The 144,179-nt window shown below is 43.8% G+C and overlaps 1 protein-coding gene across 3 annotated transcripts; it reads right to left on the bottom strand.

The window, feature by feature from the left end:
• Positions 1-61,938: 61,938 nt before the first annotated feature.
• CALCB (calcitonin related polypeptide beta) lies at positions 61,939-90,745 on the bottom strand. 3 transcript variants are annotated; one of them, XM_086956026.1, is made up of 5 exons: positions 90,697-90,745; positions 89,502-89,597; positions 88,078-88,209; positions 83,030-83,218; positions 61,939-62,421 (listed from the first exon to the last, which is right to left on the bottom strand). In XM_086956026.1, the coding sequence occupies exons 2-4, from the start codon at positions 89,585-89,587 to the stop codon at positions 83,056-83,058; spliced, it is 381 nt and encodes a 126-aa protein (XP_086812152.1). In that variant the 5' UTR covers positions 89,588-89,597; positions 90,697-90,745; the 3' UTR covers positions 61,939-62,421; positions 83,030-83,055. The 3 variants fall into 3 exon arrangements, with proteins under 3 accessions (XP_086812152.1, XP_086812153.1, XP_086812151.1); XM_086956027.1 differs by having other exon boundaries at positions 83,030-83,215; XM_086956025.1 differs by lacking the exons at positions 61,939-62,421; positions 83,030-83,218 and adding an exon at positions 85,840-86,369.
• Between the last annotated feature and the right edge of the window lie 53,434 nt (positions 90,746-144,179).

Raw genomic sequence — 144,179 nt, 5'->3', positions numbered from 1 at the left:
CCTGTCAATATTAAAATAACATAATCAATGTGTCAGCCCCAGAAATATATGTATTAAATCCATCTCGAGGCGCCATGCGACCAGGCATGCCCACTTTCATACCAACTCATAGATAAGTTGGCATAAGAAGGGGCAAACTGGAACCCATTATGGTGCCCTGGAGCTGAGGGTAAATTGTAGGACAAAATGACATCTGTAATTTCAAGTACCATCACTGAGTGCTTGTAATAGTTTGCTGTCCTCATAGACAAAACTTGTCCTCAGGCTACGACATCTAAGTCCTTTTTCGGTCGAGCATTCAAGACTTCTTGTATATACTTTAGTATATACACTTATATGTGTATGTACTTTGTGGGCTCCATAAATCAGCCCTAGGACTTGTTTGCTTCCGCTTAGGGACTTCTTTTTCTGTTCAACGGCCTCTATTTAACTGTCTTGGTAGAAAACGACCAGTCGAGGTCAGTAAAATGCCAGAACTGCTTTCTGCTTGTTCAACTGCCTCTATTTAACTATCTTTATAGAAAACGACCAGTAGAAGTCAGTATAATACCAGAATTGCTTTCTGCCGAGGGACTTTCTTTTTTTATTTTTCTGATAACTGCCTCTATTTAAGTTTCTTGATAGAAAACGACCAGCAGAGGTGAGTAAAATGCCAGAATCACTTTAGCATTCTCTAAATTCCAGTCCATAGAAATTGTCTTCCACGAGCAACCATAGACAATAAAAAAAATCAAATCTTGTATTTTCAGTGATATGACCACCGAATGCCCTGATTTTCTATTAAAAACAGAGCTTTGGACTGTACCATTTCCAGCTGAAAGGCAATATTTCTCTCCATGTGTTCCCATACCGGGTTGCCATGCAGTTTGGTGCATGCTTTCCCTCCATGTTAAAGAACAGTAGATTTTTCAGCACCCAGGCTAATTTACTGCATAGCTAAATACATATAAGGTTCCACGGGCGACACAGATTGCATTTCAAATGCTTATTTATATAGGTATATAAACTAGTGGCAACAAAGGTTATGAATATCATGGATGTATTGTCCCTTACAACCTCTTCAAATGTACTTAAAACATATTTGGTGGCAGTGATTTAAGCAGGTATGTTACAACTCAAAGGTGGCAAAAAGGTATTCATATATACTGATTGATGTTCAGTAGGAGAGCCATTGCCAAAAATAATTGGCCTGCCCAGTAGAAAATTTACTTGCTTAAGTACGTTAAGTAAAATATAAATACATAGATATCTCGGTTTCTCCACTTTTAAGTCTTGTATTCCATATCATTAATTAATCCAATAGGTTTCCAGTGAGACAATTTGGTGTTAATAAACTCAGTTGATTACGGTATAAGAATATCAGTAAATTTACCATAACACTGTTCATCACTTAGTTGCCTTACTCTGTTATAATCTGTCCTGTTCATGAGTACAACAGTACTCAGTTTATCTTCCTCCCAGATTACTATAGGTTTATCTGCTCATATGTCCTGTGAGGCTGTCTCTCTTATTAAGGCAGGTTTCTCTTTTCTCTTACATTTAGCCACTTTATTCTTTTGAACCCTTTATTTCTACTAGTAGAGCTTAACTTTAACTTTCTTAGAGAATAACTCAGTTTTTCTGAATTGAATGCCTTAAGAAATACATTTTGATGGGCATTTTAGCCCACTACCACAACTAAGATCTGCCAAAATGCCTGGATCATTTAGGATGCCATCGTACGTATATCACATTCATCTGGATGTAAGGACAGCAATAATTGTAATTTTTTATATCAGAAATATAATGATTGAGAGCTCCACTGTTGGTCCTGCTGATTAAGACTACTTATCTAATGGTGCAAAGTAACTCTTGAGTTTTAGACTCCTTGTGAATTTGAACAGATCAATATATAGGGCTACAAGCAATAGATTTGAAGTGGACAGAAACCAAGACCAGTGCATTATATGTCTATTTCAACAGACTGCAAAGTTCTGGTTGACAAATCTACAACAATCAGATAGTCTTCTTTATAATTAGGGCTCCCGGTTTTCCGTTTTTATGGATTCTTACATATAAATACAGACGGAAATAGTTATTTCCTTTGTCTGTATTTATATTTAGAAACGGAAAAATACTAGAAAATGTTGCCACACTGCCCTGCTCAAATCAGTTAAGCCCCCTTCCTGCTTCTGGAAATTCCTTCCCAGGCGCGCACACAGCCGCACCCGAGTACTTCACTGGTCTTTTGAAAGACCATTTACTTGTTAACGAGGCTTATTGTTGTTTCACCCCATGCCGTAGCCTCCCCCAACGCCCCTGACTCCTCCTCTCCCAGGCCCCATACAGTGCACGTTTTAAGCCCTTCAATTCACAGTGCTGCAGCAGGAGAAAAAAATGCTTGTTCTTATCTGTCACTACTTTATATTGTCTGTCGGTCCTGGAAGTGTGACAACAATATCGTTTCAAACGCATGCCGTTCGTCCCCTTAAAAGCCCTCTGGCTAGCAAGAGATGGCCTCTGTAGCCTGCACGTCTAAAGTTATGTCCTGTGCTATTCGAAGAGCCTCATGCTCTGATCCATAATTTTATCGACCTGAGCAGCATGAACTGCCGGGATCGAAACGCCAGAGGTGCGGATTAGGGTGAGATTTCGACAGTAGTCATGGCTGAACCCACTGAGCTATTTGTCAGGCCCCTGAATGTTACAACCTCCCCCGCTCTCCATAGCTTGGGCAGGAAGGTTTTCACGGATGAGAAATTTGTTTGCAGACAGTATTCGTACCTGAATGTTTCACTTGGCTCCAGGGATAATTAATCCCCTAAATCTGGGTAAAGATGTCACGGAAGAAGGCGGCTCGTTTTGATTGTACGGAAGTCCAAATTTGATTTTTCGATTTCATTGTTTAGAGAAAACGAATTCCTCCATGCCCTGCTCGGCGAGTGAGTGCACAAGCAGACCTGGCACACGTTGGCAGAGGCGGGCATGCATCCACCAGAGGTCTCCCGCCTTTTGCTGCCAAGTGCGGTTTCCCATTTCCATGGCGGTGCCCGATAAATAATATTAATTTACGCACCTACCAAGTACAGAACTTGGGACCTAAGGGAAACTGAACAATCACAGACCTCATCGGCCTTCATCCCCAGCCAACAGCTCCAAGGTCAAGCGGGGTGAATATGTATGGAGCCGGGCATCCGTGGCAGCACTGGAAAAAGAAATGTCGGCTAGTGTTGATTTAGAAACACAGAGCAGTACAGAGGACATTCACCTCACCAATAATGCTGAACGTCATACCCTGCATCAGAGACCCCCTTACTGGCCAAACTATACCCAGCAGCAGCCTACTAACCCTGCACGCCAACGACGCAGATGTGAATCGGAGCGCCTTCAGGTCTCATCAGTGGTATGAAGCGCTATACACATTCTGCAATACATTGCACAACCATAAGCTGTAGAATAAACCAACCCCCGCTCAGAGGTGCACAGTGTGGTACCCTGAAAAGGGCCAGTCTGCTATGTTGCCAGCAGGGGGCGCTGAATATGGCTGCAGCTGTCACTAATTTCACCTCATGTTATTCCCACATGCTTAGTTGTTCTGGCACAAAAAATTACTTTGCTTTCCACTGATGACGTGGATGGCTGTGAGAATCATATCTGGGCCTTTGGAAAATGTTCGAATGAGAACAGAAGGCTGGTATTTTTCTCGGGTGGGAGAGATGCAGAAGTGATGGGGTTCTGAGGGTAGTGTCAATACCAAGCTGGCCCATGCTATCAAATGTGCTTTTTAGGCTAGCGTGTGGTCATGAATGATCAGGTCATCTTCTGAGCAGCAGCAGTGTCTGCCTGCCCTCGGTTACTGAAAAATGCAGTCACCAGTGTATCTCTGGTTGGTGCCCTTCCATTTCAGGTGCTTTGTAGCAGTTTTATGCTCTTCTTAGAGTTTTTCATTGCTCAAATGGGTGTAATTTCTGATATTTATATGTTCCTCTAATCTTCATTGCTTGATTTTGCTTGTGAGAATGTGTCACTCATGGTCGTTGAAATGTCACTCATAATTACACTGAAAATATGAAAATGTCACACATAGCAATGTGAAACCTTGGCAGCTGTGAGCAGAGAAGGAGCCGGGGTATTGAAAACAGCTTTTGGCAGCAGAGAGCTCCCAAGCTACAAGCCACGTCCTTAATTGTTACATATAATATATATCAAAAGGACGTGGCATGCAGCTTGGGATATATCTATCTGTCTGTCTATCTATACATAAACACACCACCACCAATATAGGTAACCTTACGTACTTTCTGTGTGAAAACCATAGACACTTGAAGGCAGATTTCTAGCTGGCTTTAGATGGAAATACAGAAGCACTGGCACATGTTTGCTCCTGAGAAGTGCTTGTACTCTATCCTAAAGTGTTTTTATAGCAGAACTGAGAAGCACAGGTACTCTCCTTTTCAAATTACTCAGCACCGGACCATTTAAAGCACTGCTAAAGCCACAACAAATCGCTAGTTTAAGTGATCGCATGTGTGCATTATCAATTTAAATAAATGTGGAAAAATACTAGCTGTAGCATCGTCTTTTACTTGTGGCAAAAATACATGTGGATAAATACAGAAAAAATGCCCGAAAAATAAATATGGATAAATACAGACGGAAATGGCAAAAAAAATACCATAAAACTGGGAGCCCTTTTTATAATCAAAACTTGTGTGTAAAACCACAATCCTGGTGTTATGTACAAACATTTCAAGAACATCAATATCTTCTTCAATTATTCTCGTTAGCCAATTCCCTATTTGGATGTCTGTTCTTCCTCCTACTGCCTTTGTTCCTCCTCCCCATTCCTGTTTTGTATCTCCTCTGTTCAGTTTTGTGCCATCCTGAAGTGCCTGACTTATTCCAAAGAACTGCATGATGTAGCAGTTGTCTGATTGTTTGAACATACTTCATCAATTGATGATAGCTTTGCAGTGATATTATCCATTGTTGCAATTTTAAATTAAAATATGCTCTAAAGGATTTTTCTGATTTCAGATCATATAAAAAATCTGAAATCAAAAGTATGACATTGCCTAGTTGCTTAGTTGCTAGTGAATGTGGTGACAGACTGCTCTATAAAAAATGCCTACTTAGCAAGGAAATCAGCAGAGCAATAATAGGATAGCGGGTTGTTTTTGTACTGTAATTTTTGCAGTGTTTCTCTAATGGTAACAAGGCCTCAACTCAATTTTTATGGGTGGTCAATTAAGTAGCTTTTTAGTTGTTGCCCATGCTTGGTACAGTGTGCATTAGTGCATTATAGAGTGGTCTATGTGGGAAGTATGTTGGTGTAAATTAAGAAATACAACAATGTACTCCCATAATGGCACCATATATGTGTGGCTTCTCCTACGCTTGATGTGAAGCAGACAGATGTGCGGGTGCAAGAATGACATTTGCATATACAATCCTTACTATACTTAGCATCTTATTTTTAAAGTTGTCTGTGGGAGAAGCTGGTTTTATCATTGAGCCGGGGCGGGGAGGGGGGATGGTTTAAGTGTGCTTTTGCAGTCTTGTGTAAAAAGAGGAACCAACCAAAACCTGGTTAAGGCTGTTTCACCAACAGTAGCAATGAACAATATTGTACGAATTCTTACAATATGCTTCATACATCTATAGAATTGGTCATTTTAGGCTGCATACTAAAATGCAGTGGTAAAACAATATCCCTCTCTTATTGTGTTTTCCATTTAGTACATTTGCAGTGCTCAACTTTGGGCAGTTGATACAACAATAGTAAAGGGTTGAGCATCTCTCTTTGGACCATAGCTCCACTAAAAGATGATTACTGGGAGAGAGGTGATGGAGCCAGGTTCGCAAAAAGAAACCTGCTCGAAGTGGCACCTCCATAATAAGTACTAACAGTAAGTAGTAATAGAAACTAGCGTGCACTTTACACGAACACGAGGAAAATAGCTTTGCGCATGTATGCACTAATGTGAAATACTATATGTAAGAACTAAAAACATATTTACATGTATGCTTTAAAAGAAACGAGAAATATTGAATGGCTAGGCCGCATGTGCATTTAATAGGTTGCATATTGCATCCTGCTTTGAAATAATAAATAGAGGAGGGGTGAACAAAGGAGTGAATTTGATCTGTCAAAGGCAAGACAGAAGCGCTGAGTACAGCTGAAGAGACGCAGGCCAATGTGATGATTGTCTGCCAAGGGATGTGATGGACTGTGGGACAAGAAGATTTCTTCCGCGGACATTGCTTACATTTATGTGTATTTGTAACATGTATTAAATTGTGTGAACTGAACAATTATAAATTGTGGGAATAGGTGTAGAACAATGAATAAGCCCAAAACTTAACGCCTTAACCGCGGGCGTTCTGAAGAGTGGGCGGGCTACCAAGGGCCGACAGCATCACGCAAGGGGTTAAATTACGTCACCATGGTGTGACAGAGCCACCTCTTAAACTCACCAATCATCTGTCGAGTTTCGCAAATTTTTTCCATTAATGTGGGACGACATGTAGGTTTTAGCATATAACTGGGGTGCCTTTAGGGGTGTGTTTTAGATTTGCAGGGAGAAAGAGAAGACAGGTGAATGCATCGCTGTTTGTTGGTTTGTAGAGAGGCCTAGCTTTTCCTATCCCTATCCTGCTCCTGCGTTCTGAAATCTTTGTTCTCTGATTCTATTTCAGGGAGCCACCACCATCACCTTGGCCAAGGGGTGGTTTTCCACAGACTGTTATGTTTGCATTAATCTAACTCATTCTTGCAAAAGTACTTGCAAATGTATTTTTGTCTCTGAAACTTTTGTCTCTTCACCTATCCACTCCGTCATAAGTATTTTGATACGTATAATTTTAGATGAAACTATTGTCTCTTCACCTATCCCCTCCGTTAGCTGAATTTTGTTTTGCATTTAATTTTGCTGAAAGTGTTGTCTCTTAATCTATCCACTCCTTCATGCACAGTGTCATTGCTTGTATGATGAGTTTGTATTCATTTGAAGTTGTTGATGTTTTCTCTCCCTTTGTGAATTGAATTATTTGCATTTTGTGACCATATGCAATGAGCATTAACCAATTATTTTGAGATACAACTTTATTAAATTTCCTGAGAGTCTGTAATTATTTAATAAACGGAATAGTTAGTTATATAGTATTATCATTACCATCAACTATTCAACTAATTGGTTCATCGACCAAGTGGAAGAAAAGTTGATGTATAAGTCAGTTAAGAATTTTATGATGTCACACATGGATTTTAGAACGAAAAGTATTGAACGTATATAAATGGACCCCAGTGCATCAGGGATTTGGGAAAATGTGTATGGGCCATTGTTCTGTGATATTATTGAGTATTGATCCCTGATCAGGTATTAGCCTTGCGCTGGATCAGTTTCTTGGTAGCAGAGGATGGTTTAATTATTGATTAGTTTGCTAATGATTATTGATTATTGATCATATCTTCTGAACACAAAAAGGTAGTGCCCTGTTCTATGTTGTCTAGAAGTACAGGTACAGAGATACCTGAAGAATCCAGGGAATGGAATTTAGCATGAAGTAGGCGGAAGAAGAGTGTGGTAAAGAAATCACACTGCAGAAGTACTTTGTCTGTTGTAATAATACCGAGGCTACGGAGGGCTGTAGGTGTTACATTAGGAACATTTTGTATATAAGTAGAGTGTCTGAGATAGCAAAGGGTCCACTTCTGAAACTCTAGCCTTATCCCCAGGGGAGTAACAAGACCTCTTTTCATGCCAAAAAGTCCTCTTGTGAAACTTTGGCCTTATCCCTAGAGGAGTACCAGGTCCTCCAGGAGCTTGTTAGAGAAGTGAGATAACGCTGGTCATTATTATTGCTAGCAGTGTAAGAAAATCTCTTTGAAAGGTGAAGACTATCTCTTTATTTAATGGAGCAGACACAGTAGCATTGTTTTGTGTTGTTACTACCAGAAATTTTTATTAAGAAAACTCAGAAATATATTCACGTAATATTTTGTAAAGCGAGGGTCAGGAGAAGGAGTAATACTGATGTCAGAAAAAGCTGCGCTGTCATTGGTCAGGCAGCGGGCGTGTACTGAGCTCTGATTGGTTGGTTGGTGTGAGTCGCACAAGCATTGGTCGAGATAGCAAATACGTAGAGAGCCATGATTGGACGGTTGGTGTGAGTCGCTCTGGTATAGGACGAGAGTTGTCCAATAGAACAACTAGAATTACGGAAAAGTTATTTTGTTTGTTTTGCTGAACTACATTAGCGTGAAGAATTAGAAACATGAAGTTGCTCAAGAAAATAAAGAATTTATTTAATAAAGATAAACCGATTGTGACTTGAGAGGGAATTCTGATTCCACCTCCAAAAATGCCTGCTTTATATATGATGTTAGAGCGAGGATATCATACGTGTATGTGGTTAGAGAACTGGATGGATATACAAAGGATGATGGTGTTATAGCTTTTCCACAGCATGATACATTTAAATGTAAGAATGTTACAGAATTTGAGAAATCAAATGAATTAATTAGAACCGAATCCCAGATTGACGCAGTACGAAGCATTGGAGGAATGGGAACTTGAGGCATTTGAGAGAGAACGATATAGAAGAAAGAGAAGTTACAGGAGTATGATGTTTAGATACCCTTTTGAGAGTAGAGAAGAAAAGCTGAAAAGATAGAGGAGAGCTGTGATAACTGATGGTTTGTACCCAGTTTTAGTTGATGAACAACAGTCAGGAGGCAAATGTAAAGAGAAAAAGAAAAATATAGAACCTTCGAGTTTGAGTTTTACCCAGAGTGAGTTCGATGATGAAGTGTTGGAAGACATTATGAACAAAAGACCTCCGCCAACTGAAGAAAATTCAGAGGAGGTGACTCCAAGTACCCCACAAATGGGAACCCCATTAACTCCACAAGTGACAAAAATAAGTAAAGCAGTACGGAAAAATAGAGCAGGTCCAGAAATTGAACCAGTTAAGTTTGAATGTAGAAGCATTGACAGTACCTGTAACAATTGTTCCTGTAGTTCCATTGTATGGAGAAAGACAGCATTTATTGCAAGAACATACGTTGACAGTTCCGAGAAGTGATGTCAGGAGTGAAATGATGACTGTAGCAAATGCGAATAGACAGCCTGATACGAATAACACATTCTTAGATCTCCCAGTTGCTGAAATGATAACAGAAACTCCTAGAAGAAGTATCTAAATTGACCAAAGAAAAATACGGCCGAATGTCACTCCAGTAGCAGGGATTTCAGTAGGTCCCTCACCAGTAGAATTAAACAATTGGATAAATGAAATCACAAGGCCAAAACCTCAACCTCAGATTATAAATGTGAGTCAATTAAAAGTAGATTTTGAAGAAATGATTATTGGCACAATAAGACCAGACAGATTAGGGACTTACTGAGATGAAGAACTGTTGTTTTTGTGTAAAAGCATTCCTTGGAGAGCGAAGAATCTTCATGAGAAAATATCAGAAGCTGCTAGTGAGTTAGGAGTAGATATAGAAAAAACGAAGCTGTTGCAGAGAATGGCTTTTACTGATAAGGATCTAGAGAGTTTGAATGTGTCTGGAAAAAAATTGCAAATAAAAGATTTGATGAATATTTTGAAGAAATGGGGAGATGTAGGTCGATGGAAAAATAGATGGAGGAGAAAGAAGGAAGAAGCAGCTGGTAAAGGAGGGTCTATGTTTCCATTAAAAAAGACAGAGCAAGTTAAATGGGCGTGTCCTGTGAGAGAAGTTCCAGGTGGTGGATATGTTCACGTTCTTTGGACAAAGCAGGATATATTGTCTTTCATGAAGGATTTTCCCAGATTAAGAGAAAAACCTGTTGAGTGGTACAAACAGGTAGAGAGGTTTGTGAAGGTTTCAAAGGTCTTCTTAAAGGATATAGATGGATTGTTTGAGATTGTTGTTCCAGCTGATTTATGGACAGAATGTAAAATTTCTGTTGATCGGCCAAAAGATAAATACCCTAGAAAACCTAAAACAGGTGCACCATCTGATGAAGTAAAGAAAAAGTATAATCAGGTAATCACTTATTTGAAAGAGAAGATTTCACGGAAAGAAATAGATTGGGTTAAAATTGACCGGATGACCCAAGAACCAAAGGAATCAGTGCATGCCTATTATGATAGGTTATTACAGGTTTTCAAGCAGTATGGTGGGTTTGAGAATATTAGAGACAAAGATATAGGACATTGTGTGTACCGTTTTGTGTTTGGACTGAGACTAGAGATTAGCAATATGATACAGCTGCATTTTATTTGTTGGCAGAGCAAAACAGTTAATGAAATCCTAAGGTATGCCATAATGCATAATGACGAAATTGATACTAAACATAAAAAGTTCAAAGAGAAAATTATGTGGGCGCAAGTGAAAGTAGCAGAGCAGCAAGAAAACAATAATACTCAAACTGTCAGGTATAGCTTTGCAGGATTAAGCTGCAGTAGAATAAAGGACCATCTCCTGACATCACCAAGTACCCTGACGTGGGGTTACCCACCAGGGTCTTCGAGTTGTCAAGCGAGGGACACCAGGTAGGGGAGGGGTCAGCAGGGACAAAGGCTCTGAAAAGACATAAACACAATAATAAGATAATGTCAACAATCTACACTCATCAATTCTTGCTAATTTACCTGAGACTAAAATACCTGTTTGTCCTCTGCATATGTATTTAACAGCACACCATATGACACCCTGTAACACCGTCTGATAAGGAAAGCAAAATCAAGCATTAGCGAATATTCATTGATAAACAGATTATCACTCATGTCTTTTCTCTGAACCCCTACCCTGCTGGGAACTCCTATGAGCTTCACAGGACTGGGATACCTCCAGGGAATATCGAAATCGGAGGCAGAATAGACAAGGTTAGAAGTCACCCAGCCAGCTGGCTGCCCCCCCAGCGATGATGAAAAGCCTTCCCTGGAAGTAGGCACTAGGATCCCCTACCTCGGACAATAGCTGTTCAAATAACAAATTAAATCATAAACGCTGTTAATCACACAGCCATGGCAAGAAAAATCAATCAAATGGAAAATCCTCCAGTAACTTGCGGTTGCGACCACCGCCAAGCTTCGCACTTAACGCCTGCTTGATTTATTCCCAATATACAGACGGTGTTACGCTGCAGCTGCACACTGTAACCCGCTGTAATGTCCACAAACTAGAATCCAAAACACTGGTAACAGACGGCGTTACGCTGCATTCAAACACGCAGTAACCCGCTGTAATGTCCACGAACTGAAATCCAAACCAAAACGAAATGAAAACCCTTACACACGGAGTTACGCGGCCGCAGCCAGCAGTAACCCGCTGTAGGGAAACAATGATCTGTCAAGCGGCGTCCGCCCGCTAACAGAACCCGGCAATGGACAAGGGAACGGTGCAATGAGCTGCCACCGCTCTGAAATTACTCACGGACTCCGCAGGCTCAAACATCACCGCAATGCGAAGGCTCCGTACTTGCTCAGCAGAACCAGGAAATCCCTTCGTCAACCCGACGAAGGCAGAAACCAGGAAGAATTACGCGCAACCAATCGCGTACCAAGACAGGTTATATCACTTCCTGTCTACTCATAAGCATCTTGGGAAATGTAGTTCCGTGCAGCATGTACGGTACGGGCCTGAAGCCTGACAGTACATCCCCCTTCCTAACGCCTCCTCGGCTCCGGCTTGGCAGGGAACCGGCGATGGAATGATCGAACAGCTGCAGGGGCATGCACATCCCGGCATGATTTCCAGGAATCGTCTTCAGCCGTATACCCCTTCCAAGACACCAAATACCACAACACTCCCCTGCGCATCTTGGAGTCCTTGATGCTCCTGACCTCATATTCCAATCCCCCATCACACAACACCGGAGGAGGAGCTCGGCGTCTAGCACCCACAGCTGGTTTCAATAGACTACAGTGAAAGACGGGATGTATTCTCAAGGAACCGGGCAAGCGCAGCTTGTATGCCACAGGATTGATACGCTTTACCACCGCATAAGGCCCAATGAACCTGGGATGGAATATGCTGCGCAGCTTGAACTTGATATTCTTAGTTGACAGCCATACCTTGTCTCCCACCTGATATTGCGGTCCCTCACGTCTGTCCTCCCATCTCTTGTACACCTCCTTAGCCTGAATCAAATGCTGTCTCACCTTTTTCTGTAGGTTGTGCAATTTCCTAACTTCCATCAGTACTTTAGGTTGATTACGAACTTCTACAGGGATGTTGATAGGCAGTACCTTCGCATCAAACCCATATGTGGCATGGAAGGGAGACAGACCAATCGAACTGTGCCATGAATTGTTGTAGGCCAGTTCTGCCATCCACAGCATGTCTACCCATGATTCCTAAGCATCTTTCGCATAACACCTCATATACTTTTTCAGTGTCTGGTACAACCTCTCCGTCTGCCCGTCCGTTTGCGGATGGAAGGAGGTTGATAGGGATGAATCTATGTGCAAAGCCTTACACCACATCTTCCAGAACCTGGCTATGAATTGAGGTCCCCTATCCGACACGATAGTCTCGGGAACTCCATGCAATTTGATCACGTTAGACATGAGAATTTGAGAAGTTTGGTTAGCTGTGGGAAGATTGGTACAGGGTATAAAGCGTCCAAGTTTAGTAAGGCTGTCTATAACCACTAAGACCGCTGAGAACCCCTTTTCTAGTGGTAGACCTGTGATGAAGTCCAAACTTATGTGTGTCCAAGGACTAATAGGTGTGGGCATGGGTCTCAATTTACCTTTCTGGCCCCTTGTCTCTCCTTTCGCCCTTGCACATTCTTCACATCCAGCCACCCAACTCGCCACCTCTTTATTCTGCTCTGGCCACCAAAAGTGTCTTTGCAACAGCTCTTGTGTCTTTTTAATTCCCTGATGACCTGCCAAGGGAGACTCATGACACCACCGAAAGGCCTCTTTTTGTAGGGCGGCAATGGGTAGGTACAGTTTGGAGCGATGGAACGGCAACCCTTGTCGCATAGACCGCTCACTGTGTTGAGTCACCCATGCCTTCCATTCATCCACTGAGCGATGTCCTTTTACCTTGTCCAAAAACCTATCGGCTGTTACAGCCCCCACCACCTTTGAGGGTTCTATGACAGAAACAGGTACAGCCACATTTGAACAGTCCTCTCCAGTATTTAATCGAGTCAACGAATCTGCTTTATGATTTTCCGCCCCTGGGCGGAAAGTAACCACAAAATCGTACTCTGCAAAAAACAGCATCCACCTCATTTGTCTTTGGGAGAGATGTCTTGTTGTTCTCATGTATTGCAGATTCCTGTGGTCCGTATACACTGTGATAGGATGTATGGCACCCCACAAATAGTGTCTCCATTCCTCAAAAGCCCTTTTAATATCCAGCAGTTCCTTTTATGCTATTGTATAGTGTTTTTTGGCTGAATTCAACTTCCTCGACAAGTAAGCTACTGGATGTAACTGTCCCGTGCTCTGATCTCTTTGGGACAAAATCGCTCCCACCGCTTCATCTGATGCATCCGCCTCAACTATGAAAGGTTTCTCTGTACAAGGATGAGACAAAACAGGGGCTTCCGTAAACGCCTTTTTTAGGTAGTTGAATGCGTCATCGGCCTCTGGAGTCCACTGGAACTCAACCCCTTTCTTAAGCAGTCTAGTAATGGGAACAGCTACCTTGGAGAACTGCAGGATAAACCGTCTGTAGTAGTTCGCAAAGCCCAAAAAGCATTGCATCTCTCTGACTGACTTTGGAGTTGGCCATTCCTGCACAGCTAGTACTTTCCTGTCGGTCATCTGCAACCCCTCTGGACACAACATTACTCCCAGGAATTCAACCTGCCTCACCCCAAACTCACATTTACTAAGTTTGCAGTATAGTTTATGCACCCTTAACTGAGCCAACACCTTGCAAACATGACCTACATGTACTTGAGGATTTACTGAGTAGATCAGAATGTCGTCTATATAGAAAACGACAAACAAATCCACGAAATCCTGCAGTACATCGTTTAAAAAGAACTGAAATGCTGCAGGGGCATTGCAAAGGCCGAACGGCATGACCCTATATTCATACAGCCCGTACCTGGTTTTGAAAGCTGTTTTCCATTCGTCCCGCTCCTTACTCGTACCAAATGGTACGCCCCTCTCAAGTCTAATCGTGTGTAGATCTGGGCCTTCTTCACCTGGTCTAGCAGCACAGGAATTAGGGGTAACGGATATCTGTTTCTCACTGTGCTCTTGTTAAGGACTCTATAATCTACACAGGCCCTCAGATCGCCATTCGCTTTAGAGATAAAGAAAAGAGGCGACGCAGCAGGAGACCTGGAAGACTATATAAAACCTATATCAAGGTAGTCATCCAGATACCCCCTTAAATGCTTGGTTTCAGGTTCGGAAAGCGCATACACCCTGCAAGATGGAATAGTGGCCCCCTCAATCAGATCGATGCGGCAGTCGTACTCCCTATGAGGGGGCAGAAGCTCTGCCATCTTTTCACTAAATACATCCTCATACTGAACATACTCCATGGGTAACAAACCTCCTTCTCTTCTGCAGTAGCAACTACATACGCTCGAGACAAGGCTGTAACTGCTATCTGACGCAATGAGAACATATGGTCTATGCATTCCTCAGCTGAGAATGTGATGGTTTTCGTCTTCCATTCTATGTTGGGATTATGGAAGCACAACCACGGCATGCCCAGAATCACCTCGTATTGCGGTGCCTCTATAATTTTCAGGGCCAGACTCTCAGTATGTCTCTCCGTAACCATTGTGTATGTCAATACTACTGTTTCTGTTTGCTCCACAATCAACCCTGATTTCAGAGGTTGTCCATCAACCGTAAACACTTCCTCTGCCTTTCCCAATCTCACCCTGTGTATGCCCAACCGAGATACCAAGCCGCTGTCAATGAAGTTGCTGGTGGCACCGGAATTCAACATCACTTGTACCTGATGTGTCTCGTGTTTGTATGTTAGATCCATGAGTATATTCATGTGTGTCTCGCTGTCCACTAACGCCAGAGTCGTCAAGGAAGGAAGCTGCAATCCTTGATCAGCCCTCCCCCTCTCCAATGGTTCGCTGCTCTTTGATGGACCACCAGTTGACGACACAGCTACTTTCTTGCCACTTGACCCATATTCAGAGGTTCTGGGTTTGGTAGGGCACTCCCTTACAAAATGCCCTCTCTTTCCACAATACATACATAACACCTGCATGCGTCTAGTGTGTCTTTCTTATTTGGACAGGGCAGGTCTCACCGCACCTATTTCCATGGGTTCTACACCCACCTCAGGGGAGGAGAGGGGTTTACGAGAGAACCTGTCATACCTGTATGACCCCCTGTCCCATCTCCTTCTGTCCCCACCTCTATCAACCATCCTACCATCTAATCTCAGAGTCAAGCTAATCATAGCGGCACAAGTGGTAGGTTGGGGATCTATCTGGGCTATAACATCCTTAAGCTCGTCTCGTAGGCCCTGGTAAAACAATGACATCCTTTTCTCCTCGGGCCACTCAGTCTCTGCTATTAGCCTGTTGAAGGTGGTTAAGTAAGTGATCAGGTCTTTTTTCCCTTGTCTTAACTCAAGCAATTCCCTATCTGCGCTAAATGTGGTAGCCCTTCGATCGAATACACGCTCAAATTCTGCTTTAAAAGCTACCCAATCGGATAGAATATGATCGTTATTTCTTACCAAAGGAACCGCCCAATTAGCCGCATCCCCAACTAAATATGAAATGGCAAAGGCAACACGTGAGTGGTTATTCGGGAAAGATGCGGGTTTGCAGGAGAAGTGTAGCATGATCTGTGTTAGGAACACCTGCACCTTAGAGGGATCCCCGGAGTACCTCTCTGGACTAGCCAGAGGGATGGGAGGAGGGACAGTCACCTGAATCTGAGAGGCCCCAGTGCCTGCATCAAACGGATTCTGTGACAACCTCTCAACCTTTTCTTTTAAGGTGGTGGCTTCTGCCTTGGAAGAAGCCAGCTCTTGCTGTACCAACAGAAGAGCCTGCATCACATCATCCATGGTCGCCATTATTCCACTACAACAGAACCGGGCGAAGCAAATATCTTGGGCGCGTAATTCTGTCAGGTATAGCTTCGCAGGATTCAGCTGCAGTAGAATAAAGGACTATCTCCTGACATCACCAAGTACCCTGACGTGGGGTTACCCCCCAGGGTCTTCGAGTTGTTAAGCGAGGGACACCAGGTAGGGGAGGGGTCAGCAGGGACAAAGGCTCTGAAAAGACATAAACACAATAATAAGATAATGTCAACAATCTACACTCATCAATTCTCGCTAATTCACCAGAGACTAAAATACCTGTTTGTCCTCTGCATATGTATTTAACAGCACACCATATGACACCCTGTAACACCGTCTGATAAGGAAAGCAAAATCAAGCATTAGCGAATATTCATTGATAAACAGATTATCACTCATGTGTTTTCTCTGAACCCCTACCCTGCTGGGAACTCCTATGAGCTTCACAGGACTGGGATACCTCCAGGGAATATCGAAATCGGAGGCAGAATAGACAAGGTTAGAAGTCACCCAGCCAGCTGGCTGCCCCCCCAGCGATGATGAAAAGCCTTCCCTGGAAGTAGATAGATAAGCTAAATGTCCAGGTAGGAATCATTCACAATAACCACTTTGCATTTATAAGTGTCACCTGAGTGATCACACAAATCAGTAGAGTAACCAAAGGGCTTATATCAAAAATATATTCAATTTATTTTTGATTCTCAATTTTTAGTTTTTCAACATATGAAAGAAATTTCAGAACTGGCAACAGACAGACTAACATAACATGTAAACTGAATGGTAGTCTACATACACCTACAGCATAGTATGTGGCTATATTCTATAGACCACATCAACGTAAGTATTTACACATAAGAATTCACAAATCAATTTATACAGTGAATTATACAGTGTATTGCATGTCAGGTGTCAAGCGTCGACGTTTCGGTCCATGCTGGTCAGGTCGATCCGTCGGACCATCTTCAGGACAAAAGACGTTGCACAGCAATGTCTAATACAAACACAATAATAATAACAATAAACCCTGAGGCACACGGAGACCAATATCCAGCTCAACACGAAAACCAACACAAAAAACCAACAAAGTGCAGACCAGATCCCAAGTTAGGTAATATAAATCTCACCGCATGTAACACTCACGGCATGCACCCATGAGTGCGTTCAGAATTAGTGAGGTGATGTATCTCTGTAACTTATACCATAAAGCTCAACGCATGCAACAGTAGCCGCGTGAAACCACAAGTGAACAAGTAGATTCAAAATTAGTGGGCTGATGTATCTCTAACTAGTTCCAGAAATTCTAAAAACCAGAATGACTGAGCAATACTTACAAGAAATACCGTGCGCATGCGTTGAGCTTTATGGTTACATGCGGTGAGATTTATATTACCTAACTCGGGATTTGGTCTGCACTTTGTTGGTTTTTTGTGTTGGTTTTCGTGTTGAGCTGGATATTGGTCTCCGTGTGCCTCAGGGTTTATTGTTATTATTATTGTGTTTGTATTAGACATTGCTGTGCAACGTCTTTTGTCCTGAAGATGGTCCGACGGATCGACCTGACCAGCATGGACCGAAACGTCGACGCTTGACACCTGACATGCAATACACTGTATAATTCACTGTATAAATTGATTTGTGAATTCTTATGTGTAAATACTTACGTTGATGTGGTCTATAGAATATAGCCACATACTATGCTGTAGGTGTATGTAGACTACCATTCAGTTTACATGTTATGTTAGTCTGTCTGTTGCCAGTTCTGAAATTTCTTTCATATGTTGAAAAACTAAAAATTGAGAATCAAAAATAAATTGAATATATTTTTGATATAAGCCCTTTGGTTACTCTACTGATTTGTGTGATCACTCAGGTGACACTTATAAATGCAAAGTGGTTATTGTGAATGATTCCTACCTGGACATTTAGCTTATCTATCTGATATTACCCAGTCCCGGTGGGATTATTGGGTGGCTCTATTCTTCCCTGGAAGTAGGCACTAGGATCCCCTACCTAGGACAACAGCTGTTCAAATAACAAATTAAATCATAAACGCTGTTAATCACACAGCCATGGCAAGAAAAATCAATCAAATGGAAAATCCTCCTATACGGTAACTTGCGGTTGCGACCACCGCCAAGCTCCGCACTTAACGCCTGCTTGATCTATTCCCAATCTACAGACGGTGTTATGTTGCAGCTGCACGCTGTAGCCTGCTGTAATGTCCACAAACTAAAATCCAAAACACAGTTAACAGACGGCGTTACGCTGCATTCAAACACGCAGTAACCTACTGTAATGTCCACGAACTGAAATCCAAACCAAAACGAAATGAAAACCCTTACACACGGAGTTACGCGGCCGCAGCCCGCAGTAACCCGCTGTAGGGAAACAATGATCTGTCAAGCGGCGTCCGCCCGCTAACAGAACCCGGCAATGGACAAGGGAACGGTGCAATGAGCTGCCACCGCTCCGAAATTACTCACGGACTCCGCAGGCTCAAACGTCACCGCAATGCGAAGGCGCCGTACTTGCTCAGCAGAACCAGGAAATCCCTTTGTCAACCCGACAAAGGCAGAAACCAGGAAGAATTATGCGCAACCAATCGCGCACCAAGACAGGTTATATCACTTCCTGTCTACTCATAAGCATCTTGGGAAATGTAGTTCCGTGCCGCATGTGCGGTACGGGGCTGAAGCCTGACACAAACAAGTTACCAGATGAATGGTCAGAATCAGAATGGTCCGGTAACTAGTGGAGGTACAGGTAGAGGTAAAATGAGCAGAGAAGATACGAAGAAATGTCCTTGTCATGTGTGTGGAAAGCATGGACATTGGAAGAACGAGTGCAGATCTGCTAAAAAGAATGATGGGGTAAATCAAAATTGAATTCCACTGATGCAGAATGAGGTGGGTGTAAACCAACAGCAGCAGCAGCAGATAGTTACTCCACAGTTACAGGTGCCACAAGCTCCCATGCTAAATAATGTGAATGCTAAAGTGCAGAGGTGCAGTGCGAATACTGGATTTCACGCAGGTGACCAAATTGGTAAGAATCAAAGTGTGCAAATGGTTCCGCAATACTGGGTGCAATGCAATGAGAGTGATTTAGACTCATCTCAATGACGATGCCTGAGGGGGGAGGAAAAGTGCGTACTTGGCGCATCCTTGGCAGTAGATCAGTCAGGCCCATTTGTTGACGGTAAAGTGGACGGTAATGATATTACATTCCTAGTGGATACTGGTGCTACCCGTTCTACTGTGAGAGCAGCAGAAATTCCGAACCTACTCCCCTTCGGGATAAACTATCCAAGTTGTAGGAGTATTGAATAAGCATATTAGAACACCAGTCACAAATCCAATAGAAGTTCATATTGTAAACTTCAGAGACATGCATCGGTTTGTGGTATGTGACTCAAGTCCGGAAAATCTCTTAGGTTGGGATTTATTATATACGATGAACTGCACCATCTAGTGTACGCCGGATGGCATTGCATTTCAGACACCTGATGAGGATGTCGAATTTAAGATGATGATAGCGAAGCAAGGGACAGAGGTGGATGAGTTGTTTTCACTTCACCCAGAAGAGAATTTACCTGAAGAATTAAAAAGTGCAATGAGGTTGGATGTGTGGGATTTATCAGGAAAAGAAATTGGACTAATGACAAATGTAGATCCGATTCAGAATACTGTGAAAGAGGGTGCTGTATATCCAAACACAAAATTAGTCCAGAAGTAATTGCAGAAGTTGCTCCTGTGATTGATCAAATGATTTTTTTTTTAATATGTTTATTGATTTTCAGCAAAGATGAAAAACAGCAATAGGCATGTGGATATTGCATTATAAACCAACCAAGATCAAACCCCCCTTCCCCGCTCCCACCCCACCCCACTCGCCCCAAGACTGAGATAGATATAGTGCCAACTATATGGGAAACATTCATTTGGCGTATATACACCATACAATGATAACAAACAGAAGATACCTCAAAGACCTGGAAGTGGAAATGTAGCAGAGTCATACGTATTCCACCAGCATAGCAGATGATCATAAATATACCCCAACCATGGAGTATTACTAATAGCAGCCTGCAAGCCCAAACAGAGGGCCAGCACATACCCATACCTAGGGAATCAGTCTGAGTCTGTACGAGTAAGCAAAAATGCCGTTAGTGGGGCTCAGAAGGCCTTTGGACGTGAAAGTTCAGGAAGTTCCTCCTCATAAGTTTGAAGTTGAGTTTTACAATATAGCAGATCATGAAGCCACTTTTTTTTGGTCAGGGACACTTTTGCCCCCCAACACTGCGCCACAGCTCTCTTCGCAAACAGGGTAGACAGTGCAACTATATGCCTATTAGCTGGTTTGAAACATTTTACATACCCTAGCAAGCAAAGTTCAGGGGTGCAGGTACTGGTTCCTGGACGACCTCCGTCAGCCTCTTTGTCACTTCCTCTCAAAATGCAAATACTCGCCCACATTGCCAGGCCACGTGCTTGAAATCCCCATCTGCCATTTCAAACCGCACACAATTAGCATTCTCTCGTAGCCCATACTTAAAAAGCTGCATCGGGGTGTAATATAGTTGGTGCAGAAACTTAAAGTGTATTATTCTCAGGTTGCAATTAGCTGTCAGACGGCCAGTAAGAGCACAGCACGCATTCCACACATCCGAGGAGAGGGCTTCACCCAGCACTACCTGCCATTTCACAAAAGAGGGGTGCTCTTGCTGTTCTCGTTCGCTCATCGATGCATTATAAAGTTTTGTGATTAGTCCCTGTTGCTCTGCACTTGCCCGCATCACCTGCAAAGCCCTCAGGGTAGTGGGCTCAGCCGGGTAGTCTGGGTACGCAGTCCTGATGGCATGGCGCACTCGCACGTATGTAAACCCAAACATAAATCCCTTATTCACACCTTTCTGTACCTCCTGCAGGGATTTAAAGAAGGCCTTCTCATACAGATCCCCAATCCGTGTGATTCCTATCTTGGCCAATTCTCCTAGGGCTTGTGGTTCACACGCAGCTAAAATATCCAGATGGGAGTCCAGGGGCAACAGTGGGGCATACAGACACGTTAGCTGAGCACGTTCTGACAGCAGCTGTCACCAGGCCCAAGAAGTACAAAGTACAGGGTTGATCTCTGACCGAGGACCTCCTGCGCCACCAGACAGAGTTGCCGCCTGCACTGCCATCGGGAGCACCGCATCTGCCTCTATGGCCACATGGGGCTGGTAACGCTGCGGGAAGTGCTAATAATGAGCGAACTGAGCTTGAGCGCAGATATAATACAGACGAAAGTCCAGAGCCTCAAACACCCCCCCCCCCGCTCAAACGGCTGCACCAGTAGATCCCATTTACACCTTGACCTCTTCCCGCCCCATACGAACGACATCATTGCAGACTGGAGAGTTTTAAAAAGAGCCATGTTCAATTTGATCGGGCTATTGATAAAGAAATATAGTAATTTGGGGAGAAAGGTCATTTTTACAACTGCAATTCTATCCGGAAGCGAAAGGGGCAAATGAGCTCATCTCTCGGCTCTTTCAGTGATACATGTGATCGCCCGCCCATAGTTCTCCGATATCACAACTTCCAGATCCCTATGGATCCAAACCCCTAAATATTTCACTTGGTTGGACGTCCAAATCGGAGGGAATTCCAGTGCAATCTCCTTCGTGTGCACCGTAAGGGGGAAAACTACTGACATCGACCAGTTAATCCCCAGACCTGAAAAACGTTTAAACTTAAAGTACTCCCTAAGCAGCCCAGGCAGGTGCACCTCAGGGTCGCGTACATATAGCAACATGTCGTCCGCGTATAATGATACTATTAGCGGTCTCTGGCGAAATCTCAACACAGCCTCAACATGCAGTTGCCGAAGCTTGCAGGCGAGAGATTCAGTGATTGATTGAAAAGGGAATTCTGAAAGAAATTCTGAGAAGTCCTTGTAATTTCCCTACTATTGGTATTAAAAAGCCCAGTGAAAAATACAGAAAAGTGCAGGATTTATGAAAGATCAATAACATTGTAGTACCCTGTTGTCCAGTAGTGCCAAATCCAGCAGTGATCCTTTACTAAATTTCCTGTGTTGCTATATGGTACACAGTGATTGATTTGTGCCAAGCATTTCTCTCGTTTTTACACCCGGAAAGCCAGTATTTGTTTGCATTCCTTTTTGGAGCCCTTGTTTTGGCAAGGTGCCGAGTTCCTCAAGGGTACACTGAGAATCCCTCAATCTTTAAACAGATCTTGAAAAAAATGTCTGGAGACTTTAGTTATGCTAGGAAATTTATCTTTGGTTCAATATATTGATGACCTGTTAGTGGCATCAAAGACACAAGAGGCATGTGTGACAGACACAGTTTCCCTAATAAACCATTTGGCAGCAGGAGGACACAAAGTGTCCCCAGCAAAATTGCAATTTTGTAAACAAGAAGTCCAATACCTAGGACACAAAGTAGAAAAAGGAGTTAGAAAAGTGACCCCCGAAAGAATTAATGTGATCAAACAAATGAACCCTCCCAAAACTCAGAAAAAAGAACAAATGCTTTTGGGGATGGTTGGATACTGTAGGCACGCTAAAACGCTACAGTTTCTGCCGCCAAAACTCGCCACCAGCTGGGGACTCCAAGTCCCAGGATTCCTGCTCTCCCAGGAGGGAGAAGCGCAACCCTCATCCTGTGCTGAAAAGTGCTCCAGTCTCCCGCAGCGCGGGACGCTGCAACGCTACAGTTTCTGCCGCCAAAACTCCCCACCAGCTGGGGACTCCAAGTTCCAGGAGTCCTGCTCTCCCAGGAGAGAGGAGCGTGACTGTTATAACTTACTTTTCTCTTCCCTACTGCTCAGCCAGAGTGAGTGCTGGTGTACTTGATGATGTTTGGAATGTTGGATGTGTGTGATGTCACGGGATGCTTGCAGTCTGGAGATGTGTGGAGTGGCAGTTGGTGGATGCAGGCTGAGCAGCAGGGAGGCTGCTCCTGGTGGGGCTTTGTCATCTTTACTTATCTACTTGAAACCTAACTTGGAACTAAGCTTCATTAAATCCAGCGTGTTATATATACCTGGCTCAAGGACTTCTTTAATTATAACATTTTTGCGACGGAGAACAGCCTACAGAAACAGCCTATAAACAAAAGAACCTACAGCGTGCAGAAAAGAGAAAGAATTAAGGAACCAACAAAAGAGAAGAGACTGTGTATTTAAAGAACCTACAGAACAATATTGAAACTACAGAAACTAAAGAAAATAAAGCGCCCTGGTTAGCCCCACCAGTGTCCTTTGCCATCTGGACAGCCTGCAAGCCCAGGGTGTTTGAGTTCTTGCTGCAGAATTTGGACAGTTTTGACCTGTGTTTTCAAGATTTTCCTCTTTGCTTGGGGTGTGCTGAGAACTCTTGCTTTTTTGCCTCCATGCCTTATGAGAGGGAGCGCTCTGTTGTGCTCTGTTTCTGACCCTGCGTGTGAAATCTAATCTGGAGGTAGCAGATTTATGGCATCAGCTGTGCTCTGTCTCTGACGGGGAGAGAGCTCTAGGTGTGCTGAACGTGAGTTGATTACCTGCTCTCACGCTGTTTGTCGTGTACTTGTGAACAAACAGCTGCTGTGAAGCCTTTTATTGACTTCTGTGGAAATCGGATTTGGGGAGAGCTACACACATCTCGGGTCATTCGCTGCGCACAGTTGATGTGTGAGGATATGCGGGCAGCCAGTGCTGGGTATTAAATTTTCAATTTGAATTTTCAACCTGAATAATTTTATTTTCACTGCGCAAGCGTTCATAGTTCAACTGTTATGTTATGTTATGTTAATTATTTTTTTATAGCGCACAGATGCCCCAGCCAAGGGGCGTCCTGGCGCTTAGACAGGTACTATAACATAACACACAAAGGGAAAAAGAAGAAAGGGGCGGCTACTCGGAAGCGGGGAACAGGAAAGTTTTAATAGCCCGCCTGAAGGTGGATAAATCATTCAGAGCTCGGATGTTCCCCGGGAGCGAGTTCCACAATCCTGCAGCAAGCACCCGGTACGAGCGGCCACCCATTCTGCTAAGTTTAAAACGGGGGCAGCCTGCTAGGTGAAGAGCCTCTGATCTTAGTGATCTCGGAGGGATGTAGGGAATGAGCAGGTTGGCAAGTGCCGGCGGCGAAGAAAGTTTCATGATTTTAAAGGCCAGACAGAGCACCTTACACTTGATCCGCTGTCTGACCGGTAGCCAATGTAGGGCCGAGATGGTACCCGACACAGAACAATGTCTGGGAAGACCCACAATGGCCCGCGCCGCGGCATTTTGAACCCTTTGGAGCCTAGATGCCTCAGCCTGGTTGACCCCTATCATCAGCGAACTCCCGTAGTCCTGCCGGGATAGAATTGATGCCTGGACCACGAGCTGCCGGGTGGGAGGGTCAAAATATTTCAAGACCGGCCTCATGCCACGCAAGATACCGTAGCAGGTGGCTGCAACCCTCTTCGTGTGGCCTGTGAAGGTGCGCGCAGGATCCAGCCAAATTCCTAGGTTTTTCACTCCGGAAGCTGGGATAGGAATAATGCCCAGCTCTGAAGGCCACCACTGATTTCCCCATAGCTCAGCATGTTTCCCCAGGACCAACACCTCAGTTTTGGTGGCATTCAACTGAAGGCAAATGGTACGAAGCCAACTCGCTACTGCCACAAGTCCTGCTCGGAATCTGGGGGCCTTCACTTCAGGGTCTCCACTAAGTGTCACCGCCAGCTGCGTATCGGCCGCATATGAGGTCATCGTCAGACCCCACTGTTTAAAGACTGCAGCTAGCGGTTTCATGTAGAGGTTGAACAAGGTGGGGCTCAACGAGGAGCCCTGTGGGACCCCCAGGTCCAAGGGAAAAATGGTGGATTGGCAGGGTGGTATTGCCACTTTAAAGGTTCGATCTGAGAGAAAGGATCGAAACCACTGGAGAGCAGTGCCTGCTACTCCAGCTTCCTCTAAGCGTTGAATCAGTATCTGGTGGGACACAGTATCGAAAGCAGCGCTCAGATCTAATAGCAGGAGCGCTGCCGTACGTCCGGAGTCAAGCACCAGGCGTAGATGCTCGATGATATAGAGCAAAGCGGTCTCGGTACTGTGTCCTGGCCGGAAGCCATTCTGGCTGGAGTCCAGTATCTGATTACGAGCTAGATGTTCAGACAAGATCGAGTTAACATGGGCTTCGGTAACTTTAGCCATCCAAGGCAATAAGATATGGGGCGATAATTTTCTGGCAAAAGGGGGTCGGAATTTGCCTTTTTTAAGATAGGGGTCACTACCGCCTGCTTCCATAAAGCAGGAATCGTTCCAGTTGACAACGACATGTTGATTAGATTTAGTATGGGAGCTCTGCACAGCGGAGAAAGAGTACTAATAAGAGCTGGCTTCAGCGGGTCCAGAGGAGAGCCTGATTTAACGCTGAGGCTAAGTTTATCAAAAGCCTCAGTGGACAAATCAGGTAAGAAAGTCAAAGTCTCATACCCCAAGAGATTAGGGTCAACTAACTCTGGATCCGGCCGACACAGATCAAAACCTCTGTATATTTTCTGCACTTTCTCCAAGAAGAAAGTTGCCAAATTCTCGCAATGGGAGTCAGTGCAGATCTCTGCCGAGGTAGCTCTTTTATTCATAAGGTCTTTCAATACCTTGAATATTAGTTTAGATGGATTGGTGCTGGCTAGAAATTCCTGAGCATAGAATGCGGCACGTGTTCTGCAGATTGCCCTATGATAGAGCTTAAGTTTGGCAAAGTACAGGGTTTTCAGGGCAGGATCATAAGATCTTCTCCAATCCCTCTCCGCTTTCCGGCAGGTTTTTTTAAGCTCAGCAAGGGACTCATTATACCACGGGCTGGGTACCTTCGAGTGACCTTTCGACCAGCGCATGGGTATAAGAAAGTCAAGAGCGTCTGAAATCCATATGCAAAACAGCTGGTACCCATGATCCACATTCAAAAAAGCGCTCAGGGGTTTCTGCTCCAGTAGCCTGTAGAACCCTTCAAGTTTGAGCTTGTGCCAGTGCCTTTTAAAAATTGGCCTATCCACAGGTTTAAATGGCTTATCGTGAATAGGACAAAAGGCTTCCACCATCAGGTGATCCGTCCATCCCATCAACATCGGGTCAGACACCTTCACCCTCACAAGAGTGGAAAAAAAGGGATCAAGAATATGGCCTCCAGTGTGGGTGGGGAGAGTGACAAGCTGGACCAGTTGAAGAGCTTCAAGATCCGCGAGCAAGGTGTTAACGGCTGTGGACGACCTGTTGTCAAAATGGATATTGAGGTCACCCATGATGTTGAAATTCGCACAGCCGAGCGCTAAGGAGCTTACCATATCGGCAAGAGCGGACTTGAAGGCTGAATCATTGCCAGGTGGGCGATAGATGAGCATACCGCTGAACGTAAAATGATGACTAAAAGCGACCTTGAAGAGGGCACTTTCACAAGCAGGTAGCCCGAGAGCTTTCCATTCAGCAGGAAAGCAGGATTTAACTGCCATGGCGATGCCACCTCCTCTCGTAGTCCGGTTTAGCGTGAAAATCGTATAATTCGGAGGAAAAGCAAGATTCAGAATAGCGGCATCCGAATCCTGATCATGCTATTTTTAAAAAGAGAGCACAAGCAACGTAATGCGCATGGAACTTACCTAGTGTGTCCGCCGCGAGGAGGAATTCTCTGCTCTTTCTGACGTTGTGGAATGTTAGCTCCTTCAAAGCTGCTCTCTCACGTTTTTCCAGCCCCGGCGTGCCGAGAGCCACCCGGTAAGGCATGTGATGCGTACCACCATTTTGAGATTCACATCGAATTTATGTTGGAGACTTTGTCTTTCCATTTTTCTGATATCTTATATTTAATTATATTTTCCATTTATCTGCATCATTTCTATTTTATGCATGCATATTGTGGATAATGTATTTAATCATGTTCATACTTTTGTGCATCATTTCTGCTTTTAGTGTCCCTAAGGAAGGGGGAAGTGTTATAACCTACTTGTCTCTTCCCTACTGCTCAGCCAGAGTGAGTGTTGGTGTACTTGATGATGTTTGGAATGTTGGATGTGTGGGATGTCACGGGATGCTTGCAGTCTGGAGATGTGAGGAGTGGCAGTTGGTGGATGCAAGCTGAGCAGCAGGGAGGCTGCTCCTGGTGGGGCTTTGTCATCTTTACTTATCTACTTGAAACCTAACTTGGAACTAAGCTTCATTAAATCCAGGGTGTTATATATACCTGGCTCAAGGACTTCTTTTTTATAACAGCGACCCTCATCTTGCGCTGAAGAGCGCTCCACTCTCCCGCAGCGGGGGACGTTGCAATGCTACAGTTTCTACCGCCAAAACTCGCCACCAGCTGGGGACTCCAAGTCCCAGGATTCCTGCTCTCCCAGGAGGGAGGAGCGCAACCTTCATCCTGCACTGAAAAGCGTTCCAGTCTCCCGCAGTGCGGGACGTGCGTGTGCGAAGCCCGGGCCACGGGCGGGCCCGTTCTTGTCCGTCATCGCCCGTAAGAGGCTGGGCTGTGCCACTCCTCGACAATGTGGCCCCGGAGCTGTCGAGCATCTCACTCAACTTAATCCACAACTGGTACTGTTTATATCATCATTGAGGCTCTTTGAACACTCCTTAATATTGCATTTCCTGCAAATTCAAAGAGAAACTTTGTGGCCGCATAACATTGTCATTTTCTTGACCTTGTGTCTACAGACTCTGGTGCTCCAGTATAGTGTTGTGTTACGCTGTAGTCCTAGCTGCCTATAGTGCAGGGAATACACACATTTGACTATTAGTTGTTGTAATGGGGAAACGGAAAGGGATTGAAGCAGGGCAGGGAGGTGCATGTAAAGAACAACTAAAAAAACGCCCCCTGGCAAGTGAAGGGGGGACTGGCGGGAAAATCTTAGACCATATAGAGAACATTGTCACAGATTGTGAGGAATTGTTGACATCACCCACTCCAGCCCCTATCCCCTCGACAGCTGGAAATCCTCATATTAAACCCCTTCTCTCCAATACTCCAATCAGGTCCCCTGTCTTTGGATATGGAAACATCCCAAAATTATTCAAACTTGCTTCTAAGAAAACGAAATTGCCTGCAGTTGCAGCAAGCACAATACAGTTATATATAGTGAGCTGGATTTTGAAAGTTTGTTGTGTCCAACAGAAAATAGCGGGCCAGAAGAGATCCCACTGAGCAATCCTTTTGCCGCTCTTGCTGAGGACTCTCTTATAGTTATGCATAATACCGTTCCCATTCACGCACTTTCACTGCCTATTATCTTAAGCCCAGACACCGTGCAGGAAGTAGGGGAAGCTAGTAGTGGCATTACACCTTCAAATTCTGATCTTTTGACTGAAATAGCATCACTGAAGACCAGTATTGAGACTTTAACCTCACTCGTCTTCAAACTCTTCCAAAGAATAGAAGATAGGAATGGATTACATCCAATGTCAGCAGCCCCAACAAATGCTCTTCCCAACCAGGCTGGACCCATAGCGAGGCAAAAAGTTATATATGGGAATCAAAATAGCTGAAACATACTGCTTACGGACATAGACCTTCACCATTTTCAGAGTACTAAGGTAACCACTAGTGCCCCACCAGGGCAATATAGGCCTTTTAAAGTGCAAGATAAGGGAAATGGGGCCGTGACAGGGGACAAGGTAGGACCTGGCCCACTGCCAAAGTTAGTTCCCCAGGCCCCTAGTAGGACACCTACTTACTCTAAAGCTTCTGAGGCATCCCAGGTATTCTACCATAAGCAAGATATTTCTTCACCTATTCCAAACTTCCTTACTAATGTTCCTAAAGTCGACCTTAACTGTCTTAGATATGAGAGTGGGGAAGTCCTAAAAACTAAAGCTATACATTAGCTGAGATACACCAGGGGGTGTAGATCTATAACAAGGGAGGACATTATCCATGCTAAAAGGTGCATCTTGGCCAATAGCTCAGTGGATGCAATTGAATTAACTTTAACTACAAACCAACTAATGCATGATTTAATTGCCCTGGAAGCAAGATCCGATCCCCACGCATCAACAAAGATTAGGCTGAGATTGACTGTCCCCCCCGGTCAAGATGAACATGTGAGCAAGATACCCCCGGCTTTCCCTACTTCAACACTCTTGCAGATTGATTGACTCATTCCTACATCTCCTTGTACAGTAAAGAATATCTTTAGTACAGTTCACATGGACCTTGCAGGTCCTTTTCATCTACATTTTGTGGTTTGTCTGGCTGAGCAAGAGCGTAGGTTTTTTTTTTTTTAGCAGAGCCTGAAAATTCTAACTTATCATTGGCAGCGAATATTTGCATTCAGGTTAATGAATCAACCATAAGGACTGATAGCCAAGATGTGCCCATGTTGGAAGCTTCACCCCCTCCCCAGGTCCTTGTAGAAACAGTCAATGGGGATATGATGAATATCCTTTCATGGAACCTGGCAGGTATAAGTAGAAAGTGTAACTGCCTGTATTGGCTGGATCTGGTCTCTCGCCAGGAAATATGTTTATTTCAGGAAACCTGATGTCAAGTCCTTTTTTAGACCGGGAGCACCTGCCAAAGTGGGACGGGCATCAGGGGGTTACTTATTTTGGTAAATCATACCCTGAATTGTGAAGCAAATTAGCTGGTTACTAACAATCCGGACATTTTAGGGGGTCAGGCTTGCTAATGGGAAAGGACAGACTGTCGATGTGTATAATGTATATGCTCGGAGCACTAGAGGTGGTAGTTCGCCGACTCTTCTTGTTTTGGATAATTTACTGGGAGACAGGAATGTTAGCTACCCACTAATAATCCGTGGTGATTTCAATGTTACATTCGAACCACTTGACTGGGTTGAGTCCATTGATGTGTCCGAGGAGGATAAAGCTTGGAGGGTAACTTTGTTGGAATTACCTCCAATAAAAAAATGGTCACATGCTGACCTTCAATTGAATGCAATATCCAGAGAATACAGGCTAAGGGCCACCAATGGTCCAACTAACTCCGACAGAAGTGGTGGAATGACCTTTTCAGGAACAAATGGGTCAAGTCGGATTGACTACATATTAGTGGATTTGACCTTGTGGTCCTGAGTACAGGACATGTTCATACATCAGGCCTGTAACAGTGACCATAACTCCCTACATTTATCTATTAGTCACCTATGGGGGAGCAATTGGCAGGATTCCAATGCCCCATTATGCACAAGGAGTTAGGTGCCACAAATGATAAGCGTCGACTTAAATGGCCCAAGGTTTTGGCAGATGAATCCAAAATACAAAAGATTAATGAAGATCTAGTTGAGCACTTAGTGACATTAGAAACAGCAAGCAGCGATCAACTTATACAGAATACCTGTAGTGTCCTTCATAGAGATTTTTTGTAGATTTTGAAGTTGAGAGGGAAAATTGGCATAGCATGATTGTCTGATACTGAGAGATGGGTCTTTGGCATAAGACCTGGCATTGTGATAATCATTTGGTAATAGGCCTTTGACTCACCTTCTGGCGATAAAGCTCTTGGAAATAGTTCTTTGACCAGAATGCAATATGAATACTCTCTGCTTTCTCTCCTGTCCTTTTCCCTCTCAACTTCTACATTTTTACATGCCTTCTCATGCTATTTTGATCTTTATGGCTCATGAGGTCCCTTTGACCCTTGAGGTTATACAAAAGGTACATGGATATGTTTCCGTCAAATATATTGCTCATAGGTTTGGAAAATTGAATTTGTATTAGATTACACTGTAATAAGTCTATATAAATAAATATAGTAATTGTTGTCTTAGTGCAAATATAGATGTGTTCATGATGTTTGTTTATGGCTACAAGAAATAGCTTTTTTCTGTGTATTTAACAATCCGTTTTTAACAACCAGTTTATGTGTTTGTATAAAGTTATGTCTATGTGATTTATATTTGTCAGTTATGTGTATTTATATGTATATTTATGTGTTTGGCATCTACAGCCCTGAATAAGTTCGCTCCAAGGACGAAACACGTCGGCTGTGCTGTTGTGAACAAATGATGCTCATGACCTTGTTTTATGACAGAATCTTTTGATATTGGAAAAAAGGAAAAGACTTTTTGGGAAAAACACAGTTGTTGAAGAAAGACTTTATATTTGTTCTTGTTGAATATTATTAAGTGGTGCACCTGTGCTTTTGTTTATAACTGTTGAGTTCCATAAGGAATAGCATTGTGACAGTGGGTGTGATACAGGGTGCACACACAACCTCACAAGTATAGATGAGGTAAGAATAACAAAAGGATAGCAACTCAGGTGCTGTCGATCAGAGGGATCCACTGTCAAGCACATTATATTTATTGTGCCTATAGACCTGAAGCATCTGGAGTGGTTGAGCAAATCAATGACACCATAAAATCCAGATTAGGGAAAGTGTGTGCATCCACATCACTGATATGGCCTGACGCTTTACCCCTTGTAATGATGAGTCTTAGAAGTATTCCTGACAAAAAGACGGGATTTAATCCTCATGAAATCCTAATGGGAAGAGCAATAAGACAAGCATACATACCAGAGAACAAACTGATGAATATATCTGATGATCTAGTGCTTTACTATTGCAGAGGATTGGCTTATCTGGTGCGTTCTGTGTCTCACCAGGTTGGAGAAGATGCCACTACAGCACAGTGAAATCAAGCTCATAATCTGAGTCCAGGTGAATGGGTTCTCGTCAAAAAGCAGGCGAGGAAATCGTGTTTAGAACCCAGGAGGAACAGACCTTATCAAATCATACTTGTGATGCCAACAGCAGTGAAGTGTGGTGGGGTGCCAAATTGGATTCATGCGAGCCATACCAGACGAGTCCCAGTTCAACTTGAAAGACCAAAAGAACAGCAACTGGTAAATCAAAGTCAAAGACCAGTGGTTGAAGTGTGTGAAGCTGAAGAATATAGAGTGACAGATTCTGAAGAACAAACAGATGGTGAAAAGCCGAGTACAAGTCAAGTAGAGTGGGCACCAAATACTGGGACTCAAGAGACTGCTGTTGAGCCAGAAGAAAGTGCATTTACTGTTGATCCAGAAGAAGGTGAATTCACAGCTGAAACAGAAACAAGTGAGACTACTGTTGAGCCAGAAGGAAGTGAGTTCACAGTTGAAAGAGAAATTACTGTTGAATCAGCAGAAACAGAAGATGCTGAAGACCAGGAAGAACAGATAAAAGAAAGGCCAAATAAAAGAACCTGTGAACCAGATGCAGAAGGTGAAAAAGTAGTCAAAGCTAAGAAACCAAGAAAAGGTGATAGTTGGTCAAGTGGAGTGAAATGGTTGAAGTACACTCTTGTGAGGAGAAAGTCAAGGAAAAGACCAGAGCAAAGTAATGAGGTCTCAAGTCAGACAGAACAAGAAGAGTCAGGAAACAAATCAGTACGAAATACAAGGAGAGTAAGGAGCATAATCTCAAGAATGTGTGATAATCACCGCAAAAATAGCTTAACTCAACTCTTCACATCGCAGTCTATCGTGGGAAAACAACTCTGTGTTAACTCAGTATTCACAACACGGAGGTGCAATGCAATAGGCCCACGACAAAGCGTCAAATGTCCACGATAAAGACAATGCAACGCTGTAAAAATGTGGAACGACAACACAAAAAAAGTTACAAAGAGGCCAACAGCGATACAAAAAGCAGCAACAACCGGTGACAGGCCTGCAAATCCCAGGCGTCAGGCAGGAAAATGCACTATAAAAGCAACAGAAAGAACACACAAAAAACAGTTCAAACTGCGTAGCACCATGGATGCACCAGGACCCAGTTCCAAGGCCAACGCCAACCCCACAAGCCCCACAGACCACCAGCAAGGAACCCCGGGGTCGGGGAAGGCCAAGGAGAATAGGAAGAGGAAGACGGGCGCAGTCCTCAGCAAAACCAGGTCAGCGTCACAGAGGTGACAATACACTACCATCAACTGACCCACAATGAGACTAACATGAATGCAGTCGGAGTATTGAGGAGAGCAAGAGGTGCTGGCATGATGTGAAAAGCCAGACCAAGAACAAACCTCCTGCCAACAGGAAGGCAGTAACGGTAACAGGAGATGGAAATCCTGCGCCACAGGAGGAGCTGGAGATAATGGAGGCCACAGTCATCAGTGTGGAGACAGTGAAAGGAGGTGGGAGTCGGGACACAGATCGAGAGGACCTGACACAACATCAACAGGGTGAGAAATGACCAGGGACTGGGGGCACGGCGGGAGATGGTCACAATGACACACATGCACAATGATGTGTAGCACACTGCACACCCACAATGACCCTGGATCATGTCCCTTATCCCCATGGCACACTGCAGCACACACACAGGGCAATAACAGCACATCCCACGACAATGCTGTACAAAGTGCAACACCTACACTGCAGAACAGGGGACACAACTGGGTCCGCTCATGCTCAGAAACAGGCCAAACACATCGAACAGAGCAGGAAACCGTTAGATTCATATGTACGTGTACAACCTCACATCCGTCACGTGGTCCAAAAGTCCACTGTCCCGCATCAAATTGGCAGCACCGCCCAAACAGTCACAATGTACATTGTCATACAGTCTGCATGTCAACAAGAACAATGAGCAAACATACATGTCAACACAATGTCAACATGCATCTCTCCTTCACATTGCAGAGGGACAAACAACACCTCCAGCAGATTAGACAAGACAACCCATCAGTGATGCTGGAAAGGACCACCACACCTTCGACACCAACACCCTACAACAGCTCACGGACATCCCAGGCAACCCACCACCAGGGCAGCCAAGCTACATAGAGCAGAACCCAGCGCCTGCACAGACTACACAGCAGGAAGCTCCCGCAAGCATGGCTGGCTCCCAACACGCCACCGAGCCACACATCGCAATCAAATGGCAGGTGTCAGAAGGCCAAAAGGAGGTGGCTGAACAGATGGGGGTGGGGTCATGGCTCATGGAAGCCGAACTACATTACATACGGGGTGTTCAAGTCCCATCAGGGCAAGCCTGCACCCCAGAAAGGAGACCTACACTGTGACAGAAACACATGTATTTGCACATTTCCTGTACTGAACCATGCCCAGAGCCCCAGAATTACCATTCACACACCCACGCTGGACCTCCGTAGGATGGCCCAGTACACTCCCCTTACGTATTGAGTGGCTGACGACAAAGCTACATGTCCATGCACTAACAACCTGCCTACTAGGACATGGCTGCGTCCGCTGTACACAGCACAATGTAATGTAATGTTGTAGGGACCGAGGCCCTCATGCACACATCATGACCACACAGACACATGCAGATAGTTTGTGGAACTGGCTAGGGGCACATGCGCCTGGCCCCATTATTGGCAGGGTCACATGTATAGTGATACCTGTGCTGGATGTGTGTGGGGTGAGTGTAAGCCAGCCCTCACGGAGTGGATGGTGCTGGCAACAAAACACTATTAAGATGGAAACACTAAACACCAGCATTACAGAGACAACAGCGGTGCATTATGGGGGTAGCCAAAGCAAGTACAGAGGTCACGCAATGAGCAAACAGATGTGTCTGTGAGTTGCAGTGCACTGAGGTTGGAGCACTAGAGCTGAGCGCGCTCATGTGAACAAAATGTCTAGGATTGGGTCCCTTCGGGATATTCCTGATGCAGCTGCAGTGGGGGAGTCACACCTGCATCATTGTCCCAGGTCTACCACACTACCATAGGTGACATTGCTGCGAGAGCTTGCCACAGCAGATAACCAAAGCAGTAATGGACGATGACTCGTGGTTCATTGAGTTAGTGGCACCTGGAGTGCTGAGCAGGGAATCAGGCAGATGACGGCATCCACGACAGGTGTGAGCAACTCTGTTAGTCTGCCACTACGACCATTTCAACACTTGCGGTTGGAGGTGGTCCTGGTGGTGGTGGCACATGCCTCCTGCGGTGATGCGACGACCGGGCCGGTCAGGACACGATTTGATGTGTGAGCCCTGGTGTACCGCAGTTGAGGCCGGATGCAGCGGACAGCGCAGGGTCACAGACACATGGCGTTGATGACCCAGGGCCATCATCTCAGATGCCATCCAATATCTCAGAAGACAGGGTCCCTGACTTTAGTTGCACTGAGTCAGTAGCCCAGGATGCACAGCGGCCAGCACAGGCACTCCGCCAAAGGACAGTGCCTTGCAGTTCACTGAGGCCGGGCCATGTGGACTGAGCGTGTCATCATCGATGTCCAAGGTGAATGTGGCGGAGGGTTGCGGGTACAGTGGAAGGTGTCCTCCAGGTCATGATGCAGAGGGCATAAGCCGTCCAGACGCAGCAAATGGAGCAGTGGAATGCTACAGCCTCGTTTCCACCAACATTTTGGTATCAGCTACCTGAGGATGAAGACAACCCCCCAGTCCATTGACTCAATGGACTAGCAGTTCTACCGGAGAGTAGTTCTACCAGAGAGTGTTCACAAATGTCGGGGAAAAGACTTTTGGCACCGGGGCTGAGAGAGGATGCACTCTGCAATGATGCTGGTACAATGATATGAACTCCGCCATTGCTAAATCAAGACTCAGTCCCAAATGTGTGACCTACTTGACCGCAGGGTAGGCCGAAGGCAGCGGTCAGCAGTGGCCCACAGCCACATGTCATTGGCTCGAGATGCACAGAGTTAGTGACACCAGGGCTGTTGTCGGTAGTGTTCACTCACCTCCGTAACAATGATCCTTTTTTCCTCCAGGCTGAAACGTGTCATCCTCTTACACCTCTCTTTGCTTGCAAGAATGTGTACTCTGCCATTTAAATTTCACAACTAAGTTCAACATGTGTGTCCGATCCGAGCGCTCTGTGGCTCAGGGGCAGTAGTCCACGTGGGCCCACAGACACATGTTTTTGGAATGCTATGCACAGACTTGGTGGCACCACATCGAAGGGAGTATAGTGACTTCAAGTCAGCCATAAATATCTTCCTCATCCATAGTGTAATCAAGACTCAGTTCCAAATGTGTGACCTACCAATCTGCTGTGTCAGCCAGTACAGTACGTCAACGAGAAAGAAGTACTGTGGGCCTTCCTCGCGGAGACCGTGATGGTCGTAGGAGGTTGCCAGGGTCACAGGCCTCGGGCTTGGAGTGTGCATCGGCACGTGGTGGGCCCTCTTCGACACACACTGGTGTCAGCAGGGGAGATTTGAGGCCTGGGTGCGCAGGGCGGGCAAGACTGGTCCGGCACAAGGGATCGCAGGCAATCCCCTCACGGCGACGACTTTGTGGTGGGGTGAGAGGCACCGCCCTAGCAGATACGTTGGGCATTCCAGAAGAGGACCACGCCCAGAGTCATGTGCCTTTTATTCACACCCCTACGCTGGCTTGGCATAAGCGTGCCAGCCCACTCCACTTACGCCTCCGCGGGGGGTGTAACAAGCTACAGTTCTGCGATCCTCCCCAATGGCTGGGGTGACATGGTTGCGTCCACTGCACTTCAAACACCAGCGGTGTATGTCGACATGGATATGTGTGTGGTCTGCATACTGAAATCTGGCCATTACATCCACGCCACACTTGGCATTGTGTACATTCTCATTCATTGGCCACTTGCCTCCTTCGCACATGCCTGGTGCCCACTTCTCCCCACAATCTGCTGTTTTGTGGCTGAGGTGCCATGCCATTGATGGCTTCTGTGCATGGCTGGCCCAGGTTCCCACAGTGAGTTGTGCTGTCGTGTCTGTTGGATGGGCATGTTGTTTGGCATGTTGTATGTGAGTTTGTAAAGTGTGCATTCCCAGTGGTGTTTATTGCATGCTTGTGAAGTTGAGCCGTGTGTTATGTTCATTTGGTACCTGCCAACGAGCAATGCTGTTCTGTGGGTGCAATCCTGGTAGTGCTGGTTGATGATGGAATTTCAGAAAATATAGGAATCATGCACACTGCCTGGGTGGTTGGCATCAAAGTTGGTGGAGATTTCCGGGTGGTCCACTATTGCCTGCACATTGATGGAATGCGTGTGCTTTCTGTTGCGGTTATTGTGTGCAGTGTTGCCAGGGTGCACAAGTAGGACATGTGTGCAGTCAATTGCCCCCTCACATGTGCGAGAAGCTAGATATGGCGTAGATGCCTTGCTTGCTCTCCAGCTGTTCCTGCGCAGTGTGGGGGAGGTATAGATAGTGGGGTACCAAGCTGATGATGTCACCCACGACCGTTGTGTGGAACTTGTATTGGGCTGACTGTGAGGGTACCAGGAGCCAACAGATGCAGCATGGACAGCAGCTTTGTCTGAGGTGGGATGTTGGTTGTCCGTTGTGGACAATGATGGTCAGGATGCAGAGGATGGTTGTCCCTTTGGGCCTGTAGTGGGCAATTGCATTCTCTGGTGTTGGGTCTGTGAGGTTAGTGCGTTTTCTGAGGGTCGCTGTCTTTGTCTGCGCTGCCTCAGTTTTTGGTCCGGGGGCAGTGGGGTTGTGGGGGGTTTGTGGTGCAGTCCTGGGGGTGGTGGCGGTGGGTGTCGTGGCACTCTTGGGTCTCCGGCCTGTGTGATTGTTGGCTCCATGGCATCTGTTGTTCTTCAGGTGTGGCTCTGGGCTGGGCTCCCTTTTCTGGTGTAGGCTGTTGTCTGACTTTACACCAGGTCAGAGCAGGTGTTAATTTCCTGCTGCTAATGCGCCTTATGTGGTCTTATCGCCGATCTGTCTGGTCATTGTGAATGTTGCGGAATGGCATTGTTGCTTTTTGCAGGGGAACGCCTACTCTGCATCTCATTAGCGATCATTGCAGGGATCATCTGTGGCGATGTTTTTTGCGGCTGCTATCACAGGTAAACTGGTGATATGGGCTGTTAGCACCAGCTTGTGAATAGGGAGATATATGTATCGCAACTTTGGCTGCAATAAAGTGCTGTTAACTTGCAATGGCTCCTTGAGAATATGCCCCGTAGAATCCCAAGCAAGAAATACACAGCACCTGAATGGACTTACGTCCTTTTGGAAGAAATTGAAAGCTCAGACACAAATGAAGAAAAGGATAGTTCTGACCCTGAGCAAGCTGATGAAAGCAAATTAAGACCGCCTTTAGAGAACTGTAACATGTTGAGGTGCAAACTTGCCAACCGAAAAGAACACAAATAAAAGGATTCAGAAAATTCAAAGAAAGAATTAAAAGAAGGGAGTAAAGACGAAAGCCTTGAAGTGTAGGATTACACTACTCTTTTGTAGAAATGTTTGAGCAAGTTAGAATTCATAGATTTAGATAGATGTTTATTTTTATAGAATACAAAATGGCTAAAGTAGAAGTGACTGAACATCCAAAATTTAGTCTAAAATGTAGATGTATTAAAGATTGCTTATGTAGTATCCTTCTATTAACATTTATGTGTATTTTATTAACTGTCCTTGTACCTATTTTAATGGTAACTTAATAATGGAAACAATACTAATGATGTAACAAGTGAAAGAATGAGTGATGTCACTAATGAAGCTTCTAATACTGATATAGAACAAATGGATAGAAGCATTCTCCATCAAGATAAATCAATTAGTAATTTCTCATGAAATGTCTTTACTAAATTGTTATACGAATACATTAATACATTGAATGTGAGTGATTGTTATGTGTGCATTCAATTACCTTTGTCTGTCTCAGAGGTGGTGACCTATCACCACCTACCTTTAACATATGGTGTGTCTTGCAGTATACCAGTATACTAACTAGCCTGTTCTATGTGACGGGGAAGCTCGAATACCACTATTCCAATATAGATTTAGTATTTTCAGAAATACCTGTTATTAAGGAGCTGAATAAAGTTATAAGTAGTAAAAATGCACGCTATATGGGAGAGTTCTTCCATATTACTAAAACTTTAGATCTAGAATATGCTTTTAAAAATAACCTGACTTGTAGTTTGCAGGTTGAAGAAAAGAATTGCATAGAAATGGTAGAAGATAGAAGAGAAAGTTTCCAAGGAAAAGCTGCTAAACAGAAGTCACAGGTACCACCAAGGGCTTTTAGAGAAGGACATTATGAGAATGTCTATGGCATACGCTGCAATGTCCCTAGACTGGTCTCAAAGAGGAAAAATATGTTTGCTTAGAATGAAAACTACCTATAATAATTATTTCATTGGTTCAAGTGAATGTGAGCATACTTTCCAAATTACTAGAGGATGGGGATTAAAAGTTGGAACTGATCCTGTCTTTCCAGGAGTCTATTATGTGTGTGGTATAGGTTGCCTGCACATTGGTATGGTAGTTGTTATTTTGCTATTGTCTTTCCAAAGGTCTATCACACGGACTGAAACAACAACAAACTAAATGAAGTAAAACAAGGACTAACATGTAACAAGAGAGCATGTTTCTCAAAGATAGTAGATGATATTTTTGGTGCACTGATACCCTCAGTTGGAGTCGCTCTGAATTCACACAAAATTCGAAAATTGTCCACAGTGGTTGATCGTTTATCAACAGATACTGCTGGTGGATTCTTGATTATTGACACAGAAATGGTTGCAATCAGATCAATGGTTTTGGAAAATCGACTTGCTCTTGATATCTTATTGGCAACAGAGAGTAGAGTCTGTGGCCTGTTGAAAATTCCACACTGCTGTACATATATCCCTGATAAGAGTAAAGGAATCGAGGGATATATAAAGAATATTACGAAATTACATGAAGACTTGACCCAACTGGAGGTTGGCTGTGTTTGGGAGAGACTTAGTAAGAGTTTCTCCTCTGTAGATACATGGTTTTCTACTTTTGGAAGTAGTTTATTAGGGAAAATAATGATGCCAATTATTTTGGTAGCCACAATAACCTTAGTGATAATAACAAAATATAAATGTTGTAAGTGTAGGAGTGGAAGAAAAGAAGCGACAGAATCAAAGAATCAATGAAGAGCAAGAAAGAGAAAAAGAGAAGAGATAGAATTCGAAGATATGATTGGCGGATGCTATAATATGATGAAAGATTTATACAAAAGGGCCATAAAAAGAGAGAATACTGAGTTTTAGATAAATGAAGGAGCAGGGGTTTGCAAAAGGAAACCTGCTCAAACTGACACCCCATAATACATACTAACAGTAAGTAGTAAAAGAAACTAACGTGAACTTTACACAAACATGAGGGAAATAGCTTTGCACATGTACGCACTAAGGTGAAATAATATATGAAAAAACTAAAAACGTATTTACACGTATGCTTTGAAAGAAACGAGAAATAATGCAGGACTAAGCTGCATGTGCATTTCATAGTTTGCATGTTGCATCCTGTTTTGAAATAATAAATAATTCTGCTTTTTGCTTAAAGGCTTATGCTAGGTAAAGCTAATAAGGAATAATGCAAAGGTGGGTGGTAAACAGTGAAAAGTGCATTAACATATAATTAATGAATGTTCATGTTCCTTTTGCTATAGTGAGCTGGATGAAATGCCATCTTCCCTAAATTAGCAGAATAGACGAGGGATGAACAAAGGAGTGAATTTGATCAGTCAAAGGCAAGGCAGAAGGGCTGAGCACAGCAGAAGGTACGTAGGGGTTGAAGGCCAATGTGATGATTGTCTGACAAGGGATGTGATGGACCGTGGGACATGAAGATTTCTTCTGCGGACATTGCTTAAAATTACGTGTATTTGTAACATGTATTTAATCGTGTGAACGGAACAAATATAAATCTTGGGAATGGGTGTAGAACAATGAATAAACCAGAAAACTTAAATGACGTCACCATGGTGTGACAGAGCCACCTCCTAAACTCACCAATCATCTGTCGAGTTTCGTAAAATGTTTCAACTAATGTGGGACAGACATGTAGGTTTTAGGGTATAAGTGGGGTGCCTTTAGGGGTGTGGTTTAGACTTGCGGGGAGGAAGAGAAGATGGGTGAATGCATCGCTGTTCATCGGTTTGCAGAGAGTCCTAGGTGTTCCTGTCTCTGTCCTGCTCCTGGGTTCTGAAATCTTTGTCCCCTGATTCTATTTCAGGAAACCCCCACCATCACCTAGGCCAAAGGGGTGGTTTTCCACAGACCATTAGGTTTGTAGTATTCTGACTCATTCTTGCAAAATTATTTGCAAATGTATTTTTGTCTCTGAAACTTTTGTTTCTTCACCTATCCACTCCATCATAACTTTATTGATACATATTATTTTAGATGAAACTTTCGTCTCTTCATCTATCCCCTCCGTTAGGTGAAATTTGTTTCGCATTCCACTCCTTCATGCACATTGTTATTGCTTGTATGATGAGTGTATATTCATTTGAAGTTGTTGATGTTTTCTCTCCATTTCTGAATTTCATTATTTGCATTTTGTGACCGTATGGAATGAGCATTAATCAATTATTGTGAGATAGAACTTTATTAGTTTTACTGAGAGTCTGTGATTATTTAATTGACCAAATAGTTAGTTAGATAGTATTATCATTACCATCTACTATTCAACTAATTAGTTCATCGACCAAGTGGAAGAAAAGTTGATGTATAAGTTAGATAATAATTTTATGATGTCACACATGGACTTTAGAAGGAAAAGTATTGAACGTATATAAATTGACCCCAGTGCATCAGGGATTTGGGTGAATGTGTATGGGCCATTGTTCTGTGATATTATTGAGTATTGATCCATGATCAGGTATTCGCCTTGCGCCAGATCAGAGGTAACATGTAGGCGAGTGGGGAGAAGCCAGGCAAAGAGAGCCTAAACAGATGATTCATGGAATGAAGCTCAACTAAGATTTGGATTAATTAGAGAGTTCAAAACACAGAAAAGAAAAGCTACAACAGCAATAAACAATACTTGTCAATACCTACAGTGTGCCACGTTATATAATTGGTAATTTTTAGGTTTAATAATACAATGAAGTCAATTTAAAAAAATAAAAAATCCCTCACTTAGGGATTACCTTTAGCATGTTTGCAACCTCACTTTCAACTTGGGGTGGCCCCTCAGGCAATTATTAGAGCATCTCTCTCCTACTCCATATGTGTGGCTATCCTTATGGCTATTAAGTGAAAAGAATATTCTATCACAGTACGGTTTCATTAAGCACTCACTCTTTTTCCTTCCAAAAATTATCACAGAATTCCATCCAAATAAAACAATTATACTTCCAACTTTTTTCCTAGACTTTTTTTATCCGGCTGAAACAGCTCTTCGCACATTAGATAATAAAAGGCTATTCAATACTACTTGCAGAATATACAAAGCTAATCTAAGCAGCTTTTTGTTCATTGTGGGGTTGTAGTCCTGAGACATGTTTAACAGGCTACTTCAGAGAGTTGAAAGCCAGTACTGCAGGCCCATCAGTAACATTAAATTTACAGGCTTTGGGTATATGGTATACCACTTTAGAAGGAATTTACAAGTAAATCAAATATGCCAATTGGGTATGAGCCAATTCTACCATGTTTAAGGGTAAAGCACATGCACTTTAGCACTGGTTATCAGGGGTAAAGTGCACATAGACCTAAAGCCAAAGAAAACGAGTGGGGAGAAGCCAGGCAAAGAGAGCCTAAACAGATGATTCATGGAATGAAGCTCAACTAAGATTTGGATTAATCAGAGAGTTCAAAACAGAGAAAAGAAAAGCTACAACAGCAGTAAACAATACTTGTCAATAGCTACAGTGTGCCACATTATATAATTGGTCATTTTTAGGTTCAATAATACAATGAAGTCAATTAAAAAAAATAAAATCCCTCACTTAGGGATTACCTTAAGCATGTTTGCAACCTCACTTTCAACTTAGGGTGGACCCTCAGGCAAGTCTATTGATTAGAGCATCTCTCTCCTACTCCATATGTGTGGCTTTCCTTGTTGCTATTAAGTTAAAAGAATATTCCATCACAGTACGGTTTCATTAAGCACTCACTCTTTTTCCTTCCTAAAATTATCGCAGAATTCCATCCAAATGAAACAATTATACTTCCAACCTTTTACCTGGACTTTTTTATCCGGCTGACACAGCTCTTCGCACATTAGATAATAAAAGGCTATTCAATACTACTTGCAGAATATACAAAGCTAATCTAAGCAGCTTTTTGTTCATTGTAGGCCAAATGTAGCTGTTAGAAATTGTGCTGTTGGTTGACTGGGGTGTGAGCCCTGGTCAAGCAGCCACCACAATACGTGTCAGGGTAAGGCACAAGCAAACCCCAAACTAACCTGTGCTCAACCCCATGGTAGCTTGACACAGAGCAGTCGAGATTAACTTAGAGACAATGTGTAAAATATTTGTGCAACACTTCAAACATTAAAACAGTGAAAACAAAACACAAAAATAGCGTAATTTAATAAATAATACAAGACCAAAACAACAAACATTTCCTGTTTGCATTGGAAAGGGTTGCAGGGAGCATGGAGTGCATCGCTGGCAGTGGTCGGTGTAATGTAAAGTTCAGGTAGGGCTTCACGGACAGGCAGGCTGGAGCTTCATGCTGGGGTCTATCCAAAGGTGATCAATGTTTGCTGTGCAAAGAAACGGATAGGTGGCGGCTTGCGCTGATTTCGGTGCAAGCAGAGTGATCTTGGTGTAAACTGGCCTGTTTGCTGTTGCGAGGGGCATAATAGCTTGATATATAACCCCATAAGCCACCCCAAGGGTCCAAGATCTCAGAAGCACCACTTGGGGTCAGACACTCGCTGCAGCTTGGTCCAGGAGCTGTCTGGAGAGCCTTGTATGACCACGAGGCTCAGATCAAGAGGCCAGCAGATAGCTGGCAGATAGATGAAGTTGCAGGCCCAGTGCAAATATTTCCCAGACAAGTGGGCAGCAGGAAGCAGATCAGCACAGCGGGCAATGGTTCTTTTAGAGTAGCAGTACAGCAAAGTTGGAGTTTTTGTAGCAGGCCACAGTCCTTCTTCCTGGCAGAGTATCCACAGGTCCAGAAGTGTACTGAAGAGTTTGTGTCTGAGGTCCCTCTTTTATACCTTAATGCCCTGGTTCTGGAACGTGGGAGAAGCTTCTAGACAGTGGCTTTCTAGTGCATGGAATTTCCTGCCTTCCCTGCCCTAGGTCCAAACTGGCCAAAGTTACAATGAAGGGGCCTTCTTCCCGTTATGTGAAGGCAGAGCAGAGGCTATTCAGGTGTTTGTGGGGCTGTGCTCAGCTCCGCCCCCATGATGCCAGTAGATACCCCACTCAGGCACACCTAATCCCTCTATTGTGTGGCTGTCTGGGAGGAATTCACAAAGTTAAACTGTCAACTACACCCAGTCATGTGACCCAAGATAGGCTACAGGCACAAAAGGGCTAAATACAGGAAAATCCCAACTTTCTAATAGTGGCATTTTCAAAATGGTAATGACAAATCTAACTTTACCATTAAAGAGGGGTTACCATTACAATTCCATATACACTAAACATGGTGGAGCTACCAGCTCCTAATTGGAGATTGCAACTTACTAAATGCAATAAGGAATCCTCAGTGTTACCCTATGGGGGTGCGGTAGGCCTCACAGTAGTGACAGATGAATTTAGGAGCTCCTTTCACTACTCGGACATGCAAAACTTAAAAAGTATAAGTCCAACCTTTTAGTTACACAGCACCCTGCCTTATTGGCTACCCAGGCCTTCCTTAGGGGTGACGTATATGTAGTAAAAGATGGGTTTAAGGCTTAGAAACGGGGTTTTAATGCCTTGTTGATATGGTAGTTTAAAACTGCATACTGAGACTCTGCGCTGGCATGCCTGAGACATGTTTAACAGGCTACTTCAGAGAGTTGCAAAGCCAGTGCTGCAGGCCCATTAATAACATTACATTTACAGGCGTTGGGTATATGGTATACCATTCTAGAAGGAATTTACAAGTAAATCAAATATGCCAATTGGGTATAAGCCAATTCTACCATGTTTAAGGGTAATGGCAAGGAGATGAATGAATGAAAATGAATATAGACTCAGTCAGTTCTATATTAATGAAGAGATACCCAGCCAGGCAGAGGTCTTCAAAGTTTATATCTAAATCAGAATATGCAAAACAAAATAACACCTTCAACAAATCACGTGCGTGGGGCACAAGCCTGTACACAACCACGACCATACACAGACAAAAACATACACAAAGGGCTTGTAAGGCAAAATCAACAGTCTCTGTAAGGTTCCAATTTTGGACAGAGAATTACTTATGGGTACCATTACATAGTTTTGTATTGAGAGTTCCACAAGTACATGGTACACAGTAGGTCGACGACGTTTCGGACCCCCTTGCTAAATGATGGGGTCCATCATCAGGACAAAGCAATGGTTGCCTTTTTGATTATTAGCCTCTTTAGCCTACGGAGGGGGAAAAAGGAGGACAAAAAGGTACATTAAATTTACTCACACGCATAATGAGGGTGACATTGTGCCGTGATTATAGGCCTAATTCGCTTGTATCCTGGTGGAGACCGCGAGTGACTTAATTTTGGAGTTGACTGGCATGTGACTGAGTGCGGTCGCACATACTGTTGGTGACTGGGTAAGTGCTGAAGTGTGAGTGGGTGGTTCTCAGAGCCAAAAGTGACAGCAAGGTCAAGTAAGAGACGACGCAGTGATACTGGAGAATTCCAGGTGAGAAGGATACCACAGTGGTTGTTGGTGCTGAGGTACAGTAAACTGCATCATGGTCAAGTGAAAAAACAGCGCAGTGGATTGGGTTCTAAAGGAACAGCAAAAAGGTTGAAAATACAGCGATACTTATACAGTATTGCAGGGGACATCGGGGTCAGAAGAAGAAACGGCGCAGTGATGTGAATTGCGGTCAAGGATACATCGATACTTATACAACATTGCAGGGGACATCGTGGTCAGGTGAAGAAACGGCGCAGTGATGTGAATTGTGATCAACGGTACAGCAATAATTATGCCTAAGGGAGGGAAGCTCACCAGAACAGCAGTATGAAAGCTCATATAAGAGCACGCAGGCAGTTGGCTAAATCGGGAACAATTGGGTAATTTAGTCCGGGATTTTTGAATTTTTCTAGGGAGGAGAAGGATTGTACACGATTAGGGCGAGAGACAGCCTTTTAATTAATTTGGGCGGTCATTGAGAGAGGGTAGGCTTACCAGTATTCCAGTTAGAGATATTTCAAAGGTCCAGGGGCGGGAGAGGATTAGTATCTTGTGTCCGCTTGTACCTGTGTACAAAGTAACGTTTTAAAACAGGAATCTAAGGAAAAATAACGGAAGGCGCATTTCAGTAAAACCCGAGTGGGGCTTACCTTGATAGCCGGGTAATACCGGAAGCGCCGTGTCGCGCTGGGGTCCTGGAACCAGGGGGGCCTGCCGGTAAAGGAAAGGATTATCAGAGGGGGGCAATTGGGCAGGGTGGAGCGCGAAGTTAACATGGCGAGCATGGGGAATGTCTGGAGCTTACCGGATCAGTCGGCAAAGCTTGATTTCCTGGTTCGGGGAGTCATGTGAGCACAACACTTTTATTGTGCTCAGCCATTGGTTGACAAAGGGGCATAGGAATAAAGGAAGGACAGGGCTAGTGGCCATGTTGGGTGAGGGGAGTGAGAGTTACCGACAGATAGAATCACCGTAAAGGGAAAGGATGCGGCGCAGTGACATTTGTGAAAATAACAAGTGTGAAATTTACACAAACACTATTAAAATTAGAGTACATTGATTATACATAAGAATATCTGCGAAGGTCAGAGTGCATTTAGTTCATTCACTTAGGTCTTTTCAATTGGAGTACATGGTCAGATTAGTGTAGTCCAGTCCTCTTGCTGGTTAAGACCAGAATTCAAGCTATCTGTCCTTACTATCCATTTCAGTTCCTCTTTATTGAGAAGGAGACTCAAATCTCCTCCTCTTGGTGGTATTGTCACTTGGTTTATAATGGTCCAGCGGATATCGTTTTCCGTGTGCTCCTTGGAAATGAAATGTTCAACCAACGGAGCGTTGGGGGTCTTGCAGCGTATTCTGCTCCTGTGTTGGGAAATCCGCAACTCTACCTTTTGCTTGGTTTGGCCAACATAAAGGAGATCACATGGACATAAAATCGCATATACAACATTACAACTATTGCAGTTTGTAAAAGTCTTCAAAACATTTTTAGTTTCCTTGTAAACAAATTCTTTACTTTCAATAGTGAAGTCGCATACCACACATGTTCCACATTTCGCATGACCCCTAAGGGGTGTTGTAGTCCAATGGTCATTGATCGTTCTTTTGAGTGGGGTAGGGGAAGGTAATGCTGCCCTCACTAAATGATCTTTGATATTTTTGTTTTTTTTTAAGGCAAACAATGGGCGTTCCCAGTTCAGTTGCCCTGAATTTAGAATGTGCCAGTTTTTTTTAATGGTTTTCGTGACTTTATTGGACACGCTAGAAAAAGTTGTGACACACACCAATTTGTTTGTGGTGGGCTTAGGTCTATTTGTCAAAAGGGTCTCACATGGGCAATACCAAGCTTGCTTCATAGAGTTTTTTATGAGGCGACGAGGATAACCTATTTGTCTCAATTTGGTAGCTAAGAGACCAGCTTCATGGAAATAATCCTCTTTATGGAAATTGTTCCTTCGCAACCGTAGAAACTGTGAATAGGGTAAGCTATCTTTTAGGGCCCTAGGATGGCAACTATCCTAGCTTAAAAGCGTGTTTTTCTCAGTGGGTTTATGATATAAAGAAGTATAGAGTAGGCCATTCTCATGTTGGATAGTCAGGTCCAAAAAAGGGATAGAGGTCTTGCTGTGAGTCAATGTGAATATTAGGCCACTGCAGTTGTTGTTAAGCCAATGTAGTAGGGCTGGGAAGGCGTTGATGTCATTGCCCCATATCATGAAGACATCGTCTATATAGCGTCTCCATGTGAGGATGCCCTGGTGGAATGGATTGCTATCAACAAGAATCGTGTTACACTCCAACCAGTCCATGTAAAGAATAGCCAAGGTTGGAGCAAAAATGGCTCCCATGGAGGTTCCGCGAACCTGCTGGAAATATTGGTTATCATACACAAAGAAGTTGGTAGCTCTCACTCCCCTCACCCAACATGGCCGCTGGCCCTGTCCTTCCTTTATTCCTATGCCCCTTTGTCAACCAATGGCTGAGCACAATAAAAGTGTTGTGCTCACATGACTCCCCGAACCAGGAAATCAAGCTTTGCCGACTGATCCGGTAAGCTCCAGACATTCCCCACGCTCTCCATGTTAACTTCGCGCTCCACCCTGCCCAATTGCCCCCCTCTGATAATCCTTTCCTTTACCGGCAGGCCCCCCTGGTTCCAGGACCCCAGCGCGACACGGCGCTTCCGGTATTACCCGGCTATCAAGGTAAGCCCCACTCGGGTTTTACTGAAATGCGCCTTCCGTTATTTTTCCTTAGATTCCTGTTTTAAAACGTTACTTTGTACACAGGTACAAGCGGACACAAGATACTAATCCTCTCCCGCCCCTGGACCTTTGAAATATCTCTAACTGGAATACTGGTAAGCCTACCCTCTCTCAATGACCGCCCAAATTAATTAAAAGGCTGTCTCTCGCCCTAATCGTGTACAATCCTTCTCCTCCCTAGAAAAATTCAAAAATCCCAATTGTTCCCGATTTAGCCAACTGCCTGCGCGCTCTTATATGAGCTTTCATACTGCTGTTCTGGTGAGCTTCCCTCCCTTGGGCATAATTATTGCAGTACCGTTGATCACAATTCACATCACTGCGCCGTTTCTTCACCTGACCACGATGTCCCCTGCAATATTGTATAAGTATCGATGTATCCTTGACCGCAATTCACATCACTGCGCCGTTTCTTCTTCTGACCACGATGTCCCCTGCAATACTGTATAAATATCGCTGTATTTTCAACCTTTTTGCTGTTCCTTTAGAACCCAATCCACTGCGCCGTTTTTTCACTTGACCATGATGCAGTTTACTGTACCTCAGCACCAACAACCACTGTGGTATCCTTCTCACCTGGAATTCTCCAGTATCACCTCGTCGTCTCTTACTTGACCTTGCTGTCACTTTTGGCTCTGAGAACCACCCACTCACACTTCAGCACTTACCCAGTCCCAACAGTATGTGCGACCGCACTCAGTCACATGCCTGTCAACGCCAAAATTAAGTCACTCGCTGTCTCCACCAGGATACAAGCGAATTAGGTCTATAATCACGGCACAATGTCACCCTCATTATGCGTGTGAGTAAATTTAATGTACCTTTTTGTCCTCCTTTTTCCCCCCCTTAGGCTAATGAGGCTAATAATCAAAAAGGCAACCATTGCTTTGTCCTGATGATGGACCCCATCATTTAGCAAGGGGGTCCGAAACGTCGTCGACCTACTGTGTACCATATACTTGTGGAACTCTCAATACAAAACTATGTAATGGTACCCATAAGTAATTCTCTGTCCAAAATTGGAACCTTACAGAGACTGTTGATTTTGCCTTACAAGCCCTTTCTGTATGTTTTTGTCTGGTGTATGGTCGTGGTTGGGTACAGGCTTGTGCCCCACGCACGTGATTTGTTGAAGGTGTTATTTTGTTTTGCATATTCTGATTTAGATATAAACTTTGAAGACCTCTGCCCGGCTGGGTATGTCTTCATTAATATAGAACTGACCGAGTCTATATTCATTTTCATTCATTCATCTCCTTGCCAGGGACCATTGTTGTGTTTATATGATTAAGCTCCCCGAGGTCCCTCTCTGATACCAATTGGGGTCCCCTTGTTGTTTAAAATAGATGTTTAAGGGTAAAGCACATGCACTTTAGCACTGGTTATCAGGGGTAAAGTGCACCTAGACCTAAAGCCTACGAAAACTAATTCAGCAAAAATAGGAGGAGTGAAGGCAAAAAGTTTGGGGTTGAGCCTGCAGAAAGGGCCAGCTCAAACAGTAGCTAGAATAATTTTATCATACGTCTGGTCATGCTACCAGAAAGTAAAGACATTCCCCAGATAAACCTTGTCTGAAGTACCAGAGGAAAGGCAGCTAATTCTGCCTTAATGAGGACTGTACTCATCCCATATCTGTAAAACGATCAGTGTGAGAAATACTTGGTTGCTACCTATGAACTTATGGATTTATGCTTTGCGCTATTGATCATATTGAATCCATCAGGGAACACCTACATGTGAAGATTGAGGCGTTAAAGATTCCACCACACTCATTGAAATACAAGAGGGGATGATGTTCAATGAAATTACACCTCTCACATCACACGATGTGAGGTTGCCCTATAATTCATTGTACTTTTTACTGTCCTGTTGAAGACCCGCCTGATAGGACTCAATTCACCTGGTGCAACAGTCGGTTCAAAACGTCGACATTATTAGACATCCCAGCCTTGATTGATTACTGATACCTTTGTGGGGAGGTTGTTCTATCCAGACACCTCCCATTTCAGAATAAGGAGAAATAAGAGATTGTGCAAATCCCTCAGACAGGCTATTTGGCCTTGGTTAAATTGGATTTCCTCATTGCCATAGCTATTGAACTAGGATTACTTTGAATACTAGTATTAATCTCCTCTTTACTTTTCTTTCTTATCACTGCGCACATGAGCACCACTATAAATACCTCTCTTTTCACTCTATTTGGAGCAACCGCTATGAAATGAATTTGATATTTTCTTTTGCCTATTTATTATTAATGAATTTTCGATATAACATTTTATTTGACTGTGACTCCGCATTGAGTGCGATTCATTCATTGTGTTGTCCTTGTTTTTCGCTTGCTTACATTGCAAACTAAATGTTGCATCTTTCATTGATAAGGTACCAGTAGGACCGTACTGTTTTACATACCTCATGCTGAGAGCAGCTCCAGGATTGGTGGTAGGAGGCTACCCCAGCACTCATTTTGAGGCTGGGGGCCTATACCAGCAATCCTCCAGCTGTTTCACAGTCAGGGGATTGCTGGGTGCGCACTGCGCATGTTGGGCGGGCCGTAGAAAGAGAGCCGGCCAACCAAACATGAGCACTACAAAGGCCGATGTAATCCTGCAATTGCAGGATTCAGCCCACCCATTGTCCTCACATTGCGGCGTTTAAGAAAAATGGCATTGACATGCCACTTTACTTATTCACATGTGCCTGCTGCACTTGCAGCAGGCGGAGCAACTCCTCTGCTCAAATGGAGTAGCTGACCCTGTCACTCATGTGCCTTTGCTAAGACTATTGTTCACAACTTGCATTTTTGAATGGTTCAACAGCTTATGTGATGTTCACCACCTCTTTCCCGTAAAATGAGTCTTCTTTATGCCATATTACAGTCATTCTATATGAACTGACCAATGGACTGCTGATAAACAGTACATTACTCTTGACACATAGGAGGGTGAGCCGGGAGCCACCGGAGATCAGACGTGCGAGCAGTGTACGGGGTTGAGCCGGGAGTAGGGAGCCGCCAGAGATCAGCAGGACTGCAGAGCCGCGGGAGCCGCCTGAGTTCTCTGGCCACAATGCCCACCAGCACTCAGAGTCGGTCTCCGTTACCGCCCTCTCTGCCGGTGCCATGAGGGGGGAGGTCTACACCACCCATCAGCCCTAGCGGAGCGCACCCCGTTACCGGTCACCAGACACACCAGCAGACACCAAGAGGCACACTAAACAAGGCCAGGGCTCCCACAGCCAAGGCCCGTCCACAGCCATTCGAGCCAGAAGGAGGCTGTGCTGGACCTGTGATAAACTTTGAAGGTACTGTGTTCATTGTCCATACTTTTGATTTTTTACTTCATTTCTCAAAATGAGCAAACAAAAGAGAACAAAAGAGAAGCCAGGGGGTGTTGTTGCAGGTACGTTGGACGCCTTTCTCATGATGGCTGAGTCTGTCTTATCGCATGAAATAGAATTGATGGAGCGATGGCTTTCTTTGGACTCTCTCATGCAACAAAAGCTTTCCCCCCTTGGTATCTCTAGCACTTCTAATACTGTCATTACAATGCTTCCACTAGTGAGTTCCCCAAAAGCAGCTTGCCTCCAACTTGGCCGTTGACATTTCTTCTGTCCCTTCTGCCAACCCCCGAGCAACACCACCTGGTACTATAGTGACCCGGGCCAAGTCAGTACCATCTCAGCCGGACCCAGGGCAAAGTGCACCCTCAGTCAAGAGAAGAAGGGGGGTGACCACACTAAACAAAAACTTTCAAAAGGACCCTGTCCTGGGAAACAATGTAGGACAGATGATCTGGATGTGGGCCAATTAGAGCCTGTCAATTCAAGGGACCCAGATACTCTTGCTAAAGCTATACCTATAAATTCACATAAGGAGGACTTTTTGAAGCGGATAGAGACTATGGTTTCTGTTTTATTGAACCCTGCCTTGCATATACTAACTAGAATGGAAGAAAGGTTGTCATTACTGGACGTTGGTTTCAGATTGCAAAGCACTCTTGATTCTAGATCCCAGGCAAATGCAACAGAGGGGGTGTTGGCACAAATACAGGTTACTTCGGCTACTCCGGCCACTCCGGCCATAGTTACACTCCCTAGCCTGGAGATAGATAGCCATGTCTCTCACCAGTCTTCTGGGCCCACCGCGTCCAAAGTGGTGTCAGCTCTCCATACAACGAAGGGAGCTGCATTGACTACTAATAATATTAATAACACACAAGGTGAAACTCTAGGAACCAGAAGAGATCACAAGAATGTACCCTTGACTGTAACTTCCACTAGACCTACTCCTTTTACTAATCACCAATTGGACCAAAGGGGGGGTTGCGATAAAGCAGTCAATCAAAGACAGTATATGAATAGTGAGAACCACCCTAGCCATCTCCCCCGGCAGCAATACCATTAGTAATAGTACTGAGAAATGTCCCACCTTTGAGGGAGGATCAAGTGGAAACTTCTCTGCGCTTGATAGACAAGTCCCTTATTGGCTGAATTGTTATGTAGCGGGCCCCAGTAGCGGGGTCCCATACCTTGCGAATCAAATCATTATGGCCAGAAGGGCAGGGTGGGTGGGCGCATCCCATAAAACTTCCTTTGGCGATTACATTGTGATTAATTTGAATAATTCCTATGTCATAAAACTTCTTTTGGATCATTTTTCCAGATTTCCTCCCGTTGTGACGCAGATTATTGCAGTTTCGCTAGGTTATGTGTATAGGACATTTTCACCTCCTGTGTTGGGACCGTCACTTCATAATAGGAAAAATATAGGAAATTTGAATGAGACGAATAACCAGGGAATCCCGCTGGAGAACAGATTTGCCCCGTTTTCAGGGTTAGATCAGTGCGATTCACTTCCAGAGAGCAGAGAGATAGGGCAGGCGGTACCACCCATAACAAGTCTCACAAATGACATTAATGGAGAACTGACTATAACCCAGAGTAACACTATAAGTAGGCTGTTAGAGGTAATAAGAATAGCATACCGGAATGTCGCAGGTCTTGCAAACAAACTTGGGGACGCCCAATGGCTCAGTCAGTGGCAGGACAATGACATCACCTGCATTCAAGATACCTGGGCCATAGAAGATATCTTTGTAAACGGTTACTGCTCTTTCCAAACAAGAGCCACTCCGTCCCCATCGGGAAGAGCAAAGGGGGGAGTACTCACCTTAATTCCAAATACTCTACCAGTAAAAGTAAAGATGATGGAAGGAACTTCCCCAAATTTACATCTCATGATCTTAGAGTTTACGAACCGTGATCAATGGCTTTTAATACATGTTTATGATAATAATTCTGGCATAAATAGCTTTAAAATCTTGGATGAAGTGAATTGTGCCATTGAAAAGGCAACTATTTATATTTAAAAAAAGGCGGCCCTTAATATTCTATGGTTGGGAGACTTTAATCTACATCCGTGCAAACACAATTTAGAGAGGGTTTGTGGTATGGGGGATATGAGGGGGCAATCCTGTCCATCACTTTTCACATAATACTTATGGAAACTCTCTCAGTACCTTAATGTCAATAAGAAATATGGTTATGGTCAACAACGTAGCCTCTAGAAATGATACCCTATTGCCAATGTTTCGTAGGGTTCACCAGGAATCAACAATTGACTTTATACTGGTTTCAAATCCTTTAAATATTAGATGCAGTAAAGTAACTACTGAATTCAATATTTTTAGTGATCATGCGATTTTAATGTGTGAAATTAAATGTATCCAGAAGTCAGTGACAAACCCTCAGATAACTGCTCAACCAATATTAGCAAGGGGAAATGAACTGAAGTGGCCAAAAATTGATAAAAAAGAAGCTCATACCAAAAATCATGAGGAGTGCCCTTCCACCATTAGTATTTGTTTAGATCCTGACAACCACCCCCAGTCTGTGATATCTTCCTTTGTAGACTTTTTAGAATGTGTAAGGACAGCCCTAACAAGCTAAAAAGGGGGAAGGGCTGGTTTGGCTCTATTTGTTCCCAGAAAAAAAAGCGCTTATTAAAGCTCTAGGGGTCAAGCATAGAAATATGTCAGAAATTTCTCTACTTAAAAGGGAATATAAAGCGGTGAGGAAAACAGGGAAAAGGAACTTAAAATAGAAACCTGGGCAGATTTAGAGCAGGCTTCGGCCTCAGGCAACTCAAAGGAGTTCTGGGGAATAATAAATGGCCTGCATTTTAAAACTCCAAATGACCCAGACCTTGATGTTAATGTGGGGGAGGAGGATTGGGTGGCTCATGTCAAAGGCATTTTCCCCAACTGGTTACGTATCACCATCAGTAACCTTTACCCCTGAGATTTGATTTTTCATTCAACAATAATGAAGTCAGGAGCGGGATTGAGGCATGCAGCAGTGGGAAAGCCCCGGGCCCCGATGGTGTCCCAATGGATTTCTTCTTTGAGAACATGGATATATGGGTTCCCTTTGTAACTAATGTTTTTAATAAAATCGCCATAGTGGCCCCCCCCCCTAAGTCCTGGAAAACAAGTATTATACTACCCATTCATAAAAAGGGAGACAAAAAAAAATCCCAAAAATGATCGACCGATCTCGCTGATCGATACGACGGCCAAACTTATGGGCAGCCAACTTTTAACGAGACTAGAGGCATGGGCGAGGAGTAAAAACATCTTAATGGAGTCCCAATATGGATTCCAAGAGGGAAAAGGAACAATAGACCAATGCCTGAATCTGCTCTGGCAAATAATCGAGGCGATGGGAATAGATCAGGCATTGGTGGACTTCATCAGGCAGTTGTATTCTGACGCCTCCTCTTCAGTCCGCTATGGGAGGAACGGGGAGTGTACCCGCTCATTTAAGATCTTGAGAGGGGTAAGACAAGGCAGCGTCCTGGCACCATTTTTATTCTCCATCTACACTAATGGTGTGAGAAAACATCTTGAGGGGGCAGCCTTGGACGTCCCTGTGCTTGTCAACCATCAGCAGTTTCCAATGCTAGCATATGCGGACGACGCTGAATTGATGGCGAGAACTGGGAGGGGGCTCCAGTATCTTATATCTGTCAATGCAACTTTCATGGAATCATTAGATTTAAAGGTCAACCACAGCAAATCTTTTATTATCATTGCGGGGGATACATACCAGACCTCCTTATTTTTTTATGAACTAAGATTGAGGTGATGGACTTGTTCCCCTATTTAGGAGTCCTTTTTGATAGAAACCAATCATGGTCTAAACTATTAGAGGGAAGAGCATTGGGCATGCAGAGAAGCCCACTGAATGCCCTGAAAACACTCTCTAAAAGGCTGGGTGTCAAACCTCTGATCCCAATGAAAAATATTTACCATGCCCAAACTAAGGCGGCAGCAAAATATGGTGCAGCGATATGGGGGATGGCTCCCTGTGATACTCTGCAGTCCAAGGAGAACAATTTTTTTAAGTCCTTTACTTCCGTTCCACAGTCATACTTAAACTATGTTTTACACATGGAACTGGCTTTACCATACATCATTGCCACAATTAAAATGGCATCACTTCTACTGTGGCACTCTATCTGGGCAGGGTGACAGTCCCCCTCATGCAAAACTTGGGAACACTCATTCTAAAGTCAGAAAATTACAGTAGGGTTAAGTGGCTACAGTATGTGGAGTCTGAATTATCTGCCATTGGTTTAAGCCGCCTTTTTAAAGACCCCCTCTACTTGTAAGTCCATGTCTAAGCAAAAATTGGTTGAGATATTCATTTTGAAGGCTCAATATCTGAGAAAGGAAAAAAACTCCCACACCCAGACGGCTTGTCTGTATGAACTAACACCAGTGTTGATGGAGGGAAGTTTTCTGTGTCTGGCGGATGTCACACTCTCACACCACAAATACATTTTACTGAGATTAAATGTGATCCTGCTGATGATAGGATTTCCAGGCAAGCAATGTAAACATTCCGATCTCTCAGTATATCCTTGTGACAACAAGTCACCATAAAATGATCTCCACATTTAGTTTTTTGTGGTTTTTATTGTCAAGAACAACATACATTTATTTACCAATTTGTGTAAGAGTCACATTTTAAATGTTGCTGTGTAGCTCTGTTCTTCCTCAAATCCTTGCAGAACTCTTATGTTTATTTTTCTCTAGCTTTATTTCTCTGCGCAAGTCTGAAAAAGAGAAAGCAGTTGGGCCCTTAAGATATAGTAGGATGGCTTATCATGTTTTTATTGTATACATATTGATGTATTCGTTTTTATGATATAATGAATGTTTGCATTATTCTTATACCTGGTTTATGATAATTGTTACTATGTCTTTTATAAACTGTGACTGTTAACACTTTTATGATCTAATGAGTAAGATCGAATAAAGGATTTTTGAGTTTGAGTTTGACTGAGTGGTCTGAGCAAATGAGGTGACCCAAGAGGTGTCGCCCTGGAACTTGTGGATTAATATAAGCTGTGTGACAAAGAAGTTGCAATTGCTATTGGAGACCCTTCCCTTCTCTTTAGAGATCTTGCTCTTTTGTGGATTTCCTGACTCTCTTGGTTGATGCAAATGCTGTGTGCACTACACTTCTTTCCTTATTGGGAGAGAATCTTTGAGCTGACATGATTCGTGCCCTTTCCTGAACTCTCCCTCTAGAACCTTGGTAACTGATGTCCAGAAAGAGATTCATTTGATTATTCTGAACTCCTAAATTCAAATGTCTGATATTGATGTATTTACTTTCTTAATTTACTGTAAAAATCTAACCATCCTTCAATACTGTTTCAGTCTCTCTATGACTTACCTCCAATGATTGACTGGGCATTCCAAGGGAGTACTAATGAGGGGTGGGTATCTAAATACGAAAGTCTTTGGTCAAAAGATTCTAATGATACTATTTTGTATAGCTCTAACTGAATTCTTGGTTTGCATGATTCTAGTGAGACTGAATTTCTTCAGGCAATTTGGTCCAGCTGTATTAATCTTGTGTTTGTATAGTGTAGTGTTGAGTGTTATATACATGAATTTAATTACTAGTTTGTAGGTCAGTTACCCAATTCCTGGTTCTCATTGGATAACTGGATTGGATCCCCTATATCTGACCCCGCATGGCACAGTTCAAAGACCCATCGGAGGGCCAAATAAATGAGTCTGAGGAGTAGTGTAGGAGATTATGTGAGACATTGTAAATGGGCCTGCTTTCTGCACTGATAAGCCAAGAACTTCCTAACCAATGCGATTAGTTAAGTGCATGCTGCACATAGGTGTGGTGGCTTACCATCATTGTTGTTGGTCAATGACTTTAGAATGTTCTGTAAATTCTGAACACTGTCTTCCAGGATTCGTCCACAATTTGACCTTTTGAAAATATACAAGTATACTTTTAACAGTTTCCCTACAGCAATCTCATACTGTCTCTTCCTGTTAGCGACAATAACTGAAAATAAATAGTGCAATCTCATAATCAAACTACTCCCATTGTCTTTCAGAAGTGGGTCATCCATTATCTAAAGTAATCGGAGCATTCCTTTCGTCCTCCATTTCTGAAGTGTAATAAACAGAGATGAGCGGCTGGGCATTCATCAAATACAATAAATAGTTGTTGTTTCTATGTGAGCACTGGAGGTATTCCAACTTACAAAATGTGAAATGTCTGTGCAGAATATTACCCATATTCTATACTGATTAAATTGATGTCCTCGAGTGTGAAACAATATAACATATCTTATAATTAAGACACCTACCTCATTGATCCTCATGTGTCACGAAAACTAGCTGTTTTCTTTAATAAGGTGGGTAATGTGAGCTCAGAAGAAAGAATATGGTAAGAAATCAGACTGACTAATTTTCAAAAGAATATTACTTTTATGCGAATTATGCAGCTCTGCAAATGGCATAGCAGAAAATACAACAGACAATTTAGGGGACTGCGGCTTGGACATCTTTGATTCTTGTGTAATTGGTGAATGTTCCAATTAAACATGAATATGAGAGGTAGTCCAACAGTAAACAAAATTGCCAATTGTAGCATGTTTTAATAGCTATTAAACAAATCTGGCTTTAGGGCGAAGACGTTAAAATGCAGAATAATGTTGTTGCATTAAAATGAAGTGTAATTCATGTCAGGAGAGAAATAAAACGTATAACATGACGTGAAACTCAAGACTGAACATTTCTTTGTAAATAAAACACTTAGGATCATTGCACCATGACTGAAAGGGAGTATAAAGGCCATCGAGTTAGAAAATGCACAAACTGTTTTTAATTGGTCGGCTGTGGATTATCAGTAACTCTAGCAGAATATATTTTACATCAGATCTGCTAATGAGCCTGTTTTTCTCCACGGTTTTATGAAATTAGTGAGCATCAAGAGGCAGTTTTGAGTGACATTATGGATATATAATAATCGAGCGAGTTGAGCTGTGTGCTGGAGGTTCATATTCATGTGAGAACTACATTTAGAGTAGGTTCTTCCCACCAATAGAACTTAGGAACCTCTCTGAAAGTTTGCTGGGGGTGGAATTCCGCAGATGGTGGCTAGCAGGAGATCTTCTCAAGGTAATCAAATGCTGTACAAGGAGGTATCAAATAATTCCCAGAATCCCGTAGTTAGAGATAAGTCGCTTTTTATGACTATATAATAAGAAGGTCTACCTCAAGACAATAAAGGCAAAAAATACAATTACTCTGATAGTTGTTAGCAAAACAGTGAGAAAGGCAGGAAGTGTTGATCAAAATAAGTAACAGTATCGTGGCAAAAAACAAAGATTGCAGCTTGTAGAGATGCCTTTGACACAAGCATGAACTTCTGCTGGATATATATATATGTATGTTTGTTTGTTATCTGCGTGTGTGTGATATATATGTATGTGGTCGACTGATCAAAGAGCTGCTTTTTATTTTTGAAGAGGTTCTTCTTCAACTATTTCCTAAAGAACTGGAACAGTGTTGCCATGATCCTGATGGATACATGGATGTTGTTCCATGTCGTGGGTGCATACATGTAAAAGACCTGCTACCTGGTTCTTTTTTCTTTTTTTCACACTTCTTAATTTCTAGTCTGATGGTGTTCTCTCGGAAGATGTGCCGAGAGGTACCAGATATGGTGAGTTTATTGCCAGGATAAGCTGGCTGCTGGCCATGATGATAGCTGTTTTTGAAAATTGTGCATGTCGGCGGGGGAGCTTATTGAATTTTGTCAAGATGGAGGTGATGTAAGCAAAATAAAAAAGCCTTAAATAGTTTAATGAAAGTATTATTGCCAATCGTATATACTGCATTGTGATAGGTATTATTCTAGGAGATCTGGTTTTGAGCAGTCATGATTTGCTCAGGGCCATTATTATGCTGTAAACCCTATGAAAATCACATGAATTAGGTTGTTGGATACCGCAGAGGCATATAACCTGGTGAACATTACGTTTTTATTTTCGCTTATGAGTAGTAGGAACTTCTCAGCCCGGTTAGAGAATGTGATCGGTTCAGTCAAGTTAGTTTTGAATGGACAATATGTGGGTTATGAATCAGGAAAGGTGATAGTGCTCGCCAGAATTTTTATTCTCTTTGTCATATTTATTCATCTTTTGGAAAAGAGGCGCATCCTGACATTCTGGTCAGCACTGGTAGTTCTGGAGCTGCTAAAATTCAACTTTATGCAGACAGCCTGGTTTTCTATTTAACATCAAAAAAGGCATATTTTGTAAAGTGGCTAAAAGTAATTCTGGAATTTTGATCCCTGTCCCATTATAAAGTAAATATATCTTTAAAAGACATAATTTATGTGTATAGAAATGTATTCCCCAAGTGTTGCAGACTAAGGAGCTCTGCAGTATTTAAGTTTCCCATGATATTAAAAGACATGTATGCAATGAATTACAAAATTCTGAGGAAGATAAAATTCAGCACTGATAAGTTGATACATATTCTGTTGCCAATACTGGTGGCATTACTCTTATGAAATAATTTCTCAATCTTAGTGTCTCTTTCTCTTCTGAATTTAACAACTTTTCTGATCATTAATAGTCTTTTCACTTCATGTGTGCGGCCAGAGAAATGTTATCTCATCAGCCACTTAGAGTTGTGCAGGAGGGAGGCAGGAGCATTCTAGATTTAGATTTTTAGTACTTTGCTGCAATTGTGCAAACCTTCAAACATAAAGCAATTTCAGGAGATATCATTTCAATTATGTATTAGTCAATGTGAGGACAGAATCCTTTGGTGCAGTGGGTCTGGTCAGCAAGCTAATCAGGCCTTAAATAGTTTAATGAAATCAAAATATAAATCATTCTCTCCCAATTTGTAATATTTGATGGAATTATGGAAAACTTGATGTGATGGGAGTGAAAATGCGCCTTTCTGCGGCATGCAGTCATCAATTCATAGGAATGATAACAGAATGTTTTTTTCTTGACTAATGGAGCAAGGTTTTCTTGAATAATGAAATAGATGCTTTCATAGCTACCTCAGTCGACATGGCCATGGGAGGTTATTGTTGATTACGTTTTTCCTTTATATGATAGACTCAGTCACCATTTTTGGGGCAGCTTCTTTACATAGTAGCATCTGCAAACTCACTTTGAATTGAAGAAACCTGATGTGGTAGATGTGGTCTTTCTAAAGGATACTTTCGACTAGCAAAACAATTTATTTCTATAATTTATGCTGAACTGACTCGATCCAGAGAATGGCCGTATTTGTCAGATTTGACTGGATTAATCTTGAATAAAGATAATGGGATGAGACTGTAGAATTATCTATTTTGTCAGGTAGCATTTATTAATTAGTACCAGTCTTCGTATTCCTTGCCCTATATTTAAGATCCTACTCTAGAGCAGCTGGATCATATTGGCATCGAATATTGGGGTATATTAACTAGATGACAGCAAGTGACTGGAGACTGGGAACACTCAGTCTAGCACTGTCCCAAATTCACACGTTTTGGAGGTTTGTTTTCCATACATACTTAGGCCTGGGTTCGCGGCTCTAAACAGAAATTAATAGCCTTGGTGAGTGAGGTGCCTCCGAAGATTGGTCTTTTTAGCTCCTGTTCCCCGGCTAACCTTTTACTTGTTCTCTAACTCTTTACCTGGCTGGCTGATTCCCTAAACACAACAAATGGAGACAACCACCTCAGTGGTAGGAAGGGTTATGAAAATTAAAAGCAGCAAGCAGCTAGATGCTGTTTGCTATCGCTGTCATATCTTTGACAGTATTTGGGGGATTATGAATGTGTACTAAAGTCTGTGGATGAGCTACACACTGACTAGTAGATCCGTTTTGTTATTTTAGCAATGAATTTAAGAGAAGCTGCATAGTGTTTAAATGGCTTTAGGGGGAGGAATGTAAATCCTCTTTACCTACTCAAATGCCTTTATTACCATCATTTTCACCAATGCTATAAATGTAAAGGTATGCATTTTTGTTGATTTCAAATAATAGTTCTGATAACTTTTTGCATACACATGCCTTTCTTTTCTAATAACAAAAATGTACTCACGTGGTGGACGTCAAGGACTGGAAATCATAGAATAATTTAAATTCACAATATTATCACCTAACAACATATGAATAAACTCCTAGTCAACTACACTTCTTTACTGCTATAATTCATACAAATATAATAGCGTGGCAGTGAGAATTCAGTGGCAGGCAAGTCATTTTCCTCTACTGATAAAACCATAAAAATAATAAAGATGCATGTCTACATATGCGAATATGTGAATAAAAAGAAGTATCTCAATCCAAGTGTATCTAAAATACTTTTTTAATCTTGCTGAAATTCACAATTGATACAATACTGAATCTTTTTTAACATACTGTACAATCTGGTCAGTTAAATGTTTTACATCAAGGCACAGCACACCATATTTTACAAATATGCCTTGATAGGCAGCAATTTCGTTTAATCCCCGAGATTTGGCAGAGTGTTGCCATGGTAATTAGCATGGGTCACATTGCACAAATTGTCCAGAAGATAAATAAATAAATAATAGATGCTGTCACATTTTTATTTTGAAATAGAATTGCATATAAAAAGAATATACAATAATTTACTTTTAATAATCCCCTTCTCTTGTACTATACATAACAGAAGTGCTCTAGCTTTTGTTTATAACAAAAGAAAATATGTTCAGATATTCGAAGAATGCCCAACGGTGTCTTCTGTTCGGCCTTCCATCCCTCAAAAGAAAATTGGTTTTGCTTGAAATAAAAGGATTTTCATGGCAATCTGAAAAAAAAACAGTAAAAGGTAGCAGATTATTTTCTCCCACGTAATAGGATGTCTTACTGTTTAAATGCTGTTTACAAAAATTACTGTACTGATTTTATTACTTTTTCATTTAGTGATTCTTTCTCTCAGGCAAAGTGGATTACAGAACGTTGTAATATTTTCCGTGTTCTTCTGTTCTATATCCAGGCTGAATGCATTGGAGCTGTTACGCCTATATTTTGGTTTATGTATTTCAGCCAATCAGATTATTGTACATGTAAGCGAGAAGTATCCCAAAGGAATATCAAGAACAAAATAATGCCTACATTGTTTGAGGGTGTGATGCAGGTCAGTGGTCATGCTGCATCCTATTCCAGGGTGCATAAAATAACCTGCAGCAAATTTCACCCAACAATGTGCAGCATGGTTTGATCATCCCTAAAAAGGAGATTCCATAGTATCACATACAGTACTAGCATTTGCGGACTGTAAGCGATATATCAGATCACATTATCTTACAAATCTTTTGCAAATACATATATTTCATATACAAGCATAGCAGAGTTACAAAAAAATTAGACTCATTCTATTGTCTAATAATTAGAATTAATATATTAAATCTTCCATGCAAGGTCCTCATACACACAACAATGTAAAATGGTGTTATCTTTACTGAGCGTAAAGGTTTAGTTCATCAAAATAATGTCAAATTGTGTAATATAACCATCTTCATGGTAACTGAATTTGAAATACTATTAGAATATTGGAATGTTGAGAGCTCCATTGAAGAGCATAGTGCAGCTCTAGGCTTATAACAGCTGATAAAAGCCTTCTGGTCTAACATTCCAATGTTTGTCATTCTGTTTCCCCCTTTTTAATTTTGAACTACTACCCTAAGTGGAGGGAAAGCTCAAATAGTCGTATAGTCCCTCTGCATCGTGCTATATATACCAGTTGTTAAAGGCCCTCATCCTCGTAATAGGCCTGAGCCGCACTTGGGTTATGGGGCTTTAACAACTGGTATATCCCCCAGCAGTGGGCTATAAAGCTATAGTGGGTATGGATAAAGAATTCTGGCCAGACAATGAATTGCTTTCATTTAGCAGAATTTCAGAGTTCCATCTCACTTGAACATCCCCTTGTTCACATGAGCTCAAAAAGGATTCAAGGAGGCTATTCATCAGACTGCGTGATTTTTGTAATTCATGTAGGGGTAGAAGACCCCAGCCAGGAGTGTAGAATTAAAAAAAAATACTTTTGGCAAGTCTAGTCGTAGGTTAAGGTGGTTTCCAGGAGAGCCTCAGAGATGTTTCATCCTCAGAGGTCTGTGGACAGTATTACAGTCTCTTTGTCTTGCGTACTGCACATTGACTATTGTCTTCCACGATGGAGACAATAGTTGTTTTTGGTGCATTGTAAAAATGTACCAGTTTTCCTGTTTTCGTGACAAATATTCAATGGGAGTTTGCCTGAGCCTATTTGTGAGTCCCATAAAGCCGCCTGTAAGTTTCATTTTTACTTAAAAATAATAAATCAATGTAAATCGTGTGGATCCCACCTCAACATGGACTGTCAAGCAAATGACTTTCGAGGATTCGAAAGGCACAGCTTTGTAGCCTGATATAAATAAGCATTGGCCAAGCTGATAGGTCTTTCTCAGAGAATAAATTACAGGCCACACCAATTGACCGTGCAAACGTTGGTGAACAGTCAGGAGAAGCATTTATGTGTACTTAACAGCAGCGATAACCCACTGGTAAGGTAGAACACTCACCAGTGCCCCACAAAGTTTAAGAGCTGAAAAGCATGATCACTGTATGACCATCATTCTGGTTGCAGAGGAGAGGAGCCACCAGTTGGGAACTAAAATAGAGTGATTTGCAGATGGAAAGGAACAAGCAGCTTAAGCAGTGTTCCAGCAGGAGGAGAGAGGAAAAACCAGGCTAAATCACTGCAAAATCAGAAAGAAAGACATGGCTAGCCCAGCAGAGAGGAGTATTTTTAATGAATTTGTGATGTACTTTTTCAGAAAAAATATTGAATGTGTGATGAATGACAAAATGTCTCAGATGTAAAATAGTCCCGCTTCCATCCCCGTCAGCAAGAGAATAACATTCCGACTCCTCACCCGCGCACACCGGGCTCTCCACGACGCGGGCCCCATGTACCTCAACAACCGCCTCGCATTCTACACACAAACCCGCCAACTCCGCTCCGCCAGCCTCGCCCTCGCCACCGCCCCACGAATTCGCAGGGCCACCACTGGAGGAGGATCCTTCTCCTACCTGGCAGCCAAGACATGGAACTCCCTCCCCACCCACCTCCGGCTGACCCAGGACCATCTCGCCTTCAGGAAACAACTCAAGACCTGGCTGTTCGAGCAGTAGTGTCCTCCCCCCCCCCCCCTAGCACCTTGAGACCCTAACGGGTGGGTAGCGCGCTTTACAAATTCCTGATTGATTGATTGATCCCAATGAATGTGGAAGGATACAGCCAAACTGTGAATGGTCCTACAGTGAGACTGAAAAACTCATCTGGGTTGATACAAGACGTGATTGTCAAAGTCTCCAAAAATAAGTGAGGGGTCCGGTGCCAAAAAGAAAGCCAATGGCTGAAGGAGGCTGTCCTAAAGTTCACTCCATGTGCATGTTATATATATATTTTTAAACCAAATGTATTGGCTTACACCAGACCTAACAATCAAATGGCTGTCACTTCATGCCGAAAGAAAAGTGAACTTCTAACGTTTGACCAGGATTCTAAAGAAAAGTGAACTGCTAACATTTTACCAAGATTCCAAAGAAAAGTGAACTGCTAAGATATGACCAGGAATTGATGTAAACATTGATGTCTTATAATTGGGCCTGTGCAGCTGTTGTGCAGCCTACGATCATGTGCCTTGGGTTTGTTTAACTCAAAACTATTTTGTCGTGCTGATAGCCTTTGAATTTTTGGAAAAGCAATTAAGAAAAGTTACTATTCTAGCACAGTATAACATTTTCCTGAAAAAACTTCCTTCCTAGCCTAGGTCGGTCTGAGTTGACTTTAGTACGTAAAAATGGCAGAAGAAATATGCCTGTTTTACAAGTCACACTCCACACAAGTGCGCACTGGGGACCCGATTACAAGTTATGCAGAGTGGAATTCCCATGAGGGTTTCCAGTCTGCACAGTTATAAGTTTGCTGTTACCCCCACACCTGGATTTTCTGGGTACAGGAACAACGGACCCGATGTTACTGGTGAGATATTCTGGCCAGTAAATTTACATTGGGTAAAGGCTGCATTACAGCCTGGGCCAACTTCTCAACCCCCACATTACCAATAGCTAAGGCACGGAGACAGCATATAATGTTTACTCCTGCCAGGCAACACATCTCCTCCCCTTTCACCACTTTTACCATGCCCTCTGGCTCTTGTTCCACAGAGCAACCCTGTCATACATTTTCTACCGCTCAAAGTAGATGGTGTATGTCTGGGTTAAATCCCACGGAATACAGAATTCTGCATGGAATGCTGTTAAAAACGGTTCCGCAGTTGTGTTCAAGCCCTAAAAATCAGAAGTGAAAGGACTCACCAAGTTAGGCATAATGGGTGTGACATCACTGCACGTGACATCACCGAATGTGACATCACAGGAAGCAACATCAACGCGTGTGGGATCACAAGTTCTGACATCACAGCAGGTTACATCACGGCTTGTTGCATCGAATGTAGCATCACAGGAAACGGCATCACAACCCATGTCATCACAGTAGTGGCATCAGATGTTAAGACAGATGACAGATCTTTATTTTATGTAAATGATTGAGTAGGTTACTGAGTTTAAGACAGAGATCCTTTTGTTACTTGCAGTTCATAAGTTGTAATACTTCTAATATAGCACAGTGAGGTATGAGGGACATGGGGTTCCTACACCCTGCAACCCACACCTTCTTATGTAACACATCCTTAATATTGATGTACACACATGCGATTTATTGTCAATGTATGTACGTGTATTCAATGTATTTATTGTCAATTTATATATGTGTAATGTAAATTGCTGTGACACCCTGCATTGGGATTTGAAGTGTTAAAGAGCTATAAAAGCAATAAAAGCAAATAGTGGTATTTAAATTGTTATTTGTGTAAATACAGAGACAGACCAACACATCCGAGCTTCCTACAGTGCATGCATATCTCTTAGATATAGGGACTGAACAAAGTCAACTGCAGGCCTCTCTTAAGTACCTGTGAAGTGATATGCATGTGTTCCTTTTGTTTCCCCTCCATTACATTTAGGTGTGAGGCTCCTGAAATTTTCTAGTCTGGATCTTCCAACAAATAGAGGCCTGATAGCCCCTTAACTTTGGCCTTTGTTATGGGCCAAGCTGGAATTTGACAGTGTTATCCTGATGCACTCAATGTTTCTTGAATTTTTAACAAAGTTAGTTCAATTCGTAAGAAGGTGCTCTAGTCGTCACACGTAGTCTGAACGTGTCTTAAATTATCAAAGAATGTTGAGGGTAGAACACACTATCCTCGAGGCTGAGCACTCATTTAACAAAGAAAACAAGTTTCTACTCAAAGTTCATTGATTTTATTTGCTTTATCCAAATTTTTCAGTTCATGAGTTTCATATATTTGAACGGAAGATTCTGACCAACATAATTCAATTCTTATGAAGTCATGTCATGATACGATTCTCAAATGTTTCAATTCACCCAATGCATTTCGGGTCCATACCAACATGACCCTTCGTCAGGGGTCTGCACACCCCAATGTCGTTTTTGCTCTTCCACACACCAAGCTGGAATTTGATCATCCACTTCCCCTTCCCCTACACTTTGCTGCTTGGAACAACAGCAATGTGCTGGTGCTGTTGGAAGTCCCCTAGTGTCAGAAAATGACACCAGGACGAGTTCAATATATTTCTGTGAATTTCAGGAGAAGTAGGAACAAAAAACGTCACTCCGCTAAAAGTGGCCAGCTTTGCAGCAAGGTAGATGGCGTCTAGTCTCTGAAAATAGTGGGTAGATAGCATCTGCCCTCAACTCAAGCCGTGGTCTTTCCCCATTCTGTGGGGTAAACCTCATAAATACAGTTATTCAATGCAGAGATTCCAGCCAGTATCGGTAATTCTAGTTGCCCAGAATCACAACATGGAATTTTACTTACCTGTAATCGGGCCCCAAGTGATTCTAAGGCTGGCAAGATAATAATAACTGCAACGGGCAGAAAATCTTCAGCTCTGAGCAAAGTAGACAATTGTAGAGTTGGGCGATAGAATGATTACCAACTTCCCAGTTTCCAACCAAGACAAGTTTTTCAAATTAGAAGCCTTACATTGAAAGCTCTGAGTAACAGCAATACTGGAATTTTATTTCACAAAACAGATCATGTTTCTAGGGAAATTACTTAGAAGAACACAAGATTGACTAGCACTCTTCAACCTACATAAGTATGAAGACTTTAATTAATTGACCTTAGTTAAAACCACCACAAGCGTATTTGACTCAATGTAGTTATGTAGATGGGCAAAAGATTATCAATTACACCACATTGGGGTCACTATGTTATATATGTTATCATGAACTTGTTTTCCACAGCTACACATTGTGTACAATATTTTTCAATGCTTATTAGAAACATGACAGTGACGTTGTAAAGAAAATTGGTAACTGTTGATCAGTGTTGTACGCAAGAAGGGTATGGGGTCAAAATGAAAGAACAGGTAGATACAGAGAGTGGGGCTGAACAAGGAATAGTCCCATACTGACAAAATAGAGAGGGGGGAGAGAAATTCCCCCTTTCGGAACTAGGGCTCTCACACACCTAGCAAGCTAGGTGTCATGCTTCATCATATGAGCCTGCCCCTCGTCAGGTTGGCGCTGCAATAGCCAACGGGCACCCAGTACGAGGCTCTTTGGCGGGGATCTTTTGTTCCTGCCGTTGGGTGCCGTGGGAGTAAGGGGCCTAGTATATGTAGTTGTGAAAGTGGAGTGAGTTAAAACAGGTCAGTTAGTTATTTATTCAAGAAGGTAAACTGCCTGATTAAAAAATAGAGAGAGGGGTGGTGAACTAGAGGCTATGTATCTAGCTATATATGCCCTACTCTCGCTCAGTCAACATGTTTCGTGCCCTGGGTGTCAGGAGGATCTAGGCACTTCCTCAGGACCAGAACAGTAGTGGTGAGCATTGGTTCTGCCTTATCTGTTATTATATAACTGGGGAAGACCACGAGGAACAAACAAGCAAAAGCCAGACAAAAACGCAGAAAAATCGCCCGTGGGAGTCATGACACGGGGCAGCAAGGCAAAAATATGACGGTAATTAATCTTTCTCAAAGACCTTTAACTGTACATGAAAATGAAGTATTAGCATTGGGGTTATCTTTTTGTCCTTCCACGAATTTGAACTATGCTCAAACCAAGATAGATTTATTTTATTTCTCAAGGAAACTGAAACTAAAAAAATGGTTTGAAACACAAGTGCCGATATTATCTACTGATATCTCAACTGCCAGTCCCAGTAATTTAAACTCTGTTGATGTTGAACTTTTGGAGGTGATCTCCTCAGGGACCATTGAAAATATTGACTCATTGGATGAAGTTACCAATATAAATCCGGGAAGTGATTTTAGGTCTAAATCAAGGTTTGTTCCCCACATCGCATGTGAAGCGGTGGAAGTATTCGTAAAAGGGGTACTCAATGACATTAAAAAACTGCGAACTAAACGAGTACCGATCAATACAAAACATCTCTCCCTTGTACACAAAAAAGCAATTGATAACTTGAAGGCTGACAGCCAGATCGTTATCCGTAATGCAGACAAAGGGGGAAATGTTGTTGTATTGGACAAGGAGAAATATTTGGCTGAAGGGTTGAGACAGTTAGGAGATACATCATGCTATCAGCCATGCACACTGTCAGACATAAGAACTGTCAAGAGTACTTTTGATGATCTACTGCTAGATTGCAAAGATAGAGGACTATTGGAATGGGAGGAATATACGTTTTTATGCTGTGAACATCCTAAAACTCCTATCCTATATCTCCTCCCAAAACTACACAAAAATGCGGTGGATCCACCAGGGAGGCCAATTGTGTCTTCAATGGGCTCCCTTTTGGAGAACACATCCCAATACATCGACCATTACCTAAGGCCTTTTGTCATCTCCCTCCCGTCATACCTAAAAGATACTACCCATTTTCTTAAAATGATTGAGGGTATATATGGGGAACCGTCTTATACACTGGTTACCCTCGATGTCAGTAGCCTATATACATGCATAAGGCATGATCTTGGTTTGACAGCTGTGGAACATTTCTTAAAATCTAGATCCATTTCATATCTTGAACATTCCAAAATGCTAATCAAATTAATTGAATTTTGTCTGATTAACAATTTTTTTATTTTTGATGCCAAGATGTACCGACAGTCACAGGGCACGGCTATGGGCACCTGCTTCGCCCCCAGTTATGTCAACCTATTTATGGGTTGGTGGGAGGAGCAGGTGTCCAGTCAATTAGCCACATTTAACACCAATGTTGTCCTGTGGTTTAGGTACATCGATGACATCTTTATGATTTGGAATGGCGACAAAAACTCTGCAAAAGCCTTTGTAGGTTTACTAAACAAGAACAATGTGAATCTAACCTTTACTGAACATATCCACAAGACCAAAATTGAATTTCTCGACATACAAGTAAAAATCCAGGGAACAACCATGACCACCAGCCTTTTTCGCAAGGAAACTGCAGGTAATAGCTTTCTAAATGCGAGATGTGCACACCCCAGAAGCTTGGTGGACAGTATACCCTATGGGGAACTGTTACGAGCAAAAAGAAACCGCAGCACCACAGCGGATTATGAGCTGGAAAAAACCATAATGTGTGGTTGTTTCAAAGAAAGAGGTTATAAAAATAAAACCATTGTTCAGGCATGTTAAAAAGTGGACAACGCCGTAAGAAATGAGCTGCTGAATCCAAACAAAATCAGAGAAGAAGAAACCAAAGTTAGATTCATCACAACCTTTTCAGGACAGGCACATGAGATCAGAAAGATTTTTAATAAACACTGGCATGTCCTTCTGACCGATTATCATTTAAAACCATACCTGAATCCTAATCCCCAGATCACCTTTAGGAAATTCAGATTGCTTAAGGATGATCTGAGCCCCAATAGTGTAGTGAGTAACAGCGAACCCAAAGACAACCCGGGTTTCAAATGCTGTGGATCGTGCAAGGACTGTCGCAACAGCATAAATTGTAAGGAACTTATAGTTCCAACATCTAGGAGGGTGTTTACGATTAAAAAATCACTCTAATGTCACACTATGTACTGTATACTGTATGTATATATATATATATATATATATATATATATATATATATATATATATATATATATATATATATATATATACACTCTTTACTAATTAAATTAATTTAACATCATTAATGTGTATGGGGTGTCAAGTCAAAGTCAAAGATAGCTTTATTCGATTTCATAAAAATCATAAGCACAATATAAAAACACACAGAATTTAAAAATTCAGTTATGGTTAAATGCAAAGCAGATTATATATAAAAAGTATAAAAAGTATAGACAAATGTTATAAAAATGTTCAAATGTAAGCAATGCGTATTAGGGCTTTCTCTATAGTGCATATAAATACATCAATCAGATTCATTACTTCAGTACATTACAATTCGATTACGCACAAAGTGCGGTTAGCAGTGCAAAAGTTCGTTCAAACCATAGAAGATCTACATCTAATAATGAATTTTAGGAACTTAGATACAGCACTTATAGTCATTTCATCCTGAAGCAAGAGGATCTTAAAAAGGGCTGGTCTACACTGTCTTAAGCCCCAAAGCTTTAACAGGGGAATTAGATATCTTTTTCGTCCCCACCCAAATATTTGCAAAAAAGAATGCAATGAATCGTAGACTGCACAGAATGGTTATCGCATGGGCAGTTAATTAGGTTTTTGGACCAGTCGTTTATGGCTGGAAAGGTGACTATCCTAAAAAAGATGCCCATTCTCAGCTGTGCCAAAAGCATTCTATCATAGCTGGCCAACTCAGGGGACAAGTAGAGCTGCAAGCCAAAATCCTGCAAAAGTGAATAATGATGCAGAACAGAAGCCTTCTTCCCCTCAATAGACCAGCGTTGGTCAGCCAAAAAGACAGAGCATTGTTCCTTTAACATTTTTTTGGATATGGTAGATAAAGATACGTTGTATTGAAAAATTCCGGATGTCCTATGTTTATTAGAAATTCCTTGACATAAGAGAGGCACTGTATGTTTTTAGACCCCTCATGTCGCATGCAGTCTGTAATGATCGCACTATTAAGATCAGTTTATGTAGAGGTCCAGATCCTGTGCCATAGCATCACAGGGCTGATCCTGATTATGTCAGAAATATATGCTGTGGCAAGTTTCATGTGACAAGCATAGGTTGAAGTAGATCTGGGGACGACTAGCAAGTTTCTTAAAAAAGCTGTTTTCCTTCAACTGGATTTCCAGGCAGTCTGAGATACCCCAGATGCCAGCCCCGTAAGTGGCAGTCGACACGCATTTAGATTTATAAATATCAAGCAGAATGTGTGCAGGCCTGCCACCCAACTTGTTGGCGAACTGTGTAAGAGCCCCTATAGCACGTGAGAAAGCTAAACATCTAGTAGTTTTCGCTGTATACCATGTACCTTTTTTATTAAAAACAACCACCCAAGTAGGAAAATGTACTAGTTTTTGCTATCTTTGACTGTTCTAAAAATGAGTTACAAGCTGCCTTATTATTTGATGTGCAGCACTTAGTAAAGGTTTTCCCAGTATTGATTTTCAGACCCCTGGAACCCATATATGCTGAAAAGCTGGCTAACGCCTTCTGGAGGCCTAATTGGGTTCTTGCCATGATGACCGCATCATCTGCGTAGAGAAGAATAGGGACTGCGGCACCATCAATTTGGGGGTAGTCCACAGCCAATTTTGTTTAATGGTCTGCTACACTATTGATATAAAGATTAAAAAGAAAGGGTGCAAGGATACATTCCTGACGTACACCCTTCATTATTAAACATTTTTTAGTGCATTCACCTTTCTTACCATAACGCACCTTTGCCCCTGCCCCTCTATATAGGTCCATAAGAAAATTTCGAATGTTTACATCAACGCCCAGGCTTGTCAAGGTGTCCCACAAGACATCATGGCTCAGACAGTCAACCGCTGAGCTGAGACCAACGAATGTCATAAATAGATTTCCCTTTTTGGACGTCTTATATTTTCCTATCAGCATTGCCAGATTAAGTCCTTGTTCAATAGTACCCCGACCAGACTTAAACCCATATTGGAATTTAGATAAAATACCTTCTTCCCTGGGCCATACCTGTAGCCTGTTTAAAATGACTCGGCCTGCTATTTTCATTAGGGAGTCAAGCAATGAAATAGGGCGGTAACATTTTGGATCGTTTCAATCGCCTTTTTTAAATATTGGCACTACTACTGCATCCTGCCAAGTGGAAGCAAACCCACTTTTGTTATAACTGTTTAACACATTTGTCAGGAGCGGGCCCATAGATCAATATTAGCCTTGTAGATATCAATAGGAATACCATCTGGACCTGGGGCTTTACAGTTAGAGCTTTCGGTGATGGCCAATTTACCTCTGATAAGGAAAAGACTATATCCATTGGGATGTCATTTTTTCCTATGACTCCATTTTTTTTTTGTATGGAAGTGAGTGACCATGTGTGGTGCTTGACTTGGTCCAAGTCAAGGTGGAAGGACATTTACATCTATTTTGAAACTTTTAGGACTAGACTAACTTTAGAAGTGTATTTGAGGAATTGCAATGGCCTTACTCTTTTGTGGTTGTGTGTTTGTATTAGGATGTCCCTTCCAAAGCCCTCCTTAAATTCCCCTTAACCCACTTTTTGTTGAGTAATTAGTCCCCATTTTCCCAACTTCTATCCCCAATCCCGTCCACACTACTACAAAGTAGTGTACTTGCATCTGTGGAGGTCTTGGCCAGGGTGGCAGAGATCTCAATACAAGGAACATCGTAGGGGCAGAGGCCTACAGTCATAGTTTGAGAATTGCATTTTGTGTAGAACTTACTAATGTGAAACTAATTCACGTACAAAAAAAATGTACTTTGTGAATCGAAACCCCAGTGTCTACAATCAGTATTTAAAGTGGCATTCCCTCTCCATCCTGAGAACTTATACCGGTGAGAATACAAACAAGCCTAGTGTGCATGACCATAATCATTTGCTGAGGTCTAAAAAACCCTCATACAAAAGTAATAAAGGAATATTTCTGTAAATGTAAAGAACATGTTCTACATTTTCTCATGGATGTCAATTCATCAAAATGCCATGGGTAGCGGAAATGACCATATGCAATTTGACCTTTACTTCGACTCATACATACATGCTTACACATACTAACACATTCACACACTCTTGCCCACATAAACACACTCTCACCTGCAAGCTTGCATACAGGATACATTTAAGAGCATTTTTTACTTACCTTAGCTTTCAGATAGGGAACTATTCCTGCTCTGTTACTCCACTTTTTATTGCACTAATAGTGAATAAAATTATTTTTTTTTTTCATTTGTTTTGTATACCTTGATAACCATTAATGTTTAATATATTTTTAGGCCTAAATTTTACTGGATATGTTATTTATTGTTTTATCCCCTTTTGTGTTTGTGTGTATGTATTTTATCTGCACTTTTATGGTCTGGGCAACTGAAATAAAGTTATCAATGATGAATAATATTATTCACTATTTGTATAATTAAAAAATTGCCAGAAGCCAGGCAAGTGGACCTCCAACCAGCATCCATTAGGAAGAGCAGCCCCTGTGTTCCATGCACTGATTTTGCCACCTCTGAGGCCAGGGGTCGCAAAAGCAGTTCCAGGAGTTCAAGAGGCAAGTCAGGGGTCGCAGCTGTGACCCCTAAATGACATCCATAAGTTTACCGACACCCAGCATTGTGCGAGAAATTCAGGTACAAAACATAGATACCAGTGGTAAAAAATTTGTGCAAAGGGCCTAGGTGCACACACATCAAAACCACCATCTCGAGCACAACCAGCAAGCATTCCTGTTCATGTAACTCCAGAATGTCACCACTTCATATTCCTGTGTGCCCTCCTGGCTTAGTCAGAACATGGGATTCTTCAGCTGTGCAAATACATCATCTTTCCATCACGGATACTTAATTTACTACTAAGAATTTATGCTTGGTCCTTGTACTTTCCTGTCTGGCAGAAAGGAGTCATTTTCATCAGTTAAGTTGTTTATTTGTCCGGGAAGAAATACTTTGTTTTTTATTTTTATTTTGGTTTTTTACCTATGGCTTTAAGTCTTTATTTTTAAAAGTCCTTGTCTGAACTTTCCTTTTTTTCTTTATTTGACTTTTTTGCCTATCTAACTGTTGGCCTACTTAAATCTGCCTACACTAGATCCTTGGAAAGTTTACTTTGACTTTATACGAAACAAAGATTAGAAGTACATTTAAGAAGCCATTGGTCCCTCTTTACCCTGAAATCTGACAACCTCAGGTGGTGGAAGACTATTTCAGTGCTTTTTTTTGTCTCAACCTACTTTAACCCTTAAGGGTTGTGGTGAATAACGAAATAAAATGGACTAATCCATTTGTTATTTTTATTTTACGTTATAGTGAAGGTACACTTGGTGTGGAGCCAAAAGTGCAATTGATGTGTATTTGCATCCTGAGAAAAAGGACAACTATTGCACCACAAGCAAAGACAACAATTTCATATGAACTAAAATGAGAAATGTTTCAAAGCGCGCAAATGTAAGAGGAACACCTTAAAGCAGAGATCTTCAAACTGTGGGGCGCGCCCCCCTGGGGGGGCGCCAATGGGTTCCCAGGGGGGCGCGAATGCCTCTGAAAGTACATGTAAATGAAGATGGCCTGGAAGTGCAGCGATGTTAGTTTGCTGCATTCCAGTCTGTCTTCATTTACTCGGAGACGAGAAGTGTGAACTGTGATCAGTGGCGTGGGGGTGGGGGTCAGGGAGTGTGCTGGCAGGGTCAAAGAATTTGCTAAAAAAAATAAAAAAGCCCGATCTAGCCTCCAAATGAAAGAGAACGGCTTAAGAGTGATGGCCCAAGGCCCACTCTCTCTACTTCAACTTATTTTATTTTTTGAAGATTTGGTGACATGAGGTCTTTTAGATTCAGTATTAGGGTGACGTGAAAAAAGGCCTGTTTAAAAACAGGAGAAATATTCAACGGTTAGGAGCCACTCTGCTTTAACTATATATTAGGAGCTGTGCTGCCTTGAATAGATTATTACATTTCTCTGCCCCGAATCTATAAAAAAAAAAATCACTGTAAGCTGCAGCCATGAGTATTCCTTCAGGTGGTGTGAAATAACATGCAGGAGAAGCTTTCCCATTGAGTGTTAGAGCTGCAAGCTGCTCGTACGTGAAAGCACAATCTTTTTAAACTCTATTCAGGCAGACACCAAAGCATGAAACTAGTCCGTCTACTCAAGATCTTGGGGCATCAACAGACTCTTGAAAATTCTATTAATGCCCTTCATCTATGAAACACCACACCTTGTGCTCTAAATGCATGCAGGCACCTATGTAGCTGTGAAATGTCCACTCTGCTGTATATATGGACAGTTTGTGTGCAATTCTGCATTGCTTCAGTGCTTTCTTTATACACCTCTGAAAAAGCAATTATTATCAAAACAGAGCAATATTATAATCAGTGTTCTGTAAAATTAAATACTGCCTTTTATGGGTGCTCTTCTACAACTGTCAATGACACTAGGCCTTTCACAATGCGCCACATCTCAATGCGTCTCAGCAAGTGTGAATTGTACTTGGTTTTACCACACTCTCCAGTGTATTTCTTTGCAACTGACATTGGGTGCACACCAGGGTAACTTCTGCTTGTTTCCTTCTGAGAGTAAGGTAGCAAGGGGGTGGGAGAATTGGTTTAGTAATGTGTGTAATTCAAATCTTTGCAACCATAAATTTTTGAGCAGAGCTGCTGCAATAACTTATCAGGAGAGGACCACATCATGCTGCAGGTTTGACTAAATTATGCAGCAGGAACAGGGAAATTATGCGGAACAATGCGGCACATTATGCGGTTAGCATTACTTCATTATTTTATCATTTTAACTCATGGCACTACTGTCAAGGGAAATATTTCACCTCATTAGTTCCAGTTTAACACCCCAATTATGACAATAAGTATGTTTGGGATAATATATGTTTTTGTTTGATGCATTCGCTGTTTTATAAATTTCATAGCTAGTCCGGTTTATAAGCTATAGAGAAAGTTCTCTTGAAATCATCTCATAAGCCCTGCCTCCTGCACACAGCCATGCCCCTCCTGCTCCCCTATTCATTGCAATACATTTTGGAGGGGGGCCCGACCACAAAACATTTTGCTTAGGGGGGGCTCTGAGCCAAAAAGTTTGAAGACCTCTGCCTTAAAGTCACCGTCCACACACCTCCATTGTTACATATCAGTCAAAAGTTATTTATAACAAACTGACATATATTGGATCACTCACTGCTCATTGGCTATTGATTCCCATAAACGTATAGCTTCTCCGGCTAATCTGCGGGAGAACCCGTAAGGGCTATTGCCCATACAAGAGGTTTTGAGGGGCCCATTTGCCTAAGTTTTCATATCTCCAAGGTTGGCACTCAGACGGTCTAGCCCCTTACTCCATCCCTTTGAGAACAGAATAGGGGTAGCGTAATAAATCTATGGGAATCAATAGCCAAATGGCAGTCAGTGATTTAATTAGGTGAATTTGTTATAAATCACTTTTGATTTTGAAATCTAGCTGTTCTACTAAATACTCGGGGACAGAAGCTGCTACATTCCAGGACTTAACAAAAGTTGTGCATAAGCACATATTTTCAAATGTAGGTAGCAACAGAAGCACGACATTATCCTGGAATAAATTCAAACAAATGTGGTAGTTAGGCTCCCAGACAATGGCATAGGAATATAACATACTATAACCCCCAAACTCAATTTCACACAATTCCATACCACAAGCAAGAGCAGAATGCAGTCTTAAGACGAATGTGTTCAAAACTTCCAGCATTAGAAAGCCTATGTCAGAGGCAGTGTTAGTGTGGAAGGCATCTGGAAGCTGTAACTCACAGGTGTGATGCTTGCCTAAATATTCATATTTTGGACTTTGACTGAAAGCTGAGGCCAGTATTTTGCCTCAGACGTTTACTGGACCATCATCATCCAAGTTATTGGCACACTGTAAAAGGGCTGTGACTTGGCAATGGTCTGGCCTTCTAGTAAGCATTCAGGGGTATATTTGAATTAAAATGCATTTCTAACGTGAATGCATGTGTATGCAGGAAAAACACCCAATCAGACTCTGGGCCTTATTACGACTGTGGGGGTCCTCCAGCGGCGCTGCCACTGCGCCGTCCACTGGAGGAACACCATGGCCATGCTGACCCGCCCGTCGGATTTCAAGTTTAATCTTGGTCAGGTGGGCGGTGCTGAGGCGGACTAATGGCGGTGGGCTGTTATGCTCATAAGAGAGCCTAATATGCAGCTGTACGAGCACCAAATTTATGTTTCTACACCACACCTCGCAGGAACTGGGGGGTGCAAATCCAAGGGGCACAACATGTGCCCCCCGCATGCATCACTAGGCACAGGAGCTCACGGGCCCTATTGGACCCCCTTTGTTGCCTCTCTGACACCCTTTTCATGGCGGGCTCACTGCCACGAAAGGGGCAGCGGATAGATAACTTGTAATATGCTCATCGGTGCCGCAGAGGCCCTGGTAGCATATTGTAACTCCCCTACCGCTGCGTGCCTGCCAACGGATACTGGTACCCCAGCAGACGTAGTGGTCCTGTGGCGGACCGACGTCCCAACTCGTAATATTGCGGGCGGGCCTGCAGTGCGCTGGTGGTCAGATGGCCACCACGAGTACGGCGGTCCTAAGGACTGCCGTACCTGTAATAAGGCCCTTGTTCATATGGATTTTGTAGTAGATAAGGAAATCAATGTTTACATGTGTCAACATTTTGTATGTATCTGTCATGCGTGCTTAATTGTCATCACATAGTACACAGCAGGGTAACAAGCCACTGTGTGATTCAATCATTAAAAAGAATTGTCTCTTCATTAAGAAAAGCAGCCACAAGCATAATACTCTTCAGAATGTAACTAGAAATAGCATTATTAAATCTCAGTACGATGTTGAGACCTTTTAACAAAAATATAGTTTGCAAAGGTAAAAGGTATGTATCGATCCTAGCCTCCCACAATCAACATCCCTCAGTCTGGGACCATAGCTGTGAAATCCAATTTATATGTTGATGTAACTATCTGGGAAACTCCTATGATAGGATGGTCATCAGAAAGGCAGGCAGAGTTGAGAATAGTTCCAGAAAGCAATGAGCAGGGTTGTGTGGTGGGCCAGAAACAAGACCACTTACCATGTCTGTGATTCATCAAAGTAAAATAAACGTTACTCTAGATGAAGTACGGTGTGGTCTTTCTGGATTTCCTGGATGGTAGGCAAGAACCTTTAGTAGCCCTAAAACTGTTGAACCAGGATGTTGAAAATTCAACTTCAATAAAATGGCGAGTATTGACAAAAAGCTGTAAGTAGAGCCCGTGGGGCTTCAAAATATGCCACTGCGTAACTATGGAGCTTCCCCTAGAGAATGTGTAGGGTTTTGCTCATAACCATTGTGGCAGATTTGGGAGTACAAGCAGGCTGGCTCTATGAGCAAAGGAAAGGAACAGTCCTTCTCACTTGCACCCGTGCCCTCCAAGGACTGGCATGCTTTTCTACCAGATGTTAAGAACTCGATTTGCTAATTGACCCCTTCGATGCTATTGACGGAACGGTTCCGTCATGAGCGTCGGTTGGCTGTGCTCATGACGGAACCATTCCGTCATGAGCACGATGGCTCATTAGAACGTTCAGCACAGCGCAGGAATCTGCGCCGAGCTGAAGGTGTTAAGATGGTGCCGAGGTGGATCTCGAGCCGACAAGCGCTTTCTTGGAACTGCAGTGGCAGTGGCAAAACGTGATATTGCAGCACTTTGGTCTCGCGCCAAGCCTCCTACTGTGCGGAGATGGAGACGGGGGGAGGGGGGATGGACTGGTGCGGTACCCAGGAAGAACCCCACCTTCGAGGCCCGGGGCTGCCCCAAGCTATTTGAAAGGATTTGGGGCAAATGGTTCAATCTGATGTCTTCATTGATGAGTGTATCCAACTGAAAAAAGCCACTACTGTCTTCTTATTCCTGTCTTAATTTGTACAAACAAGTTGGGCTTCCTCCAACAAGTCTATCAGACTACTAATTCTGTCTGAATAAATCAAACATTTTATTAGTTTTCTTTTTGAAGTCAGAACATAAATGAATATCTTTCTTTTACATTTTTACATCCGAATTACAACAGTAAAAACTTTCAAAAACACAAGAATGAAACATCATGCATTCATTATCACATTCCAACTTCATAAAACTTTCACAACATTTCATCCACTCACGGTGCAACGAAAAAATATTTACAAATAAATCCTTTGATAAACTTCAATTTTTTTACATAGCCATAGACAACACATTTTAAATGCTTTGAATTATTTACAAAAAATTAATCCACAATTAGTAGCACTCTTATGGCTATCACAACACATCCTTGGAAAAACCTTTTGGGAAAGATAGTAGCCATGGGAGCATGTTATACTTGAATCTTGTCAATACAAACAAATGATATGGCTTGTTTATATAAGTCAAGTATGGCTGGATTTCTCTTCCTAAACTCAGCATTACAAAGCTCCTGACTGAGGGTTTGACTAGGTCCCCTTCTTCCCTCATTAACATTGCCCTGTTAAGAAACTGGGATTTTATGGCTTTGATAGCCACCCTACTTAGAGCCCTAGGATTTGAAAACAAATCGGGGCTGCCCAGAATATCTATTTGAGTTTTAATATATCGTAACCATGGTATATTAATATTCAATTATGTTCTGACTTCGAAAAGAAAACTAATAAAAATGTTGATTTATTCTGACAGAATTAGTAGTCTGATAGACTTGTTGGAGGAAGCCCAACTTGTTTGTACAAATTAAGACAGGAATAAGATGACATTAGTGGCGTTTGTTTAGTTGGATATTGTTCAGAGGCTTGGCCCTACTGTTGGGAGCCCAAACCCAGTGGTATTTTTGGTTCATTGATGAGTGGGCATGTGTGTACTGTGTTAATCTTGCACGATAGTTTATTTTGAGGCCTGCTATATGGGTCTCTGCCCTCTTCTTATCTGTGGTCTTTCATCAAGATAAAGTGCTTGTTTTTGCTGCCAATGTCAGTTTGTGGTTTCATCTAAATACCAATAAAGTTGATTATAAAAAAAAAAGATGGTGCCCCGGTAGAAACCTTGCCTAACTGCAGATGGGAACTCCAAGTGTCAAGAAGCTTGAGTGCTTGAAGCTGTGGTGTCCAGGACGCCAGAGGTAATCAGAAGGGCTTGAAGAAGTAATTCCTGCCAAATGGTAGGCTGTGCTTAGCTGCAATTCAGAAGCAGTTGGGCATTCACATTCAAATCCAGGACTTAGCAAAAGTGGTTCTCAGGGGCATGGTCAGAAGGCAACCAGCCAGTACATTTCCAGAGTAAGGGCTTCAACTGACCTGCTGAACTTAGTTAGCCAGTTACAAATATCCTCAAATCATTAAAAAGTGGGTTTCAGCTGCATTCAACTCTCCCACGGCAATGCCACAACCTCAATGCAACTTCATCAGCCGCTACTCACACCTTGCTTCTTCTCTGTGCTCTCCATCCTTGCAAACCCTCGTCTTCACAGGCCGTCACAAGAAAGCTGAACATTACTATGTTGCGGCTAGTGACCGGTGCCGAGTGAAGAGATTTGTGTTTCCACTTCGAACAACTTGCAACAGGAGAAGCAACTGACCGATTCCACCCAGTGCACCCACTGACCTTCTATCATGCATCAACACATTGAGGTGTTTAGCTTCTCTAACCTTCAAGGCTCTCGGTGTGGCTCTGACTCAGTTTATCCAGCCTCTCGGGATCCTTGCCAAACACAGCCTGGAGATGGGAACAGATGTAAAGGGTTGAGCACTTTGTCTGAAGGTAAGCTTTTATACTGGGCCAAACCACCAGCTCCATTCTGAGGACTTCCACTTGTAAGTCAGCATAACTTTTCATTTCAGCCCCCCTTAGAAACACCCACAGAGGTACTTGGAAAATGTCTCGACATTTTCACGTTTCCTAAATTTTCATTGATTCCCAGTGCCTTTGGTTAGCCCCATTACTTTCATAGAATAAGATTAAGCAAAATTGTCTCTGTTTCTCGGTTTACTTTAACAGTTTTTTTTGTGGCTATTAACTAATACATTTTGTCAATTTTAGACATTTTTATAATCTTGATTTGGCATTTTTTGTTAATTTTGTTGCACCACTTTTAAAATGTAAGATCCTTTTGGCGTCCTATTTTGTGATGCTAGGTGGCTTCATGATAATTCTCAGACATTTTTCAAAGGTAACAGGTCAGGCTTTTGCAAGCTAATGTGATTGTCATTGTTACTGCAAGTATAAGCCCCAAAATAACAGGAAGAATGTGCCACTAACTATATATGCCATATGTTTCCCATACAAAAATGTACATGGGTGAGGTACAAAATACATTGCAACCTAGAGGTGAAGCTATAAACTGTAATGCCAGGACATAATATCAGTCAAACCACCATGGGCCCAGGAGTATCCCCAGCAGTCCCACAAAGAATGGCCTTATTCCTGCAACTGTGTTGAGGCTCCTAAATCATGTGATACAGCAGGGGGTAACACGAAGGAGCTGACAACATGGTGAATTTGGCCTCAGGACATATAAATGAGGAAGCTATCCTTGAGTGCACAAGGTATTATGGAGTGCTTAATTTGAGCCAGTGTGTTCCGTTTCTCGGCACTATCACCTAATTGTCAACACCGGTTGTTATGACAGTCTGCCACATGGTGGTGCTGTCTGTATAATTTAGAGACAAGCACAACAGTTGTTTGTTAATTCAATATACCTTAAAAATCACTAATACCTACCTTCCAGGCCATTCTTATAGTTTTGGATGGCCTGGAATAGTCTGAATTGTCACACTTGTAGGAGTGTGATGGTTAGTAGTTGTTTTTGTACTGTTACTGGCAGCGCTGGCAGGGGCGATGGGTGGTGGAAGCTTCAATGATCTCCTGATGAGGGCCTTGGTACTTTTTTTCCCCCAAATTAAGCACTGGTATTATGGCAGCACACTCGCTCATCACTTATGTTGTACTAGGCATGCCTGTGAGCCTCCCTCGACACCAAGGTCCCTGCTTCCGGTCTCTTATTATCATTACTTCTCGGTGGTACCTACTGTTTCCGGCAGATGGATGTTGTAATGCTTTGCCTCCACACTGCTTTTCTGTGACAGGATGCTACTGACACACAAAAGCCTTATATGATGTGGCTCTAGCTAAAGTTCATATGGAAATCCAAATCATTGTTTCTTCCATGACTGAAACACTCCCATGTACCCAATCAGTGGACATACAAATAGGTCAATAGGAGCTTGTGTAGGTCTTACCTTATTCCTACTGTAATGGAAGAACTTTACACGTGGATGCTTCTTCTTCGCCTGCCAAATGCTTTCGCTCCTACGTTTGTTGGTACAAATGTGCTCTTGCCAATCCCTCCAGACCGGCTGAGGAAATCTGCCAGGCGATGGGTCACACAGGTAGCAGTATTGCATGCTCGCTTCTTTGCTGTAACACTACTAGAGAAAAGAAGACAAGAGCTATGTCAGATAGACGTCTTGGAGCTTGCATTAAAGACAACAAAGCCTAAACTGGTTGGGTTCTATCCTTGGGAAGCCAGTATCAGACAACCCTATCCACAAAATAGCATTTGGGCTATTTGTACCAGGCAGTCTGACCAAGGAAGTTTTTCCTCTCAAATTTATTTAGATATGTGCAGACAAAACATAAGACAAAATGGTTTTGAACTTAAGTTAAGTACTCTCTTTTTTATTGTATTGAATTGGTTCTCCCAAAGTAAGATTAAAAGATAATTTTGTCTCCCCTACTCTAGAAGATAGAATGGGTTCTATATGGAACCTTGCATTCACGACTAATTTATTGTGGATTTTCTGTGGTGGACTTCACTAACAGGTCACCAGCCTTTTTGGTTACTCTAATAAAGGGGCTTTTGCAAAAAAAATGCTAAATCCCCAGAGAGGATATTATGGTCCAAACTTTTGATAAGGTGCTTACTTACAATGGGGTTCTTTTCAGTAACCAGGTTTCAGGTGTCTCTGGCCAAACTATCATAAAATACGCTATTTTGATTAGTGGGCTCAACAACGGCCAGCCAATCACGTTGCCTAGTTAGACAGGTTACTACTACTTGTTGCTATGATCCATGCATTGAGAGCCTCACGCCATCATCGTATCTGAGCTGTCAGTCAGCGAAGTGAAATAGAGTGGCAGAAGAGACCAACCTTACTGGTTGTGTTAAGCTTCTGCACCATTCAACAAACAGCATTTAATTTTCAATCTCTCGTGGGTATTCCTCATAGACAGAATATTGGGTCTGCCATTAATTTACCAGGCATTCTTCTTGACCCGTAGCAATGCTTTTAACATATCCTTTGGAGAAACAGTAAGCCATTCACAAATATGTCAAAGCAGCCATTTTGATCTCAAATGCTCCAGTGGTTCTGCAGACCTGACTCAACCAAGTTCACAGCTGCCTAATATCGCGTGAATACTTAAATGAGCCTACAGAGCGAGAGTGCGGTTTCCAGGGGTTTCAAGTGATTTAAATGCCCTGCTTGTATTAGAAATGCTGTCAAAGAGTTGCTCACAAAATATGTCTCATCGCACAAAGGGATATATTAGTATTAACTTGACATTCACTAATACAGGCAACAGTATATGCTTTCTATTTTAGCTAGCTCTCCTTTGCGTCTTGGGACTTGTATTTTAATTTTCCTAAATGACAGTAAAGGCTCGTGAGCACTTCATGGTCATTGTGGGAGGGCACTCCATACTCAGCAGGAGTAGTGCTTTAACGAGGCAGGGCTGCGCTGCTCTGGGTCAGGCACCTACTTCGAGCACCGGCTCGCCGTTTCCTCTATGCAACGCTGACAGACGTCGAAAACTGAAGCGAGAAGGGCTTGTTTTTTTTTATTATTATTATTAAGCACAGAGGGCGAAAACGGCTATACGCTGTTGTAGGAGAAACAAAGGGTCTCGAAGCGACTCGAAAAACTTAAAAATTGGGCAAATCGGCCACCAATTACGGAGCAAAAAAACATTTAGGGGAGGCGTCGCTTCTTCGTGATGGTGTTTTCCTCGTTAAACCCAACACTATTATTCACGACGCAAATAAATATATATTTTTTCATAAGAAAAGAAACTGAACTTTTGTTTTAAGGTTCAGAAATAGTTTTCGACCCTCTATTTTTAAAAATCAAATATCTGCTGACCTGCGGGTCAGTAATTAGGCTGGACAAGAGCAGAAGTATTTTAAAAATAGCTCATTTTTTTATTTTTCGAATTTAAACATACATACTCAAACTGATGTCGTTTATTTTTTCTTTTTATTTACTGTCCTTCAAGAGAAATTAGTGATAGTAATTTTAGAGCTTATTTAAAAAAAAAAGTAATTTATTAGAAAATATCTGCTGGCGGGTGTTGGCAATACGCTAGCGAACGAGCCTTAATTCACTGACCGCGCTTCATTTCCCATCTGGTTATATACGTGACTTTAATTCATGGGGCGGGGCTTGCTGAGTTATGCTGATGCTAAAATAAACAATAAATGCAAACCACCAAACGAATACAATGTCCTGAGTGGCGCCGCAGAGATGACGTCATAGGTCATTTGACAGCCTTGGTCGATGCTTGCCGAAACGACCGGTGACGTAGTCATTAGTGCGTCAGCATAGTCACGGGGAAGACACTTAGGTGTCATTTGCCAAAACTTCAGGGGAGACGTGGCTTTGGAAATAATAGGCAAAAACAGCTGGCAACAATCACATTAGAGAATGCCCCGCCCAACCCTCTGTGCATAAACCTGCTTCCCAGCTGACAAACAATGGCATACGTATGTCGACAAAAGAAACATTTCCATAGTTCTTACCTGAGACGTCAGAAGTGGCACTCGCTGCAAGAGATGGCTATGTGAAGTTAAGAATGTGTGTGCTAGCGTGTGAAGTGCCTCTTGTCAGAATTAGAGCCTGGCCTGGCTAAACGGGGCTTTGTAAAAGGGACAGGTGTAGAAAAGTAAACAAATGAAGCTTGTGCATCATATTTCTCTACTTCAAACATAAGTCTGAGCTTCCCTGAACATCTCAACCTGCAACACAATGAAACAGCAGACCTGCTCCTTGTAGAAAAATAGGTTTATTGAACAAGTACATCACCAGGCATGAAAGAAGTGCTCATGTTTTTTTTGTCACATGTACTAGCCAGAAATGTAAAGCCCCGCTCAGATTTCTTGTCATAAACTTCTAAGTAAATCATCTGAAATCTCAAAGTAGTGCTGCTCATGTTTGATTTTATTTGGTATGAAAGTGTCTGCCTTGGGGTGAGTGTGCTGCGCTCCTGGCGCCCCCTAGAGCCCGGGTCCGTCTCAAACATTCTCTGCCGAAAGCTGAGCCTGGATGTGAGGCCCCCATGCATGGAGCCGGGACTGCCGGGGCGGGGCGGCCGGGTGGGCGCGGCTACTGCTCGCCCAGGGGGTCGCCGTACTGTGAGTAGCGCTCGGCCTCCGGCTCGCTGGGCGCGTTCCGCTTCTTGCCCGGAGTTCCGGCGCCGACGTCGGTGCGAGGGTAAGTCTGCAGCTTGTGCAGCTCCTGCGAGAGCTTGCCCAGCACACAGGTACTCAGGTTCGAGCACCGCTTGGACATGCGTCTATCCATGCTGCAGGGAGAGAAAGAACATGCCAGCAGGAGGAAAGGAACGCATGCGCACGTGCACTTCTGCAAAACAACTTGTCAACATAAAAGGTCACATGCACCGCTTCCCATGCCTAGTTGGAGCAGACTGTTTGTTTTTGTAACAGGATTTCATGCGCCGGCAGTCAGACTTTTTCAAAACAAGAGTGCAGAACTGTTTATATTCTCATAAAAAAAACATGCATCGGCAGTCGCAGCTCATAACACGTTAGTGCAAACATTATTAAGGAGATTGCATGCACTGCTAACCATGCCTCATACATAATCCTGCAAACCTACATTTAGAACATGCGCCGTTGTATGCATAATAACTTAAGAAGGAAAAGTGGCCGGTGGATATTGGGAGTGCATTCTCTGCTTTGGGGGTGGTTGGGTTTGGCGTCAGCATGCGGTCAGGTCGGGGTGTGCTCATGCTCGAGGGCTGCCTTCCAGTGGAGCGCATTGAAATGCAGCGCATGCATCTGCCATCGACCGGGTGGCCCTGGGAATGAAGTCATCGCTGAGTGCAATGGGTGCACGCCCCGGGATTATTAATGGCCTCCACTGCAGGCGGGCGAGCTGGGTGCATCCGTGCAGTCCGTGCATGCCACCGAGTGGGGAGAAGCATGCAGACTCCCGACAGAGAAAACTTGGGACACGGGGGTGCTACCCTAGCCCACCCAGCACTGATAGGGGGAACATACCATGTTGTAAACATTTGCAATCTCAATTCAACCTGGACTGCCTTGTTCTGCTACAATTGAATCATTAAAATAGATAAACATGTTATTTGTCATGACGTAGCTCTCTGATTGAACAAGAAGGGTGATCTGGTTAAAAAGACAAGAAACGGGGCCGAACATTGATGAACTATGCAAGGTGCATACCAGCCTACTCACACGGTACCAGCGTGTGACACACGACGCCTCCCATCACACTGTCTCCCGGAGAGGAGCCGCGATCACACGGTGGCAGGGAAAACGAGCTGAAAACCAATGTACAATGTGGTTTTCCAGTTCGTTTTCCGAGGCTTTAAACTGCCCACGTCTATTAAGCCGGGGTGTGAAAACACCCCAGGACATCGGCTCCAGTCTCAGCAAGTTTTTTTTTTTCGTTTGTTTTTGCGGAGGAGGGGGCTTGGGAGTGAGTTAGGGTTCAAAAGTGCCTCGTAGGTACTTCTTGGCACGAGACCGCGCCCCCTCCCCACACGGTGAGATTCTTCTTCAAGTTGGCAGGTAGGAAGGAGGGATGTCACCGGAATAGTGACGTCATAGTATGGCCAACTCTCTTTCTGGCCATTTAATGTGATGGTCAGAAAGAGAGTTGGTCGCGGTCTGGAGCAATCACGCGCTCCTGTCTATGTTGTCATTCTGGACTTGACAGTCGATCCTTTCACGTCACAAGTGCAGCTGAGCAAGCATCTGGATAACCCGCACCCACAGGACTCTTACTGTGCTTGGGAGACGCCAGCGTTGAATCGCTGCACCCTTCCCTGCGCGCTGCCAGCGCACTGCGCCAAGAAGCCCTGCCTCGCGCTGAGGTAATACATTCCTCTCAAGCCATTTCGGGATAGGCTGCTTCAGGGTGTCATCGCCCACAAATGGTCCGTGCAAAGCAGCGCCCCACACTTAAGTACATGTGTACTTGACTCTGCATCCGTGGGGATGGGGGGGATGGTCGAGGTGGGTTCCTACCTGTTGCTCTCGGTGTCCTGTTCGAGTTCTTCCGCCGTCATTTGTACGAACTCCTTCACCAGCGCGTTGAGGAGCCGCCGGGCCTCGTAGTCACTGAGGGCCACTCGGTCTGTGATCGCCTCTAACCCGGGCCTGGGAGGGAAAGCAAGAGGTGAGCACAAAAGAGGCAATGTGATTAGGGACTAACCAGGCAACAGTGCAACAAGTGCGAGCGCCAAATGCGCACAAAAAACAAGGGTAGACGAAGTTTCTCGGTGGTTCGTGTGACCCGAAACATCCCAAATTCATGATCTATATTTACGCGAAGTCAGTGCTTAATTTGAGGCGGTGGTTACTGGTGGGGCCTTCAGGCACTTGTTTTGGAGGACCGGAAATTATTTCTCCTGCTCTGGCATTTCGCGAGAGGGAAAACACACTAAAGGGGACGAGGGAGGAAGAGAAAGACTGGGAAATCGTCACAAAGGGAGAAAGAAGGAACCAGTCAGAGTGAGATTAAGGGGGTGTCTGGTAGTGGATTAAATAACCCTGCAGTGGATTGAAGAGTAAGCAATTTTGATATTCTGCGCGCTAACATTAAACAGCTCTGGCCGTGGGCTTCTGAGCACCTTTACAAATTAAACATTTACAAACTAAGCACCGCCCACCGTGTTATGTTCACCTGTCTTGTACGTGTTTTTTGCGCCCACTTCCGCCGAGAAATCCCCCCACCACCACTTGTGTGAGGGACATAGTTGCACTTGACATAGATGTCACTTAACTGAAGCGCGCGCTGAGGGGTTCGCAAGACATTTTATATCCAAGGGGAGCTTCGAGGGGTTTATTGGTTAGCTTAAAAGCACTACTACGAATACGTGCAGCAAAATAAGTAAGTGTCTTTCGGTGTTTCGCAGCTTCGAAGGCATCATCTTCTCTTTCCAGGGCTATAGAATAGGGTGGAATAGGGTGCTGGCAGTAGAGGCCGGGTGGCACGCTGCACATCTATTCTGCACAGCCTGATTAAGAGATATATGGCCACTATCGGGGTAGGTCTGTCGCTCTCTGCCCCAAGGGAACTGCTGTATGCTTGTGATGGGCGAAGAGGCACACAAGGAGAGCCTTAGAAAAGAACGGTATTCCGAAAGACCCCCCTGAGAATATGTGAGAGTTGTCCAACAGGACCTAGCTCCGAAGATGGTGCTCCGGGCCGGGGTCTCAGCCCGAGGTGCGCAGCCGAGGCCGGTCTGTCCCCGCGGGGTGCAGTGAGGGAAGCGTACAGTGCCGCGCAGTTTACCCTGCACCAAAGGCCGCTTGCACTCAGTGGGTGGCGCGCAAAGCTCTGAAGGCGGCATGTGAGGGGTTTGGGGGGTCCCCTGTGTCGAACAGTCTGCCAGGTTTGAGGTCTGGTGGGCGCTGCCGTCCTCGCGGGCTGCAAGGGAGACACTTACCTCGCCGGCGCTGTGTGAGAGCTGTGCATCTGGCAGACCACGAAGGCTAGCACGGCGAGGAGGGAGGAGATCTTCAGCACGACCATGATGCCTCCTCTGCAACAGAGTTAAACACAGTGTGTGATCTTGTGCGTCCGTTTCCCAAACACCATTATCAATCAGTGATAGTCTCTGTGCTTAATTGCATTCGCCCATTGTGCGCAGTGAATGTCCCTCTGCTGCAGCTCGGAGTTATGGCCCACTCAGGGCCCTGGTACTGTAATAGATCAATGTTTATGAAACAGAAAGCTCTTGCAGTAATTATAAATTAAATGAAACATCTTCTCGGTTAAAAATCGATCAATTTGGAAGCGCCACAAAGCTGTTAAACATAGAATTGCACTGTGATGGATGCTGGCGGCAGGGGAGCTTGTTGAAAGCAAGCTAGGCTGCTCTCACAGCTAGTGATCGCATCCTGGCGTCACCGTGTTGTCAAACTTTACAAGGAAACTATTCCGGTGCACAACAGGATGCGCGCTCGGCTACAACAGGCGAATGAGCAAATGTAAAAATTAAAAGGGTCAGCCAATGACAGCAGACATTGCTTCTTTAATGGCGCTGGAGTTGGGTTTTGGAGCCCATTCGAGGCTTTCCTCACCGGATCACCACATAAAAGCACCTTACCGTGTGTGTTAGAGCATCGAGTTGAGTTACTCAACACCTTGCTCATAGGCAGAGATACCGCTCTTTTGCAAGGTGTGAGTAGCTCGTTGCATTCGGGCACTTTAAGTTCCCGGTGCACAGCGAGAAATGCAGTAATCCAAGCACCAGAAAAAAGATGTAACGGTGCAGGTACAGCACTCACAGAGGACACAGTACACCACGGGAAAGCTGCAACTTCCACGTTTTTCCAGAGTGCCAAAAAGATCAATCGATCGATTAATCTATCTATCTATCTATTTATCTATTTATCTATCTATCTATCTATCTATTTATCTGTCTATCTGTCTATATCTATCTACCCATCTAACTATCTATACACTTGTTAAAAGTTGCCACCCGACTCTGTCTATCATCCTGTTACAAAGATAATTACTTGCTCACAGGGCTCTCTAAGTTCTGTGGGGTAAAAGAAATAGCAGAGTCACTCCTGCTGCCCAAGTGAGGACCTTATCCTCCGCCAATGCCTTTTCCTATATACAAGAGCCATGCTTACCGTCCTGTCCCTGGAGAGAGCGGACCGCGATGAAGACAGCGCTCAGCTTCCCAGTGGTGCTGCTCCTGAATGGCTAGCCCGCCCCTTTATACCGCCATCAGCAGTAGAGTGTGTGACTGTGTGGGCGGTGGGCCAGTGCCCGTCAGCCAATCAGTGCCCTGAGCGAACAGGGAGCAGCCAATCAGTCGGGTGCCAGGGTCCCACGGCGTCCGAATTGCGTCATTGCCCGGTCACCGAGCGTCCCATTCATAAAATGTGCAAGTGCCCTGACCGGCTGACAGTTCTATTAGCATTGATGTCATGGGCGGTGGGGGGCTGGGGGGAACCACAGGCGATTAATGAAAAGTAAGCCAAAGCATCCCCGGCCATTAATTATGGACTTCCTCCGCCAAAGAGCTCTATCCTCCTGGACGGGAAACTCCGGGATGGGTTATTTACTTATTAGAAGCGACATTTGCTGCAAACTCTGCTGCATTGCAGACAGAGGCAGACACTGACAGCTCAGGGGCCGCGAGCCCTCCCTGGGCAGCACACACACTATGCGCACATGGTGTGCACTTAAAACTGCTAGGCAGGTGCAGATCGTGCACTTACACACGTAAAGTACCCGTGGCATTGATTACTGGCAAGTGGAAGACATGCACCCTGCACAGGTGGATTACACGTGACATGCACGATACACACACACAGTACACGTGGGAGTACTGCTATGCAAGTGCAGGGCAAAGCTGCAGGACCTGGGCGACTATGCACCCAAAGAGCGCCCGTGGCAGTGCTGAACACACGCAGGGAACGTACTGAGCGCACACTCAGTAGGCATGGTCATGCTGGGTAGATACATGCCATACATTTATGACACACAGAATGCACGTGGTAGTGCTGGGTAGTACGGGTCACACGCTTTGTGGTGTAATGGTGGATACAGGGTGTGTATTGCCAACCCCCCCCCCCCCACACACACACAAAGGGCTACGCCCAGACACCGAAAAAAGCCCTCCCGCACCCCCTCAGACTCCAAACCTACCCCCACCCCCTGGGCAACTCCCCAAACACCGAACCGGCCCGAGGTGGAGGGGAGCCTGGAAGTGTCTGCACTGGACCCCGCTCAGTGGCACCGCAAGGAGAACTCCATTGTGGCGCCTGTGAAGAAACGGACCTGCTTTTTGAATGTCTGCAGCAGATCCATGGGAACTTTTACCGAACTACCTACCCCCTACCCCTCCCTGCTCTTCTCCTCTCCTCTTTCCTGCTACTAACCTTTGCCCCCACCTGTTCCTGCCCTGGTCCCCACCCTGTTTACCTGAGAATTAGCCTGCGTCATTTGAGAGCTAGCTATTTTGTCTGAGGCCCGATGGAGCTACCTGGTTTAGCTATAGGGGAGACAAGTCAGGGATCCCCTCCTTGGACGTCACCTACCCAGTCGGTCTTTAGCCAGACTTCCTTTTGTCTCTCCTGTCGTCTCTTCCCGATCCTCCCTCTATTTATGTCTCTCCTTCGCTCCTCTCTCAATGTACTGAGACTGAACCATTTTGTCTGATGCCCGATGGAGCTACCTGGTTTAGCTATAGGGGAGATGGGCCGTGGATTCCCTCCTTGGTCATCACCTACCCAGTCGGCCTTTAGACTGATTTCATTTAGTCTCTCCTTGTTATCTCTTCCCCTATCCTCCCTTTCTCACCTTCCCTGTGCCCTCCCCTCTACGCTCCATTTATTTTGCCCTCCATGTTATTTAAATGTTTCCCCTTGAGACCTAGCTATTTGGCCAAAGCCCGGTGGAGCTACCTGATAGCTATAGAGGAGATGGGTTTTGGGACTTCCCCCTCGACCGTCACCTACCCAGCCGGTCTTTGGGCAGACTTTCCTTTGTCTTTCGGCCGCTTCGCCCTCCCATCCTGTTTTTCTGCGAACCTATTCCCTCGACATTTGAGACCGATCTACTCTGTCTGATGCCCGATGGAGCTACCTGGTTTAGCTATAGGGGAGGTGGACATGGATTCCCACCTTGGTCGTCACCTACCCAGTCGGTCTTTAGACAGACTTCCTCTCGTCTCTACGGTTGTCTCTTCCCCTATCCTCCCTTTCTCACCTTCCCTGTCCCCTCCCCTCTACGCTCCATTTATTTTGCCCTCCATGTTATTTAAATGTTTCCCCTTGAGACCTAGCTATTTGTCCAAAGCCCGGTGGAGCTACCTGATAGCTATAGAGGAGATGGGTTTTGGGACTTCCCCCTCGACCGTCACCTACCCAGCCGGTCTTTGGGCAGACTTTCCTTCGTCTTTCTGCCGCTTCGCCCTCCCATCCTGTTTTTCTGCGAACCTATTCCCTCGACATTTGAGACCGATCTACTCTGTCTGATGCCCGATGGAGCTACCTGGTTTAGCTATAGGGGAGGTGGACATGGATTCCCACCTTGGTCGTCACCTACCCAGTCGGTCTTTAGACAGACTTCCTCTCGTCTCTACGGTTGTCTCTTCCCTTATTCTCACGTTCTCACCTCACCTACCCCCCACTTCCTTTCTCTCCTCTCCTAATGCATTGTTGATTGTTTGATGTAATGTGTAATTGTTGATCTCTTTCTATTATACTGTTAAACCACGTTGTTGCACTTCCTTTCGTCCCTCCTGTCCTCTCCTCCGGCATCCCCCCCTTTATTTATGTCTCTCCTTCTCCCCTCTCTCAATGTATTGAGACTGAACTTTTTTGTCTGATGCCCAAAGGAACTACCTGGTTTAGCTATAGGTGAGATGGGCCGTGGTTTCCCTCCTTGGTGTTCACCTACCCAGTCGGTCTTCTGACAGACTTCTTTTCGTCTCTCCCTACTGTCTCTTCCCTTATCCTCCCTTTCTCTCCTCCCCTGCCCCCTCCACTACTTTTCTCTCTCCTTTCTCTCCTCTCCTAATTGTATTTCCTATTTTTTAGGATTTATTGTGTAATTGTTGAACTTTTTCTGTTACATTGTTGATTCTCAAGTAAAATGCTCTGATACCTCCGGGTCTAGCCAGCGCTATATAAAACTCTTTAAATAAATAAATACACATATAATGCACACAGTGCTGTTATGCACACACACACACCCCACATACGGCATTCCTGGACTGGTGCAGGACATGCACTACACACACTCGGTGCACACTGACATGCTGGGTTTTTAATATATACATGTATTGTTTGTGCACAGAGTGCACTTGGTAGTGCTGGGAAGATAAATGCTGAACACGTGCAGTACCTGGGCTTTCACACAAGGCAGCCATGGGCAGGTGCAAGATATGCACTGTGTGTACATATATTAGTAGATAAGCACGTGCCAATAGTTGGTCACACATAAGCACACATTATACTGCTGGGTAGTTGTATGGAATGGCGCCTGTGCACATAAAATGCACGTGTCAGGGCTGGTGGGCAAGTACAATATACGTGCTTTCATATGCAGAACATACATGGGTGTGGTAAATAGGCACATGGTATATCCTGCATCCACAACGAGTACACTGGGGAGAAGTGTGGCTCACTGGTTAGAAGCGGCAGACCCTGAAGCAGAGATCAGGCCCGGGACCAGGGTTCAATTCCCAACGCAGCAGGGTCTTGGGCTCAATGTCTGCGGACTCGATAATTCTCTCGCCTCGGCGCCTACTCTAATCATGGGTCCCAGGCTGCAACTCTGGGCAATAGCTTGCTTAATCTCCACAACGGCCCCTACAATGCTGGGATGCCTGGCTTCACCTTGGGGGTGCCCAGGAGAGGCATCTCACAGGGAGAGCCAGGAAGGGTTCCACAGCGTTATACAGCGCCGGGATGCCCCGGTGATGGGCAGCTGTGCGCTTTACAAGTATACTACATTTACATTTACACTTAGCGGAACTGGACAAGTGCAGGCAAGTACTGGATGCGCAGCACAATATGCAAGGGCACTGGCCAAGGGCAGTGCAAGATACACTGTATCTTTCACTGCCCTTGGCCAGTGCAAGATACGGTACCAAGGCAGCGTTTGGGAAATGTAGGGTATACAAAGTGTACTGAGAGTACACATGATCGTGCCTGCCAGGTGCAGGACCTGTACTATGCACATGATACCCCCGAGGGTAAGGACAAGTACTGTGTAGACACGGTAGTAGTAAGGGCAGGTGCAGGGCAGTTGCAGTGTACCCATCGAATATATGTGCTAGTGCAGGTAAGGCCCTATGCGCATAGCGATTATACGAGATAGTGCGAGTAGGTCCGAGCATGTTCTGTTTACAGTGAGTGGTTACTTTTGGAATCTGTCAGTGCACACGTGAAGTACACATGACACTGCTTGACTGGTGCGGGGAATGTAACGTGCACACACACCTAGTACGTCTTCTGGGTAGGCGCCGCAGACCATGTGCTGTGTAAACAGAACCACGTACGGCAAGACTGCGCATGCGTGGGATCCGGAATGCGCGCATACGCGGCACACCGAAGAATGATCTGCACTGCCTGTCCTGTCACTGTACTGCACTTATAGTGAACTCAGGGGTGGCGTCGGGGAGAAGGCGCTCGACCTCAACCGCCCCGCTTTTACCAGAGAAGCTGAACTAGAATGGGGCATTAGCCCAACACTATGCGCATGGTCCTGACGTTGAGACACCCACGCTCGTAAACCGCCAGCCTGGAAAGCCCCCAGGAAGAGACCCCCCCCCCCCCCCAGCCCAAATTCAGTCAAAGTCAAGTAACTCTGCGACATTCAGTACTTCGAATTTTTGGTTCACAGTGTTTGATGGTTTATCAGTCGTACACTTTTGAAAAATGTGTCCTTTTACCAGTATTAATAAATCATTGCTGAGTTTTGTACATTTTCTGCTTCCTTTCAAGCTCCATTCATTGGAAACAGGGCTGGAGGGCGCTGCAATATTGTTCTTTAAATGCAGAACAAAAGTGAGATTCTGATTCGCTCCGCATCTGGTGATGCACCTCTCACTGCCCGCCCCCCACCACCGCCCACCCACGCGCGCATCAGCTCTTAAAATATATCCTAGGCATCAACTAGATTTGCGCAGAAGGGGGGGGGAGGGAGGAGCTCGAGTACCCAGCTAGCAAAGGGTCATCGTTTGCACTTTATTCAAAATAAATCTGAGGCATTGTGCTGCAAGGCAAATATCACTTTGGAAAGGTTAAGTATTCATAAAAACAACAAAGGAGGCCCTCTCCGCCCGCTCTGTGTACACACAGCCAGGCCTGTGCCCAGGCAGGGGAGGGTGGGCAGAGGCAAACAGCGGCCCCTCTGCGGCGGGGAGTAGCCTTCTCGCTCTAGTCGGAGTGTAAATAAATAAACCCTGCAGATTTTTCGAGGAGATAGAACATACATAGAACAGGAGGTCTTTAGATGTTAGACGTATAGCTCAGCATTCCGAGTTTACAATGAACCTTTCTTCAGAACGACATTCTAATACAATTCTAGTGTCTGCAGAGAAGCTAGGCGCTACGAATTACTCTTCTGGTACGAACTTTTGAAATAAACTCTCTTCTTCACAACGCTGCTCCAGAGTGAGAGCTGCCCAAAGCTCCCTCTCCACCTCCGGGCGCTACATTTGTCTGGGGTCACCAAGTACTGGTGGATTCATGCTTGGTCCCGAAGTGCGGTTTGTAAACTTGCCTCGCACTGCATTTGCACAGTGTCACACCGAGCACTCGAGGGAGATTCATGCGCAACCTGGCCCAACGGGAGTGTTTGTACACCTGCTGGGGGGGGACTGCCTTTTCCCGCGTGACTCCATGCACTTGAAAATTCAAGCTTTTGCCCGGTGTCTAATCAGGCACTCAGTGGTGAAATATGGCCTCCCTGATCCCGGGGTTGGAGTAGTACACCTGTTTCCGTGCGCCTCATTAGCCCAGTGTCACAGCGAGCACTAGAAGGAGACTGATGTCCGACGGGAGGTTTGTCAATGTCTATAGAAGTGCCTTCCCAGTGCGTTCTTGTGGTTTGAGTGGTGTTGAGTGGTCTGCCGTTTATTGAAGTATTATCCTTCTACCTGTGCTTGGTACTCTTTTGCAACATGCACAAGTCACTTTTCTCTTGTAACACACCCTTTGCTACCTCCTACATTTTGTTAGCTTTAGATACTTGCACAAGTGCCACCATTACCTATGTAACGTTTGTTCTTGTGCTTGAGTGTCTGCCATTTATTGCAGTACTATACCTCTACTTATACTTTGTACGCCTTTGTAACTTGCACACATGTCACTTTTTTTCCTCCTGTAACGTACCGTTTGCTACCTCTTGTATTTTGTTTGCTCACTATTGTCACTTTTACCTCATGTAACAACGTTTGCTTTTGTAATTTGTTCACTTGTAATTTTCTCCTCATGTATCCTTAACGTTCCTATTGTAAAGCGCTCGGACACCTTCGGGTAAACTCCGCGCTATATAAAAACGCATAAATAAATAAATACACCTGACCGACCCGGACACCCGTTGCATCTGCAGGTCTGAATAAAGAAAACAGAGGCGGGTAACGTGCAGGGCGTCGAGCCCCTTTCTCTGGGCTTCACTTTCCCAAGCAGTATGGAAGGAAGTGTAGTGCCTGTCTCGGGAGATGGTGGCACGCGCCCCCATAGCACCTCGTCCAGCAAGACTCCCGCTCTCCGCGCTACGGGTGTTACCCTGTTCTCTCACAGTCCCACAGCTCTGCACGGCTCGCACTGCCCTCCTGCAGCCGTGCTTCAGGGCCGCAGAAAGGGAGGGGGCGAAGGAGCCGGTAAATCAGACTGATGGTTTCAGTACCTAAGTAGAAAGCCTTTTTATGGCACCGCAGGGACTCCGAGAGGCTTTAAGTCATTCGCTGCAGCCCGGCCGCTGCTGGCAGGACTCAGGAGTTCAGTGTTTTTTTGTGCAGTCTGAGCACGCCTCCAGACTACAGCGCATACCATGACCAGGCAGTACAAGCAGGCTTCCAAAAGGGGGTGCCTGTGCGCCAGGAACTATCCTTGAAGCATTACATCAGTATACTGGCAGCACGCCCACCGACTGCAGCTGAGTGTGCAGGCTACACCTTCTGACGTCACGGGGCCCCGTGCCAGGAATTTTTATCACACTCGGCAAATGCGGGCCTAATTTTTGTGCAGCTCTGTAGGTAGCCTACAAGCTCTAGATCTAGATTATACCATATTCTAAACATGCACACAGTACATGTAGAGAGTTAATTGAAAGTAAGAAATGAGGCCCATACTGTCAGCCCCATCCCTCACTATTTTCAGCATCCATGCTTCAACACAAGCGCATAGATACCAAGCAAATTCTAATAGTACTTCAAGCTTAAGGACCTTCCTGGTAACACACCCAAGCCTTGACAATTTGGCACTAGGACGACTGGATATTTACTCCTTGCAACTAGTCCAACACTTACTTTTTGTACACAATGAACCTTTTCACTGTTTATTTTCATGGCTTTCTTTTGCAGTGTAGTTCCATTGATAGAAAAGTTAATAAAACAGCAACAGGTTTGGAAAAAAACAGAAAGCAATATTCTTGACAACTGAAAGCAATTTTGATGCCTGGCAATTGTAAAACTGGTAATTGCAGTCAAAGACATAACCTTCTGGGGCAGTATTACACAGAGTCCCTCAGAGGCACAACAGGCGTGTGCGCTGGCTATGTGCACTCCCGGAGCACTATGGTATTACAGAAGGGCCCACAGACACTTGTGCAACCGCTTCTGTACTACTGAATGCGCTAGTGCACATATAGAGTCAGTGCTGTCTTCAGAGGGCACTTCCTCATATTCATGGGGCCATGCCCCAATGCAAATGAGGGAATCTTTGTGCCTCTACGCCCACCACGTATTATGGATGCGGACGCACATGCAAACATTACCTTAGAATGCGCTCTGACAGTACACCACAAAAAGGTGGTGCACTGTCCGTCTGCCTCCTTAAGGCAGTCCTCTGGAGGGGGCACAGTGCGGTCCATTGACTCCCCCCAAGACATCCCTCCGCAGGCAGGTACAGTCACTCACTGCAACTACCTACAGGGGATCTCTCTCCCCTCTTCAAAGTGGTAGCCTGCTGCCTGCATTGTGAAACACAGAATGTATTAATAGCCGCTTTGTAATTTACTGAATGAGCTGCCCCAAGGGCAGGCGCAGGTTCCTAGCTGAGCTGTCCGGGGGTTAGTGCATTAATTATAATAGTGTACACTGTCCCCTGTTTGCCCCCAGTACATTTATTTAAAACTGTGCAAAAGTGTGCAGTGGCACAAGTAGGGTCAGCAAACCTTATCTGTGATATAGGACCTTTTGTTCTTTGAAAACTCCCCAACAAATTCATCCATACATAGGTTTGGTGTCAGCTCTTTCTCATGCGCTAAATGACACAATAACTTATTAGAGGCGAGCAGACAGCATGTAATTTTTGATTGTGTTTGTGATTCAGAATTGGCCCTGGAGGTCGAGGTACCAACACGCTCTGTAGCTTCTGTACATGGATCATTGGCTATGTGACTGCTCACTGTAAAATGTATTCCTATGAAGTGAGATGTAAAAAGTAAACAAACGCTATTCAGGAAATGTGAGCAAATAGAAGAAATTACATTTTGACTTAAAAAGTGTAAAGGAAATGACCCGATTAGGGTCACCTGGGTCACTTACGACCACCTCAAAGCCTCCCAAACAAGTGAAGAGTTGGTCAGACAGTAGAGAATACAAACAATCATTTATGAGTAAAATACACCGCAGCTGCGTCCAATCTGACCAGCACCAAGGGATGGCTGTCGAGGGGACTGGCTCCCCAACACTTGGTAATGAATCATCATTCTTCCGACAACCCCCAACCACGCCCCCAGTGGAAAGTTACCGGCTTGAGCTGTACATGAACAAAAAAAGCACAGAAGGATGGGCTACCACCTACGAGATGGGTACACACTATCACTATCTCAAGTTTGCCTTGCTAGGGCTCGGCTCCTCCTAAAATGGGAGCAGGGCAACGGAGAAGGATAGGCATGCAGAGGCAGAATGGTTTATTCATTAGTAAGTCGGAATCCAACCTTGAGCACGAGAGAAAAAAAATAGCTGAACACAGTCTTCTACTGAAGCAAGCAATACAGATAATTGAAGCCTAATCCAGTCACAGTGTAACATGGCCTACGAACTACAAAATGGAGCTGCAAACACGAACTTAAGCCTGTATGACGAGGAAAACCCAGTGGGGTACATTAGGTGTGGCAGCTGCTACTAATATAGCCTTATAAATGGTACCTAACTCAACACAAATAAAAGTACAGAAATTGCTAAATTCCAACAGACTCTCCTTTTAGTATATATAAGGCTAACTTTATTAGTACTATCAGGTGAGGGTCTTTACAATTGTAAGCAAGAAAGAATAATCACTGTTCGCATTTTCTCATTCACTAGCAGGGATAAATAATCATGTCATTGCAAAACATGTTCAGTATTCAAAAATGCCCTTGTCAATATTCATCATATCCTGTACATCTTGCATCATCATACAATGCCTTTAGCATCAGGTCCTGCTATATTGGGTGTAGGTGTCAGCTTACTGACATAGTAGGAGCAACAGGCTGGGAGACAGTTAATTCACAGGCAACACATAAAAATGACACCTGCTATGGCCACTAGGAAAACAAGTATTTTCCAACCCCACGTAATCATCAAATCCTAGAACCACCCAGATAAGGACCAGGTCCCATTCTTCTGGTGAAAATCAGAAGCAAGTCTGTGCAACTTCTGTATAGCTGCATAAACATTCAGGGCGTGATCCGGTATGTAAACGCAGCAACTAATGCTGATGTTGCGATAGACATCATCCTTGCCGATAGGGGAGAAGCCTAACACCATCCGGTTTTGAAGAGCAACAAGTCTGGTTGCCTAAAGCTCGGCTGTAATATGGGTCAGTATTCCTGCAGTGGTATTAATAACCCCTTCCACTACTCTGGTGAAGCTACAAATACTACGACTATTGTACATGGGACCCCATAAAGGCAAGATACCCTTTATAGCACCAGTAAACTGCTGCATGATAGTGTCTGTCCCTAGCATCAATGACCCTTTCACTCAGGGCTACTGTGTATTTCTACGTTGTAACCTATGGTCTTTGTGATAACCAGATGGTGCTATATACACAGGTGGCGAAAGGAAAGAGACGTAGCATATGCCAGCCCAGCCCCTAGGGAGCCGTATATAAGCCTGAGGTCCACAAACAAAATACACATTATAAGGTGGGAGCAAGGGCGGACTACTAGTTGTATTCAAGCGATATGTGTAGTTGCAATTACTTTTCCCTACTGGAACATTTCCAAAACCCTGAACACAAAAACTGGCTGTGGTGTTAACCACTGGCAGGGGCATTGCTCTGTCTTAGGTAATATTTATGAATGGAAAGATTTAAAGTATTCAGAGACATTAAATCCCTGAAAATCCATCATCTCATTCTGGAGCCATGTGGTAGTTTTCTTACTTTTATAGACATTCATGCAAGCATCTGGATGTAAAGCAGCCTGTTACCCTCCTTTTCCCTGAGTAAATCCTTGATATTCTACTATATACTCTAACACAGTCTCGTAGTCAGACTGAGTTATATTCATGGCACCAGCATGGTAATGAGTATACACTATTGAGAGCAACTGGAACCATGGCACACAGCTACCCAAATATGACATGGGTAATGACACCAACAAATAATTTTTATGCATAACAGAAGGGAGTAACCTGCATACCCAGCAATCAGTAACATTGAACGTCTGATGTACTTGATGGAGCACCTGAAGGAAAATAATATCCACATACGTCTGTCTGTTTCTCTCCTTGTGTGGGGCCAAAGTAACAAAAATATGTTCACGAGGAACAGGAGTTGTTCCTATCAGAGTGTGTACAGGATACTTTTCTTCTACATGCCACACTACCCCAAATACTCTCATGAATGTTACAAAAACAAAAAACACTGCCACTATCCTACTATCAGTGGACCAACTAGACCAACCAGGATTACTCTGCTCGACTAGAGGGGCAGCGAAGGGCTCCTCTTCTTCCATAATAGGACAACCAAATAGGTAGATTTTTCTAAATTATGACTAATTCACAACTGCCAGAGGGAATCAATATACTGGAGCCAACAATGGTATAACAAACTAAAAGAAGGGCACACGTCAAACAGCGTCCTTCAGAGCCTCGCTGGTAGACTCCTATTGTTCATCTATGGTGAGCACTCGACGGTGTAGCAGCGCAATCGCAGCCCTTACTGAAAGAAGAATCCTCTTCGTTCAGGATAGGGCACCTTCCCTCCTGAGAAAACACCCACAGCTGATCCTGTCCAGTGTCCAGGGCAGTGCACCACTCTTCCTTACCCTATGATATCACTGGCACCTTAGACAGGGTAGCCACACCCTATTCTTCATCTATGAAGTCCATCCCTTTTCTTCTGACTTTCCTCTGGTGCACTGTCCTTCCGTCGGGGACGCAAATTGTATTGGGCAATTCCAGGCACAGTGTCGTCACGAAAAAGAATATGAAACTCAGGAGCGGAAGGGGACTGAGACTCAATTGCTGGTGGGTTAGACGGGGATGGATCTTGGGAAGCCCTGATCTCTGGAGGTATTGCTTCCTGCAAAACAGCGTAGCTCTCCTCCTCCATCTGTGCCCAATTCACTCGGGCATCAGATATGGGGGCGAATCGAGGGACCCTTTCGGTCTCGTGGTCTCTGCTGCCTTCAAGCAACCAGCGATCGTAGGGAAGTGGGAGAGGGATTCCTGCGGCAGTGCATTGCATGGATCCAATGCTTCCGAACTTTCACGGTCCGGGTGGCGAGGAGGACTTTAAGAGGTCCCTTCCAGCAAGGCTCCAGACAACTCTTCCTCTGGAAGTTGCGGATCAACATGAAGTCACCGGCTGTAGCTGATGCCCGGGCCCCTCGGGTACTGGCCATAACGTCTCCTGAATCTGTTGCTGAATAGAATGCAAATATTTAGTCAACGCATAAAGATAATCCACAAGCAAGGGGTATTTTATCTCGGTAAAATATCGGGGGCATGCAACACCCCATACATTTGCAGGGCTGCCAAAAACTACCTCGTATGGGGACAGCCCTGTTCTAGAATGCACTGTCGCCCTGGTGGATAACAAGGCCAAGGGTAGTGCGTGTAGGCCACTGCAATCCTGTGCTTTCCTTTATCTTCACTAACTTCAGCTTGAGAGTACCATTGTACTTCTCAACCAAACCTGCTGACTGAGGGTGGGTTGCTGCATGGAACTTCTGTTTAATGTGTAACCCATTGCACACCAGTTGGATAACCTTTGAATTGAAGTGACTTCCGTTGTAACTCCAGATCAAGAGCAGCAAACCAAATCACAGGAAGAACTCTTTCAAGAGTGCCTTCGCCAAGGCTATGTTCTCTTTAGTGGGGCAGGCTTCGTTCCATTTACTGAACGCACAAACCACCACCAATACATATTTCAAATTGTTCACTCGTTCCATTTCAATGAAATCCATTTGGAGAACCTCGAAAGGGAAGGAAGGCGTTACAAAGTTGCCAGTGGGTGTGGGGGTGCCCTTTCCAGGATTGAGTGTCATACAGTACTTCACCAGATGAGCAGCTACCTTAGGGATATTGCCATTCTGCCATACGGGATCCAGCACTTTACATATTCCCTTTGCGCTAATGTGGGCTGGGCCATGTGCCATAGTGACAACAGGAAGTACATATGCATTTGACAACATCCATCTTTGTTTCCCCGACAGATCAGTCCAGCACCCATCCTCATCTTGATGCCCAATACTCTCCTACCATATTTCCAATTCCTCCATTGTCGCCTCACTCTGTATCTCCTTAACATTGTCTAGCGTGCCCTCAAACATCATATTTTCAGGCACCCACTTACCTGGGTCTGCCACAAACATCTTTTTCACCTTTGATCTAGCTGTCTCATTTGTTGTCTGATCTGCACATGCATTTCCTCTTCCAACATCATCCGTAACTGCCTTGTGGGCATTGCACTTCACTATTGCTAACTTATTTGGAAGTGTCAGAGCTGATAAGAGTCTTTAAATCAGTGGGCAATTCTGTATTCATAAACCATGCGAGATGAGAAACCCTCTCTCCGCCCAGAAGTGCCCAAAGTTATGGGCAACCCCAAAGGCGTACTGGCTGTCAGTATAAATATTGACAACCAGTATCTCATTTAACTCACAAGCCCGAAGAAGGACAATAAGCTCTGCAGCTAGGGCCAACTGATACGGAACACGTGATGTTTCAACAACAGTATGCAGCGTTGTTATTGCATACACTGTAGTAGTGGTGCCATCCGGTAACTTAAAACAAGAGCCATCGACATATAGTTCCTGTTGGACCCGGCCCTTTTGGCAGATTCACCCCAAGACTTTTTGCTTTTCCCTAGCCTGTTTCTGTGACCTGGTGTTGGTGATTTTAGGCCTCTGCGCACTTTTTCACTGTGGTACAGTGTAAAGTGCGTGAACTCTCTGTGTATGTGTGGTGAGTAACCTGCCCTCCCATAGGAATGCATGGGGAATATGTATGCCCATGGTAGTTCCTTATGTGCGGGGAGTTTGGTATGTGCGAGCTCGTGAAATTGAATGCTGTGCAATGATATATGCGGCATGATTGTGTCTAGTGTGGAAGCGCCACTTTTAGAAGTTGGCATATTTGTGTAATTTGTGCCTGGCGTGTGATTGGCTGGAGCCTGGTTCCAGGAGTGAGCCTGGGCCTGCTTGTAGGTTGACTGTCTGGTTTGAGGGTCCTGAATGAGGCTGGGTTTTCCCCACACAATGCTGGCTCCACCCCCTGGGGTGCCTCTGATGTCCCTAGCCTGGCCAGTGAAAGGAATTCCCTATAACCAGTTCTAGCTGGTTCTCACACTGCCTGCACCCTGCTAGACAAAGGATTTCTCTGTATAAAAAGGGGCTGTGTCCCCTTACAAAATGTCCTTGTTTCTGACTTGAATCCTGCCAGGGGTGTGCTGCTGCTTGGGCCCAGGGGAAGGCTTGCCTCCCTGGGCCCTGCCCAGCCCCTGGATATCTGGAGGACTTTCCTGGATAGGAGCTGTTGGTGCTCCCTCTCTTTGTCCCTGGACTTGGAGGCTGATGGATTTTCCTTTCTGGGAGCTGTGTTGCTCCATCTTTATTCTGCCAGGACTGCTAAGGGACCTCTTTGCTGGACCTGCATTGATATTCTAGCGCTTGGGAGCGCGGTACTGTCCTCAAAGCGCCAGGGAGCGCTTTACTTTCCTTCCTAGCGCCTGTGAGCGCTTCATTTCTGCCCTAGCGCTGAGAGCGCTTTGCTTTTGCTTGTTGCGCTTGGGAGCGCTTTTATTGCCAAGCCAGTGCCCACCCGGCATTTGCTGAATTTGCTGTGTGCTTTATTGGTTTGCGAGTGCCCACCTCAATTTAGGGGTACTTCACGAAGGCCGGTGCCCACCCGACATTTGCTGCTTCTAACTTTTGATACCACCGGCCCGGAGATCCTTGAGAAGGTGCTGCGCCCGCCTCCCCACCAAGGGCCGCTTTGCCATTGGCGGGCCTCGGTTCAGGAAGCCACGCACCAGACGCCCGGACATGGGCGGAGCTCCGAGGTGACCCGGAAGCTGCGCGGTCACCCAATCACTGTGCGGCCCTTGAGGGAAAGACCCGTCTCCCAGGACGTCCCGGTGAAGCGCGGGAGAGCCCCTGACGGCCGGGGGGCCAGCAGCGAGAGAAGAGCGGCTGGGAGTGCAGGCGGGGCTCCGATGGAGAAGGAGAGCCCCGCGCTGCTCGAGAAGAAGCTTCGGCCCAAGCAGCAGCGGATGAGGAGCCCCCGCTCCATGTCCCGGTGAGTGGGGGACCCGTGGTGTGCTCGTAGGGAGAGAGGGGGTGCCGGGGCACATTGCCGGTGCCCGTCCACCCCTCAGTTGGCAGCATAGTATGCAGAGCCTGCGAGGCTCCCCAGCACCCGGGGGCATTGTTGATTTAGAGCCTGAGAAGGCTCCCGGGGGCATTGGTGCTTGTGAGTCCACAAGGGTTTCCCCCTACCTAGGGGCAGTTGTATTTACGAGCTGGCGAGGCTCGAGGCGGCATCTCTGTGTTTCTGAGTCCCCGCCGAGGGACTCCAACGACGGTGCCAGAATTGTTGAAGAGCCCGAGAGTCTCCCCGCCCCCCAGTTGTGTTTAGAGCCTAGATAGGCTCTGGGGCATTCTTTCTGGAACCCAGAGAGGCTAAGGGGCTATTTGGTTCATGAGCCCCGAGAGGCTCACAGCGCCCCATTTGTCGAGGAGCCCACGAGGGGCTCAGGCGCTATATCTGTAGAGGAGCCCACGAGGGGCTCAGGCGCCACAGTTGTTGAGGAGCCCACAAGAGGCTCAGGCGCTACATTTGCTAAGGAGCCCACAAGGGGCTCAGGCATTACTTCGTTTTAGAGCCAAGAGAGGCTCTTGGGGGACACTAGTGCTTTGTGCAGAGCCTGGAAGGCTCCAACGTTGTCCCCACCATTTTTACACCAGCTGCTCAGCACTTTGTGGGCAGATGCCACGTTTAGGCCCCCTGACATTGGGACACAGGGCGTACTAGCCCCCACAAGGCCAGTTGGCCTAGGGACTGCCACAAGTGGTGGCTTATTTAAGTTTTGCACAATTGTGTGGTTTTATTTCACCTCTGAATGTGTTTTCATGCATCATGTGTTTTTGCGCTATTGAGTTGTGTTCTGTTTTTATGCATCATGTGTCTTCCCTGTCCTTACACCTCTGAATGTTTTAGGCATCATGTGTTTCTCCAGTACCTCTGAATGTGTTATTGATGCATCATGTTCCTGGTTCTTACACCGCTGAATGTATGTTTTATGCATCATGTGTTTTCCTTCCCTACACCTCTGAATGTTGTGATGCATCATGTGTAATGTGTTCTTGCTTATACCCCTAATTGTATTGTGATACTTAGGTGGTTGTTCTTTCTAGTACAGGTGGTCCTAGTGAGGTCCTAGTTCCCTGCGTGACATTCTCCTAAGGTGGTTAGGGTTGCATAGGTGGTACTTACTTGTTACCAGTGGTTACTGGTTGTGTGCTATATTTGCTAATTTGTGCTACAGTGATTTTATATCCTATATTCTATGTTCTAGAAGTGCTATTTCTACTAAGTGCTGATTCTGACAGTGGCCCACGTGGCCCTGTCCTGGTGTAAATAATCCCTTGTGAATATTTCCCGTGCCAGTTGGCACAATGTATATTGTGTTATTACTATCTGATGTGCTTTGACAATACAAAAGTTATTTTTATATAACCTTGTGTGGAGTTCCTTTTGTGGTGTGCCTAGGATGTTGTTGCTGTTGTGTGCGTGCGCAAATGCTTTACACATTGCCTCCAGGAAAAGCCGGTCTGCTTGTGCCAAGCCACCAAGGGGGTGAGCAGGGGTTATCTTGGCGTGTGACTCCCTTGCCCTGACTAGAATGGTGGTTCCTGCCTGGCTTTGGCATCAGCCTTAGCCAACCAGAAATAGCCAGTTCTAACAGTTCCCCTTATGGGTCAGATAGGGAAACATCTGTCAAATCTCCCCGTCCCTTTGTCTTCTCTTCAGTTCGATATACACAATCATGTGCATCTGTATCGTTGTTCACCAAAGGGAGGGGTAGTAAAGTGACTGAGTTCAGAGTGGCACATCTCTTGATGGTAATGTGTGGTGCTAACAACGTTAGTTCATAGCCAGTCAGATGTGCACTAGTAAGGTGCTGTGTCTTTGTTTTGTTTAAAAGTGTATCCACAGCATGAGGTACCATAACTGTGAGGTCAGTATCAAGAACGAGACCCGCTGATTGTCTGATAGAGATGGCCACAGCCGCAGCAGCAAATAGACAGCTCAGGAGGGCTCTGGCGACGTTATCCATGATAGCAGAAAAATAAGCGCAAAGCCTTTGCTTACCACCAAAGGCCTGTGTTAAGACAGAGAGCGTGCAACCAGCCATCTCGCGTACATAGAGCACAAATGGCTATTGGTACTCAGGTGTACTAAGCACAGGAGCAGAGCAAAGCGCAACCTTTAATTGCTCAAAAGCTTGCTGGCATGCAGGTGTCCAAGGCAGGGCTTCATGCACATCTTTAGTGGTTGGCTGGAGTAGGAGCCTTTTTTTTGTAAACAGATTTTTATTGATTTTTCAATGTGACATCATGGGAAAAACAGCCCAGAGGGCACAACTAATAATCAAGCAATTCAAATAAAGTCCAGTACAGGTGTCCCCCCCCCACTCTTTTGGTAAGGTCCTCCTTCCTTTCTCAGCGTCAAAACTCCCATCGGCTAGGTAAAAGCTGGAGAGGGGGCTTTGTTGGTAGGGAATAATTAGGGATCCAGTGACGGCAATACAAACTAATGCTGCTAAATGAACGCAAATCATGCTTGCTTTTAGGGACAAGCATGGTATTTATAGCAGCAATGAGCTCAGGTGTTAGTCTGCGACCCTCCTTTGTGTCAAGTTAGCCACTCACCTGATCTCCTTTGTTCTTCTTTTGCGATGAACGAATACCAATCTCCCTTGGAGTTCCCCAAACCTCAAAAATATTAATATACTCTGATGTCTGAAAAGAAAGGGGAATGAGAATAGAAACACAAGAGAAATTCAGGATTCTAACGTTCAGGAAACCCAGTTGCTTTGTTGCGAACTCTGCACTACCTTGCAACGAATGTGTGTTCTCAGAACTACTGCTTCTTGTTTTACCTAAACACTCTGAATTGTTCCTCTACAAGATTAGACGCTTTTTTTCTATTAATTATGTTTTTAGATTTCTTGTCCTGAAAAATTAAAGAAATATCAATTAAATATAAACCACTGTCCATTTGTTCCTATACGTTACAATTTACTTTTTGGTTCTTCATCTTGCTTCTAATTGCCTAATTACCTTCTTAAAGTGGTAATTCTTCTTACCACTAAATACTATAGAATGTTTGATTAACAGTTGCAGAAGCAATTGTCTTTGCAGTATGTATCTCCATGTAATTAAAAGTCTGTAATAGCATTTAGTCCTTTGATTTCTCAAGTACGCAATCATCTCTTGATTAATCTCTTTTGATTTATTAAGTCTGCAAGCAAGAGCCGTTGTTGCCTTTTTCCCTAGAAATGAAAGTCGTTAAATAACTCACCGATTTGTAGTTGCATTTCTAGAGACACTTAACTCTTTTATTTTCTCTTTGCAGGGTCAACTATCCGGAACCGGAAGACACATCTTCTCAGTGCCAAGCAGGAAAAGCTACCCCGGAATCAAGAGACCAGAGAGCTGTTCAAAGAACAGCAGCAGTCGCCGATAGCAGACGGGAATCCAGGGACGCGAGGAGCCTCAAGATGCAATGTCAGGAAGAGCGGGTAAGGGCTTCGAAACGATGAGATCAAGCGCTACTCCACTAGCGTGAGCTGTTTAAATAGCTTCATATTTATTTATTTATTTATTTATGCAATTTATTTAGCGCACAAATGCCCTAAGGTGTCTCGGCGCTGTTCAGATCAAGTGCAAAAAGGGATCAAGTTCTTACTGATTAAAAAGCCATGTTTTTAATTGTCTCCGGAACGTCATCAAGGAAGGACAGGACTTTATATGGCGGGGGAGAGAGTTCCACAGCCTGGAGGCAGTGACTGTGAAGCGTCTGTCCCCCCAATTCACTTTTTTGGTGCGAGGAATTTGTAGCAAGTTAGCTGTAGAGGAGCGTAATGCTCTTTTGGGGGTATAAACAGATAAGGCTTTCTTTAAAAATTCTGGCCCTATGCTGTTCCTAGCCTTGTAGGTGATGCATAGCGCTCGCGTATGCCACGTGAGTTTCTTCTGTGATCCACACGTGCAAAATAATTAAGCTGGCAAAACGTGTCATTATTCAGCATGTGTCCTGGGTTTTTGGCAGTTCACAAACCTGCCAAAAATGGTTTTATTTCTTAAGGTACTACAATGCAACAAGGTTCACAGGCAACGAGGCTTCAGGGGAAACAAAGTACAAATCATGATAGGGAAACCCAAGGACATGAGCTTTCAGATTTTCCCCCTGAGAGCATTATGATTGAAAAGAAGGCAAAGCTGGCATAGCATGAGTTGGATTTTTGGTGATCGTGACACTTCGACAGTAGATGATCTAAATAGGTAACCTCCTGTCGACAATATTGAAATTTGGGAAGGAACACTTTATGTCCGTGGCGTGCCAAATGTAGTAATAATTTAACTGTTGCGTCTTTGCACCTGTCCTCAGTGTCCGAAGCCACTAAGAGGTCATTGACGTACTGCACTAAGACATTACCAAAGGGGAGAGTCAAAGAATCCGATTCTCCTTTCAGGGCTTGTCTATAGATACTAGGATTTTCACTTTAGCCTTGAGGAGCATGACAAATCAAAAGCTCCTGCCAGCTAAGACAAATCCAAAAAGATATCTACTATCTGGATGAATTGGAATGCTAACTAAAGCATTTTTCAAATCAATTATGAAGAAGAATTTCGCTGCAGGAGGGGTCATCCTTAACAATGTGGTGATGTCAGGAACCACAGGATATTGAGGAATTATAATTTAGTTTATCACACGCAGATCAATGACAAAACGATAAACATCAAAATAAGCATCAGAGGTGTCTAAGGGTGCCTTCTTGAGAATGGGAAGAATAGGGCTATTACAAACATTCTCTACCGTTTCCTCAACCACACCTGTCCATATTAAGTCCTTTATTATTTGCAAGAGGGCTTTCTCCCCTGCCTGTGGTTTCATATACTAAGGAATACGCTGTAGTGCATCATTATCTTTTAGCTTAATAGAGACCGGAGGGATCTGCAACAACTCCATATCCGTATTTCCTGTAGCCCACAGAGTACGTGGCATATCCTTGAACTTTGCAAGGAGGGGGGTATCTTTAGTAAAATATTGTTTTCTACTAATCACCTTCAGGCCAATGGTCACGTAAACGCCATTCGGTGAACAGTATATGGTCACATGGAGCCTTTTCAACAAATCTAATCCCATCAAATTCTCCCCACAATTCGTTGTCAGTAGAAAGGGTGAATCAACCGTGAGAGGGCCAATATTCAAAGCAAGAGGCTTAGAAATGGGGCTCACAACCGGCATGCCTAAGAAACCTACCGAAACATTATTTAGGCCAGACAGAGCTGCCCCTGGGACCAGCGAACGAGAAACAGAGCTAACCATAGCACCCGTATCAATCAGGAATGTCTTGGCCATGCCATGCAAGTCAGTGGTGACATAAGGTCCACGCTGATCTACAGGCACCAAAACTGGTCCTTCGCCCTGTCCCAGGCTATCCTAGCTGTAAGACATTCCTGTCACCTCACCTCATCCATATCATAATCATCATGATAATACTGTCCTCTCTGAGTATCATCAAAATAATTCTGATTCTACTGACCATACGACGAATCCTCTGTCTGCATCTCATCACGGCCACCTCCATCATGACCACGTCCTCTGAAACCCCAACCTCTTAGAGCCACAACTTTGTGTAATAGCTCCAGGCACTCACTTCGCCTTTTTTCAATACGCACATTGGTTCGTTCCATCAGGTGCATCTGCAGTGCTATTTCTGTTAGTTTGAGGCAACTGCTGGGCCGACCTGAGCCCCCTCTTCCTCTTCCATTAGCCCTTGTCACTTGCTGCATTAACACCTTCGTCTTTAAATCCTTATTCTTTTTCTCCACTTTCTCCTTCTCCTCATTTTCTCTATGCTCATAATACTGTGCCATACTCAATAGCACTGATGGGGAGGAAGCAGTGCAAGTACCTTCCGAAGCATGCAACCGAGTCGCGATCTCGGGAAGCAGGTTCGTAAAAAATTTGTTTACAATCGGATGACACCCTCCACCCTCCACCGACAAATCTTGTCCGCTAAAATCCAAGAACACACCTTCAAACCTGGTGAAGAAATCAGACACACTTGCATCCTTCTTCTGACAACATGCTGCTAACTTGTCCCAATCTACTCGTTTAGGTGGATTAAGGGAATGCATATAAGTGGTAATGCGACTCAGTAAAGCTAATATTTCTGCTCTTGCTTCTCACCAGGCTTCCGTTCCATATCCCATCCCTTCTTCTCATTCCATGTCCTTCCTAACTCCTGCGTATGTACCTGCCTCCATATATCCACTGGTACCAATAATCTGAAGAACAGCTAAATATCAGCTAGTGTCATTACTGTGGAGGAAGTCGCCTCCGTCAATTCCTTATAGTACGCAGTTGGATTTTTCCTAGGGTCTGGCAACTGAATTTTATGGGATAGTACCTCACTCCTCTTTGAAGAAGTGTAGACCCACTGTTCCTGGAAACGGGCCTCTAATTTTAGCTGAATAACAACATTTGCGGCATTACGCTGCTCCTGAATCTTGGGATGGTAAATGGGATGTACCTCTCTCATAGTGAAATGCATAGTCTTTGTGGGGGTCTTCTGATGTAATCTACTGCGGTAGCCAACCAATGTCGCAACATTACCAAAAATGTCATGAATGAATGAATTCATACTTGTATAACGCACTTATACCCTGAGGCGTCTTGGCGCTGTACGCATACCACTGTGGAACCATCCTGGCTTTTCCCTGTGAAATGCCCACTCCTGGGCACCTCCAAGGTGAAGCCAGGCATCCCAGCGCTGCTGGGGCCGTTATGGAGATTAAGCAAGCTATTGCCCAGAGTTGCAGAGTAGGACCCATGATTAGAATAGGCACCGAGGCGAGAATTATCAGGTCCGAGAAAATTGAGCCCAAGACCCGCCGAGGCGGGAACTGAACCTCACAAATAACAACAAAGCCTGTAGGTCAAGAGGTGCTGAGATCTATCAGTTAACACTGGTGTAGTTGCATAACAGAGTAAATTAAACAAAGACTACCAACTGTTGTTGATTGAGTCCTATCAGTCCACCTGGTGGCGGAGCCTCATCATGTAGGACTTCCGAACCTCAGTCGGTGTATGGTCGCCCAGTTGTATTTTAGCGACACATAGCAAGACTAAGGAAAGGTCACCACAGTTGTTGAATCCATAGGGTGGGACTGATGTGTGCAGTGCAAAAATATATAGTGAAGTGAAGTGTATTAAAATGGCTATCAAAGCAAACAATGACCTTTATTAGTGTTTGCCTGGACGTCAGATTAAAAAATAGTGTGAGAACAGTGTGACAAAATCACTGTTAGACTTGCTTGGTAGAGATCCAAAGCGATCTAGAAAGGGGCCAACATGTTTCTGCCTTACTGTGAAAAGTCACTGGCATTCGTCAGGGCCAAACTCATAACTGCTACTGCAAGAACACTATCATGAGTGTTGAATTGAAAAAATAAAGATAAGAGTGATCAATCAAGACCATCCTACCACATCTTCTTGGTATTGCTCTATTGATGCAATAGGATTTTCCTATAAAACAAACATCAGAAAGGAAGAGAAAATTATAGACATTACATATGTATCCTCCTCAACTTTAAATTTGCAAACTATTGTGTAAAAATGATGCAAAACCAGTGAAAAAAACACAATAATCTCAGAATGGACCATCGCTGATGTGTGATGGTCTTATACAAAGTGCATTATGTCACCAAAGAAGTAAATAATATGCTAAAGTATGAGCACTCACCCAACGGTGTGTGGGAAGTGGACCTCACCTCACCCGGCAACTGCTCGGAAGAATAAGGCACCGCTCTAAACATATAAAGACAATCTCTGTGATAGTAGCATGTCTTGTAGGTGTGACCTCAGTGTATTGTTAAAAAACCCACATAGTTTCTGATCTGTCTACATATTGTCCCCCACAGGAGTACCCGGTGGCTACAGCAAATGACTAGGGCGACTAACCCCCTTATTTTTTAAATAGACAAGAAGGTGCTCTCCAGTAATGTCACTGCACCTAGTCATGTCTTTGAAAAACAGCAGAGTGGAATTGCTGTTTCAACTAGTAGCAAACGACTTGGGCAACTAACCCCCTTTCCAATGGACAAGGAGTAGCTCACCAGTAATGTCACTACATCTACTACTGTCTATGAAAAACAGCAGAGTGGAAGTACTGTATTCACTAATTGCAAGATTTCAGGTAATGTCCCCACCAGTACCAATCTATTTCTCAAATGGAGGGGCCCAGCTGCAACTACATCGCCTATTCAGACAAAAATTGCTTTTCCAGGCTTACCTGTCCGTCGGTACCTTGCGGCGGAATCACGAGCCGAAAGGGAGGCACCGACGGACAGGACGGGCGTCTATTTATAGCACCATTACTTGCCTCATTGAGTACAGCTGGTCCGCTCGTGTGCGCGATCAGAATGCGCAGTTACGAGCCACTAATTCCAGCGCATGCGCGCATCGACGGAGACACCGTGCGCGCATGCGCAAAGGAATGCCCACTTAATTGAGCGCTCTGCGCATGCCTGCTTCGCCGTGTGTACTCGTGACCTCGCCGAGTAGCGAGACACTATCGAGGACCATCGCGTTTGCGCAATAGGCCCGGTAAACAGCATTGTTACCGAGTGCATGCGGAAACACTGAAAGCAGAATTGGTCATATGCCCTACACGCCCAGCAGCGCAGTAATTCTTAGAGATGGGCAAAGACCCATTAAGTTGATGACAAAATGGCAACAAAATATCAATAAGAACCACTCATATCATTTAAGGTAGCTCAATGGTGCGCCACATGACTTGGGTCAGTTGTCACTATGTTTAAAGTAGGGAAATAGACACAGATAATTGACCCAGCTTCCTTAAGCACCTCAACATTAACATAGAGGAATGATGAGTGTTGGGAGATTTTAGTTATAATCAATGAAAAATACAGATTCCAGGTAGCTCATATTCGGATAGATGTAAAGGTGAGCGACCGGTGTGCAACTTAAGAACCTGAAAAGTGATATGCAAGACTCCAAAGGTAAGCCCCGCGGTATGTCAGTATACGACACTTTAGTGACAAGAATGAGTACCCCATGGCAACTGTTGGACTAGATAGATAGCCATGAAATACTGTCATTCATTCCATTTACATCAGATTTCAACCTGTAAATCCAACGTTGCTCCTTAACAAAAAGGAAGTGAGATACATCAGTAATATGTGTAGGAATGTGTGGTTTTTCCAGCACTGTCCAGAACAAATCATCAACTTTATGATTCGCTTCTAAGAAATGATTGGCGAGACCCGTAGATTGCTTCCTGCATCGAATGGTGCTTTTATGTTCACTGATGCGAGACTTGATCATCCGCGTTGTATGACCTACATACTGCTTCTTGCAAGGGCAAGTGATCAGGTATATCAGTTTTTCTGAATTGCAGTTTGTGTGTCTTGTGAGTCTCCAGGGTCTGTTGGTGCCGATGTCAATTAACAAGGTCTTGCGTGTCTGTGGGCAGGCAGCACAGTTTCCACAGGGGTAATGACCTTGAACAGGATTGCTGTTCCAAAGGGTGTTGGTAGTTGGTTTCCTTTCGCTGCGCGGTCTGGTGTGCACTAGATTATCCCGAATGGATGGTCCTCTTTTAAATGCAAACAGAGGGCGTGGTATTGTCCCTGCTGCTGTATTTAGAATTTTCCAATGTTTAAGTATAATTTTCTTAACTTGATTGGAAGTTGTGGTAAAGGTTTGGACCATGGTCATCTGATCTCTTGTAGTCTCAGACCTCTTATGTAGCAGAAGTGCCTCCCGGTTGTTGTTGAGGGCTCTTTTACGTGCTTGACGTATTAGATGGTTGGGATAATGGCGATCTTTCAAGTTGAGTGTCAGTTCTTTAGCGTGCTGTTCGTATAAGATGTTGGACGAACAATTCCGTCTTAGCCTGAGAAATTGGCCTACAGGTAAATTCTCACGGAGTGATTGAGGGTGAAAGCTTTGAAATGACAGAAGCGAATTGCGTGCCATTGGTTTCTTGAAGAGTTCACTTTGTAGGCCTCCCTCTGCTGGAAAGATCTGGAGGTCAAGGTACGCCAGTTTTTCTTTGCTACATTCCATGGTAAACCTCAGAAACTGATTCCTGGAGTTTAACCATGTATGAAAGGCCGATACCTCGATTGTCGTACCTCTCCAAATCACCAGGATGTCGTCGATGTAACGTTTCCACAGTACCACCTGGTGGAAAAAGGGGTTACTGTGGTTCAACACATGATCTAGTTCAAATTGGTGCATATAGAGGTTTGCCAGACTAGGCGCAAAGACACTCCCCATTGAGGTCCCTGAGACCTGAAGGTAGAGATCATTTTGGTACTGGAAAAAGTTCTCCATCATGGCGATCCTTGCACACTCCATAATGAACGCAACTGGTGTTATAGTGTCCAGTTGTTTGGCCTCTAAGAGGCTCCTGATGCAATCCAGTGTTTCTTGTTGCGGTATCGATGTATACAATGATTCGACGTCGAAGCTCACCAGTAGGTCTGTCTCGACGTCGAACTCCGCTTCAGCCAATAGTCTTAACACATCCCCAGTGTCCTGGAGGTATGTTGGTGTCTCCTTCACGATGGGTTTCAGGAAAAAATCCACAAAAGTGGATAGGGGCTCCAGTAGCGAACCTATGCCCGAAATAATGGGCCTTCCAGGAGGCGGTCTTTGGGCCTTATGTATTTTAGGAAGGCAGTAGAAGTAGGGAATGACTGGATGTGTAGTGATTAAAAATCTTGCTTCGTGGGAAGTAATCCAGCCCTCTGCTGTTCCTTCTTCTACCAGACTCTTGATGTCATTCGAGATTCTGGGAGTAGGGTCTTCGTCAAGGCGTCGGTAGGCTTTGATGTCATTAAGTTGTCTTTGACATTCGTCTTGGTAAACTATAGTGTCCTGTAGCACTATAGCTCCGCCCTTGTCAGCCGGCTTGATGGTAAGAGATCTGTCATTTGACAAAGTGGAAAGCGCTGACTTCTCCAAGTTGGACATGTTATGAAAAATCTTTCGTCGTTGTTCCATGTTCATAACCTCGTGCGTCACTGCTTGCTCAAAGGCTAAGACATTTGATGGTACTTGTTGACTCAGAGGTGTGAATGTTGATTTGGGTCTAAGGCCGGTGTTCAATTCACCTTGGTCGAATGTATTAGTCTCATTCATGTTAGAATTAGGTGTTTTAAAGAAGAAATGCAGACGTATTTTTCTATAAAAGCTTTCAAGCTCGCATCTCAATTTAAACTGATCACCTATATTGGTGGGCACAAAGCCCAGCCCTTTGTTCAAGACAATATTTTCAACTGGGGTGATGGGCCTCGAACTTAGATTCACTACTAAGTCGCAGCTCCGGTTGTTGGGCCTGGCTTGTTGGACTGTGGAGCCCAGTTCACAGTTTGTTGGCCTCTTCTTTTGCCCCGGTTCCTGCCTCGGCCCTGCCATAAAAAAGACTGGTCATAGTAGTATGACCGATTTGGAGGGTACATTGTGCCCACCAATATAGGTGATCAGTTTAAATTGAGATGCGAGCTTGAAAGCTTTTATAGAAAAATACGTCTGCATTTCTTCTTTAAAACACCTAATTCTAACATGAATGAGACTAATACGTTCGACCAAGGTGAATTGAACACCGGCCTTAGACCCAAATCAACATTCACACCTCTGAGTCAACAAGTACCATCAAATGTCTTAGCCTTTGAGCAAGCAGTGACGCACGAGGTTATGAACATGGAACAACGACGAAAGATTTTTCATAACATGTCCAACTTGGAGAAGTCAGCGCTTTCCACTTTGTCAAATGACAGATCTCTTACCATCAAGCCGGCTGACAAGGGCGGAGCTATAGTGCTACAGGACACTATAGTTTACCAAGACGAATGTCAAAGACAACTTAATGACATCAAAGCCTACCGACGCCTTGACGAAGACCCTACTCCCAGAATCTCGAATGACATCAAGAGTCTGGTAGAAGAAGGAACAGCAGAGGGCTGGATTACTTCCCACGAAGCAAGATTTTTAATCACTACACATCCAGTCATTCCCTACTTCTACTGCCTTCCTAAAATACATAAGGCCCAAAGACCGCCTCCTGGAAGGCCCATTATTTCGGGCATAGGTTCGCTACTGGAGCCCCTATCCACTTTTGTGGATTTTTTCCTGAAACCCATCGTGAAGGAGACACCAACATACCTCCAGGACACTGGGGATGTGTTAAGACTATTGGCTGAAGCGGAGTTCGACGTCGAGACAGACCTACTGGTGAGCTTCGACGTCGAATCATTGTATACATCGATACCGCAACAAGAAACACTGGATTGCATCAGGAGCCTCTTAGAGGCCAAACAACTGGACACTATAACACCAGTTGCGTTCATTATGGAGTGTGCAAGGATCGCCATGATGGAGAACTTTTTCCAGTACCAAAATGATCTCTACCTTCAGGTCTCAGGGACCTCAATGGGGAGTGTCTTTGCGCCTAGTCTGGCAAACCTCTATATGCACCAATTTGAACTAGATCATGTGTTGAACCACAGTAACCCCTTTTTCCACCAGGTGGTACTGTGGAAACGTTACATCGACGACATCCTGGTGATTTGGAGAGGTACGACAATCGAGGTATCGGCCTTTCATACATGGTTAAACTCCAGGAATCAGTTTCTGAGGTTTACCATGGAATGTAGCAAAGAAAAACTGGCGTACCTTGACCTCCAGATCTTTCCAGCAGAGGGAGGCCTACAAAGTGAACTCTTCAAGAAACCAATGGCACGCAATTTGCTTCTGTCATTTCAAAGCTTTCACCCTCAATCACTCCGTGAGAATTTACCTGTAGGCCAATTTCTCAGGCTAAGACGGAATTGTTCGTCCAACATCTTATACGAACAGCACGCTAAAGAACTGACACTCAACTTGAAAGATCGCCATTATCCCAACCATCTAATACGTCAAGCACGTAAAAGAGCCCTCAACAACAACCGGGAGGCACTTCTGCTACATAAGAGGTCTGAGACTACAAGAGATCAGATGACCATGGTCCAAACCTTTACCACAACTTCCAATCAAGTTAAGAAAATTATACTTAAACATTGGAAAATTCTAAATACAGCAGCAGGGACAATACCACGCCCTCTGTTTGCATTTAAAAGAGGACCATCCATTCGGGATAATCTAGTGCACACCAGACCGCGCAGCGAAATGAAACCAACTACCAACACCCTTATGAACAGCAATCCTGTTCAAGGTCATTACCCCTGTGGAAACTGTGCTGCCTGCCCACAGACACGCAAGACCTTGTTAATTGACATCGGCACCAACAGACCCTGGAGACTCACAAGACACACAAACTGCAATTCAGAAAAACTGATATACCTGATCACTTGCCCTTGCAAGAAGCAGTATGTAGGTCGTACAACGCGGATGATCAAGTCTCGCATCAGTGAACATAAAAGCACCATTCGATGCAGGAAGCAATCTACGGGTCTCGCCAATCATTTCTTAGAAGCGAATCATAAAGTTGATGATTTGTTCTGGACAGTGCTGGAAAAACCACACATTCCTACATATATTACTGATGTATCTCACTTCCTTTTTGTTAAGGAGCAACGTTGGATTTACAGGTTGAAATCTGATGTAAATGGAATGAATGACAGTATTCCATGGCTATCTATCTAGTCCAACAGTTGCCATGGGGTACTCATTCTTGTCACTAAAGTGTCGTATACTGACATACCGCGGGGCTTACCTTTGGAGTCTTGCATATCACTTTTCAGGTTCTTAAGTTGCACACCGGTCGCTCACCTTTACATCTATCCGAATATGAGCTACCTGGAATCTGTATTTTTCATTGATTATAACTAAAATCTCCCAACACTCATCATTCCTCTATGTTAATGTTGAGGTGCTTAAGGAAGCTGGGTCAATTATCTGTGTCTATTTCCCTACTTTAAACATAGTGACAACTGACCCAAGTCATGTGGCGCACAATTGGGCTACCTTAAATGATATGAGTGGTTCTTATTGATATTTTGTTGCCATTTTGTCATCAACTTAATGGGTCTTTGCCCATCTCTAAGAATTACTGTGCTGCTGGGCGTGTAGGGCATATGACCAATTCTGCTTTCAGTGTTTCCGCATGCACTCGGTAACAATGCTGTTTACCGGGCCTATTGCGCAAACGCGATGGTCCTCGATAGTGTCTCGCTACTCGGCGAGGTCACGAGTACACACGGCGAAGCAGGCATGCGCAGAGCGCTCAATTAAGTGGGCATTCCTTCGCGCATGCGCGCACGGTGTCTCCGTCGATGCGCGCATGCGCTGGAATTAGTGGCTCGTAACTGCGCATTCTGATCGCGCACACGAGCGGACCAGCTGTACTCAATGAGGCAAGTAATGGTGCTATAAATAGACGCCCGTCCTGTCCGTCGGTGCCTCCCTTTCGGCTCGTGATTCCGCCGCAAGGTACCGACGGACAGGTAAGCCTGGAAAAGCAATTTTTGTCTGAATAGGCGATGTAGTTGCAGCTGGGCCCCTCCATTTGAGAAATAGATTGGTACTGGTGGGGACATTACCTGAAATCTTGCAATTAGTGAATACAGTACTTCCACTCTGCTGTTTTTCATAGACAGTAGTAGATGTAGTGACATTACTGGTGAGCTACTCCTTGCCCATTGGAAAGGGGGTTAGTTGCCCAAGTCGTTTGCTACTAGTTGAAACAGCAATTCCACTCTGCTGTTTTTCAAAGACATGACTAGGTGCAGTGACATTACTGGAGAGCACCTTCTTGTCTATTTAAAAAATAAGGGGGTTAGTCGCTCTAGTCATTTGCTGTAGCCACCGGGTACTCCTGTGGGGGACAATATGTAGACAGATCAGAAACTATGTGGGTTTTTTAACAATACACTGAGGTCACACCTACAAGACATGCTACTATCACAGAGATTGTCTTTATATGTTTAGAGCGGTGCCTTATTCTTCCGAGCAGTTGCCGGGTGAGGTGAGGTCCACTTCCCACACACCGTTGGGTGAGTGCTCATACTTTAGCATATTATTTACTTCTTTGGTGACATAATGCACTTTGTATAAGACCATCACACATCAGCGATGGTCCATTCTGAGATTATTGTGTTTTTTTCACTGGTTTTGCATAATTTTTACACAATAGTTTGCAAATTTAAAGTTGAGAAGGATACATATGTAATGTCTATAATGTTCTCTTCCTTTCTGATGTTTGTTTTATAGGAAAATCCTATTGCATCAATAGAGCAATACCAAGAAGATGTGGTAGGATGGTCTTGATTGATCACTCTTATCTTTATTTTTTCAATTCAACACTCATGATAGTGTTCTTGCAGTAGCAGTTATGAGTTTGGCCCTGACGAATGCCAGTGACTTTTCACAGTAAGGCAGAAACATGTTGGCCCCTTTCTAGATCGCTTTGGATCTCTACCAAGCAAGTCTAACAGTGATTTTGTCACACTGTTCTCACACTATTTTTTAATCTGACGTCCAGGCAAACACTAATAAAGGTCATTGTTTGCTTTGATAGCCATTTTAATACACTTCACTTCACTATATATTTTTGCACTGCACACATCAGTCCCACCCTATGGATTCAACAACTGTGGTGACCTTTCCTTAGTCTTGCTATGTGTCGCTAAAATACAACTGGGCGACCATACACAGACTGAGGTTCGGAAGTCCTACATGATGAGGCTCCGCCACCAGGTGGACTGATAGGACTCAATCAACAACAGTTGGTAGTCTTTGTTTAATTTACTCTGTTATGCAACTACACCAGTGTTAACTGATAGATCTCAGCACCTCTTGACCTACAGGCTTTGTTGTTATTTGAGTAGTTATACAGGGGGTATTAGCCTGTTGGGTCGTTAAACACCTCCCTCGGACCCTCTCTTACGAGTTGTTATATTATTGTACTGAGCAGCCACGGCTGCGGGTCCTTGGTTTTCCATTAAACACTACACAACCTACGTTGTAGTTCAAGTTAGCTCACCCACTACAGTTATTTAGCGGTCTGTCTATTTTTGTTCCTCACTATGGAGGAGTTTGGTGGTTTAGCATTTGACGATGAGGATTTGAATACCATCCTAAGCAACAATCCCAGCATACTAGATGATTTACCCTCTACCTCTAGCTCCACAACAGAGGACGATTGGGTTAAACTTTTGAACCTGAAGAAGAATCACTCTCGTATTACACTACATGGTGTGATTATGAATGAGTATCTACATGGCAAGTGTGCACCATCAGGCCTGATTGTCACCACGGCGCCCAGACTTTTCTTAAAAGACAAAGAATTCCTGAAAAATTGGGCTTTGATTGGATGGCGGTGTACACGTGATTGGCTGGTTTTAATTATTAAAACAGCAAAAAAAACAGCTGATGCTTTATTAATAGAGATCCAAGTCTTGGAGAGTCAAATCAATGCAGCAGTGCGGCCCGTGATCTACAAAAAGAACTTGGATGACGCCAACAAAACGAACAAAGAATATTATGACAACATCTTGTTGAACAAAGTGGAGAAGTTTAAAAAAGACTTGGCGCGCTTCTCCATGGAACTAGCCTATCCTTACTTGAGTGATTCCTATGTAGCCCCTTCCATCAACCCCAAAGGGAAAAGATACAGGTCGAATTACTCTTCTTCAGGCTCGGACTCAGGCTCCAGCGATCAAGGGAACCCCAACACAGGCCCTTATACCGGGACACGTGGAGGGGGTTTCCAACGAAGACCCAATAGAGGCCGGGGAGGACAACAATATCCCAATCCAGGACAGTGGTGGCCCCCAGGCCCATGGAACTTTCATCCGGGGTCAATGGGCCCCCCACCAATGGGTCACCCTATGCCAATGTACCCTCCAAATCCGTCATACTACTATGACCAGTCTTTTTTATGGCAGGGCCGAGGCAGGAACCGGGGCAAAAGAAGAGGCCAACAAACTGTGAACTGGGCTCCACAGTCCAACAAGCCAGGCCCAACAACCGGAGCTGCGACTTAGTAGTGAATCTAAGTTCGAGGCCCATCACCCCAGTTGAAAATATTGTCTTGAACAAAGGGCTGGGCTTTGTGCCCACCAATATAGGTGATCAGTTTAAATTGAGATGCGAGCTTGAAAGCTTTTATAGAAAAATACGTCTGCATTTCTTCTTTAAAACACCTAATTCTAACATGAATGAGACTAATACGTTCGACCAAGGTGAATTGAACACCGGCCTTAGACCCAAATCAACATTCACACCTCTGAGTCAACAAGTACCATCAAATGTCTTAGCCTTTGAGCAAGCAGTGACGCACGAGGTTATGAACATGGAACAACGACGAAAGATTTTTCATAACATGTCCAACTTGGAGAAGTCAGCGCTTTCCACTTTGTCAAATGACAGATCTCTTACCATCAAGCCGGCTGACAAGGGCGGAGCTATAGTGCTACAGGACACTATAGTTTACCAAGACGAATGTCAAAGACAACTTAATGACATCAAAGCCTACCGACGCCTTGACGAAGACCCTACTCCCAGAATCTCGAATGACATCAAGAGTCTGGTAGAAGAAGGAACAGCAGAGGGCTGGATTACTTCCCACGAAGCAAGATTTTTAATCACTACACATCCAGTCATTCCCTACTTCTACTGCCTTCCTAAAATACACAAGGCCCAAAGACCGCCTCCTGGAAGGCCCATTATTTCGGGCATAGGTTCGCTACTGGAGCCCCTATCCACTTTTGTGGATTTTTTCCTGAAACCCATCGTGAAGGAGACACCAACATACCTCCAGGACACTGGGGATGTGTTAAGACTATTGGCTGAAGCGGAGTTCGACGTCGAGACAGACCTACTGGTGAGCTTCGACGTCGAATCATTGTATACATCGATACCGCAACAAGAAACACTGGATTGCATCAGGAGCCTCTTAGAGGCCAAACAACTGGACACTATAACACCAGTTGCGTTCATTATGGAGTGTGCAAGGATCGCCATGATGGAGAACTTTTTCCAGTACCAAAATGATCTCTACCTTCAGGTCTCAGGGACCTCAATGGGGAGTGTCTTTGCGCCTAGTCTGGCAAACCTCTATATGCACCAATTTGAACTAGATCATGTGTTGAACCACAGTAACCCCTTTTTCCACCAGGTGGCACTGTGGAAACGTTACATCGACGACATCCTGGTGATTTGGAGAGGTACGACAATCGAGGTATCGGCCTTTCATACATGGTTAAACTCCAGGAATCAGTTTCTGAGGTTTACCATGGAATGTAGCAAAGAAAAACTGGCGTACCTTGACCTCCAGATCTTTCCAGCAGAGGGAGGCCTACAAAGTGAACTCTTCAAGAAACCAATGGCACGCAATTCGCTTCTGTCATTTCAAAGCTTTCACCCTCAATCACTCCGTGAGAATTTACCTGTAGGCCAATTTCTCAGGCTAAGACGGAATTGTTCGTCCAACATCTTATACGAACAGCACGCTAAAGAACTGACACTCAACTTGAAAGATCGCCATTATCCCAACCATCTAATACGTCAAGCACGTAAAAGAGCCCTCAACAACAACCGGGAGGCACTTCTGCTACATAAGAGGTCTGAGACTACAAGAGATCAGATGACCATGATCCAAACCTTTACCACAACTTCCAATCAAGTTAAGAAAATTATACTTAAACATTGGAAAATTCTAAATACAGCAGCAGGGACAATACCACGCCCTCTGTTTGCATTTAAAAGAGGACCATCCATTCGGGATAATCTAGTGCACACCAGACCGCGCAGCGAAATGAAACCAACTACCAACACCCTTTGGAACAGCAATCCTGTTCAAGGTCATTACCCCTGTGGAAACTGTGCTGCCTGCCCACAGACACGCAAGACCTTGTTAATTGACATCGGCACCAACAGACCCTGGAGACTCACAAGACACACAAACTGCAATTCAGAAAAACTGATATACCTGATCACTTGCCCTTGCAAGAAGCAGTATGTAGGTCATACAACGCGGATGATCAAGTCTCGCATCAGTGAACATAAAAGCACCATTCGATGCAGGAAGCAATCTACGGGTCTCGCCAATCATTTCTTAGAAGCGAATCATAAAGTTGATGATTTGTTCTGGACAGTGCTGGAAAAACCACACATTCCTACACATATTACTGATGTATCTCACTTCCTTTTTGTTAAGGAGCAACATTGGATTTACAGGTTGAAATCTGATGTAAATGGAATGAATGACAGTATTCCATGGCTATCTATCTAGTCCAACAGTTGCCATGGGGTACTCATTCTTGTCACTAAAGTGTCGTATACTGACATACCGCGGGGCTTACCTTTGGAGTCTTGCATATCACTTTTCAGGTTCTTAAGTTGCACACCGGTCGCTCACCTTTACATCTATCCGAATATGAGCTACCTGGAATCTGTATTTTTCATTGATTATAACTAAAATCTCCCAACACTCATCATTCCTCTATGTTAATGTTAAGGTGCTTAAGGAAGCTGGGTCAATTATCTGTGTCTATTTCCCTACTTTAAACATAGTGACAACTGACCCAAGTCATGTGGCGCACAATTGGGCTACCTTAAATGATATGAGTGGTTCTTATTGATATTTTGTTGCCATTTTGTCATCAACTTAATGGGTCTTTGCCCATCTCTAAGAATTACTGCGCTGCTGGGCGTGTAGGGCATATGACCAATTCTGCTTTCAGTGTTTCCGCATGCACTCGGTAACAATGCTGTTTACCCGGCCTATTGCGCAAACGCGATGGTCCTCGATAGTGTCTCGCTACTCGGCGAGGTCACGAGTACACACGGCGAAGCAGGCATGCGCAGAGCGCTCAATTAAGTGGGCATTCCTTCGCGCATGCGCGCACGGTGTCTCCGTCGATGCGCGCATGCGCTGGAATTAGTGGCTCGTAACTGCGCATTCTGATCGCGCACACGAGCGGACCAGCTGTACTCAATGAGGCAAGTAATGGTGCTATAAATAGACGCCCGTCCTGTCCGTCGGTGCCTCCCTTTCGGCTCGTGATTCCGCCGCAAGGTACCGACGGACAGGTAAGCCTGGAAAAGCAATTTTTGTCTGAATAGGCGATGTAGTTGCAGCTGGGCCCCTCCATTTGAGAAATAGATTGGTACTGGTGGGGACATTACCTGAAATCTTGCAATTAGTGAATACAGTACTTCCACTCTGCTGTTTTTCATAGACAGTAGTAGATGTAGTGACATTACTGGTGAGCTACTCCTTGTCCATTGGAAAGGGGGTTAGTTGCCCAAGTCGTTTGCTACTAGTTGAAACAGCAATTCCACTCTGCTGTTTTTCAAAGACATGACTAGGTGCAGTGACATTACTGGAGAGCACCTTCTTGTCTATTTAAAAAATAAGGGGGTTAGTCGCCCTAGTCATTTGCTGTAGCCACCGGGTACTCCTGTGGGGGACAATATGTAGACAGATCAGAAACTATGTGGGTTTTTTAACAATACACTGAGGTCACACCTACAAGACATGCTACTATCACAGAGATTGTCTTTATATGTTTAGAGCGGTGCCTTATTCTTCCGAGCAGTTGCCGGGTGAGGTGAGGTCCACTTCCCACACACCGTTGGGTGAGTGCTCATACTTTAGCATATTATTTACTTCTTTGGTGACATAATGCACTTTGTATAAGACCATCACACATCAGCGATGGTCCATTCTGAGATTATTGTGTTTTTTTCACTGGTTTTGCATAATTTTTACACAATAGTTTGCAAATTTAAAGTTGAGGAGGATACATATGTAATGTCTATAATGTTCTCTTCCTTTCTGATGTTTGTTTTATAGGAAAATCCTATTGCATCAATAGAGCAATACCAAGAAGATGTGGTAGGATGGTCTTGATTGATCACTCTTATCTTTATTTTTTCAATTCAACACTCATGATAGTGTTCTTGCAGTAGCAGTTATGAGTTTGGCCCTGACGAATGCCAGTGACTTTTCACAGTAAGGCAGAAACATGTTGGCCCCTTTCTAGATCGCTTTGGATCTCTACCAAGCAAGTCTAACAGTGATTTTGTCACACTGTTCTCACACTATTTTTTAATCTGACGTCCAGGCAAACACTAATAAAGGTCATTGTTTGCTTTGATAGCCATTTTAATACACTTCACTTCACTATATATTTTTGCACTGCACACATCAATCCCACCCTATGGATTCAACAACTGTGGTGACCTTTCCTTAGTCTTGCTATGTGTCGCTAAAATACAACTGGGCGACCATCCACAGACTGAGATTCGGAAGTCCTACATGATGAGGCTCCGCCACCAGGTGGACTGATAGGACTCAATCAACAACAGTTGGTAGTCTTTGTTTAATTTACTCTGTTATGCAACTACACCAGTGTTAACTGATAGATCTCAGCACCTCTTGACCTACAGGCTTTGTTGTTATTTGAGCAGTTATACAGGGGGTATTAGCCTGTTGGGTCGTTAAACACCTCCCTCGGACCCTCTCTTACGAGTTGTTATATTAGGGAACTGAACCTCTGCATCAGGGTCTACCGCTCTAACCATTGAGCCACACTTCTCCTTGGTCATTGGGGGCTAAGTTGGTAGCATACACACGATCACGGATATCATATATGAACTGTGGAGCAACACCATTGAAACCCTGTTCCCACAATCCTAGCAGTGTAGCCGACATGTGCTTGAGAGCATGCTGTTGCACAAACAGCTTATAATCTTTCATCACACTCCACACGTCTTCCACACTGTAAATCAGCCACCATGCTTTTCTCCTTATTTCTCACATCAGATCTCATCAACACCCTCCCCATTCGGTCTCACGCTGCCACCCAATTCCCTTCATCCATTCCATACACAGGCGTCCTAGCACTCGCCGTACCGGTGATGAAACATTTGAGGGGGACAGAGCAGAAGAAGAAAAAGGTATCAACGTTAATAACAGCTGCGGAAAAATGCGGCGAGAAAACTGGGAGACACAATGTACAGGGCCATCAGACATAACAGGAGAACTAGCAGTCCCGCTCCTGCAGCTTTCAGAGACAGAGAGGAAGCAGGCATGGCCAACGCCGGAGCAGCTGAGCCAGAGACAGGAAGACAAGCGATAGCAAGAGCAGAATCCAGAGACTGAGACGTTGGAACAACAGGGTACACCCTCTGCGGGCATAAGCAGGTGGGGGCGGGTATCTAATATCTCTTCCACAAAGACATCACCTTCTTCCCGAGCGACATAGCATTTATCACACTGGAGCGAAAGTTCCTATCTGCAGATTCTATACCCTTTTCTATTATCTCTCTATCGTAGGCCACTGCTTTCTGTGTCGCGTTCTGCACCTTCCCCCTCCGGGCCACCTTCTCCCCTTTAATACGTCACAGCTTTGCTTCCTTCTGCCACACCTGGAGATTGTCAAACATCGACTACCTACTTCTTTTAGCAAAATGTATCCAGAATCAAACTCAATTTTCGTTCATCAAGTGTACCCGTAAGTGGCCACTGCAAGTAGGCATTGTCCCTCATATACTTATGCCAAAGCGTGCTAAACATAATAGGGCCAATACCGTACTTGACGTATACATCGAAATGTGGGGTACCTTCTGGAGGCGCAGGCTGCCTCTCTTCCAATCGGGTCTCAGTAGAACAACACCGGCATCCGAAACACACTAATTTACTCAAACAAGGCATCTTAATATAAGACACATTCACTGTGTGCACTGGACAAATTCAGTACCAAGCAACAAGAACCAAGACGGTCCGAAAACCGTACCAGGCAGTATGTAGACTGCACCAGACAGTCCGAACACTGTACCAAGACAAGAAGATAGGCACTAGCCCCAGGCCTTTTCAAGAGTAGACCAAATTCAACAATGTGCCTGGCAGAGTGTTCGCAAACACCCTGTGTTGTAAATTGACAGCAATGGGTTAGCATTAGCAGAAGCCATCCTATATTTAGAAGTTATCTTATCCGTTTTGTGAAAGCCATTTTGTATTTCTGGCAGCCATTTTAGTTTGCCATGTGCTGCCACGTGCTCACCATGTGCTCTGTCCTCCCTCAGTGTTGACTACTCTTGTAATCTGCCTAGAAACAAACTATATTTAGCATTTTCCACCTTCGCACATGCCCAGAAAGGCCTAGCTAGTAGAATGCACCTGCTTCTCTAGTATAACTGTTAGGCTATTTTTGCTGCTGTGTGGAGAAGTAACTCTCCTCCCACTTTGTTGAGCAAGCATATCTTGTATGCCCATCTTAGTCATTTTTGCATGCTTACATGTGCCAGGACTGCCCCTTGGTCTTATGATGACTATGTAACCCTAAACATATATAAGGCCTCTGCTTTCTGCACTCCTCAGACTGCCTCATTCAGTTGCTAAGGCTTCTGTGTGACATAGTCTCACTTAGTTGAGGTTTATAAAGATGTTCTTTTATATTTTAGCTTCTGTGCCAATTTCTTCTTTGTTGGCTTAAAAGTACCACGTATCACTGGGACCCCTAAGAAGGTTTTTTGATTTCTTCAGTTGGTGCTCCAACGTGGACCTCATCAGAGAAGTGGCTATCTGAGGGAGTGATCTTGTCAGGAGACAGAAATCTACTGAGGAGGACAGGACAAGATTATACTAAGGAGGTACTCTGTGCACAGAGATTCTGGGGATTCTCTGTGTCTGCAGCCCAGTATATTTCTCATCTTCCTGATTTTGATCCTCCACATGATGTCACCCCTGAATGAGAACCTTTTTGGCGTGAGTATTCTAAAAAAGACCGTTAGGTCATTCAGAACTTGGCAGTTACAATTTGGACAACGATTTGTTTGGTAAGAGTTGTTCTGCGGCACTTGCTGTTGGTTTTGATGCCTTTGATTGGTAAGGTAGTTTAGTAACACTTACTGTGGCTTAGATTGGCGTTGTTCATCAAGGGGGAGGGAAGAGGAATTAAAGTCCATTCATTTCCCCTGGGTAGATATCAAAATGATCAACAATGGGAATGGACACTGGTATCTACAATAACCATTGGTTATTTTTGACAACCCTCATAGACGCTTGTTGATTTTGATGTTGCGTCCGCCCCTTATCAAGCATCAAGGCATAGTCATCGGGTTGTCAAGTAACGTGCTATATGCCTGCCTCGCCCGAGGCAACCTTCGGTCAGTGTAGAAGTGTCCAGAGATTAGGGGGACAAATCTAAGGAGGTGGTGAGTAGATCAAAAAGGTGTCTTAAAAACAGTGACACACCTAAAGCAAGTTTTATTGTAAAGAGGTGGGTACTGTGAGTTAAAAAATAGTGATATATTAAGTAATCCAGTTACTGGATTACCATATTTCTCTAAAGACAGGTCGACATGTTTCAGCTCACCTGGGCCAAAATGGTCTATGGAGCTTTCGTCAGGACAAAACAAAACAAAACAAAACAAAAACGGTGGGTATTTTGGTACTCACACACCTTGTGTAGTTTTCATAGAATTGTATGAAGTTCTCATACTTTTCTTTCGTTAGTGGTTAATCTCTCCACATCAGGTTGCAAAAGAGTCGCAAACAACGTGGTCTTTGCCGCGTGTAGGAGAGCATTCACTCCTAGTGCTGACTCTGCCCCTGGATTGGCGTTGGCCAACTTTTGATTAGTATGTATGTAATATGTAAATTGCAATTTATGTAGGCAGGTAATGAGGGTATTTTTCTCTGTTTGACTTTGTTTGAACGGCACAACGTACGAAGAGTACCTTAAGCGCTACTTTGATTATATATTATTTGCATACTTAGAAATATTTTTGGCATGCCTGTTTCAAGTACACATCGAAGAATGTGTTGCTTTTTGGAGGTACCATAGTGAGATGTGAATTAAATTAGCCGGCTCCCTTTAGGGAATAGCTAGATAGGTTTAGGTAAAAAACATATTTCTTCCTTGTTGATTCTGTATCCCCATAGAATTCAAATATGGACAGAATACAAACAAGGATCCTTTTTTTACGCAATTTAATGAAAGGAGATATGCAGAGCGATTTTTTGGTGTTCCGCCAGACAAAGCTAGTGAATTTAGTGTATTTTGGCTTCTCTGGAAATAAAACAGTTTGTTGAGCTGTTTTTGCAGTCTTTTGGAATACTATTGAGAAGCACTTCTTGTAAATATGACTTACAACTAGTATTTACAAATGGTTTGGTTTGAGAACAGTCTGTGGGCTGTCCTTTGTTTCTGTCTTAAGTGTTGATCTGTGGGTTAAATCTGTGTTTAAATGTCTATGTGGTTTGTGGTTTTACATTGCAACTTCTGTAAGTAAATAGCGATTGCGCTCTTTGTGTAAGGATTGCTAGCCTTAAGTGCGCCGTATTGTGCTTCCTGAGTGTTTTACTCCCTTCTGAATATGTCTGGAATGAGCTCAGCGTGTGTGTTTGTGTTTTTCTGCTGTCATCAGTCTGTTCTGCAAAATGTCATTTAATTAATATTAAATAAAAATTAAATAAAAATCCAGAAATGAACCATATGATATGCTAAATAACTGTATGTTATTATTACATTGATAAGAGTAAGCAATAATGCACATGTACAATCTGCCAATGCTTAAAAGATAAAATTTGAATTCCCATTTAATAGGAATAAAATAGGCCTCAAAAACGAAATTGTGTGTTTTGCAATAAATACAATTACAGCATTTTTCTTAGATACATTGTATTAGATATTAACAGGCAAACACTTCATCTGAAGTAAATGTTTGCTTAACTAAAACACATAATATAGAACATGCATTGAAATGCCTCAGTTTTAAATAGACTGTCACTGTGCTTCCATTACAACACTAAAAAAAGCTTTCCACTAGCTGTGTTTTTACTGCCGCTAAGCAAACAGCTGTTGTTTTTGTAGGCCACAGAGAGACAGGGATGTTGATTCATCTAGGATTTTGCAGTGCTAGCATGGTGTAAAATCCTGCATTTCAGAATGCTGTTTTAAAAAGTTACAAAAATCAGGTTCATTATTTTAGATATGAGGAAAACATTTAAGGTAGGGATTTCCATTCTTAAAAGCCTTTTACATAAGCACATTCTTGATTTTGATGTTAAATAATAATAGTCCTTTTAAAAAAAGTGGCGCAAAACGTTTCATGTTTCAAGTTAGGCTTCTGTGCTTAGGCTTGTGAATGAATGTGTCTATATATGATAGGTAAGTAATGAAGCTTGCTTTTCCTATGAGGAATTATCAAAAAGATTGGTTTTATTAAAACATTTTTTGTTAATTAATTATGAAAAATTATTATAAAAATAAGTGCTTTTAAATTCATTTTTTGATATTTATAAAGCTTAATAATCATACTGTGGCCTCCTAGCATTAAAATTAAATGTAATTTGTGTTGTATCACATAAAGAGGAAATTTGCATATGGAATCTCTCTCTGCGCAGGCGTAAAAAAACTCATTTTTATAACGGTATATATGATTATTTTTGATTTCTCACTCCTGGGCTATCTAAAGAACATTTTGAGGATGAATAGTATGTAAAAAATATAGGATATTCATTTTTAAGTGCACCAAATATCAAAGTGGAAATTGGGTAAATTTCACTATTTAAACAGCATCTTTTTCCATTCAGAGCAGTTGTAAAGTGCTTTAGGCTTCAGTAAATGCATACATTTAGGTATAATACAAATTGCTTACTTTGCACACAGAATAGGACAGCTGGGAAGAGTTAAAAGTCAATTCTATATTTAGAAGCATCGCATGGCTCCCAGAGCAACGTTTCCTTTGACATTTTGACCTCTGAAACTTTTTGAAAGAGGACAGGGGAAAAAGAGAAGTTTTACCTTTTTTTGGCAAAAAAAGCAAGATTTATGCACTTATATGAATATACCACAATACAATTGTATATATGAGCTTGGCCATATATACAGCACTAATGCTTTGAGTTTGGTGCTTACCAGGGCTGAGCTAATGGGATTTAGTAATTCATTTGCCCTTATGTTACATTTGTTAAAAGGATTGGGGTTTGGGTATTCATGTTTTTTTAGCCCTCTCAAAAGTGCTATGTACCTCCTATAACTTTGTTTATGCCCAGTTGCTACAAATAGAGGTTGATAGTGTTGACAGAAGTGAAACCTGTTTCAGGTTTCCTACTGTCAAAATGGGGGAAGGAGGCTAGCTCCTCTACAAATTAAGGCTAGGTAATATGTATGTTGCTTTCTCCTTTTCTCAATTTTTTTAGCCTGTCTAAACTGTCTGTGAAATAGCAATAAGACACTTAATTGGCAATTTAGTAATACTGTTTTAAAAAGTGTTAGCATTAATAAAATGAATATATATATGCTATGTTACTGCCCATCCTATCTGATGTTTTAATGACAGGATAAATAGTCTAGATTGTTGTTACTTATTTTGATCTTTAAGGGGAATTAGATGTGGGTAGTTTTGTTCTACAAGTCTTAGGTGATAACACCATTATTGTAGTTTTGCAAGGGCATTGCTAGTTTTTTTATCAGCTAGTCTGTGTAAATAAACTAACAGTCCTTATTAGAGCTGATGTTGCATAGTCTAGATTATGAAAAGTAGAACACAGGGAAGATGCCCATGTGATCCTTAGCAAAAACTGTTTTGAAGAAAATATTGTTTTATAGATAAGTGCCCCTGTGAAATTAGCAGTTTTAGATTTTCCTGCTGCTCCTATAACATGAGAGCATGGTTCTAAGCATACACTCTATGTGCTTTTTATTAAGAAGAAGATTTTTAGAAGTGTCTGCAGCCCTGTACAAGTAATGTAAAGTTTATGAGCAACATTGTAGAACATTTCCTTTTTTTGAGGGGTTTCAGATTAGCACACAGGAATACACCAATGTAAGGATTTAGAGTATGTCTGTGTTGTTTTTCTCTTTTTCCTCTGAATTTAGAAAATGAATACAGACTTCCTTGGCTGCTTGGGATTGGGTGATGTATTACTCTTGTTCAACAAAGAGTTCCTTTTATATTTGCCAATAGGTCCAGGCTGTTGTTTTTTTTACTCTCACATAGATAAGATGAAAGTGGTTCTTGGGTGCCTTGCTAATATATGGGGTGTCCCAAGACTAGGAAATATTCCAACACTATCCTCTCTGTTGATAGACTGTTTCTGTGCCTTGTCTAAAGACCTTTTTCATCTGTCCACCAATAGATATTTGCTGCTTCACAACCACTACCAGAAGGGCCCGGACATTAGATTCAGCCTAGAGAGTCAGCATCAGCACCAGTCCAGCTTGAAGCCAAAGTGAAGGTAACCAGTACAGGCATTGCTGGCAACTAGGACCTCAGTGAAGGCGGAAGCACTGAGAAGTTAAGTGTATACCCCTGCCACTGTCTTGGGCGAAAGACGGGGTCACAAATCAGAAAGGAGAAATTGTATTTGATGTCCAGCTGAGAGTCACTGACCGACCAGAATGGCGAGGAGGCTTTGCTTGAGGTGACCCCTTTTGAAACAAGGGTTGCTTCAGAGATCCTAGCATCATGCCTCTGAATCCTGGTCCCAAAGTGAATACAAGTTTGCTCCTTTGTTTGTTGGTCAAGAGGTGCCTGAGCACACTGGCTGCAATGTTTTGCCCCAACGAATGAGCAGTGCGCCAGCAGAGCAATACAGGAGTTAGGGAAGGACTTGAGATTAGGGTACAGATGCTGTGTCTCTGATGCCTGTTAGATTGAAGTGAAGAAAACTGGTGCACTGCCTGAGACACTGTACAGTATCACTAAGAGCATTTGCCTGGTGGGTGACTGCCCTATCCTGAAAGAAGAGACTTTTTCCTTGAAACTGGGCTGTGTTTCTTGAGTTGCGAGTTGTACAGCACCACCGTGGAAACAACAAGAGCCTGCCTGTGAGGCTCAAACGGACACACAGAGAAAACTTCCTTTTGGTTGGTTGTACAGCGGCTTCAATTTCCCAAGGACTTCTTCTTTTTCTTGTCAATAATTTACCCCTTTAGTCGTCCCATTTTTGAGGAGGAGTAGCCCTTTGCAGCTCTTCGTTCTAATTTCTATGGCCCTGTGTGGTCCTCCTGGTCCCAGATATGATTCATGTTTTAGCCCTCATAAAAAGAAAATGTAACAGTCAATTGAAAAATGTTTTTATTAGAGATGTCCTCTTAGCTATTTTAAAATGGATAGTCACTGAAATGCATGGGAGCCCTGAAAATGTTTTTAATAGCAGTCATTACTCTCTCCTGCAATCTGTATGTTAATTATGACCTGATGCTCCGTTCCCTTTGTATTCCTGCTTATGCTCACATATACCTGCTTAATGAAATGTTTAGAATGGAAAATGCCCACCTAGCAATGAATTAGGAAATTGATAAAATTATGAACTGGATCATAGGAATGTCTTCAGCTAATGCTAAAACGGTCGTCTGTTGTAAATTGACAGCAATGGGTTAGCATTAGCACAAGTCATCCTGTATTTAGAAGTTATCTTATCCGTTTTGTGAAAGCCATTTTGTATTTCTGGCAGCCTTTTTAGTTTGCCATGTGCTGCCACGTGCTCACCATGTGCTCTGCCCTCACTCAGTGTTGACTAATCTGCCTAGAAACGAACTATATTTAGCATCTTCCACCTTCGCACATGCCCAGAAGGGCCTAGTTAGTAGAATGCGCCTGCTTCTCTAGTCCACTCGGGTGGGCTGTGCTGGTGACGGAACGGTTCCGTCACGGCCCGCTCGCCGCGCCTGCGCGGCGCGTTCTATTGAGCGTGCAGGGCCGTGACGGAACCGTTCCATCACAAGCACAGCTCACCCGTGGGGCGTGACAGAGCGGTTCCGTCACCAGCACGGTAGCACCGCGCGGCCCCCCCCACCCCTTAGCACTGCGGTGGAATAGCCGCCGCATTGAAAGGGTTAAAGTCACTTAAGTTTCCCAATGTGATGGTTAGATGCAGACATGTTTTACAATTCCATTGGCGTTTCAACCCACCATGTAAGAGTGTGAGTTGTACATCAACCTGGTGTTTTCAATATGGACAATTAATTGAAACACCCTGTGTGACGAATTAATATTTGTGAACTTGTGTGTACAAAAACAAAAACTTCCAAAAAGGAAGAGAAGGAGAAACTCAACTAGTTATCATGGTAAAATACAATCCCAGTTATTTTCATGTCCCTGTGAAAACATCAGGGAACTATCTTGAAATGTAATCGAACAAAGGTTTCTCAGTTTGGAGTCCACGAATGGAAGACAGTCAGACTTTCAATTAAGGAAAAAGGGGAAGACTCACCAGCTCTTTCAGGGCAAAAAGGCAACTTAAATATATCCCTGGTGTTAGAATTTGGGGTCTCTAGTTGGCAGAGGTATGCACCTTGTCCAAGTAGGGTCCCTTCCTTTTAATCAGGGTAAGGGGATTACACTTCTAAAATAGCCCCTGCTCACCCACTTGGTAGCTTGGGATTAGCAGTCACGCTTATCTCAGAAGCAATGTGTAAAGCATTGGCACAAAACACACAGTAATACAGTGAAAACACTATAAAAAGACACCACACCAGTTTTAGAAAAATAGCTAATATTTATCTGTGTAAAACAAGACCAGAACAATAAAAATCCAGCATACACCAATCAAAATACGAATATTGCAAAAGTAGACTTAAAATACAGTTCCATAAAGTCAATAGCTCCGCCCGGGGCTATCGCGGCGTCCTGAACAAATGAATCTAACAGATCAGGTTGACCACAGTGTCACGGGCAAGCTGCAATGTTGGGAAGACCCGCAAACAGTACATTGGAAATGCAGGGTGTTGTGGACCTTGTGATGAGATTCAAAGATGCATCGTCGGCAGGTGTCAGCTTCGGAGGTCATTGCAAGAGTCGTCGGGCCCTTGAAGTCACACACGTTGCAGATCAAATTCTGTGAGGTTAAAGTCAGGAGCTCCGGTCTTGGCAGGCATCAGGGCTGCCGTGCAAAGTGGAAAATTGGAGCAGTGCAGCGTACAGTGCCCTCAGATTGCTGTGCAGGCAGCGGCTTGGTGATAGCGTCCAGCGGCATTGGTGAGACTAGGGCTGCGGTGCAAAGTTTTACAGTGTTTGTCACAGTGCTGGCATGTTACGGTGCAAGCAGAGGCATTGGCGTTACTGAAGTGCGGCAGACGATCTGAAGTCATTGACGCTGGCATCGGTGGGCCAAAGCTGCGGTGTGTGATAGGGCGATACGTAAAGTAATGTACAAGAATGTTCCCAGGCCAAGGTACAGGCAGCTGCGTCAATGTTGGCATGGAGTGGCATCATCGGGAATACCAGGGTGGTGGCGATGTGCGGTACCCTCAGGTTGTGGCATCAGGCAGCGGCGTCGTGAGACCATGGTTTTGGTTCAAAGCGGGCGATGCTCTCTGTGGTGCCAATAGGTCACAGAACAGGCAGTGGTGTTGGGTTGCTTTTTCTTCTGTTGCAGCACACAACAAACAGTTCCAAGTGCTGGTAGCAGGTGATCTTGAAGTTTTTGCTGTTCCTGAGACTTCTTGAAAAGGGGGCAAGCTCTACCTCAAGCCCTTGAAGAAACTCAGGAAAATAGGTTGCAGAAAGTCCCGTCCATCCAGTTTTTTCACAGCCCAAGACACAAGCAGCCACTGCAGGCCAACACAGGCCAACACAGCATTGTAGTAGTTTCACCTCACAGCTTCTCCAGCTCTTCGTCTTGGCAGGTTCCTCAATACAAAGTAGTTCTAAAGTTCTGAGGTCAGTGCCCCAATATTTATACTACTTTTCCCTTTGAAGTTTTAGGCAGCATGTCCCTCTTGCTCAGCAGAAACCAGTTCTGTCCAGTATTTCGCTATTATGACATGTAACACACACTACTACATGTCCTACCTTTCACATACACTGCACCCTGCGCATGCGGGTACCTTTGGCCTACCTTAGGGGTGCCTTACATGTAGTAGGGGGGAATGTTAGGGCCTGGCAAGTAGGTGCACTTGCCAAGTTGAAACACAACAGAAGGTACCAGAGGGTCTAGGGCCAGACACAGGTCAGAGGTGTATGATAGTCATCTAATTCACCACAGTACCCTGATCACCCAGAGTTAAAAATTGATTCGGCACAAAAGGCTCTCAAGGGATGAGGAAAATACCCATCAGTCACCATACGGATCCGCCCTTCATCATTTGGGATTTTATCCGGACCACCCGTCTGAGAAGATCAGTGCCACAATCAAAGGATGACCTGGTGGTAAGGAGGTCCCTTTTGTGGTTGTAGGCTACAGTGTGGTCTACCACTCGATCTTAAGGAGTGGGAAGAAAAATGGGACTCCTTAAGATCGAGTGGTAGACCACACTGTAGCCTACAACCACAAAAGGGACCTCCTTACCACCAGGTCATCCTTTGATTGTGGCACTGATCTTCTCAAATGATGAAGGGCGGATCCGTATGGTGACTGATGGGTATTTTCCTCATCCCTTGAGAACCTTTTGTGCCGAATCAATTTTTAACTCTGGGTGATCAGGGTACTGTGGTGAATTAGATGACTATCATACACCTCTGAGCTTGTCTGGCCCTAGACCCTCTGGTACCTTCTGTTGTGTTTCAAGTTCTTTGGGGACTGTACCCAGAGCTTGGTCTATAAATTTCCCCGAGGTCCTCCCCCACCGTAGTGTTTTTTGTTGCACTTGCCAAGTTGACATGGCAGTTAAAACTGTGTGCAGACACTGTAGTGTAGTTCCTATATTCCCAAAAGGCTCTGCGCATTGGAATAACATAAACGGTAGTTTAGACATAGGACTGAGGTCAACTAGGTCTCTCCTGAATATGTTAGACTTAATTAGGTAAATGTAAATGTAAATGTATTTGAGCTTATATAGCGCACAGCTACCCACAAAGGGTTTCCCGGCGCTTGCTTAGGGAACCCGTCCTGGTATTCCCCTGCGAGATAACCCCGGCAGGGTATCCACAAGGTGAAAGCCAGGCATCCCGCCGCGAGGGGCCGTAGTGGAGATTAAGCAAGCTATTGCCCAGAGTCGCAGAGTGGGAACCCATGAGTTGAGAAGGCACCGGAGCGAGAATTATCGAGTCCGTGGAATTTTTTTGAGCCCAAGACCCGCCGAGGCGGGGAATTGAACCCTGGTCCAGGGCCGATCTCAGTTTCCGGGTCTGCCGCCTCTAACCCCTGAGCCACACTTCTCTACTGGAGTATGCCAGCTAGCTCAGAAGTCACTATAAACTTTCTCGAATGAACAGGGAGGAGTTAACTTCCCTGATTAGACAAGAAGGGATTAGCTTCTGACAACCGCATAAACATGACAACTTTGCTCCCTCCAGAATAAGGAGTATATCTCCAGAGTCGTGTGAAAACAATAGATAGCTATTTCACACAGTCAATCGTGCATACTTTCACCAGAGTGCAGAGAAATAGAGAGATGGGCGTTTTCAATAAATGGTGTTATTTATTGAGCAGTCTTCTTTCTCATGCAAGAGAAGTGAATTGCCACAATTGCAATACTTATCATAAAGTAAAGTGTGTACAGTAAAAGGAGTATTATGAAATAATACTGTAAAAGCATTGATGTGGTTTCTGAGCCATATGATACTTAAAACGGATAAAATATATACAATTACATACAATGATAAAAGTTGACTAAACTTACTCAACTGGTGCTTCTAAATTACGCCTACCCCAGTGTACCTAACCTAAGCCTAGTATGTGGGAAGGAGTAAGGGAGTTGCAGTTTAAGTTTAAGTTAGTTTAGCCAAGAATCTGAATCAAGAATTCTCTAAGGATCTAATCAGCTCCATACCTTGGTTTTAGAATGAAGGAGGTCTTGTATCTCGTTCTCAGGACTCGATCTCCCTGTAACCCGCAAGGGTGACTAGAAACGCTAGAGCTGGATTTTCTCGGCAGGAGAAAAGACAGCGTCTTTCTCAGTGCGTCAAATGGGAGGGACGGCTTCCTTTGGCACTCGCATCAGCTGGGCTTTGGGTAAGTAGATAGCCGCTCTGCTCCAAATCACAGTGTGTTGCTTAAGGCAAATGCTGGTATATTTATACCTGGAAAGTGCCGTGTTTGACGTAAGGTTGGACATAAGACGTCAATAAGAATTGTCACTAAGAACTGGCAGTTCTTTCAGGACTCGCAGGAGTTCAAGGACAAATCAAAACAAAAGCAGGGGGAATTCCCGGGCTGCTGGAGGGTTGGTTTGTTTAAAGAACGTGTTGTACTTTCTAGGAGTCTAAGGAAGTAGCCTTGCCGTATTTGGACTGCATTGGCTATTACTAAATATGGATATGATTCCTATGCCTTTATAAGGATATGATTTGTTATAACCACATAAGGGCATAATTCGGGAATATTTAATTAGGGTCCTAGATACGTTCACAACACCCACTCCACGTATAATGTCCATAATTACTAAATACTAAGCAATATATAAACATATAAGTATGCATGTGTTTTCCATCCCACCCCAAAATACATCAAATGCATTTGAAATGGTATAGATACACGAAAATGAGTATTATACTGTACGCTTTCAAGCAGTGGTATCATTCAGATAAATTTTGTTCATTTAGAATGTTGACTGAATGAGTCACGAAAATTTACATTCATGAAAGGGCTCTTAATACAGAAAAAAGGTCGAGACCATTTCATCACATATTTATACAAGATTGTACATGTGCTAGAGGCTGATTCAAAATATTGTCTCTAGAGTCTCTAAGAATAGAAGTTCTGCTCTCTCAGAATAGTTCTACTTTAAGCAGAGTACCTTGTGCCAAAAAAAGTAAATATTTTGGAATTGGGGAAAAATAATTTCGCTTTCATGGGAAAAATAGTTCCAAATGTTTTCAGCAGTGCTGTTTATCAAAACTGAAGGATGAATTCAGAGTTCAGGGAATGCTGTGTGCTCACTATTTCAAATATTATTCTCGTTGTTAGGAGAGAACATTACCTCAGCTAGGCCAGCAAATAATTTGTCTACAACAGTAGGTGAAAGTTGGGACAACGCTGAAAAATCAGAAATAGTGCATATATGCGATGCATTGCCATCATCGGTGTTCAGATCAGAAATGTTCACAGAAGGTTGTACCTGTGTGGTGCCGCTTTCATCTCGTACTTCACCGCCACCTAATCGTAATGGTGAAGTCTCAACGAAGGCCGTCATCAGAATCGGTAGCCGCTGGGGACAACACGTTGCATGAGTCGTTACCGGACAAAGCAAAGCATTGATATCCATTGGTACTGCTGATGGTAGTGTAAGACAGACGCCCAACACGCATTCTTCTCCGCATAGCAGACATCGAAGCACAGGTAAGATGCAATTTAGCCAGATTGGTCTGAATGAAAGAAACCAGGTAGTATTCAGATCTCTTAGCCGGGCCAATCCGAGGACTTTAGTGATACGTTCTTGGTATCGTATTGCTAGGATCGTTGCTTCCATCGTAGCCTGAGTTTTGCCTGTAACTTGGCTTGCCATATCGGAGCAGAAGGAACAAAAATACAATTCCTGCTACGAGTCCCAAAATAAGAGGCAGGCCACCGAATAGAGAATGCACAAAATTCGGGAAGATGCCCAGAACTGTTTCAAAGGGTGCTAACAGTCCCGAAAAAATTGTCTCAAATACATGTGCGATGCCACTGGTATCTGACATGATTAAGATTTGGCTTAACATTTCTACGAAATGCAGGGGGCACTTTGTCCATAATAGGGTATGTATCTCTGCTGCTGTCCTTGCAACTTGCAGGTCATACAACTCTTTGGACGAGGTTAAAGGCACAGTTGTTTGTAAAAGAATAGACTTCATTCTGCTTAAAGTAACAATTTGAATAGAAAAGATATTCACAGAAGGCCATATTGCTGCCTCCATGTCTGGATTGCTGTTTGGATACAATACTTGCATACAACAAATGACCCTGGAAGTAACGCTCACGAGATAGGCTTTTCCTGGCATCATGCCACAACAGCTGTGGTCACTTATTATAACGTAGCTACCGATGGAAGGTTGTCTGAAAAAAGGCTCTATCTGTGTAGCAGGGGTGCCGTGCAGATGACATGAAAGGTTGTTTGATGAACCTTCGCAGGCTCCATGCACTTTAATACCTTGACACAGAAGTGTACCGCTTAGTGATTTTTTACAATTGTTACCACTAAGAAATACCTCTTTTTTCCCTTCACTATAACATTTATGTGTATAAGGTAAATTCCAGGTTGACTTGATGTATCCTTTACCCAACAGGCCTGCTGGTATATACTTTTGGCAGTATTGAAACTTAGAAGTTGTTATTGGGATTGTAATGGTGCCATGTATTATCCATTCAATGACAGGTCTTTCTGACATTGTCAATGGTAATCTTTCTAGTTTTTCAATGCTCAGCACCGTATAGTCTGCTCCTTTTTGTGCCAACGAGATTTGTCTATCAGTAAGATTAAAGATAGAAAATAATGACGTTGTGTTGATTAGACACCATGGCACGTGGCCTGAAGGAGGTTTTGTAACGTCCAGCCTAGCTGTACAATAGAACGCAATTGGGACTGGCCATGTTGTAACATTAGCATATCCTGTTCTATTATATCAATAGCAGATGATACAATGCTGTCCAGTGAATAAATTCTGGAGGACAGAGTCGTTAACCCATTGTCCACTACAGAAAGTGATTTTTCCAAATTAATATGATAAATTTCTCGTATTTTTTTCTGCAGTTTCAATTTGTGTTACTTTCCAAGCTTCACTGTAAGCTGCGTATATACCGGCATATATGAAACGTTTTTGACGCTGTTTGCGAGGTCCCATTATGAAATCTCACAAGTCAGCACCTTCTTTAAGTAAAGTTAAGTGTTGCTTAATTTCGGGAAGTGTGCATCTCTGTAGCCAGTCGAGGCATAGTTTTCCTACACTGTATGTTGTAATTATCCCTGGATGTTGTCTCTTGGAATATCTTTGGTCTGGCCTGTTCTGTTTGAACCCCTGTATTTTGTTCAGGAATCTATCTTGACAGTTATATGACACGTCTAACTCCTCATCTGTAGTGGTGTTTCTATCAGGCATAGGCTTTGGTATAAACGGGTTGTTTAAATCTTTTATCTTGGCTAGACCAAGACAGGTTGTTTGCTGAATGGTGTCATTCAGGAACATTATTTGTTCTGGGATCATGCAGGCTCTAAACAATGATTCTAGACCTTGTACCTGCCACTCTTTTGTACCCCAGATGTTTTTTGTCTCAATGTTGTTATTCCAAAACTCAAAACCAAATGTAGTCATTTTTTCATAAAATGTTTCAGAATAAATCAGTTTAGTATTTGTCAACATGTTTTTCACTCCTGTCTTATTTAACATTTTGAAATAAAACGTTTCTGGATTTGTGTAATTAAACCCTGAGAAGTAGGGAAATTTCTCATAAAATGTTTTCGAACTGCCTTTTGGCGGAGTTGGACAATGTTCCCACTCATTATAACTGAAAACATTTCTAGGATTAGCAGATTTATGCAGATAGTGATGCCCAAAGTGATTGAAACAATACATTTCCTCATAATTCGACGAACCCTGTAAATAATCATGTTCTGTAAATTTTGATGACATTTCTAAATCTGACATCATATTATTAATATTTTCAAAGTCCCAATCATCAGAGAAAGTACTAGTTGAGACGAAGTCACTTAAGGAAATCTTAAATTGGTGTGGATATTTCAAGAGCTCAACCGGACCATAGATTTCATAGTTAGTTTTGTACCATGCTATGCCACCAGGTATAGGGATGGCTGTGATGTTCACTGATGATAGTTCTCTTTTTTCAATGTGAGAGGATCTGTGTGGTTTCAGGACCAAGTTGATGTTCTGACTTGCTGTGTCCATTGTACTATATTTTCCATCAATAAATCTACCCAAACTTAAAACCAAGATGAGCCACAGAAGGAGGAAAAGTACACCTAACACAATCCATAATTTAATCCATGGTGATGTTAAATATGTTTCACCGAGTTGATGTAAGAGCTCTGTGATTTTCCTTTTGAAAGTTTTTGTTGCTGGCTTGTCTCCATGTTCACTTGGATCATCGGAAAAGTCATCAAAGTTGATAAAGTTGCCAGATGCAGTTCTGTCAATTGGTGGAATTGCTCCCGGATTTCCATTTATCTTTGGATTTTCTTTTGCTACATTTGTATAGTCAGAGGCTACATCGTTGTAGACAGGTGTTTCTTGACGAACTGTTGCGATTTAGGTATCACGAGGCACAAGTTCCATGGCTTTGTTGCATAGTCCTTTTTTATTCACTGAAGTTTTATCAAAAGTGACCTCTTGGATTGTAGCAAGATTTGGTCTTCTGCTATTTCTCGGGAGTCCACTGGGCCTACTATTTATTATTGGCCACATGGTTGTGGTTTCAACAGGTCGATTGATACAACTCGGTTCTCCTTTTTACCTGCAAGAAGGCAGTAGTACTACTGATCTTGTTCCGCTGACAGCTAAGACAGGTACTGCTTTTCTGTAAGAAGGGCCCAAATTCCTTCTTCACCGCAATCTTTTCTTTGACCAGATCCCCAATCTTTGGAATCCAGACAGGTCTTGCTGGGACAGGTGGTTTTTCTTCAGTGGTCGTTGGCTTTAGCTTTTCGTTACTTAGACTTTTTCTTGTTTCATTTAAGTCCTGTAAAACAGGCAAACGATTTTTGATATCAAAGGTTTTTGTTTCACCACTGAAGTCTGACAATCCAAATCCTGGATGATCATTCTAGTACCAAATAAAAGTTTGTACGGACTGATACCTCCTAGAGAATTTCTTGGCATGTTATTAAGACTACGTTG

Source organism: Lissotriton vulgaris, chromosome 2_1, assembly GCF_964263255.1.
Source record: "Lissotriton vulgaris chromosome 2_1, aLisVul1.2, whole genome shotgun sequence".
NCBI classification, from domain to species: domain Eukaryota; kingdom Metazoa; phylum Chordata; class Amphibia; order Caudata; family Salamandridae; genus Lissotriton; species Lissotriton vulgaris.
This window is presented reverse-complemented; position numbering and strand designations above follow the sequence as displayed.

Coding starts and splice junctions, on each gene's coding strand:
- CALCB (XM_086956025.1), bottom strand. CDS start 89,587: ATGGTCGTGCTGAAGATCTCCTCCCTCCTCGCCGTGCTAGCCTTCGTG. Junction 88,210..89,501: donor TCTCACACAGCGCCGGCGAG/GTAAGTGTCTCC, acceptor TTTCCCTCCCAG/GCCCGGGTTAGAGGCGATCA. Junction 86,370..88,077: donor CAGGACACCGAGAGCAACAG/GTAGGAACCCAC, acceptor CTCTCCCTGCAG/CATGGATAGACGCATGTCCA.